At 37.7% G+C, this 144,179-nt stretch overlaps 2 protein-coding genes across 3 annotated transcripts; one reads left to right on the forward strand and one right to left on the reverse strand.

Moving 5' to 3' along the window:
* Positions 1–4,388: 4,388 nt before the first annotated feature.
* LOC149797184 (uncharacterized) lies at positions 4,389–61,731 on the reverse strand. 2 transcript variants are annotated; one of them, XM_089960362.1, is made up of 4 exons: positions 61,571–61,731; positions 8,727–8,793; positions 5,918–6,051; positions 4,389–4,803 (listed from the first exon to the last, which is right to left on the reverse strand). In XM_089960362.1, exons 2-4 carry the CDS (start codon positions 8,760–8,762, stop codon positions 4,611–4,613), a joined length of 363 nt encoding a protein of 120 aa, XP_089816488.1. In that variant the 5' UTR covers positions 8,763–8,793; positions 61,571–61,731; the 3' UTR covers positions 4,389–4,610. The 2 variants fall into 2 exon arrangements, 1 of the variants encoding a protein (XP_089816488.1); XR_016421500.1 differs by lacking the exon at positions 8,727–8,793.
* An 18,477-nt stretch (positions 61,732–80,208) lies between these two features.
* LOC149797185 (uncharacterized) lies at positions 80,209–94,980 on the forward strand. Its single transcript, XM_089960363.1, has 4 exons — positions 80,209–80,583; positions 84,710–84,887; positions 88,534–89,313; positions 93,174–94,980. Exons 1-4 carry the CDS (start codon positions 80,452–80,454, stop codon positions 93,698–93,700), a joined length of 1,617 nt encoding a protein of 538 aa, XP_089816489.1. The 5' UTR covers positions 80,209–80,451; the 3' UTR covers positions 93,701–94,980.
* Positions 94,981–144,179: the final 49,199 nt, after the last annotated feature.

Raw genomic sequence — 144,179 nt, forward strand, 5'->3', positions numbered from 1 at the left:
CATAGAGTCTGACGAAAGATAAATAAATTTAAATAAAACACACTTAGATTGACATATGGCACACGATCTTTATTCCATCTGACTGAATGTTAAATTAATACCAATGCCGATAGTATAGCTCCCTTTCGTAGCCTTAACACAATCAGCTTTGATACCATTGACAATAGCATTGATGATTTGACCATGCGTGCTAAGCACATTGACTCTGCTATTAGTTTGTATTATACAATTACTGATTGAAGAGAAGCCACCTTACATGTGCTACGGTAAGAAAAGTGGAAGAAATGATACATGACTGCGACGTTAACTTAGGTGAATATAAGTAATTAACACTGGAGGAATTGGAGAAGGCAAACTAAAACTCGCAAAGAAAATATTGAAACAGAAACTATTCACAGAATAGGAAACGAATGATCAGAACATATTAAAGAATAATTACATAGTTCGTCTTTTGTTAGCCATTATAAACATAGATTGTCATATTAAAGTGACATTGTCTGGAAAGGAATTTCACTATGGCAGGGCATAACAGATATTACATTTAAAAAAACAAAATTCTTTTTTATATCACTTTGGAGGCCCTGCAATGTATTTTCTTTATTCCAAAAATCATCATTCTAAAACTCTGCTTTAAAAGCTGTTATGGCCATTCATATAATCCGGATCCGATTAATCTTGAAGTGACCGATAGTATGATCATCGTAACAGGAACAGGCCGTGTACGTCAGTGTTTTCTTGCCAGTATGATCATCGTAAGAGAAACAGGCCGTGTACGTCAGTGTTTTCTTGCCAGTATTATCATCATAAGAGGAACAGGCCGTGTACATCAGTGTTTTCTTACCAGTATGATCATCGTAAGAGGAACAGGCCGTGTACATCAGTGTTTTCTTGCCAGTATGATCATCGTAAGAGGACCAGGAAGTGTACGTCAGTGTTTTCTTGCCAGTATGATTATCGTAAGAGGAACAGGCCGTGTACATCAGTGTTTTCTTGCCAGTATTATCATCATAAGAGTACCAGGCCGTGTACATCAGTGTTTTCTTGCCAGTATTATCATCATAAGAGTACCAGGCCGTGTACATCAGTGTTTTCTTGCAAGTATGATCATCATAAGAGGACCAGGCCGTGTACGTCAGTGTTTTCTTGCCAGTATGATCATCATAAGAGGCATATGCCGTGTACGTCAGTGTTTTCTTGCCAGAATTATCATCATAAGAGGACCAGGCCGTGTACATCAGTGTTTTCTTGCCAGTATGATCATCGTAAGAGGAACAGGCCGTGTACGTCAGTGTTTTCTTGCCAGTATGATCATCATAAGAGGACCAGGCCGTGCACATCAGTGTTTTCTTGCCAGTATGATCATCATAAGAGGAACAGGTCGTGTACGTCAGTGTTTTCTTGCCAGTATGATCATCATAAGAGGAACAGGTCGTGTACGTCAGTGTTTTCTTGCCAGTATGATCATCGTAAGAGGACCAGGCCGTGTACATCAATGTTTTCTTGCCAGTATGATCATCGTAAGAGGAACAGGCCGTGTACGTCAGTGTTTTCTTGCCAGTATGATCATCATAAGAGGAACAGGCCGTGTACATCAGTGTTTTCTTGCCAGTATGATCATCGTAAGAGGAACAGGCCGTGTACGTCAGTGTTTTCTTGCCAGTATGATCATCGTAAGAGGACCAGGCCGTGTACATCAGTGTTTTCTTGCCAGTATGATCATCGTAAGAGGAACAGGCCGTGTACGTCAGTGTATTCTTGCCAGTATTATCATCATAAGAGGACCAGGCCGTGCACATCAGTGTTTTCTTGCCAGTATGATCATCGTAAGAGGAACAGGCCGTGTACATCAGTGTTTTCTTGCCAGTATTATCATCATAAGAGGACCAGGCCGTGCACATCAGTGTTTTCTTGCCAGTATGATCATCGTAAGAGGAACGGGCCGTGTACGTCAGTGTTTTCTTGCCAGTATTATCATCATAAGAGGAACAGGCCGTGTACGTCAGTGTTTTCTTGCCAGTATGATCATCGTAAGAGGACCAGGCCGTGTACATCAGTGTTTTCTTGCCAGTATGATCATCGTAAGAGGAACAGGCCGTGTACGTCAGTGTATTCTTGCCAGTATTATCATCATAAGAGGACCAGGCCGTGCACATCAGTGTTTTCTTGCCAGTATGATCATCGTAAGAGGAACAGGCCGTGTACATCAGTGTTTTCTTGCCAGTATTATCATCATAAGAGGACCAGGCCGTGCACATCAGTGTTTTCTTGCCAGTATGATCATCGTAAGAGGAACGGGCCGTGTACGTCAGTGTTTTCTTGCCAGTATGATCATCATAAGAGGAACAGGTCGTGTACGTCAGTGTTTTCTTGCCAGTATGATCATCATAAGAGGACCAGGCCGTGTACATCAATGTTTTCTTGCCAGTATGATCATCGTAAGAGGAACAGGCCGTGTACGTCAGTGTTTTCTTGCCAGTATGATCATCATAAGAGGAACAGGCCGTGTACATCAGTGTTTTCTTGCCAGTATGATCATCGTAAGAGGAACAGGCCGTGTACATCAGTGTTTTCTTGCCAGTATGATCATCATAAGAGGAACAGGCCGTGTACATCAGTGTTTTCTTGCCAGCATGATCATCGTAAGAGGAACAGGCCGTGTACGTCAGTGTTTTCTTGCCAGTATGATCATCATAAGAGGAACAGGCCGTGTACGTCAGTGTTTTCTTGCCAGTATGATCATCGTAAGAGGAACAGGCCGTGTACATCAGTGTTTTCTTGCCAGTATGATCATCGTAAGAGGAACAGGCCGTGTACATCAGTGTTTTCTTGCCAGTATGATCATCATAAGAGGAACAGGCCGTGTACGTCAGTGTTTTCTTGCCAATATGATCATCATAAGAGGCATACGCCGTGTACGTCAGTGTTTTCTTTGATTACCAGCAACAGCTGAGGTGTCGTATGAGAGGCATACAGAAAAAGAACTTCTGTGTACATTCTACTCTAGACGAATCTAGATAGTAATGAACAAAATACAAATAATCAACTCATGAAAGTACAACACTAAATAATAATAACGTCACTGAAGCATGAGAAGTAGTTCACAATACCTATATACAGTAATGTTTTAGTATTTAACAAGATGCCTGTACTCGCCAAGTTTCATAACTTTTTATGTGATGGTATACGCAAAGCATGCCAAATACTCGTTTTGCAGCGATTTCATTGGATAATGGATGATACAGGACATGATGAGCTTCTTTTGTTGTAAGGGTGTGGTACTAGCAAAGATGCATATCATTAACAACTTTGACATTCTAGCATCAAAGGTGCCCGAGACGTGATGTTTAGACACAAAATTTAATTTAAATAAGTAATGCGTAAACTATGGACCATAAGAACCCACTTACCAAGCTTCATCATTATATATAGGATATTACCGTAAGCATCGAGCTACTCACAAGTTTCATGACGCAAGATATAACAATATGGATACAGAGTGCAAGTAATACGAGTTACACGGAAAAGCGTAACCAAGAATGCAAGCATAATGTACACACATATAGAAAGTGAACCCGTTTAGCCCTCTCCCCAACATGTAGCTGCTTTGAAACCCATTACAACCTGTTGTATATCATCTGCAAAGAAAAAGCGTTGAGATATGTTGCGGAACACACATATATATTCATAGCCGTGAAAGCAAACGCTGACCCCGACTCTGAAGCTAATACAATAGAAGTCTCTTTTTCTGGAATTCAGTGTAAACCACTGTGGCCTAACGAATCAGTTTGATGCAAGTTCATTATAGATAGATATGAATTGTTAAAGCTTGTCTTATTCATATTAGTTTTCTTTCCGTTATACAAACGTGACAAATGCATTAAGATCTGGAACAATATTTTATGCTTATAAATAATGGACCGCTTTCTAGAAAATTGGTGGCAATCATCCTAGAAAATAGATTCTTATAAACATTTTCTGAGAGATTCAAAGTTTTAATCAAGACAAAGGTATTTCCAAATAGTAAGATGATAATTATTTGAAAGGTTGAACTGATATTCCAGTTCTGGATGTGGTCAAAAAGTTATTTTTGGATTAATTTAAGAAAAGACTATTCAAAGATGCAAAGTTTTAAATCTCGTAAACATTTCTGAAAGGAGCATTTATAATATAATAAATTCAAAACTGTTTATAGCTTATTAATTCTTTTATAATTCAATATTTAATAACATATTTCCAAATATTTCCGGTGATTGCAGAATTTTAAAAAAATATCTTTACATTTCTACATAACGATTTAAAGTCAGGGAACGAATTGTAGCTTGAAACAAAAAGTTTTGAATGACATGGATATTTTTTAAATTAAGATAATATTATTTGTACAGGTAAAAAATACATGAAAGTCAAAAATGTTGATGGACTGATTTTAATTGCATCTGATTCATGTAAGGACCATCATTTCTGAAAGACGACAATTTTTGTTTCTATCATGACCTATGCGTCGTTTACATTTTTGAACATAAGACGATAAATAAAACATAGGCTACAGGCTAAAGTGTTCACTTTAAGTTTGACACAACATGTTGCTGAAAGTACTAACGATTTGAACTGTTTCAAATGTTTACAGTTAAAGACCAGCCAGGGACTGATGACAAATCCAAAGATGAACTCTCCCAAGCACACAGGTGGTTGGAAACGCTACACCAGCGGCTACAGATTGAAATGGGCCATGATAGACATGGAGACTCTTGTATGGATTGTAGTCCGATTTCCCGTGATACAATTGACACTGACGTATCTAATTTACTGAAGAGAAAACAAAAGTTGGAAGAAAAGATTCAGCAATATGAGCAACTGAAGCTAGTTGAGGTGACACAATCTGGTACGAAATTAAGATGCATAGGTAATAAAGAAAAATGTAAATTAGAGACGAGATGATCTATATTAAGTAACCACATAAACATGTAAAATTTCCCTTTCCACATAGACGTATATTCCCTATTTTAGCTGTTCCAAAAAGGGAAACACCCCAAAGAACAAGGGGCTAAATTTAGAATAACTGTAAACCCTAGAGCTAAAACACCAGCGCCAAGAGTAAAATATAAGATCCCCAAAAGACTTCCCCTCAAAAGGTGAGATTTTTGTAGGGCTTTATTAGGTACATTATTCCCTAAGCTGTAGCCGTAGCCAAGAATCATTCGTCTTTTAGAAAGCTTTAATTATGTATCTATTATCTAGAAAAATATACACAGGTGGTATAATCAAATTTTACAAGATAATTGTCTTTTCTAATACGCACTGTGATAATGCCGTCTTCACAGTTTAGATAAGATGAAATCTGACACGAACTTCATAATTTAATGTGTTTATGAAAAAAAATATTTAATTTATTTTTGCAGCCATGGCATATTATCTGTCCAGTTCTTTCTTTATAAACTTTTATTTTGTATCTATATTCCTTTCATCTATGACGTAATAGCAACGATAAAACATCTATATTAAATTTATTTACTGAGATCAAAGTGAAAAGCATGGTTTCTGCATTGAGACTATTCTCTAATATGGTGTGCTCTTTCAGATTGTAACAAACAATCCTTCTTATTCGATCGATGTTTACAGAAATTGATATCGAAAACACAGTTATTGACCCTTTGGTGATAACCATTATATAACCATACATACAATTAATGGATTTGAAAAGAGGAATTCAGATATACAAAACACATAGAACTTATTCTTTGTAATATAACCTTTAGCAAATGAACATGTTACGAACTTAATGGAATGAAACAATGGTGACACTGTTTCGTTTAAAATAACGTGCTCTATTTCAAAATGCAACAATGACACAGTAATGGCAGGTAGCATTAGTTACACTTCGCATGTTTGAATTCTTAAGCAGAGTCATACTTTAACGTACCTGGAAATGCTGCATCTATCCTGTCGATAGAAAAATCGCATAGTCCATTTTGGGGGTCTTTTCTCATCTTCTTTTGTACAAATTGCTGCTTTTTTACATTTTAAATAGCTGTAGAGAATGGAATTCCACTTGACCTAGAGTTTAAGAAAAGACAAAGTCTAAATTTAAACACTCAGCGTGACACATGGCACTTTACAATGGCTTTTCCATCTGCCTGAATATCAAATGAATAATAATGTTTATGGAACAGCTCCGTGTGTGCAAACAATTTTACTGGAAGAAGGGGAACAAAGCCACGTGTGATATTTTACGAAAAAGCCGAATAAATGAAGCACGAATGTGTTTTGACGTTAGAGCAACTCAGACAATAGCGATTTTAACAGTGAACTAAATACTGAGCTAATCAAACTAAATTAGGAAATCGCAATCTCATTTGACGACCTCGAGTATAAGCTTGAACTGAAAAACAACTCGCTGGAGACGAAATAGAATGCAGCTGAATAGTTAAAATTAAAGTTGTAGAAAAACATTGAACAACGAAAAACAAATACTATAGATCCTCTAATCTGATCACTGATAGTGTTCACTTGCAGGCATAATATTGATATTGTTCACGTATAGGCATACCATTGATATTGTTCACGTGCAAGCATAATATGGATATTGTTCACGTGCAGGCATAATATGAATATTGTTCACGTGCAGGCATAATATTGATATTGTTCACGTACAGGCATACTATTGATATTGTTCACGTGCAAGCATAATATGGATATTGTTCACGTGCAGGCATAATATTGATATTGTTCACGTACAAGCATACTATTGATATTGTTCACGTTCAAGCATAATATGGATATTGTTCACGTGCAGGCATAATATTGATATTGATCTCGTGCAGGCATAATATGGATATTGTTCACGTGCAGGCATAATATTGATATTGATCTCGTGCAGGCATAATATGGATATTGTTCACGTGCATGCATAATATTGATCGCATAACGTAGATCAGAATGTAATCAATGATTATATAAATTGCATATACGAAGCTTTTCAGAAGTCTCCAGTAGCCAATCTCAACATTAATTATCATACATAAAATAAATTAATATGTAAGCAACGTTGATGAAGAAATTTCGTCCACTGGAATAGGGCATAAAAGCACAAAATAATAAAGAAAAACATAACTTTCCTTTGTATCAAAGAAGGTGTCCTACATTTTATTTCCTTTCAAAGTCATCGTTCTTAAAATATACTTCAGAAACTAATATCATTTCAAATCCATTTTTTATTAATCTTTGTGTGAGAAACACTATGTTGTGTGACAACCACTCTGTTCACTTTTATAGGCATAGTTTATGCATCAATAATTACATTGATTGATAACTGCAGATTAAACCTCACTTACGTAATTACATGGATTATCAACTGCAGATTAAGCCTCACCAGTAATTATATTGATTATCAACTACAGATTAAGCCTCACATGAAATGGATGCAAGCTAATCATTTATTCTATATACTCAATCACATTACTACTACACCATTCTGCTGCGATAGCACAACTACTTTTCTAACCATCAAGCAAAACAAATTGATTCGATTCTCAGCTGTAAGGATAATAACTTCCTTGCTTTCGAAGCCAACATGCTACATCGTGAGTTTGACCGACCGTGTTACCGGAGTATGGTAAGTACAACCACGATATGAAACGACTAAACATGGACTCATAAGTTTTTTTTATCTAAACAACGCATTACTCCTAAAAAAAGTGTTTAATTTGCATATTTGGAGCGGTCACTGCTGTAACGTTCCAGTGACTGCTTTAGGCAGGGTGTAACCATTGTTTGGTTAGGAAACACATCAGTGCTATTTATAAAGTGTGTGAACTTGAGTGGCCGTTGTGAAGATTGGGCCGCTGTACACAGGTGAGCCTTTGGACAGATTTGACGGTATGGCCATTATATAAATATATAAGCTCAACAGATACTGATACTGATTCGAAAGACACCCCCCCCCCCATAAAGTGTTGGTCCCTCCCCTGTGGACGATATCCCATCATAATATATTATAAACAATTAGTAATATGGAACATTTATTAACCTCACTTGACAAGAAAGGCTAAGCTTGTAATATGTATATGTACTGAAGTAGAGAATATTTTCTGTGAAAATGAACCAAATGCAAATAATTATTTTATGTGAGTACAAATTAAACGTTAATACTGTATGAATATTGGTTCGCAAATAAGTCATTTCACAATAATGCTGTACTATTTATCAAATGCATACACTTACCAAATTTAATGGTTTTGAGTACGACACCATGCACGAAACTTTCCCAAAACACATTTTGTAATAAGCTGAAAATGGAAACTTAAAAAATGCTAATAAATATGAAATTTAGATCACAAGAAGTCACCTTTGTGTTAAGGGTTTAGTACTAGCGATGATGCGTGTCATCAACAGTTCCTGAGAAAAGATCAAAAACAAAGCGTAAAGTATGGAACGTGGGCATTTCCCATTGCTCTTTATGATAACCTTTTTACCAAGTTTCCTTATATTAGATCGCATAGTACCTACAAAACATTTCGAAAATGTATATGGGCATAAGCTAAACGGAGAACAATTAACCTAAGTCAGTACAATATGAAATATAGGTTATACTGACCCTTTTGTTGCAAGAAAGTGACAATAATAGAAACACAACCATCTAGTTATATAACCTAAGGAGTGCTAGAGAAACAAACATATAGCAAACTTAAAACCAAGTCAGTGAAGCGTAGATATAACCCACATTCACGTACTTTTGACTTGAGTGTGTAGTACCAAACAAGGTGCATCTTCTCCCAAAGATTCAATGAATCCCGGTATCTATAGACAACGCAAACAAGTCGATATTATTATGAGACCAAATACTTAACCTACGGCAATTAAATTTCAAATGTACAATTATACTGACCTTTTATGTAGGAGTTTGATAATTATAGACCTGCATATAGTCGTCTAGTTTGATGACTCTATATCTAGAAAATTTACATCGCACAACTTAAACAAAGGCGTTGAATTGTAATCTTGAGCCACATGATGAAGTATTAGTACTCATCAACATGGTCAACATGGGCGCCCACACAAGTTACACGATTCTATGCAAAATAATACTATTACAGAGTGACAAACGCCGATGTCCTATATGTTTTCCTTCTTCGTAACATTCAGCGTTCTTTAAATCTTCTTCAGATGCATTTTGTACATCCCTAAAAACCATATTTCATTAGTCTTGGAGTGCTAACGATTCTTATCACTATCTGGAGTTGAAATGATTACCAAACTGTGACAAAGGTCACTTCTATTTTGGCCATGACTTGATTAAACAATGCATCTTAATTTAAGAGAAAGCTTTTGCATCTATTTGATAGTTGAGAAATATAATATCTGAAACTTTATAAATATGTATAATATCGGCGGAAATTTTAATGATAAAATATCACGCATGTTCGATGCTTCGATGTCCATCATGGTTACTGCTGTACATAGTTTAGATTCTGCACAATAAAGAACAATGAAACATGGATCGCAAGCAAAACTTTGCACAGTACATCTGACACATCATATTACTGAAAGGAATTCAACCATTTGAGATTTGCCTAATAATTGCAGGTAAATCCCAGTATGTGTGTCATGACTCATACCAAGAAGAACTCGCCCAAACACACAGGTGGCTGCAAAATCTACACCAACGGCTAAAGTTTGAAATGGTACTGGAGGAGCAGGAAGAATCCGTCACGGAATGCGGTCAGGTTTCCCGTGATACAATTGACATTGACATATCGAATTTAGTGGAAATAAAACACCAGTTGGAAGAAAAGATTCAGCAATTTAATCAACTGATGGAACCTGAGGTGACACCATCTGGTAAGAAAGTGATATGTGGGTTATTATAACTGTTAATTGGAGTTCAAAGTATTTCAATTAAATACGGAGACAAAACACAGATGTCTGTTACCGAACCGTTCACAACATAGGTGTCAAAAGGAAAGGTCCAATCGACTGATTTGGAAGAACAAGAGGAACCCAAAACCAAAACACCAGCCCCAAGAGTTGACAAAGACCTTTTAACATAAACTATTCTCTTTTTGGTGGTTTATTAGGCATAAGTATGCCCTATGCACGTAACTGGCAGTTTATTTTTGTTTTAAAAAAAGTTAAGTTATGTCTCTATTATATGTTTTGCTTACTTTGAAACATGTTGATAATGATGCAGTCCTTATAGTTACAGCAAACCTGAAAAGAATGCTGATGGAGGGGGATGATTCTCCGTGCATTCTTCATAGGCTTTGTCCTTGCTTTCTAGCGTGTGCTGTAAACTTAATTTAAAGCCTTGTAGCCAATATTTTGAGCCATTCGTATATTTTTGTGCTAAAATATCAGAGGTATTTCTATGTTCAGATTTACATTATATGTTTTGGTTTCTCGATATTCCCTAAATAGTTCCATGTGTTGGGATCAGTCTTCAGCTTAAGAGAAAAACAACAATCTTTTTCTATCAAAGTCATTCCCAACTCATCATGAACCTAATGGGCACAAGAAATTATTATCTTATGATCATTTCCTTACGTTTGATAACTTGTACAAATAAGTTTTTTATCACATTGTAGAGAATGTGCACAAATACTACATTGCTCACATTTGATATCCCTACGCTTACTTGGCTAGCATAATAGAAAATATCCACTATTGATGAGTAATGTCAATATAATCCATTTTATCAGCGAAAATAACAATGGTTGTGTTTGGATGCACTATGTATTCCTCTAGAACTATTTTTATCATAAAGTCATGTAATCTGATTGCAATTACTACTTTCTTTAAGAAACGTTACAAACTCATATTAACATGAACAAACTGCGTTTCTATGACGTTCTTTAAGGATGTGTAAGATAGGATGAAACATCAATGTGGTATTATGCGGAATACAAATATTTAGCCAATGTCAGTAAAGCATAAAATATAGGTCCCCTTGACTTGCTGTGGTTTAAATGTTTGCAGCGCTAACAGAAATGCATCCAGGTAAGAAGTTTAATACATCGAGTATAACTTCATCTATTAAATGAACTTTAAACAGAAACTTTCAAAATAATTCATTGTAAGATGAATACGTGTGACTTAATCCTTTTTTAAAAATATGTGTAGATCTTATCACGATGCATTCTGTTAGCTAGAATAATATGTATATGGCATTCTACAAACTTATGGAGCCAAGAGGAAAACACAGAAACCTAACTAAAACTAGTACAAGATGGAATATAGGTTATGATGAGGTTCATTCTTGGAAGGGTGAAGTAACTAAGACCAGTACAAGATGGAATATAGGTTACGATGAGGTTCATTCTTGGAAGGGTGAGGTAACTAAAAACAGCACAAGATGGAATATAGGTTACGATGAGGTTCATTCTTGGAAGGGTGAGGTAACTAAAACCAGTACAAGATGGAATATAGGTTATGATGAGGTTCATTCTTAGAAGGGTGAGGTAACTAAAACCAGTACAAGATGGAATATAGGTTACAATGAGGTTCATTCTTGGAAGGGTGAGGTAACTAAAACCAATACAAGATGGAATATAGGTCATGATGAATTTCATTCTTGGAAGGGTGAGGTAACTAAAACCAGTACAAGATGGAATATAGGTTACAATGAGGTTCATTCTTGGAAGGGTGAGGTAACTAAAACCAGTACAAGATGGAATATAGGTTATGATGAATTTCATTCTTGGAAGGGTGAGGTAACTAAAACCAGTACAAGATGGAATATAGGTTACAATGAGGTTCATTCTCGGAAGGGTGAGGTAACTAAAAACAGTACAAGATGTAATATAGGTTATGATGAATTTCATTCTTAGAAGGGTGAGGTAGGTAATATAGATTACAATGAGGTTCATTCTTGGAAGGGTGAGGTAACTAAAACCAGTACAAGATGGAATATAGGTTATGATTAATTTCATTCTTGGAAGGGTGAGGTAACTAAAACCAGTACAAGATGGGATATAGGTTATGATGAGGTTCATTCTTGGAAGGGTGAGGTAATACCATAGATGCATATCATCAAGATTTGACAATTCTAGTATAACACGTACCTAAAAAATGAATATCAAACACAAAGGTCATTGAAGAATACAGTATGGGACATCATGATCTATTTCTGCTAAAGGAGGTAATACTTATAGAGATCCACAGACTCTATAAAACTAATGATTACAGATAGAATAATACCAACAAGTTGGATGCCCACGTGGTCACAAGCTAAGAGGTAAAACATAACCCGAGGATGTAAAATGTCAGACGTAGTTCATATTGTGTCTTCTGTTATTGTGCGAGTTTGATGTTAATGCATATTTTAACAATAATTTAGTTTAATTATTTAAAGATTAACTTTAATTGAGAAATGAACATGAAACAAAGTTAAACCAAAGTCAATGCAGAGTGAAATTTAAACCAGAATGATTTACGTTTGTAATGAATGTGTACCACTGATACTACTGATAAAGTTGCATCATTTCACCACTTTACATAATTCTATTTATAACTCTAGATATTCGCGATGAATGAAACCTATGGGGTCTTTAGTTTATCTCAAACTTAAGCCAAGAAAATATGTTAGGTAGCAGTGACATTGTTTGTTGCGAGGGTATGGTACTGAAAGAGTTGCATGCAATCGTTGTGTTTGACGTTTCTGGCATAAAAAGGGCTTAACAACAACTGAAATTAAAACATTGAACCAAAATCAGTACAATTTTAACTATGTGTCACATCGAGAAAGGTTTGTGATGACGATGTACTATAAACAGCATTGTATAGGTTGCAAATGAACCGAGCTAAACAAAAGGTCTTATCCAAAATGTTTCCTATAATCAAGGAAGAAAATTGGGATGAAATAAAATGAGATTTTGCATATGTATATGAATTTATATGTTTGGACACAGTATCCATTGTCAAAGGTAATACGATATATATCTCTTGTATTTGTCAATCACAGTAAATTTAGGGCTTAAGACAAAGGCCGTTCTCGTAAGATCTTAATTGTGGCATATATGCTTATATACATTATTTTTTTTAACTGCAGAATGGTGAATAATTTGAATATACTATATAAACAGTATTTTAGGTTAATAATGACAATGCCTTTCTAAAACGTTAATAAACATTATAAAACAAGAAATTGTAATATACATTTTCTACGGATTCAAAGTTGAAAACAAGGAAACGTTTTGTTCATTGAAAAGCAAGGTACAGAGGTATCGTGGAGGAATTTCATTGATAATCTAACTATGGCAGAGGTCACGTCTATTTTGGTTATGGCTTGAATAAACATTACTAAAATTTGACAAAGTTTGTTCCAATTACTTGATAGCTCAAAACATGTGTATTTTTGGAACTTTTTTTATAACTATGAAAATGTTTATAAGAGAGAACTTTACAACTGTCTGTTAATGACAATATCTTATTTATATTTCATGCTTAGATGTATTTCATAGCTACTGCTATTTGTTTTAGCATGATATTTCATCAAAATAAAAAAAAAAACACTTTAAATTACTTTTTCCCATTAAACTCACTGCATAACTAACATAATCAATATCTGATCTTCGTAAAAGCATTTTCATTTAAAAAATGATGACATTAACCGGTATAACAAGTATCTAGAATAATGGCTTTGTCATCCAATTGATTTGAATAAAGGAAGATTTTGACGCAGAATTTGACCATAAACTGCTTTATGCATAACGTTTCTATATTTTATAGACTAAATTAAATTAAGAACCTCTAATTAACAGTGTTTTAATTCTATATGTAATGTTTGAATAATGATCTTATTTTAATTTAAATGGTAAATCTTTAAGGATGTACATAAAAGATTTAAACAACTGTGAAATAATTGTAGCTTTAAATAACACCATTTAATTCCAATGATATTATTAAGGTACTGTTTGAATACTTAATATTTTGAACATTACTTCAAAATTATTTAAACAGTATATAAAAGTTACAGTGCTGGTGGTCTGGTTGAAACTGCATCTAGTTCATGCAAAGAGATGAATTTCTGACCGAAGAGTTTATGGTTTGATAACACAAGGTAATTTCAGGTTTTTCACAATGGAAAATAGAAATAATAAAAGGAGTACTCTCCTGTCGCTGCCAAGAGTATGAACATAGTAGGTGACATAGCATGTTGATAGTATTAAAATGATCCAGATTTTTATAATCTTTTCAAATCATTGAAGGATCCAGCATTTTATCAATTTCCAGGTAAATCACAGGCAGCAGCTGCTGACAGAGATCAAGATGAACTCTACCCAAATAACAGCTTTGAAAATATAATTCCAGTGACATGTTATAAGATGAAGCATAAGTGTGAAGGAGACTATAATATGGATGGCAGCAACGCTTTCCCTCATGGCAATGATATATATGTTGTGCTGCCTGGACAGCAACCGATGGAAGGAAAGATCGAGCAACTTGGACAACTGAAGCAGGTTGAAGAGACCCCAGCTAATAATACATTATTATGCACGACGGTGGAAAAGAAGAGTAAACAGGATTCTGGATTGGCTCCACTAGAAATGCAGGTAACAGCGACCAAAGTTGAACCCACAAAGAAAACTCCATTGGAACACAAGAAAATGAGACATTTAAAGTCACACGGGCCTGTTTTCTTTATGGACAAACGACAACAAGTGCCAAAATTAGAGACTCCAAAAGAGAAACAGACCAGACCACACCAACCTCCTTCGAAGGGAAGGACAACAAAACCTAAACCTAAAACCCAGAGCTAATTGTTGGTCAAGACACTACACAATAAACTGATCCTTTTGCAGTGCGCTATGAGGTCATTCATATCTTATATTCTCTTTACAGTTACTGCGCGATAAAATTCACGAAAACGTCATCCTTCGATTTATTCATCAATCCTACATTGAATGCATACCATCCGTGACATATTGTATATTTCCTTCTTACATTACAAACAGCTATTTTAGAATTATAGTTTTATTTATCTTTTCATTTTTCGCTGTTGTATATCAAACAAATTTGTGGTTTTGAAAATAATAGTTTTTATTTTTCTCTTTTCATTTTTTGCTGTTTTATATCAACAAATTTGTAATTTTGAAAACCTTTTTTTAATTTCCCTCATTATGTTCATCTGCATGTTCGTCAGTCAAACCAAGTTGTTGTCTTAGGATAGCACCAGTGTCCACTCTAGCTTAAACACAATGCTGCTTGGTAATATTCAGTGATGAAAATTACTCTGCAACTAGTAATTTCTATCAATAAATTATTTTACACTGAGCAAAAGAAGAGAGATGAGCTGAATATTTATACATTTTCTTCTCATTAGACAAAGACATTTTACCTGACCATCAAAACTGCACTTGCGAATGTCGATAATGTTACATATTGTATATTCTTTTCATTAACAAAACGAAACATTAAATATGGTATGTGACTTAGTTATGAAAATGTTTGATCGAACAGTGCCTCCTCTAGGCAATTCATGCAAATAGTTCTTATAGATTGTTTTTATTCCTGTAGTTAAGGTACTAAGATTTCTCTGTATAATGATGAACTGATACAGGAGGATGAGGGATGAGTAATTTTCAGTATACTCCTATTTATTTCAGTTACAACTGTGTTACAGAGCTGTTGCTGTAACAAAATGGTTCCACTTTAATGAGTACATCGGTTATAAGTATACTTTATTAATTTCTGCATAGCTACCAGTGTGTTTACTTAAAACAATTAATATTTATTCAATTGAGTTCTTCGTGGTTATTTTTTATTCCTGTAGGTGGGTCAGAGACTATTGAATTCTCATTTGGTTTAGTAACAAAGTGTTTCTAACTCGTTAATTACCAAAGATACAAATTTACTGTGTTGACAGTCGCAAAGCTACCAACATTAATGTATTTGTTCAGTCCATATAACTTGAAAATCTACATGTCCAGTGTTATCAAATAATTCGATATTTATTAAGCATTCGATATGAATTTAAATACCTCCGGTATACATGCTACTTTCATTACTGGTCAGTACCAATAATAAAAGTAACTTCCATATTGCACAATTATAGCAAATAACATTCGGCTGAAAATTGCCAAGATGACTTTGAAATCTGAATTTAAACCTTACAGTTTCAGAACCACTACAATATAAAACAGTAAAGAAAATTGGATGCAAATTGCAATATTATTAATTATTTTTCTACATATACATAAATACTGACAACAATATGTATTTAATATATAATCTCATTTCAGCGAGGAACATTATCTTAGTCTCATCAAACTTTTATTTCAATATTTACGGCATTACTATTCAAAATGTTCAAGATACATATTTGTTTTTCTACATTCTCAGTATAGTATATCTTTCGGCATAGGTCTGCAGCTCAAGAGAAGAAACAAAAATCATTTTCAGTCAACATCATTCAAGATTTCTCACTGGCCCGATCAACTCAGACCCTCAGTATTTTTATACGCAGGTCCTTCTGTTTGCTATCTGGTTTAAACAAAGGTGTGCGTATATCAATGTTGGCCAGTTGTACAGATATTGAATGGGAAACGGTTGACTAAGTCAGCACTCAATTTACACCCAAAGTCATATGAAATGTCCAGATTCCTTCAGTACTATCATTATAGTGGATTACGTCAAAGAAGATTTCAGTGGTGGCTGTTTATGTATACACTGTCATTATATCCAGAACTATTATTGTCATAGCTTTCTCAACACGAACTGATGGGAACAATCCCATGCCTCCTGAAAAGTTACCTGAGAAGATCAGCATAATACAAAAATGTGCCTGCCCTGGGATTTTCTTTGTATAACCATACTCACATACTGGGTACGAATTTATAAATTCATACATACAAGTAACTGTAACCAATTTATTAGTATTATAACCTTAAGTAAATGTAAATATTAAAAACTCGTGCACTTAACAGGGAGAGGCATTGTATTATTTAGAGATGCAATAGCGATAATATAGATAGTAACAATCAAACTGGCACTGGTGAAGTTTAAATGGTCTCATACTTAAATGTCACTGTGGATAATTCATCTTTCATATATATATATATATATATATATATATATATATATATATATATATATATATATATATATATATATATATATATATATATATATATATATATATATATATATATACAATAACTACACAGGCTGTCAGTGCTTGGAATGTTCTTGTCATATCCATAGTTTAAATAGCTTCAGAGGATGGAATTCAAAGCGACCTGGATTATGATGCAAGCCAACGGTTAAGTCAAGAAACTGATTTTAATCTCCTGATATGCAATCAATGGGGGAAATGCTACATGTGCTACGTCAAGAAAAAGAGTTAGACATGAGACGCGAATTGCAATTAGAGCCTTCAAACAATCAATCTTGAAGGAATGATAAAAGCGAATTAAAAACAATGAAGAAAGCATTAGACAACCGGGCTCAGAAGAAAAAACGGAAGATCAGAATCAAGCTGAAAACAGTGAAATGAACAGTCAATTAACTAAATTAAAGTATGAATGTACAATGTCAGCTAAAGAATTCCGGTATAGGTTTCAACTTTAAGACAATGGGTTGGAGATGTTCTTTCTTCTAATTCACTGTAATAAATTACATACAGTGATGAAGTTAACACATGGACTCAACCTCCATCAGTAAAGAATAAAAATATAGGCCACATTGACTTAGGTTGTGAGGGCATAATACTGACAAAGATATATCCGATTTTTACGTTGTATAATTTTAACATAATGTGCACTCAATAAATGAACTTTAAACACAATATTTCAACAAACTCACAGAAAACGTTAAATATAGGTCACAATTACCTCGTTTTGCACAATGTGTACAACATATAAAGCTGCCTCTCCTCGCCAAGTTTCGTGAATATAGGTAAAATAGTATAGATGCAGCACGAAACAGATTCTTGTGGCATGAGGTAAACGTAAAAACGTGTCAACAGCCTGTACAAGATAGGATCTAGGTCGCAATGAATTTCTTTCATTGTAGTGGCAGGGTGATAAATGAGATGCATATCATGAATAAGCTCTCGATTACAGCATAAACAGTGTCTGAGAAATACTAGATTAAATACAAAATTCAAGCCAGATCAGAAAAACTTTAAAAATGAGTCGTAATAATATAATTATGCAATGGGAGAATATCGGCATACATTCCCTCACCGACGTCCATGATTCTAGATAGGATAATACCTACACAACATGACAAACTTAGCTTAGTCACAAGGTAAACCAAAAATTCTAGACTGGGGCAGAACAATTGGATATGAATATGAACCACTATTATCGTATGTGTATGATACAATCGTCTAGTTCAGTGCTTTTAGCATAAATAATGCTTGAAAAATAAACTTAAAACATCTTTCCATATATTATTCAAAGACAAAAATAAACGAAATTCAGTGAAACGAAAAATATGGATCAGTGTCGTACTTTGATTAAAAAAAACTAATCGGGCCGCATCCCGTAATTAAACGTCATTATTGCACATATAACATCATATGTGCAAATATGGGTCAGAATGACGTAGCATTAAGAGGAAAGTGGGTCAGAATGACGTAGCATTAAGAGGAAAGTGGGTCAGAATGACGTAGCATTAAGAGGAAAGTGGGTCAGAATGACGTAGCATTAAGAGGAAAGTGGGTCAGAATGACGTAGCATTAAGAGGAAAGTGTTGTTCAGATACCTAACCTTAGCAAGAGATAATGTCAAAAGTACGTAACGGTAATCTTTACTTTGCAAAGGTGTAGTACTCGTAGAGAAGCATAAAAGTACTCAGAGATGCATGTATTTCCATACGTTTTTTTTTTTCAATTTTAGAATGGGCTTGAGAAATTATATTAAAACAAAATTACACAGAAGTCAGCGAAGCGTGATACATGGGAACCTGTTCACTACTTTTGTAGGGAGGGTGAAGTATTGATCAAGTTGCTTCAGCTCAATAGGTTTCATGATTCTAGATTTAATTACAGGATGTAATGTGATACAAAGGTCCAAGTGACCTTTAAATGTTGCAAGAGTGTGGTATGAATACAAATGAAAGCAATCATCTAGTTTGACGATTCTAGCATACAGACAACTTGAGAATGAGCTTAGCTTAGAACATTTCAGCAGCGTCACTTGAGCTTGACATAGATGTCACAGTTGTGAACTCTTGTAATGAGGTTCTGGTACTCACTATGATTAAAGATGGTTCATGCTAATGCAATATTAGCTAAAGCCACAATGCCGTACTCTGGCAATCCATGTACCAAACAAACTAAACAATAACAGTGAATGTATTTTATGTAGGCTCGCTTGATTTTCCTGCTTTACTACATCTAAGTTGCGAAGGCACCTAGAAGAGAACATTTAACACCCTTTTCACTATTTCCTTCGCACATTTTATTCTCTGACGGTTACAAATGCTTATCAAACAGACAATTTGACTGTACTACTATAGATTATTCATCTCCATCATATAATTAAAAAACATTTAAATGTGTTAATAGACCGCTGTTATGTATATTACGATCCAGGAAGAAAGTAAACGCTATATAACATCAAGTTTCCTTGCTTTACTCCACCGTCATCTTCGATTTGGAATTGGCAACGGCCAGAATTGGTTTATATGCATCTTAATCACACGTTTTCAGTCTTAGGACATATGCAATGTTTAGTGACAATCTAATCGTTCTTTTCTGATAAATGCTCCAAGTTAGAACCCATGTTATAACTATCTGCATTCTACTCTTAATATGTAAATAAATATACCTACATATAATAAGAATAATGATAATACTTTATTCAGTAATTTAGGACACCGGCCATATTACAAAATACACGTAAATATAATGTGCGCTATGGTTTAAAGAAGTTAAATGCGTGTGTGTGCATGTGTGATTTAGATTTTTAACGTAGCTTTAACAATTTTTTTCAGGCATATCGCAACGATGTCTGCAGTATGGCAGTTTATAGTGATGTCCAGCATCGGGGTATCATGCCGCATACATGTAGCATCATATCCCACCCAGTCACATTATCCTGACACCTGGTCGACCAGTCCTAACATTAACCTGTTAATGCTGAACGCTTAGCGAGGCAGCTGTTAGTACCATTTTTATAAGTAAAGAAGTTAACGAAGTAAAAAAGTTAAATAACAATACATATTATTTCTCTCAATCCTGCTATGATTCATAGTAAGATATTTATAAAATATTTAAAGGTAAACGGTGCTCATCATGAGTATAGATTCATAATTTCCAGTAATCGGTGCATTATTTTATTAATACGTTGCTACCTCTAAGTACATAATTCACCATTCGTTTGAATTATCAAAGATTTTCTAAGACGAAAGCCAGATTAAGGTAGTACGAAAGATTTCGTGTAATTACTATATTGATATGACTCATTAGGAATACACATTCTTCTACAGACGGAAAGAGATAATAAACTTCATTGAAGTATTTCTTTCTTATACGGTTGTAAGCTGGACAAACACAAACAAAATGGAATTCAGCTTCTAGCAAATAAACATTATTTTTCCGGCTAAGTTCACAATACCTATTATTTCTCTCAATCCTGCTATCCCTACCTGTCTCTATTTTCAGCACATGAGAGGTTTTATACATACTATAGTAGTGAAGGGGGATACCCTACGTACAATGGGAATTAGCATTACAGAACCCCTTGGGACACTCTACGTACAATGGAAATTTAACATGGCGAAAAATCGTGGGACACTCTACGTACAAGGGAATTTAACATGGGAATAAATCGTGGGACAATCTACGTACAAGGGAATTTAACATGGGAATAAATCGTGGGACACTCTACGTACAAGGGGAATTTAACATGGGAATAAATCGTGAGACAATCTACGGACAAAGGGAATTTAACATGGGATTTTTTTTTTTTAAATTTTAAATAAAAGGGGTAGGCAATGGAAAGGCTATCTCTTTTCGAGATATATGGCTGGCCCTGAAAAGGGCCTTTGGTTTATGTTAATATGCCCTTAACATAAAGGGCATTTGCGACATCTTCTTTTCCTCAAACTTCGTCTTACAGCAGGGCCATACATCAGAGTCCTCTTGAGGCAACCTTGTCTCTCTATATAGACTCTTCTTATCCACAGGCTGCTGTTGGTCCTGTGGACAACGGTCCACTTGGATCGGACATACATGAGCATGTCCGTCCTGAACATCATTGTTGACACAAGGGTTGAAGATTCAACGTCTGTCCACATGTTGAGACTCCGAGAATAGGTGAATCAATGCAGTGAACGGCGCTTATTTATAGGTACAGGAAGGATTGAAACGGATTGAGTTCATTCACCAATCCGAACACGCGTTACAGAATTCAGTCAGCTCGCATCCAATCCGAAGAGTGCAGTCTGTGACGTCACGTAGTCTATATAGATTCGCTAGCGCTTGTGTGCAGTCAATCTATGCGACAGTGATTCAACATGACGGAAACTCAGAAAACGATCCATTGGGGTGCACCAGCAGGGGAGACTGCCCAAGGGAACTCGGACTTACTTTCAGAAGAGGTGAATTGGGATTTTGTGGATTTTCTCTCCTCGCAAGAATTTGTTCCGGAACCTTCGTTACCTTCTTCATTACCGCAAGTGGAGAATTTTAGACAGAGACAGAAAGAAGAATTGGAGAAATTTATACAACGACAAAAGGAAGCGGAACAGGCTTTTCTCCTACAGCAACAGCAACAAGAAGAAGAGGTAAGAAAAAAAACAACAGCAAGAAGAAGTAGCAGCAAAGAAACAAGAGGGTGAAAATCAAACGGTCACGGTACTGTTGGACATTTTAGCGGAGTTAAGAAGTCTGAAACAAATGTATCAGACTTCTTTATCACGACCGAAGAGAATACGACCTTCCCGAGCTAAACACGTCAACCCTGTGACTAAGCCTACCGTACCACCCTTAGTGATTTCAACCCAATCATTATCATCATCATCAACATTACGCAGTCCAGAAGTAGGCCTTGGCCGTGGCAAAGGCATAAGGCAGTTAAAGTTGATTGCTTAAACTCACCCTTTCACCATGAAGAAAAAAGGCCCTTTTCAGGGCCACCCACATTTCTCGAAAAGAAATACAATTTCAATTTGCCAATAACTCAAAAAAAAACCCCACCCATTTTACCCTTATAGTACGTGTCTGTGTATGAGTGCGTGAGTGTAGCTTCTTATTTTAAAATCACAACTCAAAGACACTTACCTTTTATCATTCATTTATTCTTTTCTCCATTTTTTACAATCCAATTCACAATTCACAACACAACACTTTAATAAAAAGTTCATTGACTTCTTCTTTCTCCTTGTTTACTCTCTCTGTTTTTTAAATTTCTTCACCGTCTTTTCCTCATTTTCTTCCCTTCTTCTTTTCTTCTTCTCCTGTTTCTTTGCCTCTTGTAAATAGAATTGTCTTTTTTCTTCCTCTTCTTTCTCTGAAGAATCCCTCTCTTCTTCCGAAGAATCCCTCTCTTCTTCTGAAGAATCCTTCTTTTCTTCTGACTCCTCTTGTTTCTTTTTTGGGCAATCTGGAGACCAATGTCCTTTTTCTTGACAATAATAACAGGTATCTTGACTTTTGTCTTTTTTAGTCCCTGTTTTTGTTCGTTTTTGACGGTCTGGACACTCTGAAGACCAATGCCCTTTCTTCTGACAGATATAGCAAGTATCTTGACTTTTATCTCGAAAGGAAGGAGAGTAGTCCGTAGGCTGGTCTGAAGAGAATTTTCTAATGACCCCTCGCAAAGCTCTGACGAAACGTTCCATCTGGTTAGTCTCTTCCATCGTTGTGCTCGGCTTGAGAGTGAAATGAATAGTGAAAGGACAAGACACACACCCTTTTATATACGCTGGTCTGCTATGACTATAAAGTAGCTTATGGTGTTTGAACTTGAGTCATTTGACTTTTTGCTTTCAAGATGAAACGATCCCATTCATTCGAGAAGAAAGAAGAAAGTAAGAGGCAGAAACGTGATCTATCGCCTCGTACCAGGGCTGAAATCTTGGCACAAATTCATGCCAGTGATTTTGAAGAGGACATGAGTGAACCAGAATCCGAACCCTCTAAACCAAGTTCACCACCTTTAGTCAACCCTGAAAAGTACTATTCCATTCGAGAGACGGAAAAGCGCTCCTCTAGAAAATTTAGAACCACGGCTTACAAATACACAGTGAAGTTTAAAGATTTCAAGGCTGAAGTGCCGTTAGAGAAAGCAGAAGTGTTCATCACTGAGGTGTGGGATTCTTTGCTCACTGCACTCAAGCGACAATGTCAACCCAAAGAAGACGATCGCTTGAGACTTTCCATACAACACGACGGTTTGAAATCCCCTGTTTGGATCGAGTTTAGCACCCCTGCAGAATTGACTGCTTCCAAAGTCATGGACAAGATTCAACACGTACAACAATCTAATGATCAGTTTGACATCACCGATGGTAAAGCCACACTGGACATGACCCACGTCTCTCCTCCTCAAGGGACTGGACGCAAAAAGATGTTATTGGTGGACGACCTTCGCAACACCAAAACGAGTCTCGTCCGAATTAACAACCCTTATGACCAGATGTGTTTAGCCCGTGCCATCGTGGTGGGACGAACCTATGCCAACAAGAACGACACGGTAGAATGGAAAAGAACCTGGAACACTATTCAACGTTCCGACCGAGCCAAACAACGAAACGAAGCAGAACTCCTGTTGCAACAAGCCGGACTGTCCAAAGACACACCCTGTGGCATTCCTGAGATGCAAAAATTGCAAGATGCCCTAGCTCCACGATACACCTTGAAAGTGCACCCTCAAGAAGTGCGTGGGTCTCTGTTGTTTCGAGGCCAAGACTTTAAGGACGGAAAATACATTCACCTTTATCATCACGATGACCATTTCGATACCATTACCAGTATCACTGCATTCCTGCGATACGGTTATTACTGTGAGAAATGTGACCATGGTTATTACAATCGAGAGCAACACAAACATTGCGGATCGAAATGCACAGGATGTTTGGCCTCTTCACCCTGTCTGAGCGAAGAACCAGTGCCTTGTTCCACTTGTCTGCGCACGTTTGTCAGCCCTACCTGTTACCAACAACATTTGAAGACGCAAGGTTCACAGAAAAAATGCGCTTGTCAACTCCTGAGATTGTGCTCTACGTGTGAACAAGTCATACGTACCAATAATACCAAGGCACACGTATGTTCAGGAAAGAAAAAATGTCACATTTGTCACCACATCGTGGACTTGGAACACGAATGTTACGTGCAAAAATACCAACCCCCACCAGAGAAAGAGGACGGTCACAAGAAGAAAGGCAATTTCATATTTTTCGATTTCGAATGCATGCAAGAGACCGGCATTCACATTCCTAATTTCTGCGTGGCTCATCGAGCGTGCGAGAAGTGTATTCAAGAACCTATCTTCAGTCATTGCCCTCACTGCAGCAAAATTCCTGGAGGGCGTGAAAAAATCTTTCGGGGACCAAACACGCTAGCCGATTTTGCCCAATGGGTCTTAGACCCCGTCGACAAGACGTGGAGCCAAGAGGACATTGAACGTTACGGAGATTGTCATCGTCATGCCACGGTGATGGCTCACAATTTTTCCGGATACGATGGACAGTTTCTTCTCAGATACTATACGGAACAAGGCACCGAACGTCCTAAAGTGACTTTGAACGGAGCCAAAATCATTTTCATGCAAGTGGGACAAGTACAGTTTAAAGATTCGATGAGTTATTTGGCCATGCCTTTGAGTCGAATGCCTAAAACGTTTGGAATGACAGAAATGGCTAAAGGGTACTTTCCACACTTTTTCAATACGGAAGCCAATCAACACGCCGTTCTACCCCATTTGCCCGAGGCTCACTATTACGACCCCGACAACATGCGTACCGAACAACGAGAAGCTTTCTACGCTTGGTACCAGATTCACGCCTCGGACCCTTTCGACTTTCAGGAAGAAATGCTAAAGTATTGTCGTTCCGACGTGGACATTTTACGGCGTTGCTGTGGAAAATTTCGAGAACTGTTCATGGAACACGGAGGGGTCGATCCTTTGAAAGAAGCTTGCACCATTGCCAAAGCGTGTTCCTTAGTGTACCGCCAACGATTCATGCCTGAAAACACCGTGGCTGTCATCAGTCCTCAAACGACCCACTTTGTCAAACGTCAATACTCGGTCAAAGCCCTACGTTGGTTACATTACTTGTGCGACAAGGAAGACAAGTGGATTCAACATGCCCGCAACGGAGGGGGCGAAAAGACCATCGGAACGTATTCGGTCGATGGCTGGGACTTAGAAAACCCCAAGATCGTGTACGAGTTTAACGGTTGCTTATTTCACGGATGTCCCGTCTGTTACCCTGACCGTGGCACTAAAAATCAGTTTTTGCAACGAACCATGGAAGACTTGTACCAGGACACTTGTCAGCGGCGCCTAAAGTTAGAACAGGAAGGATACCAAGTGGTGGAAATGTGGGAACACGAGTACGATCACCGTATGAAAACCGATCCCGAGTTTAAATGCCTCGTGGAAAGTTACCAGTTCATGGACCCGCTGAACCCGAGGGATAGTTTGTACGGAGGAAGGACCAATGCCACCTGTTTGCTGTACCAAGCCGACGAAGAGAAAGGAGAAGAAATCAAATACTTGGACGTGTGTTCGCTGTATCCCTACGTGTGCAAATATTGTCGCTTTCCTGTAGGGCACCCGCAATTGTTCACGGAACACATCGACCTGAAAAACATTCGACAATACGAAGGCTTGATCAAGTGTAAAGTTTTGCCTCCCACGAACCTATACCATCCCGTCTTACCTCACCATTGTCAAGGCAAACTGATGTTTCCCTTGTGCCGTACTTGTGCCGAAACGTGCAACCAAGACCAACCTTGTCAGCACAGCCAGGAAGAACGGGCCTTGACGCGAACCTGGGTCAGCGTAGAATTGTTCAAAGCTCTGGACATGGGATACCAACTGTTAGAAGTGTACGAAATTTGCCACTTTCCCAAGACACAACAATACCACAAGGGTGACCCTACTCAGAAAGGCATTTTCGCAGACTACGTGGATGCCTTTTTGAAACTGAAGCAAGAAGCCAGCGGCTATCCGTCCTGGTGTCACACTCCCGAAGACCAAATACAATTCAAAGAGAAATACTACGAACAAGAAGGCATCACTTTAGACCACATCGAGAAAAACGAAGGCAGGCGATCGTTTGCCAAAGTGATGTTAAATTCCTTGTGGGGTAAAATGGCACAACGACCGTGTTTACCCAAGACGGAATATTTGACAGAACCTTCCCGCTACTTCCAGATGATTCACGACAAAACCAAATACATGAAACACGTGGACGTCGTTCGAGAGAATTTGATCTTGGTCAATTACGAAGAAGATCTGGACTTTGTACAAGACGACCCTTTTGGAAATGTCATCATTGCGGCTTACGTGACAGCCCATGCTCGCTTAAAATTGTACGAAGCTTTAGAACTGTTAGAAGAACGCGTCCTGTACTTTGACACGGACAGTTGCATTTACATCCATCACCCGATTCAACATCACCCTAACATCGAAGGAGACCGTTTAGGAGCCTGGACAGACGAGCATCCCGACGACAAGATTCTAAGTTTCGTCAGTGGTGGTCCCAAAAATTACGGCTACGAATACCGGGACAAACAAGGAGAAGTGCACACGACATGCAAAGTGAAAGGACTGACTCTGAATTATCGTACCAGTCGAGTGGTCAACTTTGGGGTATTGAAAGAAGCCTTGCAATCGGGAGAGGATGGAAACTTTAAAGTGACCACTCACCAACCTAACAAGATTGTACGTTTACCCACTCACCACATCGTCAGTCGACCCTTGGAAAAAGTCTATCAAATTGTATACCAGAAGCGAGTGCGACTTCCCAATCATTTCACCTTACCGTACGGTCACGTCGGTATTGGTCTGTATATAAAAAAGGAACCCTAGGCAAGATCGATAGTTCATTGCGACTACCAAGACCGAGCGAACAAGATGAATACTTTGAAAGAGACATCGTTCCAGTTTGGGGATTGTAAAAAAAGTTGTATCTTCCTCTAGTGTGACTAATATTGGATGGATAAGACCCAGGCATTGCGACGGAAAATGTCCGGAAGGAAACTGCGATTGTCCATGTGGTTACCACTGTAATTGCGTAACGGAGTTTGCAGACGAGTGCGATTGTGAGCCTTGCCATGTGTACGATGCTGTACGTTGTGACCTGAGCGATGCCGTAAAGCATCATGGGAACTTTAGTGTCCCTACCCCTATCATGGAAAGCGATGCTGTGCGTGTCAAACCTGTGGGATGCGAAAGTGATTCCGCTCGTCCTCTTGGACATTTTACTGGGTTTCGTTTTAAAGGGGAATGTTCACCTTCACGTCTACCCCCCTACGGATGTCATCCAGCCCTGAGCAAACTCCTGCCCATGTCACTCAATCCTCATCGAAACGAACCTGTGAAAGACGAATATTCGTTCCCTGTGCGTTTGTCGGAATACTGCGACTTTGAAAATCGTCTTCAATCGTTCAAAGGAAAATGGCCTAAGTATCTGGGAGGACCGACCCCCGAAGAATTAGCCAGAGCCGGATTTTTCTACTTGGGCGAAGGAGATAAAGTCAAGTGCTTCAGTTGCGGTGTGTCACTTCACCACTGGGAACCGCAAGATTCGGCCTACGTTGAACATGCTCGATGGTCACCGAATTGTCATTACTTACCTTTAGTGGGACCGAGACATTGAAGTAACTTCTTACCATAATAATCTGTTCATGAATACTTTACAAGAGAACATTCGTGCTTTGCCTGTGGAGTTGAGAGAACGCATTTACCGAGAGCTGGTCAAAATACAAGTGAAACGTAAAGAACAATTGCATCCGTTACGTCACCGGTGTTTGAACCACTGGTACCTTCAGGCTATACAAGGACTGATTGAGTTGAAAGTGTTCCATTGGACAGACATTGATCAACGACCTCCTGGTTATAAAAAGGAATGGTTTGGTATTGACGATTCTATCTACTACATTGTAAACGTACTGCATCGTATTCCAGAGGAAGAGTTAACGAATTACCAACATCTTTCACGCAATGTCAACTTAGTGAAAGAGGAAACTTCTGAACGAATTGTAATGTGTAGATTAGTGGTGAAACGATTTAGATTCGACAATGAATTAAAACCATGTTTGTGCAAACAGTACATTTCTTGTGTCAGACCAAAGAGGATTTAGTATGACCTATTCATGGATACTTTGCTAGAGAACATTCGTGCCTTGCCTGTGGAATTGAGAGAATGCATTTACCGAGAGCTGGTCAAAATACAAGTCAAACGTAGAGAACAATTGCATCCGATACGTCACCAGATCTTTAACCACTGGTACCTGAATGGTATAAGAGAACTGATTCGTCAGAAATTCTTTCAATGGTCAGACATTGTTCAAAACTTTGAGGTCGCTAATGATCGACATGTTCATGATTATGGTTACTTCGAGATTCACCTAGTGCAACGCATTGAGGAAGACAAGTTAAAGGATTACCAACATATTTTACGTGGAATCTGCTTAGCGGAAGAGGAAACACCTAATCGAACTCTGACGTTCGGTTACAGTATGCAAGATTTAGATTCCCTACTGGAGAACGAAGATCTCTGGCTAGAAAGTACGTGTATTACATCCGAAAAAAAGAGAATATAAAAACAGGCTGCCATGCCACGGTTTATGTCACATGTCATCCAACAGATTCCGTGGAAGGAACTCAATGACCATATTCAAACCGTGGATCATTACCATCGATTATTACAAGAACTGTATCCATTCAATTTGGGACGACAAGTGGTGTGTGTCTTAGTGACTTGTTTTCTGGGATTTCGTTTACCAGCCGATTCTTTGTGGACTCTTTACGATCAGTACTTACCACCTCCATGGCCTTAAATGGTCACGAAAAACTCCTTTTGCTCAAAGCCTTGCGGTTTCATCTGGATACTTCTCGACCTCAACAGGAAAAAAAGAATCGTCAACTTTTAGCTACCCAAGACGTGTATGACGATGTGTGTGTAGCTTGTGACTTACACCCTAATTGGACAGATGTTCGTGACTGGAAAAAGGGGGGTTTTGAGGCTTGGACCCAAGAAGTGGCCCAGTATGCACAAGAGTTGTTCAAGGAAAAAAGTTACTTTTCAACCTGTGTTAGTGACGGTGCCAGAAGAACCCGTCACCGAGAACAACCACTCGCTTCAGGACAGGACTGTCATGGACATTCCTGAAAGGTCATTCCGGGAGGACACTTGTGTGACAATACCTCATGTAGAGACTGTAAGAACATTACACACTGTCCCTAGGACATCTTGGTTACCCAAAACATGTTGTACAGACACTTGTTTATATTCCACTTTGATCGCTTTGCTGTGTTTTATATTCCTGTACATCACTATTTGGGTTGTATGTATTTTTGTCTTTCGTGTTCATATTTGAAACATTCAATAAACGTGTTCTGAAAAAAGTATATAAACTCTTGTCTTGTTTGTTTTTCGTGTCACAAGTGACATTTCTCACACCATGGCTACCTCTGCTGTCTCTGCTCCCTCTTCCTCTACTGTCAAAGTCATCGACGAACACTTAGATCGTGCCAGTTGGGAGGCTTTGTATCTTCGCCATCCCTTTAACATGCTCATTGCTGGACCTAGCGGTTCAGGCAAAACCGAATTCGTCAAACGTTTGATCGAACATAAACATCATTTGATCGATCGGCCACCTCAACGGATCGTGTGGTGTTACAAAGAGTGGCAATCGGCGTACAGCCTTTTGCGAGAAAGTCAAGGCGATTCCATCGTGTTTGTGGAAGGCATTCCTAAAGAAGACGACGGCATCGTCTCTGACTCCCGTCAAACCCATTTGGTCATTTTCGACGACATGTTAGGAGAAGACGAAGAAGAAATTAAATTGTGGTTCACGCGCAAAGGGCATCACCGTAATGCCAGTGTCGTTTACATCACCCAAAATTTGTTTCAACAAAGTAAAGCCCATCGCACCATCAGTCTCAATGCGCATTACGTGGTCTTGTTTAAAAGCCCTCGAGATAAATCGCAAGTGCAAGTCTTAGCCAAACAGTTAGGAACGCCTTGGCTGACTCAGGCGTACGACGATGCCACTCAAACTCCACACGCCTATTTACTCGTCGATTTGAAACCTACGACTCCCGAGGATTTGCGATTTCGTACCCACTTGTTTCACCACTGGTGCCAAGACGGAGGGCCTGTCCTGTACACGTCTCCGTCCTCGACTTCATTTCACTCCCCATCAAAAAATCTATAAAAACCTCAGACCCTTTTTCGTCTGTCTCACTCTCAGTGCGAACATGACGTCCCTGCAGTCGCATCTTCCCGTCAAATTGATTCGTGCCTTGTATGGCATCAGTCGAGAAAAAGATCCACAAACACGAGCTCGTGTCTTAGAAGCTAGTCTCAAAGAAGTCTTACGATGGTTTACGGTGACGGCACGTCAATTACTCCAAGGAATCATTCAGATTCCTCATCAAACCCAACGCTTTTTCGATCGAAACAAAGTCGCTTTGGTCCAACTGGCCGATCCCCGCATCGACACTCAAACCAAAAAACAAATCATTTTGAAACCTGGAGGGAGCGGTACTCTAGGAGGGGTCATCATTCGCTCACTCTTAAGATGGGATCCTAATGCTCCCAAAGTTATCCCTAAGACAAAAGTTCAACGAAGCCCCAAGAAGAAAAAGACCAGGTCCCCAAAGAGAAGAACTTCTCCAGTGGCGGGACCCTCCTCTTACCAGACACCACCCCGAAAAAAGAAAAGAAGCCCCCAGAAAAAGAAACAGAGAAAAAGTCCTCAGAAAAAGAAAAGTCCACAGAAGAAAACTAGTCGCAAGAGAGGCACTGCGGCCAGGACGCAGCCTTACACTCGCAAACCACGACCTGCCACAGCGGTGACTGTGTCTCCGACAGCCTCACGTTTATCCACTTCTCCGTTGATGTCACCAGGAACTGAAGAGTACTTGGAGACGTTAATCACACCAAGAACTTCTCCGTTGATGACCCCCAAAAGAACTTCCCCAGTGGCAGGACCTTCCAATTTAGCGGCAGTGGCTGCTGCTCACAAATTACCTTCTCCCAAAATCAAAGTCCATGAAAGATCGGGCATGTTACAAAGTTTACTGGATTTGTCCAAGCAAGAACTGACTCGATTTAGTCCGTTACGTACCCCTGCACGACGTGTCATGCCTGTCATGAAGTTGATACGCCGTAAAGACAATCAGTGGCGACGCGTTCCAGTATAAAAAAGGCCTGTGACCAAGTAGGGTATCAGTGTTCTTTTGGTGCTCCTAAAGACTCAAAGATGTCACCCTCCAGAAAACCCCAAGGAAAGAAAAGGAAAGGACTGCCACCACGTTTAGCCAAACATGGGGACCTGTTATCTGTCCTGTCCAAAGCTTCTCCACCCCTACGAAAAAAACTCATTCAAACGGCCTCCAAAGAGGTCATCGATACCGTGTGCGAATGTTGTTTGAACGTTTTGAAAGGCACGATCCCTTTGTCCAAACACCAGAAACAATGCTTAGGCAAACATCGTCACGTTCTTCGCCAAATGGTTCAAAAGAAAATTCCCATTCGTCAAAAAAAGAAGATGTTGGTTCAACGTGGAGGCATTTTGCCTCTCTTGTTAGGCCCCATACTGAAAGGAGTCTTGGGAACCATGTTGGGAGGACTGATGGGAGCAAGATAAAAAGGCCTTCGAAAGTCCCAAGATCTCAGAATCGACCCCTGACAACCCCATGGAAGGACGAAAACTAGCTTTAGTGCCTTACAAACGATGGATGGAATACCATCGGTGGCAAGAACAACGCACCCCGCATTTACCTCCCAATCCCCATTTGAGCGAGATGTCCCAGTTACAACACGAATTGCAGTCCTTGATGGATCGCCAAGATTTGTCCGAAACAGAAAAATCGCAAAAGTACGGTCAACTCTTGCAACGACTGCAACTCTTTCACCAGAAAGCTTTAGACGAAACAGCTTTACCCACTCTAAAAGATTTTAAGACCTTGATGAAAAGTCCAGCACCATCATCATCATTACCACCACTACCATCCCCAAGGGTCACCAGAGATGCTACCCCACAAAGACCTGAGGAAGAAGAGATACGCGAAGTGTTTCAAACACCGTCAGCAGCTCCCATTTCGAGTAAGATTGCAGCATCCTTGTTGACCCCGTCCCCTACACCCCAACGAGAAGAAATGAAAGCTTGGGTTAAAAAGATGATGTCCACGCCTCCTTCGACAGAAGTGAAAAAGAAAGAAGGGAAACCAGAAGCGAAAAAAGAAAAGAAGACCAAAGCCATTCCATTGCCACCACCACCACCACCACCACTACCTTCGACTTCTACTCCCGTAGCCCATCGGACACGTAAATCCGTTTCCAAACCACCCTTTCGACCCACCCAAAGTAGCATCACCGAAGAGTGGGTGACTTATTAACACGCCAACACAAAATAAAAATGGAAAAAGTCTTAGCCAGCATTTACTACGATCCCTCACATCCTGCAGGTTACGCAGGAGTTCAAAAATTGTATCGTGCTGCCAAAACTCGACTGAAAAGTCTCCGTTTACCTCAAGTGCAACGATGGTTACAAGAACAAGCTACCTACACTTTACACAAACCCATTCGACGCAAGTTTGCCAGAAGTCGCACCCGAGTGGAAGGCACCGATCATCAATGGCAAGCCGATTTAGCCGATGTCTCTCATTTGGCCAGCTACAATCGTGGCTACAAATATTTGTTTTGTGTCATCGACGTCTTTTCCAAATTTGCCTGGGTCGTGCCCTTGACTTCCAAATCGAGCAGCGAGTTAGTGCGAGCCCTGCAACGGGTGTTGAAACAAAGCGGTCGTCACCCTCTTCGATGGCAAACGGACAAAGGCACCGAATTTCTGAACCAAGCTTTCCAAAAAGAATTAAAGAAACGTGACATTCATTTTTTTACCACCGAGAATCCCGAAACCAAAGCCAGCATCGTGGAACGTTTTCAACGCACTTTGAAAGAACGCATGTGGAAATATTTTACGCATCACCACACTCTGAAGTACATCGACATCTTACCGCACCTGGTGCAAGCGTACAACCAATCTTACCATCGAAGCATCGGACATGCCCCGCAAGACGTGACGCCCGACAACGAAGTGCTGGTGTTCGAGCGTCTGTTCGGTACGTCCCCGACGAGGGCTGTCCCCGAGAAAAGTGGAGTGTTGACCGTAGGAGATTGGGTGCGCATTGGCAAAACCAAACGCACTTTCGACAAAGGTTACTTACCTAACTGGACGACCGAATTGTTTCGCGTCACTGGACGAGTGCATGGCCGTCATCCTGCCGTCTATAAATTGGAAGACATGAACGGAGAAGTACTCAAAGGAACGTTTTATTTACCCGAGTTACAACGTGTCACCAAAAAAGAAGACGACGTGTACGACATCGAAAGCATTCTCGAGCGCAGAACCCGTAAAGTGGGCAAACGACGTGTCAAAGAAGTGAAAGTACGTTGGAAAGGATATCCACCCAGTTTCGATTCTTGGATCGACGCTTCGCAAGTCATCGACTATAAAAAGAAGTGACCATCATGCCCTTTCACTCAGCAGACGCAGCTACGTCGACCACTCCTTCTTCCCCTAGTTCTTCTGTGCAAGATTTACAAAAACAACCCTTGTGGGTGTGGTGCGGAGAACGTGTGCCTAAAACGCAAATCGTCTTTTTCTGCCAAATCTTCGTGGTGTATTGTGTCATCGGGGCAGCCATCGCCAATTTGAGTTTGCAACAAGGAGACAAACAATTGTGGACCATTTTATTGAGCAGTTGCATCGGTTACCTGCTTCCTAATCCCTCCCTGAAATTCACCTCCAACGGAAACGTTGTGTCCAGTGCCAGTGCCAGTCACCACTCCAACAACCACAACCAGAACCCCATTTTGGGCGGAGACACGCCTCTGACATCCAGTAATATCCCCTCGGACAGCCACAGAACTCTGGAATTATGAGTCACGAAAACCAATTTTACTTAACCTTACCCAGTGACAGTTCCATGGAGGTGTTTCCCCACAACAAGTTGTGCTGTTACACAGCCAAATTACCTCAAGCCATCCCGTTAGATCACGAAGCCCATTGGGAAGTGGCTTTGGTAGAAATGATTCACCCTACACAAATCCAAAACATCACTGAAACGCAAAACACTTTTGAGGTGGAAATCATGAGCGAACAATTACAAAACTACATGAATGACATCGGGTTTTCAGGGATCATAAGACCAGCCAACAATCCAGCCTTCAAAATCTACACCTTGAAAATTCCAGCAGGGTTTTATTTTAGTGGCCAACATTTGGTGGACACTATTGTGGACAGGTTCGAGTTCGCCTTTGGCAAAGCCCTGAACAAGCTAACTAAACGTGTCACCCTGGAGTACCATAAAGTGGCTCGTCGCTTACTGATGAAATTTCCGGATACCCAAACGATGTCCATCAGTTTCAATCGTGACTTGTTTGATATTTTAGGTGGAGACACAAACATGGCTCCAAATTTTAATCCGAAGATCAACAGCAATATGGATTTTTACAAATATTTTCGATTCCCTGTAGAACTGAACCAAGGACTGAATTTGATGTTCGTGTATTCCGATGTGGTGGAATACAACGTGGTGGGACACACCTCCGTACCGTTACTGCGTGTCATTCCTTTCAAAGTGGATTCTGCCACGAACACTGACGAGGAAGGTGGAAACACTTACCACGTCCACCGCGAATTTGTCCATCCTCACTATTTGCCGGTCAGCAAGTCGTATTTGGACACGGTCAACATTACTATAAAAGGAGATTTGGGACAAAATATTCCATTCACCAAAGGAAAAGTCACGGTGAAACTCCATTTTCGAAAACGGTTCTCTCACGATTCGTAAGTAAGTCATGTATCCAGTGTACCAAGGGGTGGCTCGACAGCGAGGACACGGTTTAGGAGACATGTTAAAATCGGCCTTTCGTTCGGTGGCCCCGGTGTTGAAACCGATGGTGACACGCGGATTGCACGCCTTGAAAGATGCGGCACTGACGCAAGGCAAAGAATTTCTCCAAAATGTCATCATCGACAAACAAAACCCTAAAGAAGCCTTCATGAGGGCAGGCAAAAATGTCTTGCTGCAAACGGGCAAAGACATTTTAGGCCGACGAGAGACACCTATAAATGCCCTGCACGCTACCGAGTCAGGCATTCAGCAAGGACAAGGCAGAAAGAGACGACGAAGAAAACACCCTTTCACCAGACTTCAAGCTAGAAAGGCCAAGAAAAGAAGAACCGTTCGAGACTTAGACGTTTTCGATTATTGAGACACAGAAAAAAAAATGATGCACCGAGAGTCTTGCGCCTGTTCCAAGACGGAACTGGATCTGTTTGCCATGCCCCCCCCCCCCACCATGATGACCATGCAAGAATCCCAATGGGTGGAATTTCATCCCGTCTCCTCATTGACCGATTCCGCTCCCATCGAGTTTGAAATCAAAGGACAGCCCGAAGATTACATCGATCTGAATAGCAGTTACTTGTACTTGAAAGTCAAAGTTCAAGATAAGGATGGAAATGCTATAGACACTGAGCCAGTAGCTCCCGTCAACAATTTCATGCATTCCTTGTTTAGCGGAGTGGACTTGTACTTGAACAACAAACTGGTCAGTAGCAGCATGGATACTTACCCTTATCGAGCGTACCTGGAAAATCTCTTGACGTACGGAATAGACGCCAAGAACACTCATCTGAATGCCTGTGTGGTATGGGAAGCTGACGATGCAGGCCAGTTTGAAACATTCAAAGGTGCTGCAGACAAAGACAACAATGCGGGATTTGTAGAACGAAGAGACAGAATCAAAGATGGAAAGAGTTTAGAACTGATGGATCGTTTGCATTTGGACATGTGGTTGCAAGAGAAATATTTGCTAAACGGGGTGGATGTCCGCCTGAGACTGAATCGAAGCAGTACCGCTTTCCATTTAATAGCTGATAGTGACGATAATTACAAAACCAAAATCCAAGAAGCCAGACTCTACGTGCGACGTGTGGAAGTGCTACCTAAAGTAGGTAACGACATCAGTCAGACGTTGAGCAGAACGACCGCCAAGTATCCCATACGACGCGTGGAAGTGAAAACTTTCACCATTCCTAGGGGACAGCGATCCATGATCGAAGATCATTTGTTCCAAGGACAGCTACCCAAACGTTTAATCATTGGTATCGTCGAGAATGAAGCCTTCAACGGAACTATCACTAAAAATCCTTTCTACTTTAAACACTTTGACGTGTCCAAGATTGAAGTCAGTCGCGATGACAAGACCTTGTGTACCCGACCTTTCGAACCTGACTTTAAAAAGAAGAATTACTTGAGGTCGTACTTGTCCCTATACGAAACCACCGGACAGTTAGGAACCAACACCAGTCACGGCATTACGTACGAAGATTATGCAGGAGGCTACGCTTTGTGGGCTTTCGATTTCACTCCAGACCAAGGCAGCGACGAGGGACATTTCCACCCTATAAAATCCGGCCAGATTCGTGTGGAAATTCAGTTTGCAATCAAAGACCCCGGTGTTGATGATAATCCAACGTTGAACGTCATCCTGTATGCAGAATTCGATAATACCATAGAAATCAACAGTTTGAGAGAAGTCATTCTAGATTACTAGAAGCCATGGAAGACTGTTATCCCTCTTTATCTAGTGAAGAAACTTTGGACATGGAATGTGAGGAGACCGTGGAAGGAGAATCCCAAGACAAAGACGAAGAAATTGTCATGATGAAGTCGAGATGGCCAGAACAAGAAGCCCATTTAGTCTCCTGTTTTGCCAAACACTTGGTCGACAAAATGACGGAATTGATCAAGAAAAATTGCTATGGATGTCAAAACGATCATCCCGGTCAAATTCAACACGATAAATGCCTGATGTTGAGTCAAGAAGAAAAATTGGACGAGTATCTGGACGAAGCTTGGAGTCTCATCTCAAACAAAGACGTGTTGCACCAGTGGTATAAAGACTTGCGTGAACATTCTTGTCCACCATTAACCACTCAAGAGATCCATCGTATCGAAGCTCTCCTGAATCAGAGTGAGGAAACAGAACGAATAACCGTTTATTCGTCAGACATTTTCAAGCAAAAAGTCAGGATCGAATTGACGACTTATTATTACCTGTGAAGAAGAAGAAGACAAAAACCACACAAATGGATACCTGGGAACTTTATTACCGTTTGAACCACAGTTCGTATACGGCTTCTTGGAATCCTGTCGTCTGTGCTAAAGATGAACTCCCTCATCGCAAACCTAAAGACCATCAAGCTTACGTGATCAACACGGACGATAGTCATCTCCCAGGAACCCACTGGGTAGCCGTCTACTTTCCTCAAGAAGGATGTGTGGAATATTTCGATTCGTACGGATTGCCCCCTTTGGAAGATGATATCATCGACTTTATGAGAAGAAATGCTCAAACCACCCGATTCAATAACGTGAAATTACAAGGCACAGATTCTTTGGTGTGTGGACAGTACTGTGTGTATTTTCTGCATCATCGCAGCCTGGGCTATTCCTTAGAACATTTAGTGACTCATTTTGATCCTCGTTCTTCTGCTAGAAACGATGTGAAAGTAGATAGATGGTTTTGTGACCATTATGCTTATCTTTTGTCTCAAGCTAGGAAACGTAGTGTCCATCAATGGCCTAATGATTTCCAACAGTGGAAATCACAATTTCATTCACAACGTTGTCAGCCTTGTTCAAAGTAGATTGTCTATTGAGAAAAAATGTTTGTGATTTGAAAAAAAAATTGTTTGATGTTATAGTGTTGGATTATTGTTAAAAAATGTTAGAGTTGTTGTTTAGTGTTAAGTGATTTTTGAATAAAAAATGTTGTGTTTTGAAAGAAAAATGCCTTTGTGGTTTGTTTAGCTATAAGAATGTTGGATTGATGCTCTTTCATTTCTTACTATCCCTCTCATGACACTCACTAAACGTTGCGACTCAAAAACCGTGTGGGGATGTTTTCCTTCACGTCCGCGCTTTGACTTTAAGAACCGGGTTGTTTCCAGTCTAACCATCCATTGTCGACTCATCCTCCTAAGAAGATGTGCTCCAAACTAGCTAAGCTCAACGAAGCCTACGTGAATTTGCATAGGGTCAGACACAGTCTGATACCGAAGCCAGAAGAAATAGAGAATGTGAGAATGTTAAAAATCACTGAAGACCTGATAGAAGAGCTCTTCAGAGAAGAAATGAACAGGGAAAAAGAAGAATGGACAGAGAAGTACAGACTTCAGAGACAGCAGCAACAACAGCAACAGCAGCAGCAACCTGAAGCTGACAGAGGCTTTGTCGATTGTCGTATCGACACTAAAGAGTTCTTCTTCTCTTTTCGAAGAAGCAGACCTATCGCCAGAAAGTCTATCCTCAGAGGACATCGCATTCTTAGAAACTAAAAAAAGAATGCCATAGCAAACAAAAAAACAGCCCTTTTCAGGGCTACCCAATACTCTAGAAAAGAAATAACGATCGATTTGCCAATGTGTGTATGTAGAGTAGTGTGAAAATAAACACTAACTCTTTTTGAAAAAATGTGACGGTATGTTTTTGTAAGTGATAAAGTAGGTTGGTGTGGATAGTAGATTAAAATGATGTTTGTTTTTTTTTTTGGGCTGTTTGAGGTGTATATTTGGGGTTAGATTGGATTGCTTTGCCTATGTGGATAGTCTATTGAAGTGATTTATAAAAATATTTTACAATAGTGATGGGTAGCATAAAAAAGTGAGTGAGTGTTTCTTTTAGGTCCGCGCGTTGTTGTTTTTTTTTTGGTCATGATCTAGGTAAGATCAATTTTATGTTATTAGGGGGATGTTTTCCATCACGTCCGCGCTTTTACTATAAATTGAAACTCGCTGGGCAGTCTAGCTACCCTTGTTGATTGATCAACACAGCCAGAAGAATGAATAGCAGAATAGTGAAACTGTTAGAACTCCAGATGCACCTGGAATATGCCAGGCGCATAGTAAACGAACTATCAGCGGAGGCTATAGTAGAAGAAGCAAGAGTAAAGAAGGAAGAGGAGGAGAGAAGAGAGAGGGAAGAAGAGGAAAAGAAAAGAGAAGAGAGGATGTCGTTCAATATTCCCGAGACAGAGGATTGGGGTGTTGAAGCGAATCATCCTCCCTCTGCGCTCCCCAAAAGAAAGGTGAAAGAAGACTGGGGAAGAAGATGCGTGTGCGGCGCCAGGCCAGGAAGGTGCAACCATTAGATAGGTGCATCAGGAGTTCAAAAAAACAGCCCTTTTAAGGGCTACCCAATACTCTAGAAAAGAAATAACTAATAATTTGCCAATGTGTGTAGGTAGAGTAGTGTGAAAATAAACACTAACTCTTTATTAATAGTGGAAGTGTATGTGTTTGTGTGTTTGTGTTAGTAAGAGCTGAGGTATGTTTGTGTGAATAGTAGATTATGGGTTTCTTAGCGTATGTGAAGAGTATAGTTAGGGTTTTATTATATGAAAAAAGTAGGGGGATGTTTTCCTTCACGTCCGCGCGTTGTTGGGTCATGATCTAGGTAAGATCCATTTTATGTTTTTAGGGGGATGTTTTCCTTCACGTTCGCGCTTTCACTATAAGAACCCACAGTGTTCGTCGTTCAAACCATTCTGCAAAGAATAAAAAGAAGATGGCGTCAAACCAAATGGACAAAATACAAACCTTGCAAGACGTTTTAGACAACTTAGGAATAATGGAACAGATGCTAATAAGACTGGTTGAAGACCATTATTCCTATAGTCCCCATCGTGTAAAGATGGAAATTAACAACTTAAGAAAAGCAAAGGACAAGATTAGTGGTGTGATGAAGGAAATAAAGGAGGAGAAGGAGGATGAAGAGGAAAAGATAAGAATAAGAACATGGAACGAAAAAATTGAAAAAGAAGAAGAAAATGAGAAGAGGAAGAAAGAAGAAGAGGAGGAAGAGAAGAAAGAAGAGGAGGAGAAAAAAAAGAAGAGAAAGAGTGTTGGAGATAAAATAAGAAGTTGGTGGAGGAAAAGAAGAAATTAGAAGCAGAAGAAAACCCAAAGGCCCTTTTCAGGGCCCCCATATTTCTCGAAAAGAGATAGCCTTTCCATTGCCTACCCCTTTTTTTTAAAATTTAAAAAAAAATCCCATGTTAAATTCCCTTTGTATGTAAAGTGACCCACGATTTATTCCCATGTTAAATTCCCCTTGTACGTAGAGTGTCCCACGATTTATTCCCATGTTAAATTCCCTTGTACGTAGATTGTCCCACGATTTATTCCCATGTTAAATTCCCTTGTACGTAGAGTGTCCCACGATTTTTCGCCATGTTAAATTTCCATTGTACGTAGAGTGTCCCAAGGGGTTCTGTAATGCTAATTCCCATTGTACGTAGGGTATCCCCCTTCACTACTTACTATAATACCCACATTATAATACCCACATTTGTGTCAGTTGTTAATATCACTTTGGCAGTATTGTAGTGTTTAATCCTTAATTCTTTGCAAAATTAGTGTGAGAAATTGTTTTTCGTCTCCAACATCTTCATTTAGCCAAACATACCCAAAACCGAAACGAAATAACATGTCTTTAAATTTCGTAGCCCCGGTAACACGGTTAGTTTCGTCTAATCCTTTCAACATTTAATAACATTGGTGTGGGTATTGAGTTGAAGGCATTCTTACGACCTTCAACCAGTATTTCATGCAATGTAAAAAAAAAATGCTACAAAGTGGGTATCTCCCGAACTCCTATAACACAATCGCATTTTTGACAGTTTTAGGAACACCTAAGTACTGTTTGCAAACATTGTATTGCACGATTTCGATATCTCTACTAAATTCATATCCCAAAATTTCTGACATATAGCAAGCAACTGGTTTTATTAGCAAATCAAAAGTTTTAAATCGTAAAATATTGCAAAAATATCATCAATATCTTCTGAGATAAATACACTAAAGCAGCAGAATCGTTTTTGACAAAATCGAAATCTTTGAATTTGCTTTCTTTGCCTAAGCGGCTAGCATCTGCTTTGCGTTCGTCCAAACCAACTTTGGGGTGAAAAATAAATGCATGTACTTGTAATAAGGCACACATTCAATACGACTTTCTTTGAAAAACCATACTTCCTTTTGATTGAAATATCCTCCAATTCTGAAAACAATGATTTTACTTTAATTGAGATTGACCATCATACCAGTTTTATCACAGAAACGTTCGATAACGTTTATTTTGGTTCTGAAGTAGCTTTACTGTATCAACGCAATAAGCAATATCATCAGCGTAAAGTATTGCAAAACTATCATCAATATCTTCTGAGATAAATACACCTCTGTTACAATCGATCTTCAGCTGTGCAATCAAAATCATTAATAAAAAGGGAAAGCATGATAGGGCTTAAAACACAACCTTGCCTTGTACCTAATGTACATTCAAAATAAGTAGTTAAACCTTCGGATGTTCGGACACAGCTTTTTAGATTTCTAAACATATATATTCAAATGTTTACTATTTTACCATTCATACCCTTATGTATTATTGACGACCATAATATAGCATGCTCTACTTTATCGAAAGATTTTTATAAATATACAAAAAGACAATAAAATCTACATATAGGGCAATATGGGAATTTAACATAAGGAATGTACTGGGCCTGTATAGGGACAAGCGTTAGGGATTTTAACATTGTGGGCCATATTGCCCTTCAGGGCCGGGACACCTTTTCCTTATAAACTAAATTGTCCTATTTCGCTCCACATTACTACTTACATTTCTCAGCTAAAGCCTGAATAATAAAGATATTGCCGCAGGCAGAGTATTTTTTCCTAAAGCATGCCTGTGAGTAGCAAATGGGGGCACCCTAGCGACAATGGGAATTAGCATTACAAGACCCCTTGGGCAACTCTAGCGACAATGGAAAATTAACATGGAGAAAAATCGTGGGACAATCTGGCGACAAGGGAAATTAACATGGAGAAAAATCGTGGGTCACTCTAGCGACAAGGGGAATTTAACATGGAACTATAGTGTGGGTCTGTCTAGCGACAAGGGGAAATTAACATGGGAATAGAGTTTGGGTTTGTCTAGGGACAAGGGGAATTGAATATGGGATTTTTTTTTTAAATTTAAATTTAAATTTAAATTTAAAAAAGGGGTAGGCAATGGAAAGGCTATCTCTTTTCGAGAAATATGGCTGGCCCTGAAAAGGGCCTTTGGGTTTATGTTAATATTAATATTAACATAGATGGCATCTGTCACATCTTCTTCTTCTTCTTCTTAAACTCATCTAACTGCCGGTCCATACACAAGTACCCTCTTGAGACATCCTTGTCTTTCTATGTAAACTCTCCTCATCCATTGACTAGTATCTGTCCTATCAACAACAGTCCACTTGGACCTGACATACATGAGCATGTCCGTCCTAAACATCATGGAAGACACAAGGGTGGATGACTCAACTGTGGTCCACATCTTGAAGCGACGAGAATAGGTGAATCAATGCAGTGAACTGCGCTTATTTATAGGTACAGGAAGGATTGAAACGGATTGAATTCATTCACCAATCCGAACACGCGTTACAAAATTCAGTCAGCTCGCATCCAATCCGAAGAGAGCAGTCTGTGACGTCACGTGGTCTATATAGATTCGTTAGCGCTTGTGTGCAGTCAATCTATGCGACAGTGATTCAACATGACGGAAACTCAGAAAACGATCCATTGGGGTGCACCAGCAGGGGAGACTGCCCAAGGGAACTCGGACTTACTTTCAGAAGAGGTACATTGGGATTTTGTGGATTTTCTTACCTCGCAAGAATTTGTTCCGGAACCTTCGTTACCTTCTTCATTACCGCAAGTGGAGAATTTTAGACAGAGACAGAAAGAAGAATTGGAGAAATTTATGCAACGACAAAAGGAAGCGAAACAAGCTTTTCTCCTACAGCAACAGCAACAGCAACAAGAAGAGGTAAGAAAAAAAACAACAGCAACAACAGCAAGAAGAAGTAGCAGCAAAGAAACAAGAGGGTGAAAATCAAACGGCTACGGTACTGTTGGACATTTTAGCGGAGTTAAGAAGTCTGAAACAAATGTATCAGACTTCTTTATCACGACCGAAGAGAATACGACCTTCCCGAGCTAAACACGCCAACCCTGTGACTAAGCCTATCGTACCACCCTTAGTGATTTCAACCCAATCATCAGAAGTAGGCCTTGGCCGTGGCAAAGGCTTAAGGCAGTTAAAGTTGATTGGTTAAACTCACCCCTACACCAAAATAAAAAGGCCCTTTTCAGGGCCACCCACATTTCTCGAAAAGAAATACAATTTCAATTTGCCAATAACTCAAAAATAAACCCCACCCATTTTACCCTTATAGTACGTGTCTGTGTATGAGTGCGTGAGTGTAGCTTCTTATTTTAAAATCAAAACTCAAAGACACTTACCTTATATCATTCATGTATTCTTTTATCCATTTTTTACAATCCAATTCACAGCACAACACTTTAATTAAAAGTTCATTGACTTCTTCTTTCTCCTTGTTTAGTCTCTCTGTTTTTTGAATTTCTTCACCGTTTTTTCCTCTTTTTCTTCCCTTCTTCTTTTCATCTCCTGTTTCTTTGCTTCTTTTAAATAGAATTGTCTTCTTTCTTCCTCTGAAGAATCCCTCTCTTCTTTCGAAGAATCCCTCTCTTCTTCCGAAGAATCCCTCTCTTCTTCTGAAGAATCCTTCTTTTCTTCTGACTCCTCTTGTTTCTTTTTTGGGCAATCTGGAGACCAATGTCCTTTTTCTTTACAATAATAACAGGTATCTTGACTTTTGTCTTTTTTAGCCCCTGTTTTTTTTTTTTTTTTGACGGTCTGGACACTCTGAAGACCAATACCCTTTCTTCTGACAGATATAGCAAGTATCCTGACTCTTATCTCGAAAGGAAGGAGAGTAGTCTGTCGGCTGGTCTGAAGAGAATTTTCTAATGACCCCTCGCAAAGCTCTGACGAAACGTTCGATTTGGCTAGTCTCTTCCATCGTTCTCCTCGGTTTGAGAGTGAAATGAATAGTGAAAGGACAAGACACACCCTTTTTATATACGCTGGTTTGCCATGACTATAAATTAGTCTATGGTGTTTAAACTTGAGTCATTTGACGTTTTGCACTCAAGATGAAACGATCCTATTCATTCGAGAAGAAAGAAGAAGAAGAAAGTAAGAGGCAGAAACGTGATCTATCGCCTCGTACCAGGGCTGAAATCTTGGCACAAACTCATGCCAGTGATTTTGAAGAGGACATGAGTGAACCAGAATCCGAACCCTCTAAACCAAGTTCACCACCCTTAGTCAACCCTGAAAAGTACTATTCCATTCGAGAGACGGAAAAGCGCTCCTCTAGAAAATTTAGAACCACGGCTTACACCTACACGGTGAAGTTTAAAGATTTCAAGGCCGACGTACCCTTGGAGAAAGCAGAAGGGTTTATCACCGAGATGTGGGATTCTTTGCTCACCGCACTCAAGCGACAATGTCAACCCAAAGAAGACGATCGCTTGACACTATCCATAGATCACGACGGTTTGAAATCCCTTGTTTGGATCGAGTTTAGCAGACCCGCAGAACTAACCGCTTCCAAAATCATGGACAAGATTCAACACGTACAACAATCTAATGACCAGTTTGACATCACCGATGGTAAAGCCACACTGAAAATGGCTCACGTCTCTCTTCCTCAAGGGTCAGGACGCAAAAAGATGTTATTGGTGGACAACCTTCGCAACACCAAAACAAGTCTCGTCCGAATTCACAACCCTCAAGACCAGATGTGTTTAGCCCGTGCCATCGTGGTGGGACGAACCTATGCCAACAAGAACGACACGGTAGAATGGAAAAGAACCTGGAAAACTATTCAACGATCCGATCGAGCCAAACAACGAAATGAAGCAGAACTCCTGTTACAACAAGCCGGACTGTCCAAAGACACACCCTGTGGCATTCCTGAGATGCAAAAATTGCAAGATGCCCTAGCTCCACGCTACACCTTGAAAGTGCACCCTCAAGAAATGCGTGGAACTCTGTTGTTTCGAGGCCAAGATTTTAAGGACGGAAAATACATTCATGTCTATTATCACGATGAACATTTCGATACCATTACCAGTATCACTGGATTCCTGGGATACAGTTATTATTGTGAGAAATGTGATTATGGTTATAACAATCGAGAGCAACACAAGTCTTGTGGATGGAAATGCCCAGGATGTTTGGCCTCTCCACCCTGTCTGAGCGAAGAACCAGTGCCTTGTTCAACTTGTCTGCGCACGTTTGTCAGCCCTACCTGTTACCAGCAACATTTGAAAACACAAGGTTCACAGAAGAAATGTGCTTGTCAACTCCTGAGATTGTGCCCTACGTGTGGACAAGGCATACGTACCAATAGTACCAAGGCACACGTATGTCGAGGAAAGAAAAAATGTCACATTTGTCACCACATCGTGGACTTGGAACACGAATGTTACGTGCAAAAATACCAACCCCCACCAGAGAAAGAGGACGGTCACAAGAAGAAAGGCAATTTCATCTTTTTCGATTTCGAATGCATGCAAGAGACCGGCATTCACATTCCTAATTTCTGCGTGGCTCATCGAGCGTGCGAGAAGTGCATTCAAGAACCTATCTTCAGTCATTGCCCTCACTGCAGCAAGATTCCTGGAGGACGTGAAAAAATCTTTCGAGGACCAAACACGTTAGCCGATTTTGCCCAATGGGTCTTAGACCCCATCGACAAGACATGGAGCAAAGAGGACATCGAACGTTACGGAGATTGTCATCGTCATGCCACGGTGATGGCTCACAATTTCTCCGGATACGATGGACAGTTTCTTCTCAGATACTATACGAAACAAGGCACCGAACGTCCTAAAGTCACTTTGAACGGAGCCAAAATCATTTTCATGCAAGTGGGACAAGTACAGTTTAAAGATTCGATAAGTTACTTGGCCATGCCTTTGAGTCGAATGCCTAAAACGTTTGGAATGACAGAAATGGCTAAAGGGTACTTTCCACACTTTTTCAATACGGAAGCCAATCAACATGCCGTTCTACCCCATTTACCTGAGGCTCACTATTACGACCCCGACAACATGCGTACCGAACAACGAGAAGCTTTCTACGCTTGGTACCAGGCTCATGGCTCTGACCCCTTCGACTTTCAGGAAGAAATGTTAAAGTATTGTCGTTCCGACGTGGACATTTTACGACGTTGCTGTGGAAAATTTCGAGAACTGTTCATGGAACACGGAGGGGTCGATCCTTTGAAAGAAGCTTGCACCATTGCCAAAGCGTGTTCCTTAGTGTACCGCCAACGATTCATGCCTGAAAACACCGTGGCTGTCATCAGTCCTCAAACGACCCACTATGTCAAGCGTCAATACTCGGTCAAAGCCCTACGTTGGTTACATTACTTGTGCGACAAGGAAGACAAATGGATTCAGCATGCCCGCAACGGAGGAGGCGAAAAAACCATCGGAACGTATTCGGTAGATGGCTGGGACTTAGAAAACCCCAAGATCGTGTACGAGTTTAACGGTTGCTTATTTCACGGATGTCCCATCTGTTACCCTGACCGTGACACTAAAAATCAGTTTTTGCAACGAACCATGGAAGACTTGTACCAGGACACTTGTCAGCGACGCCTAAAGTTAGAACAGCAAGGATACCAAGTGGTGGAAATGTGGGAACACGAGTACGATCACCGTTTGAAAACCGATCCCGAGTTTAAACGCCTCGTGGAAAGTTACCAGTTCATGGACCCGCTGAACCTGAGGGATAGTTTGTACGGAGGAAGGACCAATGCCACCTGTTTGCTGTACCAAGCCGACGAAGAGAAAGGAGAAGAAATCAAATACTTGGACGTGTGTTCGCTGTATCCCTACGTGTGCAAATATTGTCGCTTTCCTGTAGGGCACCCGCAATTGTTCACGGAACACATCGACCTGAAAAACATTCGACAATACGAAGGCTTGATCAAGTGTAAAGTTTTGCCTCCCACGAAAATATACCTTCCCGTCTTACCTCACCATTGTCAAGGCAAACTGATGTTTCCCTTGTGCCGTACTTGTGCCGAAACGTGCAACCAGGACCAACCTTGCCATCACAGCCAGGAAGAACGTGCCTTGACGGGAACCTGGGTCAGCGTGGAATTGTTCAAAGCTCTGGACATGGGATACCAAATGTTAGAAGTGTACGAAATTTGCCACTTTCCCAAGACACAACAGTACCACAAGGGTGACCCTACTCAGAAAGGCATTTTCGCCGACTACGTGGATGCCTTTTTGAAACTGAAACAAGAAGCCAGCGGCTATCCTTCCTGGTGTCACACTCCCGAAGACCAAATACAATTCAAAGAGAAATACTACGCACAAGAAGGCATCTCTTTAGACCACATCGAAAAAAACGAAGGCAGGCGATCGTTTGCCAAAGTGATGTTAAATTGCTTGTGGGGTAAAATGGCACAACGACCGTGTTTACCCAAGACGGAATATTTGACAGAACCTTCCCGCTACTTCCAGATGATTCACGACAAAACCAAATACATGAAACACGTGGACGTCGTTCGAGAGGATTTGATCTTGGTCAATTACGAAGAAGATCTGGACTTTGTACAAGACGACCCTTTTGGAAATGTCATCATTGCGGCTTACGTGACAGCTCATGCTCGCTTAAAATTGTACGAAGCTTTAGAACTGTTAGAAGAACGCGTCCTGTACTTTGACACGGACAGTTGCATTTACATCCATCACCCGATTCAACAGTACCCTGACATCGAAGGAGACCGTTTAGGAGCCTTGACAGACGAGCTTCCCGACGACAAGATTCTAAGTTTCGTCAGTGGTGGTCCCAAAAATTACGGCTACGAATACCGGGACAAACAAGGAGAAGTGCACACGACGTGCAAAGTGAAAGGACTGACTCTGAATCATCGTACCAGTCGAGTGGTCAACTTTGGGGTATTGAAAGAAGCCTTGCAATCGGGAGAGGATGGAAACTTTAAAGTGACCACTTATCAACCGAACAAGATTGTACGTTTACCCACTCACCACATCGTCAGTCGGCCCCTGGAAAAAATCTATCAAATCGTGTACCAGAAGCGAGTGAGACTTCCCAATCACTTTACGTTGCCGTACGGTCACATCGATATTGGTCAGCATATAAAAAGGGACAACGTCCAAGACCAATAGTTCATTGTTCATTGAAGTAACTTACCATGTCGTTGACGAAGAAGAAACCAGATTGGTTAGGAGTCAAATGTTGGACATCACCGAGACCAGGGTTTTGAGGCTTGGACACAAGAGGTGGCCCAGTATGCACGAGAGTTATTCAAGGAAAAAAGTTACTTTTCAACCTGTGTTAGTGACGGTGCCAGAAGAACCCGTCACCCAGGACAGGACTGTCGTGGACAGGCCTGAAAGACCCTTTCGGGAGGACACTTGTGTGACCTTACCCCTACTATAGAACTGGTTAGAACTTTACCCAAAACATGTTGTACAGACACTTGTGTTTATTCCACGTTCATGGTTATCATGTGCCTTTTATTCTTGTACTTAAGCCTTTGGCTTTTATGCATTTTTGTCTTTCGTATTCATGTTTGAAACATTCAATAAACGTTCGGGAGGACACTTGTGTGACCTTACCCCTTACTATAGAACTGGTTAGAACTTTACCCAAAACATGTGGTTGTTGTACAGACACTTGTTTTTTATTCCACGTACATGTGCCTTTTATTCTTGTACTTAAGCCTTTGGCTTTTATGTATTTTTGTCTTTCGTATTCATGTTTGAAAAAAAACATTCAATAAACGTGTTCTGAAAAAGTATATAAACTCTTGTCTTGTTTGTTTTTTCGTGTCACAAGTGACATTACTCACACCATAGCTACCTCTACTGTCTCTGCTCCCTCTTCCTCTACTGTCAAAGTCATCGACGAACACTTAGATCGTGCCAGTTGGGAGGCTTTGTATCTTCGCCATCCCTTTAACATGCTCATTGCTGGACCTAGCGGTTCTGGCAAAACTGAATTCGTCAAACGTTTGATCGAACATAAACATCATTTGATCGATCGGCCCCCTCAACGGATCGTGTGGTGTTACAAAGAGTGGCAATCGGCGTACAGCCTCTTGCGAGAAAGTCAAGGCGATTCCATCGTGTTTGTGGAAGGCATTCTTAAAGAAGACGACGGCATCGTCTCTGACTCCCGTCAAACCCATTTGGTCATTTTCGACGACATGTTAGTAGAAGACGAAGAAGAAATTAAACTGTGGTTCACGCGCAAAGGGCATCACCGTAATGCCAGTGTCGTTTACATCACCCAAAATTTGTTTCAACAAAGTAAAGCCCATCGCACCATCAGTCTCAATGCGCATTACGTGGTCTTGTTTAAAAGCCCTCGAGATAAATCGCAAGTGCAAGTCTTAGCCAAACAGTTAGGAACGCCTTGGCTGACTCAGGCGTACGACGATGCCACTCAAACGCCACACGCCTATTTACTCGTCGATATGAAACCTACGACTCCCGAGGATTTGCGATTTCGTACCCACTTGTTTCACCACTGGTGCCAAGATGGAGGGCCTGTCCTGTACACGTCTCCGTCCTCGACTTCACTTCACTCCCCATAAAAAAATCTATAAAAACCTCAGACCCTTTTTCGTCTGTCTCACACAGTGCGAACATGACGTCCCTTCAGTCGCATCTTCCCGTCAAATTGATTCGTGCCTTGTATGGCATCAGTCGAGAAAAAAATCCACAAACACGAGCTCGTGTCTTAGAAGCTAGTCTCAAAGAAGTCTTACGATGGTTCACGGTGACGGCACGTCAATTACTGCAAGGAATCATTCAGATTCCTCATCAAACCAAACGCTTTTTTGATCGAAACAAAGTCGCTTTGGTCCAACTGGTCGATCCCCGCATCGACACTCAAACCAAAAAACAAATCATTTTGAAACCTGGAGGGAGCGGTACTCTAGGAGGGGTCATCATTCGCTCATTCTTAAGATGGGATCCTAATGCCCCCAAAGTTATACCCAAGACAAAAGTCCAACGAAGCCCCAAGAAGAAAAAGACCAGGTCCCCAAGGAGAACTTCTCCAGTGGCAGGACCCTCCTCTGACCAGACACCACCACCACCCCGGAAAAAGAAAAGAAGCCCCCAGAAAAAGAAAAGTCCACAGAAAACTAGTCGCAAGAGAGGCACTTCGGCCAGGACGCAACCTTACACTCGCAAACCACGACCTGCCACGGCGGTGACTGCGTCTCCGGCAGCTTCACGTTTGTCCACTTCTCCGTTAATGACACCCAGAACTGAAGAGTACTTGGAGACCTTGATCACACCAAGAACTTCTCCGTTGATGACACCAAAAAGAACTTCCCCAGTGGCAGGACCTTCCAATTTAGTGGCAGTGGCTGCTGCTCACAAAGTACCTTCTCCCAAAATCAAAGTTCAAGAAAGATCGGGCATGTTACAAAGTTTACTGGATTTGTCCAAGCAAGAACTGGCTCGATTTAGTCCGTTACGTACCCCTGCACGACGTGTCATGCCTGTCCTCAAACTAATACGACGTAAAGACAATCAGTGGCGACGCGTTCCAGTATAAAAAAGGCCTGTGACCAAGTCGGGTATCAGTGTTTTTTGGTGCTCCTGAAGACTCAAAGATGTCACCCTCCAGAAAACCCCAAGGAAAGAAAAGGAAAGGACTCCCACCACGTTTAGCCAAACATGGGGACATGTTATCTGTCCTGTCCAAAGCTTCTCCACCCCTACGAAAAAAACTCATTCAAACAGCCTCCAAAGAGGTCATCGATACCGTGTGCGAATGTTGTTTGAACGTTTTGAAAGGCACGATCCCTTTGTCCAAACACCAGAAACAATTCTTAGGCAAACATCGTCACGTTCTTCGCCAAATGGTTCAAAAGAAAATTCCCATTCGTCAAAAAAAGAAGATGTTAGTGCAACGTGGAGGTATTTTACCTCTCTTGTTAGGCCCCATACTGAAAGGAGTCTTGGGAACCATGTTGGGAGGACTGGTGGGAGCAAGATAAAAAGGCCTCGGAAGTCCCAAGATCTCAGAATCGACCCCTGACAACCCCATGGAAGGACGAAAACTAGATTTAGTGCCTTACAAACGATGGATGGAATACCATCGGTGGCAAGAACAATACACCCCGCATTTACCTCCCAATCCCCATTTGAGCGAGATGTCCCAGTTACAACACGAATTGCAGTCCTTGATGGATCGCCAAGATTTGTCCGAAACAGAAAAATCGCAAAAGTACGGTCAACTCTTGCAACGACTGCAACTCTTTCACCAGAAAGCTTTAGACGAAACAGCTCTACCCACTCTGAAAGATTTTAAGACCTTGATGAAAAGTCCAGCACCATCACCAGTACCAGTACCAGTACCACCAGTACCCGTGACCAAGACAGAAAAAGGAGAAGAAGAAGAAGAAGAAGGGTTTCAAACTCCACCAGAAAAAGTACGCAAGTTAACAACACCACCTACCTCCAGAATTGGATGGATTAAAAAGATGATGGCCACCCCTTCTTTCTCACAAGATAAAAAGAAAATGAAGACAGAAGTGAAGACAGAAGTGAAACAAGAACCGATATCCCCCGCTCAGACATCCTTCTCCTCTTCGACACCTATTGCTGGCCGCACACGCAAAGCATTGCAATCCAAGAAAATACCCCAAGAGAAAAAGAGTAGCATCCTCCAAGAGTGGGTGTCTTATTAACACACCAACCAACACAAAAAATGGAAAAAGTCTTAGCCAGCATTTACTACGATCCCTCGCATCCTGCAGGTTACGCAGGAGTTCAAAAATTGTATCGTGCTGCCAAAACGCGACTGAAAAGTCTCCGTTTACCTCAAGTGCAACGATGGTTACAAGAACAAGCTACCTACACTTTACACAAACCCATTCGACGCAAGTTTGCCTGAAGTCGCACCCGAGTGGAAGGCATCGATCATCAATGGCAAGCCGATTTAGCCGATGTCTCTCATTTGGCCAGCTACAATCGTGGCTACAAATATTTGTTTTGTGTCATCGACGTCTTTTCCAAATTTGCCTGGGTCGTGCCCTTGACTTCCAAATCGAGCAGCGAGTTAGTGTGAGCCCTGCAACGGGTGTTGAAACAAAGCGGTCGTCACCCTCTTCGATGGCAAACGGACAAAGGCACCGAATTTCTGAACCAAGCTTTCCAAAAAGAATTAAAGAAACGTGACATTCATTTTTTTACCACCGAGAATCCCGAAACCAAAGCCAGCATCGTGGAACGTTTTCAACGCACTTTGAAAGAACGCATGTGGAAATATTTTACGCATCACCACACTCTGAAGTACATCGACATCTTACCGCACCTGGTGCAAGCGTACAACCAATCTTACCATCGAAGCATCGGACGTGCTCCGCAAGACGTGACTCCCGACAACGAAGTGTTGGTGTTTGAGCGCCTGTTTGGTACGTCCCCGACGAGGGCTGTCCCCAAGAAAAGTGGAGACTTGGCCGTAGGAGATTGGGTGCGCATTGGCAAAACCAAACGCACTTTCGACAAAGGTTACTTACCTAACTGGACGACCGAATTGTTTCGAGTCACTGGACGAGTGCATGGCCGTCATCCTGCCGTCTATAAATTGGAAGACATGAACGGAGAAGTGCTCAAAGGAACGTTTTATTTGCCCGAGTTACAACGTGTCACCAAAAAAGAAGACGACGTGTACGACATCGAAAGCATTCTCGAACGCAGAACCCGTAAAGTGGGCAAACGACGTGTCAAAGAAGTCAAAGTACGTTGGAAAGGATATCCACCCAGTTTTGATTCTTGGATCGACGCTTCGCAAGTCATCGACTATAAAAAGAAGTGACCATCATGCCCTTTCACACAGCAGACGCAGCTACGTCGACCACTCCTCCTTCACCTAGTTCTTCTGTGCAAGATTTACAAAAACAACCCTTGTGGGTGTGGTGTGGAGAACGTGTGCCTAAAACGCAAATCGTCTTTTTCTGCCAACTCTTCGTGGTGTATTGTGTCATCGGGGCAGCCATCGCCAATTTGAGTTTGCAACAAGGAGACAAACAATTGTGGACCATTTTATTGAACAGTTGCATCGGTTACCTGCTTCCTAATCCCTCCCTGAAATTCACCTCGAACGGGAACCCCGGGAACCTTGTGTCCAGTGCCAGTGCCAGTCACCACTTCAATCAGAACCAGAACCCCATTTTAGACGGAGACACGCCTCTAACGTCCAGTAACCCCTCGGACAGCCACAGAACTCTGGAATTATGAGTCACCAAAACCAATTTTACTTAACTTTACCCAGTGACAGTTCCATGGAGGTGTTTCCCAAGAACACGTTGTGCTGTTACACGGCCAAATTACCTCAGGCCATCCAGTTAGATCACGAAGCCCATTGGGAAGTGGTTTAGTAGAAATGATTCACCCGACCCAGGTCCTCAATGTCCTTCTCAATCAAAATTTTTTTGATGTGGAAGTTCATGACGAGCAAATGCAACAGTGGATGGATAGCAATGTCAAATATGACAAGAAAACCCGTACACAAAAGTACACCACCTATCACTTGTTCATTCCCCCAGGTTATTATTTTAGTGGTCAACATTTGGTCAGCACCATAACCTCCAGGTTTAATGTCGTGTTTCTGAAAGCTTTGGAGCATGTCAACAAAAATGTCACCATGGAGTACCACAAAGCAGCTCGTCGCTTCTTGATGAAATTTGAACGGAGTAAAATCCTGTCCATTTTATTTTGTCCTGAATTGTAGGACATGTTGGGCGGAGACATGGACGTGAGAAAGACCATGATCAAGAAAAACGAATTACCCATCGTTTACGACAACGAGTCTTTTAGCAAGTTATTTCGTGCCCCGGTAGAACTGAACCAAGGACTGAATTTGATGTTCGTGTATTCCGATGTGGTGGAGTACAACGTGGTGGGACACACCTCCGTACCGTTACTGCGTGTCATTCCTTTCAAAGTGGATTCTGCCACGAACACTGACGAGGAAGGTGGAAACACTTACCACGTCCACCGCGAATTTGTCCATCCTCACTATTTGCCTGTCAGCAAGTCGTATTTGGACACGGTCAACATTGCTATAAAAGGAGATCTGGGACAAAATATTCCATTCACCAAAGGAAAAGTCACGGTGAAACTCCATTTTCGAAAACGGTTCTCTCACGACTCTTAAGTCATGTATCCAGTGTACCGAGGGGTTGCTCAACAGCGAGGACACGGCTTAGGAGATATGTTAAAATCGGCCTTTCGTTCGGTGGCCCCGGTGTTGAAACCGATGGTGACACGCGGATTGCACGCCTTGAAAGATGAAGCACTGACGCAAGGCAAAGAATTTCTCCAAAATGTCATCATCGACAAACAAAACCCTAAAGAAGCCTTCATGAGGGCAGGCAAAAATGTCTTGCTGCAAACGGGCAAAGACATTTTAGGCCAACGAGAAACACCTATAAATGCCCTGCACGCTACCGAGTCAGGCATTCAGCAAGGACAAGGCAGAAAGAGACGACGAAGAAAACACCCTTTCACCAGACTTCAAGCGAGAAAGACCAAGAAAAGAAGAACCGTTCGAGACTTAGACGTTTTCGATTATTGAGAAAAGAGACAAAAAAATGATGCACCGAGAATCTTGCGCTTGTTCCAAGACGGAACTGGATCTGTTTGCCATGCCCCCCACGATGATGACGATGCAAGAATCCCAGTGGGTGGAATTTCACCCCGTCTCCTCACTGACCGATTCCGCTCCCATCGAGTTTGAAATCAAAGGACAGCCCGAAGATTACATCGATCTGAATAGCAGTTACTTGTACCTGAAAGTCAAAATTCTAGATAAGACTGGAGGTGCTATAGACGATGAAGCAGTAGCTCCCGTCAACAATTTCATGCATTCCTTGTTCAGTGGAGTGGACTTGTATTTGAATAACAAACTGGTCAGTAGCAGCATGGATACTTACCCTTATCGTGCCTACCTGGAAAATCTCTTGACGTACGGAATAGATGCCAAGAACACTCATCTCAATGCCTGTGTGGTATGGGAAGCTGACGAACCTACCAAGTTTGAAATATTGGAAACTGATGAAAAGAAAGACAACAATGATGGATTTGTAGAACGAAGAAAGAGAATCACGGGAGCCGACACAAGTTTAGAACTGATGGATCGTTTGCATTTGGACATGTGGTTGCAAGAAAAGTATTTGCTGAACGGGGTGGATGTCCGCCTGAGACTGAATCGTAGCAGTGCCGCTTTCCATTTGATGGCTGATAGTGACGGTTACAAAACCAAAATCCTAGAAGCCAGACTCTACGTACGCCGTGTGGAAGTGTTACCTAAAGTGGGAAACGACATCAGTCAGACGTTGAGCAGAACGACCGCCAAGTATCCCATACGACGAGTGGAAGTGAAAACCTTCACCATTCCCAAGGGACAGCGATCCATGATCGAAGATCATCTGTTCCAAGGACAGTTACCCAAACGTTTGATCGTTGGTATCGTCGAGAATACAGCCTTCAACGGAGCTGCCGAAAAAAATCCTTTCTACTTTCAACACTTTGGCGTGTCCAAAATCGAAGTCAGTCGCGATGGCAAGACCTTGTGTACCCGACCTTTCGAACCTGACTTTACCAAGAAGAATTACTTGAGATCGTACTTGTCCCTGTACGAAGCCACCGGACAGTTAGGAACCAATACCAGTCACGGTATTACGTACGAGGATTATGCAGGAGGCTACGCTTTGTGGGCTTTCGATTTCACTCCAGACCAAGGCAGCGACGAGGGACATTTCCACCCTATAAAATCCGGCCAGATTCGTGTGGAAATTCAGTTTAAAGACCGAGACCCTGATGAAACCGTGAACGTCATCCTGTATGCAGAATTCGATAATACCATAGAAATCAACAGTTTGAGAGAAGTCATCCTAGATTACTAGAAACCATGGAAGACTGTTATCCCTCTTTACCTAGTGGAGAAACTTTTAGTGTTGCATTGTTGTTAAAAAATGTTAGAGTTGTTGTTGTTTAGTGTTAAGTGATTTTTGAATAAAAAATGTTGTGTTTTGAAAAAAATGCCTTTGTCTTTTGTTTAGCTATAAGAATGTTGGATTGATGCTCTTTCATTTCTTACTATCCCTCTCATGACACTCACTGAACGTTGCGACTCAAAAACCGTGTGTGGGATGTTTTCCTTCACGTCCGCGCTTTGACTTTAAGAACCGGGTTGTTTCCAGTCTAACCATCCATTGTCGACTCATCCTCCTAAGAAGATGTGCTCCAAACTAGCTAAACTCAACGAAGCCTACGTGAATTTGCATAGGGTCAGACACAGTCTGATACCGAAGCCAGAAGAAATAGAGAATGTGAGAATGTTAAAAATCACTGAAGACCTGATAGAAGAGCTCTTCAGAGAAGAAATGAACAGGGAAAAAGAAGAATGGACAGAGAAGTACAGACTTCAGAGACAGCAGCAACAACAACAACAAGAGCAGCAGCAGCAACCTGAAGCTGACAGAGGCTTTGTCGATTGTCGTATCGACACCAAAGAGTTCTTCTTCTCTTTCCGAAGAAGCAGACCTATCGCCAGAAAGTCTATCCTCAGAGGACATCGCATTCTTAGAAACTAAAAAGAATGCCATAGCAAACAAAAAAAAACAGCCCTTTTCAGGGCTACCCAATACTCTAGAAAAGAAATAACAATCGATTTGCCAATGTGTGTAGGTAGAGTAGTGTGAAAATAAACACTAACTCTTTTTTAAAAAAAATGTGAGGGTATGTGTTTGTGTGTTTGTGTTTGTAAGTGGTTAAGTAAGTTGGTATGGATAGTAGATTAAAATGATGTCTTTTTTTTTTGGTGTTTGGGTGTAAATTTGGGGTTAGATTGGATTGCTTTGCGTATGTGGATAGTCTATTGAAGTGATTTATAAAAATTTTAAAATAGTGATGGGTAGCATAAAAAGTGAGTGAGTGTTTCTTTTAGGTCCGCGCGTTGTTGTTTTTTGGTCATGATGTAGGTAAGATCAATTTTATGTTTTTAGGGGATGTTTTCCTTCACGTCCGCGCTTTCACTATAAATTGAAACTCGTTCGGCAGTCCAGCTACCCTTGTTGATTGATCAACACCAAAAATGAACACGAGACTGGAGAAACTGTTGGAACTTCATGTGCATCTGGAATATGCCAGGCGCATATTAAATGAACTGGCCGCGGAAGCCATTGTGGAGGAGGGAAGGATAAGAGAGGAGGAGGAAAGAAGAAACAAAGAAGAGGAGGAGAGAAGATATAAAGAAGAAGAGGAAAGAAGATACAAAGAGGAGGAGAGAAGATACAAAGAAGAGGAGGAGGAGGGAAAGGAGAGAAGAAGAAGAAATTTCAGAATCCCAGAGAGCGAAAATTGCGATTCTGAAGCGACATATCCTGCCTCTGCTCTCTCCCCCAAAAAGGTAAAAAGTAACTGGGGGACAAGATGTGTATGTGGCGCCAGGCCTGGAAGGTGCCACCATTAACCAGGTGTCCATGAAGTTCAAAAAAAAAACAGCCCTTTTCAGGGCTACCCAATACTCTAGAAAAGAAATAACGATCGATTTGCCAATGTGTGTAGGTAGAGTAGTGTGATTATAAACACTAACTCTTTTTTAAGATAGTGTGAGGGTATGTGTTTGTGTGTTGGTGCTTGTAAGAGCTAAGGTATGTTTGTGGGAATAGTAGATTATGGGTTTCTTTATTGTTTCTTAGCGTAGGTGAAGAGTATAGTTAGGGTTCTGTAAGCGCTCACGTACGATTGTGTGGATAGTAGATTATGGATTAGTTTATTGTTCTTAGCGTATGTGGAGAGTATAGTTTGGGTTTTGTAACCGCTCACGTACGATTGTGTGGATAGTAGATTATGGATTTGTTTATTGTTTCTTAGCGTATGTGTTTGTGTGTTTGTGTTTGTGTGTTTGTGTTTGTCTGTTTGTGTTTGTGTTTGTACCCGCTCACGTACGATTGTGTGAATAGTAGATTATGGATTTGTTTATTGTTCTTAGCGTATGTGAAGAGTATAGTTTGGGTTTTGTAACCGCTCACGTACGATTGTGTGGATAGTAGATTATGGATTTGTTTATTGTTTCTTAGCGTATGTGGAGAGTATAGTTTGGGTTTTTATTATATGAAATGAGAAAGTATAGTTTGGGTTTTATTATATGAAATGAAAAAGTAGGGGATGTTTTCCTTCACGTTCGCGCGTTGTTTGGTCATGATCTAGGTAATATCAATTTTACGTTTTAGGGGGATGTTTTCCTTCACGTACGCGCTTTAAGTATAAGAACCCATAGTATTCGTCGTTCAAACCATTCTGCAAAGAATAAAAAAAGAAGATGGTTTCTAACCAAATGGACAAAATACAAACATTACAAGACGTTTTAGACAACTTAGGAATGATGGAGCAGATGTTAATAAGACTGGTTGAAGACCATTATTCCTATAGTCCCCATCGTGTAAAGATGGAAATTAATAACTTAAAAAAGGTAAAGGACAAGATTAGTGGTGTCATGAAAGAGATAAAGGAGGAGAAGGAGGATGAAGAGGAAAGAATAAGAATAAGCAAATGGAACGAAAAGATTGAAAAAGAAGAAGAAAATGAGAAGAGGAAGAAAGAAGAGGAGGAAGAGAAGAAGAAGAAAGAAGAGCAGGAGAAAAAGAAAGAGAAGAAGAGAAAGAGTGTTGGAGATAAAATAAGAACTTGGTGGAGAAAAAGAAGAAATTAGAAGCAGAAGAAGAAGAAAACCCAAAGGCCCTTTTCAGGGCCAGCCATATTTCTCGAAAAGAGATAGCCTTTCCATTGCCTACCCCTTTTTTTAAATTTAAATTTAAATTTAAATTTTAAAAAAAAATCCCATATTCAATTCCCCTTGTCCCTAGACAAACCCAAACTCTATTCCCATGTTAATTTCCCCTTGTCGCTAGACAGACCCACACTATAGTTCCATGTTAAATTCCCCTTGTCGCTAGAGTGACCCACGATTTTTCTCCATGTTAATTTCCCTAGTCGCCAGATTGTCCCACGATTTTTCTCCATGTTAATTTTCCATTGTCGCTAGAGTTGCCCAAGGGGTCTTGTAATGCTAATTCCCATTGTCGCTAGGGTGCCCCCATTTACTACTCCTGTGCTTCGTCTAAACACCATTGTCTTCCGCCCACTTGTGTATATGAGTATTCAATATATCAGTAAAGACTTTGCATAGAGTATCAATAAGAGAAATACCACTGTAATTGTTTCGTTCGTTCTTGTCGCCGCACTTATATATAGGACAGATGATAGTTTTCGCCCATTGTTTAGGAAAATAACCGGATTCAAGGATTTTGTAGAATAGAGCGTTAATGAATGATAAGATTTATTTCCTTCGTGCAATGATAAAAACGAGTAGGTATCATATCAGGTCCAGTGGTTTTGTTTTTAATTGTAAGTAATCTTCTCATAATTTCATCATTTGTAATTGGAGTATTTAAGTCACCATCCTGCAAGTGAGGTAATTCTTCACTAACAATATTGTCAGAGTCATCTAACTGGCACACAGGTCTTCAATAAAGAGTTAAAGTATTCATACCAGATATATTCTATTTCTTGTTGAGGATAATGCGTTTCCCGTTTCAAACTATGCCAAAATTGTCGAGGTTTTCTCCTCGCTTGAGTTAATTTGTTCATCTGGAATTCTCTTGTGTATCTTTTCTTGAGTGCGATTATTGATTTAAAAGCTGTTTTATACTCTCTATACAACTTCAGGTCATCTTCAGTATTTGAAAATCCAAAGCATCTTAACCAGTAGTTTTGTTGCATCCTTTATCCCATCAAAGTGGTTGCTTCGTCATCATATTAGGGCTCCATACCGCTGGTCTGCATCATTGAACATATATTCTGATATAACTGAACTAATATTCCGAGAGAGAAGTCAACATCAGCTTCAAGATATCTGAATAGATCATTATTTATGTCTTCAAAGGCTTTGCTAAACATTCTTACAAATGACTATATTGTCTTCAGAAATACTAAAATAGTCCCATTTAGTAAGGGTACAAATATCAATATTAATTTTCTCTACATCACTATAAGTTGGATGGTCATTAACATCCACAGTTTGGAAAATGTTACCTTCATTTCTCACGTGCTGAGTTAGTCTAATTAAACCATATATTGGAAAATGCGTGATTCATCTCAAGTCCCTAAACAAAAGCTGGTGAAATACCTAAATAGCTCAGAGGAAGATATCATATAGTCAACTACCCTGCAACCATTATGTGTTATTCATGTGAACGATCCTACTCTTATGGATCATTTATATACCTACATATATAAAACAACAAAGACTGATGCATATATAGATAGATGGATGGATGGTATGTATAGAGATAGATTGATAGACAAATATTGGAATAGACGGAGAATGGGAGACAGCTATATGAATAGATAGATAAAGAATCTAAAGTCCCCTCTCTCTCTCTCTCTCTCTCTCTTCTATTGGAATAAAAGATCGATTAAATGGTACTTACCTGCAGGCTGCATTTTGGAAAGTACATACAATCGAACTAAAGATATAGAGGATTGAGCTCCAAGCATGAGTTTATTTCGAGTTCTCTAATCATTAACAATAATAACCACATTAATTATGTCGTTTATGTGGGATACTATTGCAGATATTTTGCTAATGAAATATAAGAAGGAAAGTGTGCAAACAATATTGTTATAATGTCAGACAATACCGTTATAATCGTATACTTCAAAACAAGAAAAGAAAAGGCAAGAAAAATTTGAAGATGTTGGCACTAATTGAGTGGGGCGGAGGGGTCTCAGATAAAATAATTTTGACATCAGCTCGGGTATATATTTATAATAACAAAATAAGTACCGAAGATATAATAGCTTACAGCAAAGATATAAGTAGTGATCGAGCAAATCTGGTAGCTGTAAATATTTACTTATGGCCTGCCTTTGAGATCTCATAGTTGACTTCAATCGATTATAAGGAGCTACCCATTAATAATTAACCTATATAAGTAACATGGGGCAAAATTCCTCACTTCGGTTTCGAAGGGTAACATATATTATACAGTCTAAGAGAAAATGTTTTGCAGTTTCTGGTTAACTGCATGAACATCTATTACTGATGACAAATAATTTAAAAAAGGCGGTGATTTAATACGCTATAACCACGTCGAATAGCAGTGTGCCTGAGGCAAGTCAAACGTGATTGCATTTAGTGTTACAAAATTCCCATTAAAACGAGATAACGGTATAGTGAGATACGTGTATTAAACAAATGATCCTATTATCACCCTATTGCATGGATTGAAACCAGAGACACGCTTATATTCTTATACGTACTGCATGTATTCCCGGAAGATATAATGCCGAATTACTTCGTTTATTGAACGTATTTACCTTTCTCTAAGTACCTCACAGGGAACAGTGTAGACCAAGACATATACGCCTGCAGATAAGAGTCTTCGCCGCTTGTTCTGCTCACGACGCAATCGTTCAGTACAGACCCCGATCTGCTGTCACATTTTAAGAATTCAGATCCCGATATATGTTGTACAAAGCTAGTTGCGTGTTATGTATGATAAACAGTGTACAAATTTGATTTATTTATGTCCATTAACCGCGACTGGTTTAGGATTAGAGCAATGATTAAGCTTAAATTTGGATAGGCTATAACTGAAAAAAGACAAATACGTTTACGTGGTAACGGAGAAAAAGGGTGGGCAGAACTACCATATCCGGGTAGGAGACAAGGAGAACGTGTACCAGGTAAATCTCCTGAAACGTTACCGTGAAAGAGAGACACCCACAGAGTTCGTGGCTGCTACGGTTGTAACTGAAGAACTCGACGACAACAGAGGAGAGGCGGGCGTACTCCCTAGTTGTTTTTTGATGAGGGAAGAAACCTACGTCGACGTTGTGCATGACGGAACGTTGACGTCAGAGCAACGTAAGGAAGTGGAGTCGTTACTCCAAGACTACTCTAACGTCTTGACAAAACGACCTGGCAAGACGGAGTTGGAGGAGTTCACCCTGAAATTGCTGAACGAGAAACCAATGAAGTTGAAATCATATCCGCTACCCTATGCGAAATTAGAAACTGTCCGAAATGAAATTCAAGCTATGATAGACTTGGGAGTTATAGAACCAGCTGAGTCGACGTATAGCTCTCCTGTTGTGTTGGTACAGAAGAAAGACGGTACACACCACAGATTTTGCGTCGATTACAGGAAGTTGAACAGTATCACGGAATTCCAAGTGGAATTTTTACCAAACCCTGAGTCCATATTTGCCGGGGTGACCAATACGAAGTATTTTTCGAAAATTAATCTGTCCAAGGGATACTGGCAAATACCAGTTCGAGGTGAAGACCGAACAAAACTTGCCTTCGCAACTTCAGATGGGACCTACCAGTGGATAGTCATGCCATTCGGGGTCCAGAATGCGCCGAGTGTCTTCACACGAATGATGCGGAAATTACTTGAACCATTAAGAGGGACCGGAGTTTCAAACTTCATGGACGATTTACTCTGAACGACGGCTACTTGGGACGATCATATCATTCTGCTGAAAAACGTTTGAGAGCGACTTCGACAAAAGGGACTGACCGCAAGACCATCTAATTGCAATATAGGGTTTAGGAAACTAACCTACCTAGGTCATACCCTCAGCGAAGACACGTTAACCCCAGATAGTTCAAAGGTCGACCAACTTAGAGACGCGGTACGACCGACCACTAAGACGGAAGTTCGATCTTTCTTGGAACTGGCAGGGTATTATCGACGTTATGTTGCTAACTTCAGCTCTATTGCGAGCCCATTGACTGACTTGACTCGGTAAAAAGCTCCGACGAAAGTTATATGGACGGACGCATGGAAACGAGCATTTCAGACGTTAAAGGACAGACTGACGTCAGACGCAGTAGTAAAATTGCCTGATGCGACACGAGATTTTGTCTTACGTACTAACGCTTGTGATAGAGGTTTATGAGCAGTACTATTACAAGAGCATGATGGAAACTTATTCGCAGTTGATTACAGTAACAGGAAATTGTCAACTGCAGAACGCAATTATTCAGCCTCTGAGAAATAATGCTTGACAATTATCTTTGGGATATCCAAATTCCAACGTTACCTGTATGGACAAAAATTTATTTTGGAAACTGACCACCAACCACTCGCCTATTTAGCTCAAGCTAAGTTGACAAATGGACGAGTAATGGGATGGTCATTATTGCTACAGCAGTACCAAGTCAAGGTACGGTATATCAAAGGCAGCCAGAATGTAGGGGCTGACTGCTTAAGTAGACTAGGGACGTCTGAGGTGAAGAGTTCATCTGAGGTCGTGTAAATGAATCAGCCTAGATCTCCAAACATTTTGAGAGCAAATCCCTGGTTTTACTCTTCAAGGAATGTCTATGTGAAGGGGCAAATTTCTGGCGATCTATGAAGAACACATTAGTTTGAGACCAGAGAACAATTAGATTTATGGAAACATGCGCGTATCAAATCGCCATACTGCCATGATCGGTAATGTCTTTTCGAGGGGAGAATTTCATTCTTAATTAAGCATTTGTTTATACAGCAGCCAGACGGACTATTAGGGACACGGTGAACTTTGATTTCATGGTAAAACTGTCACAAATTGAGAATTTCCATTAACCCGTAGTCGCAACGTAGAAGGTCAAATTGTCCCCAGATTTGGCACCTCTGGAAAAAGGCGGAAAATATACTTAATTCTGATTGGTTACGCTAAATAAGGCGCTTGTTTCCCGCACTAAAAAATTTCCTAGTTTTAATATCGCCACATCGAAAATTTTAATCAGGTAAAGCTTTTATGCAAGAGAAAGACAAATGTAAAGAAGACACCGGAGAATTTGTGAGAAATTCTCTCGTAAAACTGTTGTCCAAGAGGACTATTGTTGAGGGAAAACCGACGAACAAATTTGGGTATAGAAGCGAGGAACGTTGAAAGCAAAGGTAGTTGGGACAATTCCATGTAATTTGTTGATGCCATATATAATGCTTTGCTGAATTTATTCATTTATATTTGCATGAATTTAATTCCTACATTCGTATATCAGTTTGATTCATGAAGTATAACTGTACTGAGTTTATGCATAGGAAGTCGTACATTAATCTTTAGATAAGTTTGACGAATTGTTTGAATTATCGCCTAGCTTGCATAAGAATTAGGTTCTAAGAATTTCATGCATTACGTTAGTTAATATGTATTACGAGAATCCGTGTGAATTCACCAGATTTAGAAGATTTCACGTATGATTCAGGGAGAGTGTGTATTGACTGAAATGACGTAGTAATCCATTTAATGTATCTCATTTATTCACTTGTGTAAATTGAGACTGCCTCGTGTGATGTTAATGTGTGATGTCAATGCGTGATGAATTATCCATTCGACTAGATAGGATCCTTGTAAGACATGTGGAGCCGACTGATAGCCTTAGCATCTGTTTAGCACCGATAGTAAGATCTGTTAACGAGATGGGGATAATGCAAGCCCTGTTATCATAAACAACAGAAGATTTAGGTTGTCTCTATTTATATTTTTTAAAATGGAGGAAATAGCTCCGCGACGTATGGTGTGACGTATTAATTCTGCGACGTATGGTGCGACGTATTAATTCTGAGACGTATAGTGAGACGTACTTATCCTGAGATCCAGGTATCTGTGAATCTACGTGCTACGCATAGAGTTAAGGACCGAAAGAGGCAAAACAGAGGGAGGTCGAAGGAACAGCTACAGTGGAAGTGGAGTGAACGGAGAAGCAGATCATACAATTGTACAAGGCATTGACTTCGATTGTTCATTCGATCCTATGATGAACTAAATATATCAGTAACACAGATCGGCTACTTCATTTAAATATATTTGTATTCTTTGTAATTCGGCTAAAGGTTTATATCTAGAAGCAGAGTATATTCCTAATGTAATGAATTCTCACAGTTGTTTTATGTAATTGAGTAAATTGTTTATTTACATGTACGGGAGCTCGTGTTGGTTTGTTCTATATATCTGCACAGATCTCTGCCTATTCCACCTATAAGTTTCACCACTTATATTTATATTTACTCGAACCGTGCAATAATATCGAAGGCGGTCAACATCTAGATAACGAGAAGAATGAAGCGGACACTTTGAATGAAGGTACAATCCGCCAACCCACACCTCTTGCAAGAAGAGCGGACTTTGTGTAAGGTTTCTAAAAAGTGGGTAGCGGGCCCGCTTACGCATATATGTATGTATGTATGTATGTATGTATGTATGTATGTATGTATGTATGTATGTATGTATGTATGTATGTATGTATGTATGTATGTATGTATGTAGGTTGGTAGGTAGGTAGGTAGGTAGGTAGGTGTCTGCGTGCGTGCGCATGTATGTATGTGTGTATGTATTTATGTATGTATGTATGTATGTATGTATGTATGTATGTATGTATATAGGTAGGTAGGTAGGTATGTGTCTGCGTGCGTGCGTATGTATGTATGTATGTATGTATGTATGTATGTATTGTTACGACTCTATAGTCACAAATTAAGTAACAGAAATAAAGAAAAACCAGCAAGTTTTGTCAAACTTAACAAACAGTTTAATTAGTAAAGTCATCAACGAAAATGTGAGAGGAACTTACAGTATTATGAAGTGAATCCAAACTAATCCCTCTAACGTTATATGAAAGTTCGAAATGAATAGACATTTCCTTATAAATTTCAAAGCTAGAAATGTACTGGTCCTCCAAGAACTGCAACGTTGTCAAGATGGCGTTGTCCAAAATTCCTTTGAAGAATTTATAACAGTTATAGAATAATATTATAGTCCAAATAATGAGCGGTTTCTATTGCCACTGATCAGTCCAAACAAATATTATTTTTCAACTCTCGAATAGTATATACGATCAACATAAAACACATCTGCAGACTTACAACAGGAATACAAGACAGGTGAATGACTCCAGAATCGTAATGAAAATGATTGCTCAGTGCTCTCTTTATAAACCTCAACTATTGCGACTGTTTTTCGCAATAGACCCCACGTGACAAGTTAGACTACTCATCTTGTAGCGATTTGGCATATTCATGTGACCTAGCCCAACGAATGGGAAGTTACATAATTATTCCAGAAACGTCAAAACCTGCTCAGCCACTGAGAAATTAAGCAATAGGAGCGATTAAGTCTTATTATTAAGATTATTATTAACGAATTGTCATCATATACGTAAGCATGTATTTATAGGTCATATAATAGCGATACTCCCATAAGATACTCAGGTCAGGTATGCAAACTTTAACTAAAGATATTCTGTACGATTTCTTGCCATGAATAAAAGCAAAAATTATATAAAATCATGTACAAGGAGTTAAAAAAATATTATAGATATACCTAGCAGCATGTTGTGTTGTCATTGTTGGTGGTAGTGGTGTTGTTTAACGTCATTTTTCTGCACAAGATATGCTATATATGGTGTCCAGTATAAATGGTGGAGGAAGAAATCGGGGATACCCAAGAAAGAACCACCGACCCACGAGAAGCTACTGGCAAGCTTTCTCACATACCCACATGTACATGCGGAACCGGTGACTCGAATCCACACAGAGAGAGGTGAGATGGTAATGATCCACAACTGAAACTATAGGCACCCATCGCAGCATGTATGTATGTATGTATGTATGTATGTATGTATGTATGTATGTATGTATGTATGTATCTATGTATGTTTTGAAATAGTTGTCACTATATTACGTCAGATATAATAGTAATGTAAAACATGATTATGGTGGTGCATTGTCGTTGTTATTCATATTTATTGCAGCTGCTGCTGCTGATGATGATGATGATGGTGATGTTGTGGTTCTGTAATGAAAACAATTTGTTGTCTCTTTAAATACATAAATAACTCTGGTCCACCTGTTCTGTGCCTGTTAATAGTTTTCTTTTTGCTTTAATTTTTAGTGTAGTTAAGTAGAAACAGCACCCGAAAGAGAATGACCTGGCCGTAATTTTCAGTGAAAATTATATAAATATTCTAGCAAAATTATACCAGTTTTAAATTGATCTGCAAGTTTTTATTCTTGTTTGGTTTGGTGCTTTGTTTAACTTTGTTTTGTTTGTTTTTGAGTTTTTGAGCTTTTTCCCCTTATTTTTAACGTATGTACTAACTCTCAAATATAATTGGGGAAGGTGAATCTGCTTGAATATAAAATAAAGATGAATAGATCTAAATATACATAAAAAATAAAGTATATACTGCAAAATAAAATCTGAATTCATTGAAATAGATCCCTAAATGAGTCTCTTACAAAGGAAAGATATATGCACCCGCACTCAATTGCAAAACAGGAAAGATCTCATCATTCGGAAATCATAGACTTTGTCTTGGCTAAAATTCAACTAGACTTAACTTTCAGATGTATGACGAGACCTACCGAAGAGTAAGGGGATTGGTAGAGGAGTCGAGTACAGATAATTTTTCCCAGGCGAAAAGAACTATTAGCTAAATGAATAGCTGTGAAATGGATAACGTCATTGAAATAAGTTTGGAGAGGAAATAATGGAAAATACAAGATAGATGTTTGAAAATATTGAATTTCCAATGTTGCGTATCGAGAGGTAAAAACGGTCCAGAGGAAACTCGCACATGGGTTAAAAATAAAAATGTTTGTATCAATGAAAAACGTATAGATGACAGATGTTTGCATTTGTTGGGGTTGGGGAGGATATCTTAAATATTTCCACCGACAATACTCATATACCATCAAAATACAGCTTGGATAGATATCATGTGATAGCAAAGAAAATCCAAAAATTGAATTTGAATTTAAATACTTCTTTAAATGTGTATGATATATTTGAAGGGTGCAAGTGGCTGCTAAGTGGTTATATTTGTCCCGAAGGGACGACGAAAGCACATCTGAGAGAAAATATATTAAAGCCGCTCAGAAAAGTTGGTACAGAATTACTGGCACAGATATAATCAGACTTCTTCACATTTTGGCCATATTTGCTTCAAGCGACGATCCTACCAGTAGCAATGACTCAATGTACAATTATGTTGGAATAAAAAGTCTATCCAGATTTATGTCATCAACATAACAGATATGACGGGAAGAAATTTGCCTGTGAAAATGCTCTAATTGCTACGCAGACCTAGATCGGCTCACTACCAGCATTAATTCTGAAATGACAACATACACTTGAACAGTGGGTTAATCTGGCCAAAGATTGAGGAAACCCAATAGTTTAATAACGATGATACCGGGGAAGAACTGACACGCCTACACTAAGGTAACCGGGCATGTTAGTGTCCCTTTTGGTGACAAAGGTAACCAGTCCGCCTAGGCCCCTCAGGTCAGTAAATATAAGTATAGGTTCTGCAGCTGATTGCTACTGCCAATTTATATGCCAGCCTTTTCGGACACTCTTTCTTGAGACATAGGGAGGCAGACCCCTTACATAAGGAGGCAGACCCCTTCTGGTAACAAATGTACTGAGGGACCCTACGGTGGCAAGGAGTTGACCCGTTTCCCTAAACAACTTCTTCCCTCGGCAAGCAGACTAGGTAGGGCTGTATGGGTGCACGAGCCAGTTGAGTTCCATGAGATGGCGTAATACTAGATCATTGATAAAGTCTGTTAATTTTGTGTCCGTCGTTAGCTGTATTACTAGTACAGCTGCTTTTCCATACTCTGCCTTCACCATTAGAAAACGTTTATGGTGTGTACATATATGCAGTTATGTTACCGATTATGTGTGCTATATCCCTATGTTATACTGTGTTAATTTTATATGTATTATGTATTACTGTGTGGCCGAAAATACCGAATACATGTGACGCATTGTATTTATATGCTACTGCATTCGTAGGGGAAAATATGAACGAGATTTTCTGAGTAATACTGCACGACATTGGAAATACGGTTTTAGTCCGAAGAAAAAGATTTCATATTTTCCTTTGCAAATACAATAATAAGCTTTTTGTTAAATACTCATTTCGTTTTCCTACGTAAGGCTTAATAGTGAAGGAATAAATTATAAGAAACAAAATAATTGAATGTATGCTCTATTTCAAAATAAATACACAACCGTTGATTCATCAGTACACAGAAACAAGGTTAATTAGCACATAACACCATTTAGCGACCTTTGAACTTCATCGCATTTTCGTCATTAGTTTAACACATTCTTGTTTTGTATAGTTAAAATTGAAATTTAGAGTCATATTGTGAATGCATGCGAATTAAAACAATTTTTCCAGTTGGTCTGGAATGCGTGGATTTCGTTTTCCTGTTGATCTAACTAAAAATTTCTTTTTTGCTTTTGATGGACTGGATTTATTACAACTGAGTTAGTTCAGTACTATGGTCATGTGATTTGAGCAGTGGATTGGTCAACCACACCTCTGTTTCATTTCTGTCATTGATTGTTTGGTATCATAATATGCGATTCGTATTAATTCTTTTTATTGAAATTATCAAAAAGACGCTATGAAATATCATATTCATTTTTGTTTTAAGTGCAGTTAAGAGAAAGTGATTTCAGTTGGAAATGTAATTGAAATTACAGTACAATTTCGCGGAGTACATCAAGTTTTGGAACGAATGATTTGGGTCCTGTCATTCGAATTTGCAGAACTAAGAAAATATATTTTCAGGAAATTCAAGATGCATACATGTAAGTATATTTATTGCCATTCTTATTACCAGCTAAAGAAGACGTGTGTTTATGCTTGTCTCTTGCAAGCTCGATGTTGGGGGGGGGGGGGGGGGGGGGTTTACCCCAAGTTATAACCTGTATGGCCTCTATCGCTGGCCTAACATTGTATCAAAATAGTCAAACGGGAAAATTGCAAAAGCAGTTGTTGTGTGACAGTCCATTTAGCCAGCGGAAATAATACTTTTTTCATCGTATTTACCTATTGGCTCTGGTGCTCCTAGTTTCCTACCAAAGCTTTCAGTTTTATTTTTTCTCGAAGTTATTATTTTGACTGACTTGTCCTTGACCTCGATATGCTTTTCTATGCTATTTGTATAGAACTATAGATCATAGAGAGCGATGTCATAGACTGAACCATTCTATTTGCGAAGAGATATGAATATTTATCATAAATAACTGTTTCAATGATCAGAATGGTATTTTGAATTACTGCATCACTCACGTTTGTTGTTGACATTGTGAATGTCACGTTCATACGTTTGCTTGTTTTGAAAGTTTCGTTTGTGACTCGGTGAACTCGTCTGTATCGTTAACTTAATATTTTCCACTTTCCAATGGACGATAGCTGCTTGTTTAGTTAACACATAAATATAATCAACCAAAAACTAAATCGTCTACTGCATGAATGTACATAGTTTGTTTACAAAGTAGTCCCTAATACACGATACTATTTTTGACACACGTGTCGCGTAGTATGGAAAAAATGGCATATAATAATGTGTTGTATTGTAATGCCATACGGTCACGTCAGTACCTTTCATCAGAGAAGAACCTCTCTGGTGGCCTAGTGGTTAGAGCGTCCGCCTCTGATGCGGGATGTCGTGGGTTCGATCCACGGCCGAGTCATACCAAATACTTGCAAAGATGGTACTAACAGCTATCTCGCTTGCCGCAAAGCATTAAGAGGTTAGTGTTATAACTGGTCTGCCTGGTGTCAAGATAATGTGACACTACAGACAACGTAGCGATATGACTGAAACATTGTTAAAGCTACGTTAAAAAGTCAAAATCACACCCCCATCCACACACACACCCACACACACACACACACATTCATCAGAAAAGAAAATATTACCTTACTACAATTGTTCCCTTTATTTTGTTCCAAATATATATAATTAATCCTTTCATTTCGTCCTGAATAACCTAGTTGTCTTGGAAAATTGTTTTCATTGACATTTTGTCCTTGCTGTTGAGGACTATCAAAAAAGTGCACTTTCTCTAAAAGAAATTTCAAGGAATTGCACTTTATTACAATCATAAATACTGATATTCCAAAGAGTTGTACTCTATTTCAATCACCAATAGTGACATTTCAAAGAGTTGTACTTTATTACAACACCCATATTGATATTTCAAAGACTTTTACCTTTTTACCAACACCCATACTAATATTTCAAAGAATTGTACTTTATTACAATCACCCATACTGATATTTCAAAGATTTGTACTTTATTACAATCACCCATACTGATATTTCAAAGAGTTGTACTGTATTACCATCACCCATACTGATATTTCAAAGAGTTGTACTTTATTACAATCACCCATACTGATATTTCACAGATTTGTACTTTATTACAATCACCCATGCTGATATTTCAAAGAATTGTGCTGTATTACCATCACCCATACTGATAGTTCAAAGAGTTGTACTTTATTACAATCACCCATACTGATATTTCAAAGATTTGTACTTTATTGCAATCACCCATACTGATATTTCAAAGGGTTGTACTGTATCACCATCACCCATGCTGATATTTCAAAGGGTCGTACTGTATTACCAACACCCATACTGATATTTCAAAGAGTTGTACTTTATTATCAACACCCATATTGATATTTCAAAGAGTTGTACTGTATTACCTACACCCATACTGATATTTCAAAGAGTTGTACTGTATTACCTACACCCATACTGATATTTCAATGAGTTGTCTGATGCAGAACAGTAATGGCTACGCTTTCACTGAACAGATAATATATACATGATTGCCAACAGAAATAGATCAAACATACAAAATTGCTATCGAGAAAAGATAGAAGATCCCAAACAGGAGTTTGAACCGTTTACGATGGCTGACTTCATCACTGATGAAATCTTGAGCAGTAATGTCTGGTCGATTTTCAAAACGAGACTTCACCGCTGGACAAAAATACACCCTTGTATCAATTACATGGCACAGAGGTAGCAATGATTTAATCATCAATCGCTCTATCTTATCATCAACAAATTTTGTAAAAGGTTTCTGGGTTGAAGGATGAGGAACGCCTGATGTTAGTGGTCCATTAGAAGGTAAAGATGATTCTTTCGTACACTAAAACTTAAAGATCACTGACTCCGTAACTACAATATCTCACCGTTCTTAAGCACGTAATCACAAATAAGTTCATGCAAACGCTATGGAGCATACAAAAGAGTAATTTAAATTCAAAGTTACTTCCAACAACCAAAACACAACATTCATCACAAATTTAAAGATGTTGTTTTCAGATCAAACAATTTCCATATAAGCTTTTATTAACTTCCACATACAAACAAACACCCTGGGGTGTGTAAATGAATGTTTTGTAAAGTGTTTTTCAGTGTATGTGTCTGTGTGTGATTGTCTGTTTATTTTGACTAAAAAAAGGAACATAAGTAAAATTAAGAACGGAAAATAGTTTTAAGGTGATGTCCCATTCACTTGGTCAGGTGGCGATGTAGGGGCACGTGTAAAATCCTGTCAACTTATGTTCAATTGAAAAGGTCACAGATTCATATTGTACCAGGATCTTGTACACATAGGTCACGTGCAGATATCAAAAGTCTTGAAAGTGCTTAGTTAAAAATAGTTTGTAAAGTGTTGTTACGAGGCAAGAAAACAGACTTTAGTAGATATCTCTAACAGTTACTTCGCCTTCGGTCTCTTTTCAAGTGCAAAACGAATGCACGTCCAACTAGATTTGAAGATGTTGTTCTTGTTCTTTATGTATCTTTTGGTGTTTTTTTTTAATTATTCATTTGTACGTTTATTATACCGACGATTTCAATAAATGAAAGTGAATATATTTTGTGTCATTTCCTTCGATTTCGTGATAGAATTTGTATCAGCAATAAAAATGGTATTGCCTTAGAATGATATGATCTGTCAAAAGTTGCTAAATTATATAAAGCTCTTTTTTCAGAATTGTTTTCGTTGTTGTAGCGGCAGTCATATTGGGTTGGCGATTGACATCTATTGCACAAGTCTGAAAGGCATTTATGCAACGATGCTTTCAATGCTGGTTGGTCATGCTGGACGGCAGACTGGCATAATTTTATATGAATTTGAAATTTCTTAACGCCAAGACGGTCTCGGTCAATGTTGGTTGGTCATACTCGATAATAGGATGGCATCATTTTATATGCATTAGAAATTTCTTAACGCCAAGACGGTCTCGGTCAATGTTGGTTGGTCATACTGGATGGCAGTGCCATCATTGTAGGTAATTTTATGCCAGTACGTCTCAGTCAGTGTTCGTTGATGATGTAGGATAGTAGATTGCCATAACTGTATATACTTTTGAAAGTTCTTTATGCCAGGACGCTCACAGTCAGTGTTCGTTGATGATGTAGGATAGTAGATTGCCATAACTGTATATACTTTTGAAAGTTCTTTATGCCAGGACGCTCACAGTCAGTGTTCGTTGATGATGTAGGATAGTAGATTACCATAATTGTGTATACTTTTGAAAGTTCTTTATGCCAGGACGCTCACAGTCAGTGTTCGTTGATGATGTAGGATAGTAGATTACCATAATTGTATATACTTTTGAAAGTTCTTTATGCCAGGACGCTCACAGTCAATGATGACTGATGGCATTGGAGAGTAGATAGTGGCATAATTATGTATAGATTTGAAATTTCTTCATCCAGAATGCATTTAATATCAAATATGGTGACCATTTGTATAAACGTATAAGGTCTTTATGTCGTGGTGCTTTCTAAAATATTTGGACATTATCTTCGGATTAATTCTTTGGAACTCATACAGATTTTTTTCCAGTGGGTGTTTTAGAATTCATTCCAATCTCTCTTTTTCAAATCAATAATCATATTGCATAATACATCAGAATCAGTTGTAAATTTCTGAAAGAAACATCATACCAGGATTCAGCAAGCCAACTTTATTTGGAATTATCATCGTGATGTTTAAGATATAAAACACAGCAAAGGCTGACGGACGATGCAACACAGACAAAGGAATCTGACACAGGATATAAAAATATACGATTATTTGACCAGGTAAACTAATCGCGGAAATGCGGAGCAATATTAATACATAGGTAGGAACATATTGATAGAAAATGCACAAAACGTCCTTCACCAGCACAAGGGTGACCTCATCTAACCCTAGTTGTGAAAGTAAAATTAAATGTATCTATACAAGACAAAGTATAACTGATGCTGCAGTTTACTTGACGCAATCCTGACGGTAGACGCAAAACATGTGTAGCGTTGTTCCACAAGCTGGCTTGGATATATGGCCATGTGAGGTAACAAGCTGATTGGCATGATCATTAAGACATATATACTGACGTGCAATTTACCGTTACGTTGATTGTACAGAGAGAGAATGTCTGGACTGAGTGCGTGTCCATGTTGAGAAATCTTATGAAAGCAGGACATAGGGACATTAAGCTATAAATACATGCAAAAATGTTGTTATTTGAGGGTCACCTGACATAGGTTTGTTTCCATGTCATCCCGATTGATGAAGGTTTGCTTACTAGGTCAGTACGTAAGTAATGTACTTACCATGTATAGTACTTATTCATGAGTATAAGGGTCTCTTTTCCTTATGCTGAAGCCGTTTCCAATGAAGATAATTAATATTCTGTTCAAGTTACATGAAACTAAAGTTATACTGAAAGCCTTAAACTCGTACACATATATTAACCTCTGAATAGAAAGTCATTAATGTTCAAATGTAGGTCACTTTGATATTTGGTCTCCTTGATAGTTAAGAATCATGCGAGGAACAGGGACCGAGATTAGTGTAGAAAGTATGCCTAACGCTGGATTAACAGCACGAAAACAAAACATGTACATTGGATTGTCGTTACTGCATCTGTTATAGATAATGTTTACTAAGTTAGACGTTTATTACAAAACAATTCTGCCTTTTGAACAAAAGCAAACAAGCAAGCTTTGGCTCTTATACTAAATGAGATCAGAAACCAACAAAACAACGAATAATTTGCGTTAGTAGTTCTATTGAGAAGTATGTCAATGTGACAAATCTTGGGGAAGATACGAAGATAACGTAATGTGTGTGTGTGTGTGTGTGTGTGTGTGTGTGTGTGTGTATTTGGCATTCATGATACAGCCTTACTCTGGTTCAAGTCCTACATGGTCAACAGGACACAAATTGTATCTGCAAATGGAGATACACTCCAGCCCAGTTAATCTATGTTGTGGTGTTCCACAGGGGTCTGTTCTTGGACCCGTTCTCTTCATTCTATACACTCAGCCACTCTCAAGTGTCATAGATCATCATCCAGTGTCTCACCAATTGTACGCTGATGACACCCAAATATACAAATCTAGCCACAAAACTGAAGTTAATGCTACCATTCAAGGTGTAGATAGGTGCATTTCTGATGTGAAATCATGGATGACATGTAACAAGCTGCAGATGGATGATGATAAAACTGAGGCCATTCTGATTACAACATAAAGGCTTTCTCATTCACATCCTTTACCTCAAACAATAAATATCAGCAACACCAACATCAAATTCACACAATCAGGACGAAACCTAGGTGTTACTCTGGACAGTACTCTCACTTTGCACCAACATGTCATGACACATGCAAGGCTGCATATCTTGAGCTGAGACGCATCAGCTCCATTCGCAAATATCTTTCAGTTGATGCCACTAAAACACTTGTGTGTTCATTAGTACTTTCAAGACTGGACCATTGTAACTCAATTATGTCTGGTTCATCTCAATATCTACTCCAAAAACTTCAAAAAGCTCAAAACACAGCTGCTCGGATCATACTTAGAGTACCACGATCAGAGCACACCTCCCCGCTGCTCTGTACCCTGCACTGGCTATCCATTCGATCCAGAATCAAGCACATCATTTGTTATCTGCATTACGTTTCACTGACTGGCTCTAGTCCAACATACCTATCCGACCTCACTCATGTGTACACACCAGTAAGATACTTACGCTCCTCTTCTGACAATCGTATACTCATTATTCCCATTTTTCAAACAAAGTCATATGGTATCACGGTACCAATTGTTTTTCCATATACCTCAATGCTAATGTTTTGTGAAATAAATATACTTTCTGTCCTACTTGGGCATGCATGTCACACACTGTCATATAGAACAATGCTAGATTGTCAATTTGACAATGACATAACCAGGTACTCCATTGCATTTAAGAGAGATAACTCTACTGGAACTAGACAGGGGTAAGAGTTATCTAGTCACAACAAGCACATTTTCAGCCATGTGTACCATATTTTAAAAAAATCATAAAAAATACAAAATATGATCTAGACAGAAATTAACACAAACTCACATGTTGCCAAGAGGCTCAACATTTTTTTAAGCCAAACAGAAAGTACAACTCTTACATAATGCACCAATCACAGCTAGTGTTGTTCTTTAATTCTGAATACAATGTTCCATACACCTTAAGCTCCGCCCACCTGGACTTGCGCAATTGGTACCGTTATACCTATAGCAAACCTTAATTTTTCCAATAATCTGTGAAATAGTTCGGGACTGTATAAGTAACAAATATACTTAGTCTCACTTGTGAAAAACAATTTGATGAGGTACTAACCTATGTCTTATATGAATGTGTATAGAAATGTCATTGAGCTGTTTGAACTATTGTTTTCATACTTTTGCTGCACCATCAAAATCATCTTTTGAAATAAAATGAATTCTTTCAACTATGACTTGTATCTTATTCCTATCAGCACTTATTGAACTTCACATAGGTGATATGGGATAAATCACATTATGTCATATTATGTAATAACTAGATCAAAGGTCAATGTACCAAATAGTATGTACCTGTCCTATTTCAAAATGTACAATTCACCTAAAAGAAAGGAATTTATATTTGTTTGGTAGGTGCAGAACTTAACATCAGAGACAGGTGGACATGACCCAATCTTATTATAAAGTATAAGCTTTGACCACTTTACACTATCTGCAGATACAAGAGGTCACTAACCACCAGTCCTCACACAAAGGTCCACCCACCCATCCTCTTTGTAACACAAATAGTAAGCTTTCCTCCTTTGTAATGTGAATAAAATTGTTTCAATAAGCCAATCAGTCACCACATATAGTAAATCACAGCTTCTAAGTGGTTATGTTGGATTGGGGGGTGAACTTAGGGAAATAAAATACAGAAAAATGCCAAATATAAACACTAAGTATAGCACATCAAATGGAGTTAAAAACAGGAGGAAAGTGTTTATCTAAAAGGGAGAGGTAGCTTATGACAAAGGAATTAAAGGAGGCAAAAGCAGCAATGCTGAAAATGAGAAGTGAAAGTTTGATGACCTTACCTTGGACATATATATGGGGCAGGGCCCAACAGGTCCATGGACAGCCCAATGGCAACTGTGCTATAACATCCCTTACAGGAACCCAAATTTCAAGTGAAGTTGTGTTCATTTCCATCTAATATGAAAGGGTGAATAATTTAGATAATATAGATACATATAAAGTATATTTCTTCTACATAAGAATTTAATAATAATTGGCATAAGATAGAGAGAAACTTATCTCAGATCCAAACAGAACATACCTTATCAGTTTTCAAGCTTGTAAACTTTACTGTGAGAAATTATTAAATTGCTTCTACTTACATTTGCATCAAGATAGAGGGCTAATATAATACTTCACAAATCTTCCCTTTATTTTCATAACCAGTTACTGAAAATGTGAGATTTTATTTCCTTGAAATGTTATGACTGGTGTAAGGGAGATAACTGAATGATATACATAAGGTGTGGTAACCTCTAATACAGTATCCATGTAATATAGATGAGTTCATCAACAACCTGTATTAACTTCATTGCAATTAAATTATCTCAAAATACATTACTGATAAAGTGAGAACCTAACATTTAGACTCCTATATTTAGTGGAGACCTCAAGAGTCGTGTAATTTTAATTTCTAAGATGACGCAGCTCTTTCATATCACATAGTTCATATTTTCTACAATGCCAGCATGTAGAGTGCAGCCTTCCATAACCATGCAGATATCATCTCATGCCAATTTGGATTCTTGCGATGAGATGCAAAGTTTCAAGAACAGTGTGGATTTGAATGGAATGAATACGCACTGTGTGACTAAAATGGTTATCATTCTGTAATGTTGGACCAAACATGGAAATTCCACAAGAGCAGCTTTACACAAAGAAATAGGATTAACTGAAAGTCAATAGTAGATTATAACTGGGCTTATACAAGTGCCAATGGGAAATGCTGACTTAAGGAAACTGTTCTTGTTTGTTGGTATTCACTGCTACTTCAACAAAGGGAATGCAAGAGAACTGAACTAACTACATGAACAATTTCAAAGCAGGAAAGTGTAAAAAAAAGGACAATTAGAGCAGGACAATTCAAATCAAAGTGGGAAGAAATACCATATCCTTAATAAATTACCTAAAAATAACTCATGCCAGAACATCCCACATGGTACAAGTGATCTATCTACAAGTGTACTTAGAGTGTTCTCTATCCTGGTTTATGGCATGTCTTACAAGAACAAGATAGCTGTTTTTGTACACATGATTTTTCATCTTTTGCAGGTAAAATAGCCAATATTTGGCCAAAATCAATTATATTATGTTTACATAACTTATTTTGTTGCATGCATTCCAATCTAGGAGGTAACAGCACATACATAAAGGCATCAGGTAACACAAGCCTATATATATCATAGCTATTGTTATCAAAAGTCCCCATCCAAAGCCAACTTGTGCTATTTTCTGAAGATTTCATACATTTTGTTCTTAAAGAACTTTCAATATTTGACCAAAACTGTTCAGTACACATTTGTTTTCCTACATCAAACTAGTATAGTTCATAAATGCCGCCCACATGTATGCGTTTCTATGGATACACTGTGAGGCTATTCTTTCCTTTAGGTATCACGGTACCAATTGTTTTTCCATATACCTCAATGCTAATGTTTTGTGAAATAAATATACTTTCTGTCCTACTTGGGCATGCATGTCACACACTGTCATATAGAACAATGCTAGATTGTCAATTTGACAATGACATAACCAGGTACTCCATTGCATTTAAGAGAGATAACTCTACTGGAACTAGACAGGGGTAAGAGTTATCTAGTCACAACAAGCACATTTTCAGCCATGTGTACCATATTTTAAAAAAATCATAAAAAATACAAAATATGATCTAGACAGAAATTAACACAAACTCACATGTTGCCAAGAGGCTCAACATTTTTTTAAGCCAAACAGAAAGTACAACTCTTACATAATGCACCAATCACAGCTAGTGTTGTTCTTTAATTCTGAATACAATGTTCCATACACCTTAAGCTCCGCCCACCTGGACTTGCGCAATTGGTACCGTTATACCATATGGATAGCGTTCTTTTGCATACCAGGGCCCAGCAACGTGGAATGAATTGCCCACTGAACTTAGACACAAAGACACAGTGATCACATTTAAGAGTGCTCTCAAAACTCACTTATTTCGACTGCAAAACCAAACTTAAATACCTAATAATGTTTCCTACCTTAAATATTGTCAGCTTGTTTTTTCTATGTTTTCTAATTGCATGGTGTTTGTGTTTGTAATCATATCATTATATGTTTTTTATCTTATAGGTGTTGTGTAATGTTGTAAAGCGCTCAGAGCTTCTGAAGATTAGGCTCTATACAAAGTCATCATCATTATTATTATTATTATTATTATTATATACTACGACCCAACTATTCATACTATTACAGCTTTGCGAACAAATAATCTATTGAAGTTTCAAATGTTTCGTGCTATAAAAGCTTATCGTTATGTATGATGGCCTAAATTGATTGTGTGAATATATAACAGACTGAACTGTAACAAAGGATAATCCGATCCTTACCCAGTATTTTTCTAATAGTGTCAGCACTACATTATCCAAAATCACTCATTCGAACTGCTACAGTTTTGGCACTGATTTTTACATGTAAGGTTGGCAGGATGAGACGCAATTTTGTTCGCAGCATTGTTTTAAATATACCTTTAGATAATTAAGGTACAAACCCTGGATGAAATATACAGATTTTAAAACAGTCATGTTATAGCGCCAAGTGATACGTACTACACCATATTAAGAGAAGATCAGAGTACAAAATGATTAATCTATACTGGACATATAACTGCTGTGACAACAAGCACATTTTGCATCTCTATCAGAACGTACAGTGATAACATGGCAACATAATCAATAATTATGATTCACAAGAAGATAGACATCTGCATTCTGCTGTAGCTTAGTGTTGACTGAAACAGCAAAAAATGGAAGATAATCATCGTACAGTTTTGAGACAAAATAAAACACTTCTGAAAGACGTAATTATTACACACGATTTCCTTTGCAAATTGCATCAGCACAATGTGTTACCAGAAGACTGGATTGAAGAAGTTCAGGTAGGTTGCTTACTTTCATGTGAAATTAAACTTATCTAATATATATTATTTGAAGAAAACAAAGCTGGCTTTCTTAAACCCATATTTCTTACGTTTTTATATCCGGAGGTAAAGTACACGGCTAAACAATTTTAATGAAAAAGAATAGTTTTCAAGCAGCCTGATATCAAACTGACAGAAAATGGCCTACGTGTATTTATTTCGACACGAGTGTTTTGTGTTTGGTAACATTAAAGATGATCCATTTGGAGTGATATTGAAGAGACACCATGTGGATCATAACAACATACTTATTTAATATGATGCTGGCGAGCCGCGTTGGCTCATTTGTTTGCATGCCGGACTCACGACCGAAAGGGTCCCGGATCGAATCCAACCATTGGACCAGCCTGGGTCAGCTACGGTGGCGTGTCATTAGGCAAGGTACTTTACCCAAACTGCAGTGCCACTAAATATCCTACTTGTGTTGCTGTGCTCTAAAGCACCAAACCAACCAAACAAAAGTGATGATGCTTTACTTCACAGGACGCATGCAGCTAAAAACCAGTTTGATAACTGTACACGCAAAGAAGCCCAAGAAGCTCATTAAAACATCAAAGGTGTACATGTTAAATAAAGTGTAACAAGGTTTTCAGTCAGGTTTTATGAGAATTTAGCATTTGTGATTAATGTTTGCGGTAATGAATTCCAGTCTTTGGTTGTTTTAGGAAAAGAGCTGTGTTTGTAGCGTATGGTATCAGTTCGTGCGTATGGTATCTTATAAGTATATTCATTTATTAAATTGTGGTAGAGTATTTTCGCCTTGTTTTCTTAGACCTTTGAAGATAAATACCAATATATTTTCTAGTCTACGTTTCTTGAGTGGTTTCCATGACAAATTATTCAGTAATGAAGTCATACTATCTGGATATATAGTCGTAACTGGATGTAACAAACCTATATCTCGCTTTTGGTTATTTTTTTTAACAAATCTCATATTTTAAAGCCTGGAAATTGGGGAATCCCAATTTTAACTTCCTTTTCTAAAATAGGTCTAACACAACCACTGAAAGTTATTTATTTGTGGACAAAATGACAAGAAGCCGAAAGTACGATTTGTATTGGTGCATATTTCTTTAATTAGAAGATCCCTTTTCAGATGATCTGAATAAGTACCTTTCAATGGATATGATATACTAGTTTTATGGTATTGCTTTCATGTCATTTGCATTATGTGGCAATGCTTTAGGTTGTAATCGCATGCCGCATTTGCGTGACGATTGTTCTTGTTTATTAATGTCATTTTGTAATATCTTTGTATCCCGAGGGGCCTTGTTTGATTTGTAGCATACACAGTCATCTGGAAAGAGACTAATTTGCGAGTCAATTTTAATTACGATGTTATTGATATGTAACGAGGAGATCACAGGTTGACGCACTCAACTGTCAACTTACTTTACGTCATTTTCCATCGGTTATAGGTCGTTTGTTCCATTGTATTTGTTGTTTTTCTGATATTGTTTCCTTTATTTATTTTCTTGATTGATTGAATACCTGTGCGTTCGCTCTTTTCACAAAGTACATGCATTCTTTTGGATGTAGGTCTTCATCTTACTCGTGTTTATACCGAGTCATAGGTTTCAACCGTATCTGATCGAGTATGGACAAATATTCCCAGTTTGTTATTTCCACAGGCAATTGATGCAATGTGCATGTGGTTATTCAGACTCAAACACGACGTCGCCACATTTTAAATCTGAAAGTTAGGCTTCGATTATCTGTGCAAGCCAAAATATTTTATAGCTATTTTATGTGTCCAAAGTTGTTTTTTCAAAGACAATAATTTCATATTCTTTTTATAACACAGAGTATAACACAGGGTAGTGCTCCTTTAACATAATGACCTGTAACCTTAACCTTAAACATAAGACCCACAGTGTGATTTACCTTCAAATAAAGATATATGCGTATATCAATTCTGATCCCTTAATCTCACATGACTTGAAAATAATAGAGTTCAAGGGAAAGCTTCAAATATTGTATCGTGTTCTTGACGATGAAGATACAGTGTTATATCTTTGTACGGGACACGCCTGGCAACGATGGTGTATATATTGAAATAAACCAAGCTTGAACACTAATGAATTGAAAGGAAATTGTGAGGGAAAAAATAAATACCAAACCGATGCTTTGTCTTTATAATGTATATATTATACTGAGTCATGACCATGAAGATATAAAAAAAAAAAACAATTGGCACTTTTCTATGATGTACAAATGTACAAAATTTCATCTTTCATTTTCAAACGGCTTTACTATTTAGAGATTCGAAAGGAAAGTGTGAAGGACTTAATAAAATACGTATGCTGTTTCGCCTGCCTCTCACAAAAAGGAAGAGAAGAATTATATATATATATATATATATATATATATATATATATATATATATATATATATATATATATATATATATATATATATATATATATATATATATATATTTCATCTTGTGGACTATATATTTCATTTATTTTAAAAAGTTTCATATTATATGTTTGAATTTATCTTAAAAGTTTGAAATTCTGAAAGAATTTACTGTCGCAATGCTTGCTTTCATTTTGGCACTTAAAATTTAATTGGCACTGTCTGTATTCATATAATCTTCCGCTATAATAGTTACACTTATATCAACGTAATCTATGTCCACACTGGGTGTAAAGAGACAAAAGGGTTTTGGACAACAATACATTAATGTCACGAAAGGACCGCTACTATGTCAGCTGAAATAGTTCTGTCAAATAGGAGTTTTAAAGTCCTTTATGTGGTGTGATACCTGAATGGAAGTAATGAATAAGGAATATAAAGCATATCAAATGAAATTTGCTGAATGTGTACCAAAAAAAACACAGAGTAAAGTATCAGAATTCTGGTTTAGCAGTAATATTAACAGTTTTTACATTCCAATCATTTTGTAATAATAATAATAATAATAATAATAATAATAACAAGGATAATAATGACAATAATAATAATAACAATAATATTAATAGTAATGATACTAAATGATAATAATAATAATGATAATAATAATAATAATAATAGTCTCATGCAATGTGCATTCGTTGTTAGCTGCTATTTTTCTTTTCCTATTTACTAGTTTATCTGCTTATCCATTCCTTGTTCAGGTAAACATCAATTAATACTTTATGAAACTGTAAGTAATTTGGAAGACCATATTAAAAGGGTAGATGGAAAATAAATTTTCGGCTAGACTTTATATAGTTTAAAGTAGTTATGGAGTATTATTTGTATTGAAAATAAATTAAAATGAAAGTACTGGGCATTGTCAACATACAATAGTTCATTTGTACAATTATCAGTTAAAACTTTTAGTTCAAAATATATGTGAAAAGTATTTGGTTTCACATGCTGTGAACAAGTTATTTCATGGAACATGTCCTGGCTCACAACTCGGAAACTGTTAAGATTCCAACCCTATATTAATAAATTAGAAATAATCACGATTATCACAATATAACACATTGCATGACTTGATTTTGTCACCCAGCACTTTCAGTGACCTATCTGTAAATTTAGTCCCAGGTTATATTATTTTGTTATTACTGATGTTCATATTTATTTGGAAAGGTGTAATTGCCTAAATATGTTTGCAATTTTTGTTTCATTTTTGGAAATGTTGCCTTTAGTTGGCACATATAGCCGTAAATATGTTATGCAGTTACATAACACACTGCATGCATACATACATACATACGTACGTAAGTACCTACATACATACATGCATGCATGCATGCGTGTATGCATACAAACATACATACATAGATACATACATACATACATACATACATACATACATACATACATACATACATACATACATACATGTATTTTGTTCAGTATTATATATTTTGAAGTGTGTCCGTCCTACCTGTCAAAGCTGCATTTTTTTATCCAGCACTTTGTGTACACTCCGACATTAAAAGTTTTAACACAAGGTGGTAACACTACTGGTGAAAATTGATGAGTGTTGCCAGAAGAGTGATACCTACATCACAGATGAGACAACAAAGACTAGTAAAGGGTTTTTAATATTCGCTGAATGGGCTACATGTATTTCCATTTCTAGAACAAGGCAACAGCATCAGAACAGACATATACATTACTGAAATTACTACCAAAAGGGGGACCAGATGCATTTGACAGATTTATGCTTGTACTGGAGGAAGCAGGTTGTTACTGGATGGCTGAAACACTAAGGTCTGATCTCGATGGCATCAGTACTTCACAGCAAGGTTCAACAAAATGTGAGTAAAACGTATTCAATTTCATATGAACCGTCTTAATTTCCTCTACAACAAGGATCCCTTGTAATATCTTTTTGCCAGCTACCACAGATTTATATGGGGTTGTTGAGGTGAAATCTTGATTACCTGTCTGAAGATTGGAAGAATGAAATGACATATGCTATATGGAAAAATGAAAAAAGAATTGTTAATTAGATAGTGCTTGTAATATCTCTATGTCTCATTTAACATGAAAGCAAGAAAGCAAAAAAACAAATTTTTCTGTTTTCAAAAGCTAACATAGCTTTAAATAACATAATCTAGATAAGGGTTCAAGAAATTTTTATTCTCTCTCTCTCCAACTGCAGCAATTTGTTCATGTACCAAACATTACCCACAAATTATATACAACTTGCAAACTTTAACCAAATAACACAAAATGTGAGTAAATTATTAACAAGTGCCTATACACATGCCTACCAAATTTCATTTGCATCTGTAACACAGATTTTACGTTGTCTTGACTTGCAAAATATGCATGAAAAAAGCAATAAATAGAAAAAGCACAAATTAATTTAGTTAGCAACACATTAAAACATGTCTTAAAACACATCCAAACATGTCTACAGAATTTCATTTTTCAAATAATTTCATTTTAGTAATCATTTTGCATGCCTATCTACATATGTAGTATGCCAGGCATGAGAAATCTACGGTCCATAGGCCACATCTGGCCTGCATCCTGGTATTATACAGTTACATTTACATCAAATGGGTACATTTAAAAAACACTATCCAGTCCACGTCCTGGATGCTGCTGCACATATCTTGTGGTAATGTATCAAAACAGAGTCACTCACTGTGACAAATTCCAATCAGATACATAATTTCAACTTAAGATACATGTTCAGTGATACTTTGGCAACTAAAATTAGATTCATGCTGAAAATATAGCCCTGGCAACTAAAATTTGATTGATGCTCAAATATAGCCCCAATATAATTCTTAAATGATGTTCATTTGATGAATAAATGTCAATTACTGCACCATTAATTGAGAAGGAACCCAAATGTGCGTGACAAAATCATTATTTTACTTTCTTCCTACCCAGTTTATTGTTATTATGTTTTGTATAGTCAATAAGGATAAGAAGATTTATTTCTCAATTAAATTAAGTATACTAATTAATAATGCTGTCACATTTACAAAATAATTTTGATGTTGAAATGAACAATCACTATTCAGTCATTTTTAAAAGGAATGGGGAATATTATCTACCCATCTGCGTGCTTGTCAATTCATGTAGACATACTTAATGCCATGCAAATCTTACAGTGTTCAAGACTGAAGTTAAAAGATTGGATATGATTGGAGAATTTCTGTAGATGGGAATAACTGTTAAACCTTTTGGTTCATCCTTTGGGCGTATGACTACTGGTTGGGGCGGACATGCCTCTACACAAATGTACAATAACTTCCCAATCATTAGTATTGTATATGTGAGAATTAACATTTGCATTTACTGGCTTATGTTTCAACACATATGATATAGAGTTTTAATGAGAGAGTTTAGTATGTGCTAAAAGTTTATCTACAGGTTTGTAACCTCTACGATGGCTTGAAAACTGTTGATATTGCCTGTCTATAACCACATATGCAATTACTGGATATATCAGGATGAAATGAGACTGCAAGAATTGAACCAATTTCTTATTATGTGTCACGTTTGCTCAGCCCCAGTTCATAAGTCGTGTATAAACTAAGGTATTATTACAAGCCATGGTTTGATGTCTAAACACTGAGGTAGGCTAAAGTTAATCTCTTACGCAAGGTTACCGTGACCAGAAAGAAGACCCGACATCGTGAATCGACACATGTGTTGGATCACGCGACTTCCCACCTATGTGTTACGGCTTTGTCCTTAGATCAAAGAAACCGCGAGGGACCGGGGCGTGTTCTAAATCCGTCTCCACGTGGATAGACAGTGTTAAGGACATAGTCCGCTAAATTTGATTGGATCGGGTCAAAGCGACACCCAATCTGAATTGTGGTAACAATTTCGATCCGAATCATAACGTCTTACTAGCAAGCGAAAATTTAGTCTCGTCTAGGAAGATTGCTGAGCAATATACGGTTACCCCGAGGAAGCCACTCGTAATTTGGCGGTGAAACATAGAGAGGAGTTTCTAAGGAAAGACAAAGCTTCGTAAAGGTCAGTAAGTTATTTGCTCGATTTTTGCAGACTATTACAGCATTGTAATTGTAATTATGTGTTATATGTATACTTAACTACTAGGATCGTTTAGTATATAGAATTACCTTTGTAGTGTTTTATTTACATGCGTATTTGAGAAATGAACTTGAGTATTATGTACAGAATTATGTAGATCTTTAGCTTGTGGTCAGAATTAATTTTGTAATTCACCATTATGTTACTTCGTAGTAAACTTGTGCATTTATTCATGTGAAATCTTAGATTTTACACATGCTTGAATTGTGAATTTGAAAAATGTTTGAAGTGTGTAAGATTAGTTAATATGGATGTACGGATATATCAGAGCATGGACATTTGAATATTTGTATACTTTGTATGAGTTGTAGTATAAAGCAGTGCGTCTGATTGCTGTGATATTGTTTAGTATAATGGGATTAGGAATATGTACTGATGTGACGCAATTTATTGATGTATGCAATTGATACCGTGCTTTTATTACGAGGTTGTTTTACCATACAAGAACGTATGAGTATTTCGATGTAAATGAATGCTTGACCGATTAATTTAATAGCCGTTGTCTGATGATAGGCTGGGTGTAGTGTGAGATGAGAGGGCTAAGAAAAATATTGTACCGTCCTTGTGTTTTCACAGGAAGCTTTTGGGGGACAGAAATTCCGGTTCAGTTGAGTCCCAAGTCTCTAAGAGAGGAGACAGAAGTGATACTGCCAGAGCAGTCTGAGACGAGAAGTCTAGTCGGTGGAGATAATCGAAGAGGAGAAAAGGGAGTTGTGGAGGAGACAGTGGAGAAGGAGGAGGACTATAGAGAAGTCAAGGAGGAAAAGGAATTTGGAGAAGGAATTGGAGGAATAGAAGAGAAGAATATACAGATGAGTAGAATACAAGGACAGGTGGAAAGCAATAGCGGAAGGAGAGTACTTGGGAAATTTTAATCATTTGACTATTTAATTGTCATTAAATTGTTATTCGTTGAATTTCACTTTTTTGTATATTCAATCATTTTACTGTCGGCATTGCTGACTGGGGGCTCAGAGCTTTATATCTATCTTTCACTAATTTAACTTCCTAGGTGGGAGTTCTATAATAATTTTAAAAAAATACTGAGAGTACCCCACCCTTACCATAACACACCTAGAACCCGCACGCCACAATAAGCTTCACTGGAAGTAGATAATAAGAAAATGTACACTTAAAAGAGTGAAAAAGTCACACCTATTTCTGCTACTAAAACATACTATTTTCTTCAAAAATTAATATTATAAATATAAGTAATGACCATAAATTATCATATGTGAAACTTTTAAATAACTGATATTTTATTGTCTCTGAAAATACTGTATCTTCCTTCCCTGTACAAAAGTCACAGTTTATCCATGTTTGGAGTTTTCTTGTGATATTCGTTATGTAAATTTCTGCTTTGTCATCTTTCAATAGCTTTAGACAAAGGAAATCAATGTGACCTGGAATCTGATGTATGCCAAAGTCTGAATCAAGCAAACCTCAGGGTTATATATGACAAAATGCAATCACTTCTCCATCTGGCCGAATATGAAATGAATAACAATGCTGAAAGAACAACTCCTTGTTGTAGTCCTGGCACAATGAATTTTGAAACTCTTGACAGATGCATGGATGATATGAGTGTACGGGTTAATCAAATGGAAACTGATATTAAATCATGCTATGCTATAATTGGAAAAAGAGGAGCAAAGCTATGTGTGCTTTTACAGGAAAAATTGGAAGAAATGAGACAAGACTGTGAAGTAAACTTGGAGCGATTTAAACAATCAATATCAAAGGAAGCAGAGATGTCACTTAAAGATCTTGAAGAAAAGAAGAAACAATTGAGCATTGAAAAGGAAATGGAAGGTAAAATTCTTGATAAGATGAACAATGAAATGAAGAAAGAATTACTGAGATTAAGGTATGAAAATGCTATGTCAGTAAAAGAATTACACCATAAGCTTGAACTTAAAGACAAAGAATCGGAGCTAAAAGACAGGGAAATAGAGCAATTAAAAGAAAAGCTTCAACACCATATTGAACATGGAGAAAAACAAAAGACTCTAGATGAACTGAGAAAGCTGCTTCACCCCAGGAAAACTTCTGGTAGTCATGGCATTCTTGAAGGACCTACCTCTGCTTCTGATCCCATCAAAGCGAAGAATGATCAGTCACAACACGACATGCATAATATTACCATTAGAGAATTTGGTAAGTTTTTAATGTATTTTCTCAAATGTATCCCTTGAATGCGTGTCGTTACTAACCTGACCTACTCTGAGTAAAATATCAAACTTTTATGAATGATTACATAGCTCACCATTTTGGAGTCTCCAATAGGTGACGTGAAATGTGTCCATGCAGCAAATATATTAAGATTAATGTGACTTTGACGACAAAAATCTTGATCCTGTGACAGAGCATTAGAGACACATAAAACAATAAAAGAACATTACATTTTTTATCAGAGAGGTAATATAACGAATTGAGAAAAAGAAGAGATTTTTTGTTCTTTTTTAAATGATTGCTTTTAAATTCTGCTTCACACAATATGATCATTGCCCCGCCCTAGAAACCAGATTATACTGGGTCAATGCCTCAGGCTTGGAGTATTTTCTGAGTGTCAGCCATTATGGTTAATATTAAAGGCATAGTTCATGCATGTCACAACACATGATGGCCTCGTGAAATGTATCGAAATTCCTGTACTCATTCACATGTACAGTACACGTTTAATATGTTGAGGATAACATATCCCAATATACAATTTATAGACATTGATATGGAACGCGTACTATACTACCGCTCGACATGGCCCTGATCGCGCCCGCTTAATATGTAAGAGCAACGCGCTGAATGGAATACTACCTTCTCATTGGCCAACTGAAAATAAGTTACAATTAAATACAGGACGTCATTTTCTTTTAACCAGTGAGAGGATAGTATTCCATTCAGTGGGATCTCACTTGCATATTAAGCTGGCGCGATCACAACCATATCGATCAGTAGCGTGGGGAAAGGTATGATATTACGTCAAACTTTTGATAGGATACACAGTCGAATGCCTGAGCTAATTATCGGTACCAAATTTATTCAGCTACGAAAAGCGTAGCTTGAAATATCAGCGTTTATTTCTTAAATAGGTTCCGCGAGCAAGGAAACAAGTGTAATTCCTTGTAGCTATTACATAGTACATGTATGGCAGGTCAATTGTAAGCAACGATACTAGCCCCTGTGACCAAGATGCATCCCCTTGCTATGTTTCATGGTTCTGTGTAGGACATGATGGCATTATTGTATAATGAGTTACTTCCCAAAAACAAAACAAACATCAGTAAAAGGCGAAATGCAAATTGCTCTTGCAATACTGGCATGAACAGTTCTTGGCAAAGGAACATCAAACACAAAATAGAACCACAATCAGTAAAATATGGACCAGAACGGCCTGATTCTGTATATGGAAGTATTTCTCTTCTATTGACATCCCCTCACCAAATCTCATGATTCTTGATACGATAGTACGTACATGATGGGTTAGTACTTACACAGCGTACAAAGAAAGTCAGGTGGTGATAAAATATGACATATAGGATAATGTGAACTTCTTTGCTGCAAGGGGGTGGTATAAACAAAGATGCAGACAAGCATTTATTATGATACTTCTAGCAAGAAAAGTCCTTAAAAAATAAACATAACATTCAAAATTGAACACAGTCAGGACCAGATCGGGGTTGGGCATCTGTGGTTTCCAAACACGCCCAGGCTTAAAAACAAAACGTATGCATACACTCAAACGTAAAGACACCTGTCACTTTAAATATGACCATTGTTTTATTCTTGCTCACGTTTATTGGGTATTAGACACACTCTGAGTAAATTGAAACAGACTTTTGTTTTGGTGCCCTTTCGAGGAAAGTCGGTGCACTTTTGAAATTTTGGACCACTACACCCAAACACTCGACATTGTCCGGCCCTGAACGGTAAAGCGCAGATATGACCCATGCATGTGATTAAGCGATTATATCATTAGACTTCAAACCAGTATGGTTCAATTCCACAATTTTGAAAGAATACTTTAATTAAATCCAAAAGGACAGGTATAATTTTGTGAATTCAACTTTGCTATATGTTTATTCTTTGTCTTGTTTGTCTCAGTTTTGAAACTGCCTTTCACAAAGACTCACTGTGAGTCAGAAGTGCTTTGGCTAGTTCAACAAATCTAGTGTTACACTGTTGTCAGTTGTTTTACCGCTATCTCAATCACTCTCTGACACACACTATCCCTTTCTGGATAAACTTTAACAGGTCGTACGGTAGCTCTAGCTCTCTCTCTCTCTCTCTCTCTCTCTCATTTTGGAATCATAGTAACAAAACAATTTAAGCAAATCGTTCTTGTAAGATGCTAGTTGTATCAAAATGGCTAAAGCACATTGTTTTCAATTACACAGTGATTAACAACCTTAAAATGACATCAGAGTTGAATGTGTTTTTATTTTTGATCAATGCGAGATCTTTCTATAAAGTTGGTGCAAACGTCATAAAGAGAAACTGTGACAAACATTTTTTTTTAAAGAATGTTTTCCCAGAACGTAAGTCTTACAAATATTCAGAAGGAGTTGAATTAATAATACATTTGTGACAAAGGTCATTGTTTGATTAAACAGCCAGTGGTGTCACCTGGGTTGGTGTCACCCTGTGGGGTAACTCATGATGTCACCCCCTTGGACCTCCTTCCTGCACAAAAATTCAAACAATTGTATAGACAGCCATTTTAGTGTCACCCCCTCTGATGGTGCCACCCGGTGCGGTCTGCACCCCCTACTGACGCCACTGTAAATAGCTCTTCTTAATTGAAGAAAATGGGCGGGATTGTTTTGTTTTCAGTGACTTAATAATTCAGTAAACGTGTAATATTTGAAACTTCGTCATTAATTTGGAACAAGGTTTATATTATCAGAGGGCAATTCAAAAACTCTTTGTTTCTTTATAGCAGCAAATTATTTATGTTTTGTTGGGTCTGTGCACTTCGTAGTTATTGCTGTTCGATCAAATTTGTTATTGCCTTGATTGTGAAGATACAGACTGATATTGCTTTAGGCGTCAGATTGGTCACTGCTCAGAATGTCACCAGCATAATTAATGTATGAAAGCTTTCCATTTCCGTTTAAGTAAGCATGATAAAAAAAATAAAAAAATAGCGTGAAAATAATCTTAAATAATGATAAAGCACTCCAGTTGCTTTAAATTAATGTCATTGAGGTTCATATATAACTGTATGCATATTATTTCTATAGTTTACTAGGTTGTATGAAAATTAAGAACCCCAAATATGGAAACTACTGTCATTATAGATATAGACCAGTAATGATTGGTATAGGTTTTAACGCCATTTTTCAGCACAAGATCGGCTATACATGGCGGCCAGTATTAATGGTGGAGGAAGAACCCGGGAAAACCCCGGAAAGAACCACCGACCCACGAGAAGCTACCGGCAAGATTTCTCACATATCCACATTGGCCGAGCCCGAGACTCGAACCGAAGCAGACAGAGGTGAGATGGCAGTGATCCTTGAGAGAGGGCGCTTTAGACCACTCGGCCACTCGGGGCCCCATAGACCAGTAATGATAAATGTATCTCAGACATCTTATAATTCATATCATAGACTTAACAAAACATTAAAATATTTTACAAATTAGTTTAGTTTAGTCAGATGATACACATTAAATATTTTGAAAATATTCTACTTCTTACATCAACTCAGTTGGTGCTAATCAACTCAGTGTATGCACATCAACTCAGTTTATGCACATTAACTCAAGTTATGCTAATCAACACGGTGCCATTTAAATATAACATGAGAGTCAAAGTGTTGATTGGCTGATTGAAATTGCACGCGAAGACCAAAATTTTCTTCCGTAAATCATAAGACATGCATAATTTAGACTTTTGAAAATGACAAGTATATTAAACATGAAATACTTTAGTGTCGATGGCAAATGTTCGCAAATTACATTTGACAAATCACGTTTTTGAAAACATGACATATTCCAGCTATTTATTATATTTGCAGGTAACGTCCAGCAAGCGGCTGTTGACAAAGCCGAACATGAACTCTCTCTGATAAACAGCTGGCTTGTAAAGCTATACAAGAGGCTTCGGTTTGAAACGAGACAGGACGAAGATGGAGGTTTTAGCATGGCTAGCAGCCGGATTCCCCTTGAGACAATTGATACTGAAATATCTGTTTTACTACGAATAAAACGAGAGTTGGAGAAAAAGATCAAGCAATATGAACAACTGGCGCAAGTAGAAGATACCCAGTCTGGTAAGAAAAACCCGTGCATCGTTAATGCGAAAAGAAGCAAACAGGAGTCTGAAAGTACTCAGTTAAGAAACCAGGAAAAACTGATCAAATCTGAACCTGCAGAGAAAAATCCTTTTCAACATCAGAGCGACATATGTTTAAAATCAGAGATGCTTATTCCCGCAATGGAAACATTAGGGGTGTCAAAAGTTAAAAAAAACAGAGATCACCGTATGAGTAGGACGAATTTGAGACCTAAAGCTAAACGACAAGCACCAACAAAGAAAACCTAACATGACAGTAGTCCCTTTGCAATGCATTATTAAACCTTTGCAAGTCCTGTACAATTAGCCAGCAGACAGGTGTCTGTAACAAAGAAAAAAATGTTTATTCTGTCCATTTTATCTAACACTGCAACAAAACAAACTATACAGAGGGTGAACTATAAATATTTCGTTTCATATTTTAAAGACATTGTGACAGTTATGTTGTCTTTACGGTTTAAAAATAAAAATTTACAAAACATATATATTACATTTGGTCCAACTACGTAATATGTTTCAGTCCATTCTTAAATGTATACAAGCAAGTTTTTTTCAAAATATATTCTTGCTTTCTTTTTTCTTGTGTTTTATGTGAACAAAAATGTGATTTTTAAAGCAAGTTTACATTTTAGAGGTAATCACCAGTCATTGCTTACGTATGTATGCTTTTCGTTCAGAAGAAGTAATTGTCTTAGGATATCTTCAGTACCTAATCTTGCTTGAATAAAATGCTGATTTTATAGTATTTGGTGATGATAACTAATGTAATACTGATTATATTTTTTATTTATAAATTATTTTACAATAAGCAACAAATGGAGATGAGCTAAAAATGTATGCATTTATATTTCATGAGTCGGAGCAGTTTTACATGACTATTAAAACTTGACTTGTAAATGTACATATGTAAATTTACGTGAAATATCTGTGAAAACATTTAATTATGCAATGCTCACTCTACTCAATTAATTTATTAGCTCTTGTTATTGCCTTTATTAATACTTTCGTTCATGAAGTTTAGCTACACAGATTTCACAGTGTAATAATCTAAGGATATCAGGAGCCCATACTTGTCAGTGTATTCCTCTTGTTTCGTTTTTTAATGATATTGCTTTCCAGAAGAAATGTGCTACAATGCAACAAAGCTGTAGTTGCAGGTGTTAAGATTCTATTGTTTTAAACTAAATAAGAGAAAAGAGCTAAAACAAACACTTTTGTAACGCTCAACAAATAATTCATTTCCATAGAATATAAAGTAAATATTTAAAAATAAGTTTCAGTATTGTGATTTATATCCAAAATAGTCCTTACAATTTTATCACAAGCCCAGCAGTATATAGCATTTCAAATGAGTTCTAGTGTTATTCCGAATAAAGTCTAATCATTTGTGTTGATGTGCTAATAACCTTGAAAAGTGTTGATATGCTAACAATCCAAAATGTTTTTAAATGAATTCAGAGTAATTCCAAAATAATTATTTAGTCTTAGAGTTCATAATCACCCTGTAATTCTAATGAACAATTTAAATAAATAAATCATATCAAATACAAAATTGAACACAACTAAATGAATGTCTGCACTACAGATGTTTAAGATTGGAATAATTAATTTTGTTACTACCTTAAAACTAATACATAAGTTCCGAGCCAATATGAGGGTGCATACGGTCATTTCCAAAACATTCCGAACCGTCAACAACGTTAGGTCCTTTAGCAGCCAACTAATCAGAAATCAGGTGGGCCAGAAATTCCAAGGGGAAAAACAATAACCTGAACTAAAATCCCATCACCTTCGACAACATTACTTTTACACCTTCCAAGGTCAAAAGGCCACATAAACATGTTTACCAAAATTAAAATTGTAATCCACCATCCTTATGATACGTAATGTGTTCACAAAAATGACTCTTTACGATCTAAAATCACGAATCAAAACTGAAATGCATAATATAGATTTACATTGCATAACATAGTGGTTCCACTTTATTGATCACATCAGATACAAATATATTTTCTTAACTCACTTACAATTGCCAAGATTGAAGTATATCCACAGTTGCAAAAAATTTAATATTGGCATTTCTAATTTTGTTAAATATTTCACTGTTGATTAAGTCTGTGACACTTATTTTAAAACCTCTGTAATACATGCGATTTTATATTGCTGTTCTATACCTATGACAAAGGTAACTTCCATAGTGCACAATTTCAGGAAACGACATTTTGGATCTTGATATTCCAAATATAGTTATACGTGTAAATATAAAATTACCGATGTTTGTTGGAGCACTTCAGTTGTCAAATCTTCATTTTTGGAGATGCGTATTGTTGAACGTTGTAAAGCTTTTCAATTTCGGACGTAAGTCAATCTTGCTTGTAGTTCGCAATCCCATAATGCCTAAATAAAAAACTGATCGGTTTTATAAAACCATCGGAACTTGTGAAATTTGTTGAAGATAATGTCATTCAAGTGTTGGTACCGGTCTCATCAACATAAACCATAGGTATTTTTATCGTTGTTCAATCATCCATGCCGGTCTGATCAACGTAAACCATTGGTATTTTTATCGTTGTTCAATCATCCATGCCGGTCTGATCAACGTAAACCATTGGTATTTTTATCGTTGTTCAATCATCCATGCCGGTCTGATCAACGTAAACCATTGGTATTTGTATCGTTGCTTTCTTCTGTTTGATAGCTGGCATAACATAAGTGTTTCTATCACAATGTAGGGAAGCAGTACAGTTTTTTAAGTCAGCGCTAACTTTGTACCAGGAATGTGGTGTAGAAGTGATAACTATCCGCTGTTGATCAGTAATATAAGTATAGTGTGTTTTATAGGAGAAGATGGTAATGGTGGTTGTGTTTGTATGCACTAGTTTTCTTCTGTGTCAAAGCTTCATTGCCATGACCTAATGGCATGAACCCGATGCCTCTTGGAACGTTATCTAATAAGATCGGCATGAATAAATAATAGTGCCTGCCGTGGTGTTGTTGATAATATATTCTAGCATGTTCGCTAAAATTCTTAACACCCCCATCCTGTTTGACTATAAAGAAAATATCGTGTTTTAAACTCATAGATACAAGTACCTTCATCAAACTGGCTGTATTATAAACTTCAGTAAATGCAAATATTAACAACTTGCACACTTAACAAAGACAGAGATAGAGAAAGAAGTGAAAGAAATTAGATAGGTCTGTGAAGTGAAATTTGACCAGTTCAAATAATCAAAATATTGTTTAAAGAGGAGAGTCACACAAGACTACGAAGAAAATAATCTAATTATGAAGACAAATGAATTAAATAGTGAATTACTGAAAGGAAAGTATGAAAGCACGATGTTGATTAAAGAATCCCAGCTTAGGTTTAAATTTAGAAGCATTTTGTTGGAGATATTCCAACTTTCAACTGCACCGGTCTTAAAATACTTTGAATGTAGGCCTGAATCTATACACACTGTAGCAAAGAAACATCAATGCAGTCCTGAGCTATCAATATTTAACTTACTTGAGTTACGCATAAATTATAAGTCGCGGTGGCCTCCGTTGGTTTTTGGGGGTATAGTACTAACATAGATGCATCCAGTTATCAAGTCAGGTGATTTTAGCATACACAACACCCACTAAATACAATTTAAACACAAATTTGATCGAAGTTAATATTGCGTAAGATACACGTGACAAGGGTTCTTTTTGCAATCTGCTCACAACGTTTTACGATTCTACAATTTTACAATTCTAGCATGAACAATGCCTGAGAAGTAAAGATCAAATATAAAAATGAACCTAAATCAATGAAGATTAAATTATGAGTCATAACAACCAATTTATACAATGAGGAAAGTGTTCAGATATATAACATCCCCTCACCAAGTTCCATGGTTCTAAATAGGATAGTATAGCATTCAAAAAGTATGTGGTCATAACCAAACCGCAAAAGAACTTAACCTAAGGCAAGAAATGTTTGATATCATGGTCGCAGTGACCTGGTTGTATTGAACGGGTGTGGTACTAATAGAAGCGCATGCAATAATCTATTTTAATGGATAAAAATTTTAACAGTGCATGAAAAATGAGCTGAAAATACAACATTGGCCCAAAGTCAGTGAATGAAGCAATATGGGCCACTTTCCTACTCTCGTGATAGGAGTATAGTAGTCACCAGAATTCATCCCCTAATTAAATTTCGTGATTCTAGGAATAACAGTATATTGCAAGATTTAAAATAAAAAATAATGTCATGAGCTAAACGCAAAAATCTTAAACTCAGTCAGTAAACATTGAAATATAGGCCACAGTGACCTGATTTTGTTATTAAGATGAGGTAATAATAAAGAAGAAATCAATCATCTAGTCTGATGAGTGTATCCTGAACAGCGCTTGATAAATAAACTTAGTATACAAAATGAAACTAAAGTCGGTTAAACTAGAAATATGGACCAGAAGGAACTACTTTTGTGTGTGAGTGTGTGTCTTTTGGATTTTTAACGTAGCTTTTACAATTTTTCAGTCATATCGCTACGATATTTGTTGTGTGTAGTTTATAGTGATGTCTAGCACTGTGGCATCATGCCGTAGATATGTAGCATGATGTCCCACCCAGCCACATTATACTGAAACCAGGCCGACCAGTCATAACACTAACCTCTTAATGCTGAGCGATAAGCGAGGCCGCTGTTAGTACCATTTTTATACGTCTTTAATATGACTCGACAGGTGATCGAACCTACGACCTTCCTCATAACTACTTTTGTAATGAGTGTGTGGTTCTGATCAAATCAGATCGAATCAGCTCTCCAAGTTTCATGATTCCAGATAAAATAGTATGTATTCGGGGTGGAAAACCTTATAATGCTATGAACTAAGTAAAAACTACTTAATCTAAGCTAGGAAAAATGTGAAATGTAGGTCAGAGTGACCTTCTTTTGTTGTAAGGGTGTGATTGTAGCCTAAACAGTGCTTGATAAATAAACTTGAAACACAAAATAAAACCAAGGTAAATGAAGCGTGAAATTTAGGCCACGGTGACTTACTTTTATGACAAGGGTACCTCTCATCACTTCACCAAGATTCATTCGATTCCAGATATGCATACCTGATTCAGGAAATGATATGTTGTGGTGAGTTGAACGCAAAACCTTAAACTAAGGGTTTGGTACTTAACGAAACGCAACAGACACTCGTATAATTACACTATTCTAGCAAGTACAGAGGTTGAGAAATAAACTTAAATTAGAATATTTACAAATAGTCAGTGAAGCTTGAAACAGGTTATACACTGATAAACCTTGTCATGCTTTACTACTCGTCATGATGTGTATCCTCACCAAGTTCCATAACTCCACATGTAACAGTAAGCATATGTGTTACAAACAATCCGAGCTTAAAAAGTATTTTTGTAAAACCTAGACTATACACATAGCTAATTTAAATAAATAATATATGTATGTATGTACAAAGGTACCCCCTTTGGCCCCAATCCATGAGATAAATGTTATTAAACCCACTCGAAGCAGTTGTCTATGATGTTGATAGAAAGAATTGCTGAAATGCAGTTAGACTGTACTTGTCTATATGCTTTTATATGTATGGACACAGACACCGTAGGTAGTACAAAATCACATTTTTTTTTCCTCTGCGAATTATAGTAAACCATGGTGCCCTGATCAAAAGGCTTCAAGCAAAGGATCTTCTTGCAAGATGTGAATATTCACAGCGATTCGTAAAATAAAATTTAGAGACTAGATGGATTCAATCATACACCGAGTTCACCTGCAACAAAAACGGACATTAACTCCAGTACAAAATTTCTGGAACGTAGTTATTTGTCGGCATGCGCATATTGAGTAGATGATCATTTAAATGTGCTAGGTTTTATCACAATGCAATGAAAACTGGGAGCGAGCAGTTGCGTACACAAGTTTTATGTACGCTACATTTAGCTGCAGGTTAATAAAGACAATAAATGTTATAATAATTGCGTGAACAAAATAATTTATCGATATAAGTATATTCGGATCATGTCCGTAATATGTACTACGTTTTATGGTATTACATCATCACAACTGTGTGTGTGTACGTTTTATGGTATTACATCATAAAATCTGCGTGCCTAGTGGAACTAACTCAACTTTGTGTTTACCTTTTATGGTATTACATCACAAACTGCGTGCCTAGTGGAACTAACACAAATGTGTGTGTATACGTTTTATGGTATTACATCACAAACTCTGCGTGCCTGCGTGCCTAGTGGAACTAACTCAACTTTGTGTATACGTTTAATGGTATTACATCATAAACTGCGTGCTAGTGGAACTAACACAACTGTGTGTATGTATGTATGTATGTATGTATGTATGTATGTATCTATGTATATATTTTCATATTTTCCCATACAAATGAAGTTACCTTTTGGTTTTATACTCATTTCGCTGTTGTACCTAGGGCTGAGAAATAACAAGGACACACAACAAGAAAAGAAGTAACTGAATTACTGTTGGATTCCAAAGTAAATACACAACTATGGTTCAACAAAAATACAGTAACGGTATACATGCGCACATAGCAACGCCCATCGACCTTTGAACTTAGTATCATATCTCGCACTCAGTCATTTGTGTCAAAAAGAAAAATCTCGTTTCGTTCTTCTAAAAATTTTAATTTAGAGTCATCTTGTAGACGACGGCGTAGACGACTGCGCCTTGAAACAACTTTTCCAACTGATCTGGATTGGAGAGATTTTGTTTTCCTAAACTGTGCTTTTTTTTAGTTGTGATTGACTGGATTTATTAGAATGATCAATTCCGCATGTTGTACATCTTACTGGATGGACTGCCTTGGTGCAACTGTACATTTTTGTATGTTGTCATTCATAGTTTGGAATCATAAGGTGAAAAGATGTGAAATTCTTTAGAGTTAAATACTAAAGAAAATACAGTATTAAATATTCTTTGTCGAGAATATCACATCCATTTAGTCTAAAGTGCCGAAAAAACTCGTACTGTGAATCAATTTTGGGGAAAATGTAATTATGATAAGCAAAAGTAACTAAGAAAGTAATTTTGAGGACATTTAAGATACAGAGGTAGTTTATTGCCATTGTTATTACCAACTATAGATGCCATATGTTATGCCCTATTAATTGCATGCTTTTTCTTGGAGGGACCCGGGGATGACTTGTAGTATAAATACAAAAATTGTCTCAAAAACAGAAAAAAGGGGAAAATTGCAAGAACCTGGGTTGTGACAGATCATTTGATCAGCGGAAATAATGCTTCTCTGTCGTCTTGGCTTACTGGTTCTGAGGTTCTTGTTTTTCTGCCAAAACCCGCCTTAATAAATTCATTCCGACTCACCTGATTAACGCCAGGTGGTCCCTAACACTATCAGCTTGTTGGCGATTCAAACAGGATTTTCTTTAATAACAACGTTGCCATGTTTGAATGTGCGAGTCAACGCTTTCAAGCAACCGATGAGATGCAGTTCACCTTCTTTGAAAATCTCAAGATTTCCGTACACTTCTTCGTTAAATCCCTTTGAACAAACGGAGTTCCTCCTTTTTATTTTGTTCAGTTTCTCTTAAAACTATAAAAGGTATCTTATAAAACTGTTAAAACCAGACAATACAAATTTTGGAAAATACAGTTTTTTTTACTGAAATGGACTATTCTAGAAACCGGTAAAGAACAGTATCAGTCTGCATGTTTACAATGAGAGCTTCCGTTTTGGTTTGTAATGCCTGCACGTTGACGGTGTTATGTACATCCTGGCAACAATCAGGTTAGAAGTTATAAATTGATGAATAAAATGTCTATGTTCTGAGCATATTTTTATATCCTTGATGATTTTTTTTAAAAAAATCGGTGAGTGTAGGGTGTGGGTTACAAACAAAAGGTAGGGCGTGCAAATTTTATAAAAACCAGATTACTTTTTAATATTATAATGTCCGAAGATTGTCTCCTCGCCATTTTTTCTCTCACTGTGTTGGGTGATCAGGCAGCAGACTACTCGAACAAGAGCGAAATATAGGAATGGATAATAAATAAAATCACATTAAGTCTCACCGAAAACAACACTCTCTCTCTCTCTCTCTCTCTCTCTCTCTCTCTCTCTCTCTCTCTCTCTCTCTCTCTCTCTCCATTGTAGTAAGTATCAAGAAGTATTTTTTTTAAAAAGCAATTTGACGGCCATGTTGTAGGTCATGTCGGCACTATTTTCATATTCTACCAACTAGATACCATAAATATTACAGTGATAAATCCATGTGGGTACATTATTTCATTCAAGAAAAGTAGCAATAACAATATTATTAAGATGGGCAGTTAAGTGACCATGTTCAGAGTTATATCAGCCCCTTTTCATTTAGGATGAACTAGACATCAAAAGAAGTATTTTAGTAAAAGCTGTATGTCGATATCATCATCCTTGTTTGCATCATAATTAATTTTAAAGGGGTGAAATTTTAATTGAGTATAAAGTTTTCTAATACAAAAAAATTCATCCTATATCGCATCAAGACGTTATGTTCTGTTTTAAATTATACCGCTTGAGGCTTGGTCCATCTACCTTTTTCAACACTGTGACTAAGAGCTGATGCTGGCGATTTAGATAGTATTGTTTAAAAACAAATAATAGGAATAAAAGTAAGATATTTTTATGAAAAGCTGTTTGCAAGATGATTTTGTAGCTTGCTATACTACAGGATTGAAGCCTTGAATTCAAATTTTATCTGTCAACCGCTGCTTTTCTACTTGAAGGAACACATCAACATCACCTACACCTTTTTACAACCACTCCTGTCCGACACCGGAAGTTTGTAAAAAGTTCTTTAATTTTTACTACACTATAGATTAAGCATGCATTATTTTCTACACAATTTTGAATATTTCCTACTGCTAATAATCCTATAGAGTCTAAGCATTCTGTGAGAAGCTCTGTCTCATTCTGTATTGACTGTTTATCCTTTTAAAGTTTTTTCAGATGCTGCAAACGAACCACCTGTCGTAAAAACAATTTCTAAAATTTTCTAATTAAGTGAATGACAAGCAATTTCAATTTTAGTTGATCATAACAAATTCGTTTGTTATTTACGACTCTTCCACGTTTCCAAACATTAATTACCTTAATCTTACGTGTACTAATTATTGATCTCCATTTCAAGCAATAGTATTTTCAATGTATCTAATTCGTTTGCAAATCATTGCTAATTACTTGAAACATTACAGTCTCGTCAGCTTACAACATTAAAACAATATTAATAACAATAATAAGAACATATTTGCCACAGCCATACCAATGCCATTAAAATTCTTTTCAAAAAAGGTTTCTCTAAATCGTTATTACTGATATAAATAAAGGTGATAACCATCTCAAAAAAATTCATTGCACTGAGTATTATAAATCCAATACCAGTTTTAACAAGCTCAAAAGCATAACAATTCTCTTATAATCTAATCAAATGTCTTTCCAATACCAAAAAAAAATCCAATATAATTTACCTGAATTAATTAAATGTGTAATTAATCCTTAGGACTTCCCCACTATACTAAGTAAAGTAATTCCTCTATTGATTTATGTCACTAACTGGGCCTGTTTTATAAAAAGTTATACGACATAACCTTCTGGCTATGGCCGTGCAAAAACACCAGTATCAAAACTCAGAAATTAAACAAAACTATAAACAGAGCAAAGAATGAAGTTAAAGTTTTTAAATGTGAGTATTCGTTTCAAAACATCATTGCTCGTTGTTATTAGTTTGTTAATTTTTTAAAGTCATCATTTTTACAAACAGTTTGTAAATGCAGATTGGTTTGTATAGAGCCATCAACAATGAAGTTATTTATTTTAATTTGTTTGTTTTTTCTTCAATCCATTAACATTACATTTACTAACAGTGCTTTCTCTATCAACCAGCATACATTCCCGTGCACCAAAATAATGCCATTATTGAAATAAATAAGTAAATTTACGTACCTAATTAAGTAGTTGCAAATCGTAAAAGTTAATGTAACAGCGAAATGTTATTGCGAATAATGAGAGCAGGGTCAATACACATATATACCAAAACAAAAACTGTCTTTATGTGCAATTGCATTGACAGTGTTGTCAGCCAATCATAGCGTGATTAAATGACCGGGTTATAAGAATCAATTATTTGTCTTTGTTTTAAAAAAGTAAACTCTATTCCCGGTGTATATCTCTACATAACAATGGATCGTTGTTGTTGTTGTTGTTGTTGTAGGGTTTAACGCCATTTTTCAGCACACGATAGGCTATACATGGCGGCCAGTATTAATGGTGAAGGAAGAACGCGGGAAATCCCCTGAAAGAACCATCGACCCTCGATAAGCTACTGGCAAGCTTTCTCACCTACCCACATTGGCTGAATCCGAGACTCGAACCTACGCAGACAGAGGTGAGATGGTGATCCGTAACGGTGAGCGCTTTAGACCACTCAACATAACAATGGAATAAATTCGGATAAAATGTCTATGGGGTTGGAATTTATGCACTCATCTTGGCATATATGAATGTGCATACCGAGCTGTGAGCCTGCTCTGTTAATACCTGCATTATTCTTATATTAGCACTGGATTCAGGCACATCATGCTCGAATGATTACAATGTATACTTTTGGTATAAAGTTTCAGGGAATTATTATGGGTTCAGTGCAACTTGTGCAATGCGATCGGTTAATGAATACACATAGACTAGATCTAGTCATGTTATTGAATTGTCAATTGTAATATACATTACTATACGAATAGATGGAAATTGTTATGTATATTTGATTTAATTTATATTTGATTTAATTGAATTGTCTGTTTGTAAGTTTTAATTCTTTTATTATTTTATGACGTATCAAAGTAATGTAGTTTTATTTACTAGGAGTTTGATTCTTTCCATAAAATAGTTTGACCTTGACTCTTCAGTTGTAAACACCTAAAGCTGACCTAGTTCCCGACCTCTTTTTAGAAATCAGTGAGAGAAGTAAACAACTTTTTATATTTTTTTTCTCGGATTAAAATGATTGGTTTTTATCAAGGTCATAATGGGGCTACATGATTTTTTTATATGTAAACAGCCTCCATTTCGCAATTCTGTGCTTCCGAAATTGCGCATTAGTTAGTTTTAACAGTGATGCGTAGAGAGAGAGATCTCAGTTTGGGCTTTTACTTCACACTGGAACGTGTCTGTTGCGTCAGTTGAGTTATAATTTAATTTTTATTTGAATGAATTGGATTCTAAAGGATAATTCTTTTTCCTGTAAATATATGAGTGCTCATACAGAATTATTGGACAAAGATATTTCACTAATTCAAACACCGGATTATTGTTTGTGAATAACACAGACCTGCAGACCTTACAACACCACAAAGGATATAGTATACGTCATCGCCTTCCATCTTGGAGTTTTCGTCGGGACTCGAACTTAAATTCATTAGAAAATTTTATTATTAGGACTTCTAAAATTTTATTCGTGGATTGTTCTTGGATTATTTTTGGATTTTATTCTTAAAACCGTAAGTTCTTACTTTTTCATTTTTACAGAGTTTTTCCAAGGAAATAAATTTGTTCAATTTTTCAAAGCTTGTTGTTTTAACTCTTTCTTTTGTTACTGTTTAGTCGTTCCTAAACACGTAACAAAATGAAATATTAAATATTAAATCACTTTTGAATTTGCTAATGGTACCACTCAGGCACACATAAATCTCTCTTGGACGACCCAAATGGTACACAACCAATATTTTATTCAGATAACTGACTGGTCTCGATATTAAACGATGCACATTGAGCATCGTGTTAGAGCGTGGTTTCCCCGTAATCTATTCAGTCAAAGTCCTTGCTGAAAAGCAAATTGTCTACAAAAGTGTGTTATTCGCTAAAGGAACTTACTAAAGGACATACTACAACAATTACAAATGTACACTCTTCTGCTGCACAGACTGGTGAAAACCTATTAAACTTCAACCTCAACTACCACAAGAAAGAATTTATAGAAACTACTGTTATTCCTCACAATTTTCTTTCTTTAACATTTAAACTTGTGTTCAAATAATTTAGATTTTGATATGCAAGGCGAGAAATCAGCCATTAAATTTATGAATGTTTGAATAAATCAATAGCTGTCAGACAAGAAAAAAAAACTTGAATCTAATTCAAACTTGTTATATTTAAACAATGATCATTATTGTTGATCTGTTATTTTTCTGTTCCTGTTAGATATTCTGTACTTTACTGTTAGTTGTTTTTTTTGCTCTACTGTTTCTGTTAGGTTTTTCTTACACCAGTGCTACTGTTAGTTGTTATACCAATGCTACTGTTAGTTGTTACACCAATGCTACTGTTAGTTGTTACACCAATGCTACTGTTAGTTGTTACACCACTGCTACTGTTAGTCGTTACACCAATTATACTGTTAGTTGTTACAACAATGCTACTGTTAGCTGTTTCACCAATGCTACTGTTGGTTGTTACACCAATGCTAATTTTGGTTGTTACACCAATGCTGCTGTACGTTGTTACACCAATGCTACTGTACGTTGTTACACCAGTGCTACTGTTAGCTGTTTCACCAATGCTGCTGTACGTTGTTACACCAATGCTACTGTACGTTGTTACACCAATGCTACTGTTAGTTGTTACACCAGTGCTACTGTCAGTTGTTACACCAATGCTACTGTTAGTCGTTACACCAATTATACTGTTAGTTGTTACACCAATGCTACTGTTAGTTGTTACATCAATGCTACTGTTAGTTGTTACTGGAATGCTACTGTTAGTTGTTACACCAATGCTAATGTTGGTTGTTACACCAATGCTACTGTAAGTTGTTACACCAATACTACTGTTAGTTGTTACACCAGTGCTACTGTTAGTTGTTACACCAATGCTACTGTTAGTCGTTACACCAGTTATACTGTTAGTTGTTACACCAATGCTAATGTTGGTTGTTACACCAATGCTACTGTAAGTTGTTACACCAATACTACTGTTAGTTGTTACACCAGTGCTACTGTTAGTTGTTACACCAATGCTACTGTTAGTCGTTACACCAATTATACTGTTAGTTGTTACACCAATGCTACAGTTAGTTGTTTCACCAATGCTACTGTTGGTTGTTACACCAATGCTAATATTGGTTGTTACACCAATGCTCCTGTTAGTTGTTACACCAATCCTACTGTTAGTTGTTACACCAGTGTTAATGTTAGTTGTTACACCAATCCTACTGTTAGTTGTTACACCAGTGTTACTGTTAATTGTTACACCAATGCTAATGTTAGTTGTTACACCAGTGCTACTGTTAGTTGTTACACCAGTGCTACTGTTAGTTGTTATGTACTCGACTTTTACTGTTAATTGTTTTGTTACTCTACTATTACGGTTATTTATATTTATGTTACTCTACTGTTCTTTTTAGTTGCTTTTGTTACTCCACTTACTGTTATATTTTGTTTTTCCATTGTTACTGTTAGTTATGTTTTGTTACTCTACTGGTACTGCTAACTGTTTTGTTATTCCACTTCTACCATTAGGCATATTTTGTTATTCAGTTGTTGCTGTTAGTTATTTTTTGTTATTCTACTGTTACTGTTTGTGTTTTCTTACCATCTTGTTTCTGTTAGTTTGGAAAATTCAGCATACACAACACTGTTGATAAAATGTAGTTCCTGTTTAATTGTTTATACCCTCGTCTCAATAAATATTGGAGTATATGTGAATCCTAGTGTCAGTCCATCCGTCCCGGACAGTCTTGTTAGCACAACTAGTTCCATAGTTTCTGAAAGACTGCCATAAACCTTGGTAACTGTGATCTTCTCCTGAAGACACGCATATCAAAAATCACTTTGCCCAAGCAACAGTTATACTAGTTTTTCCTTTGTACTACTTAAAGATGAATGCAGTGCATGCAAATGTTGGGGAACTCATCTAACCTCACGGACTTTGTTTGATCGGTAAATATTACGGTCATCATCTGAAGATACGCATATCAACAAAGCACGTGGTCACTGTAATGTATGACAGAGTTATTGCACATTTGGTCTTACGGAAGAATCCTTGTAATTGTCCAGCACCAAATCTTCCTCCCGCATTATGACCAGACATGGTCTATCACGCTGCATGAATGAGCCAATTAGAGTTTTTCTTCCATGCACATTCTTTTATCGTTGATAAAATGGACACTTTCATTAACGTGTAGGAGACTTTTACCATCAGTTCTTGATGACGTACCATTCATATTTCTTTATGCTCATCAAATCTCAGCATATGATGGATTGGGTAACAGAAGAGCTAAGCGGATTATCTCCCGTGGCTTTGTACAATGAATCTGGCCTGTCCATGTTGTTATGTATAAATTTTATGTTTAACTTTGTCCATGATTGTCGATTGTAAGGTCATTTCAAAATATCATATTACATAGCTAACGTTTGTCCATGGTTGTAGATCATAATTTAACATGATGTTCATTTCAAATAGACATGTTTACTTGGATTTAAGCTCAGGACACTGGTGTTCCCCTTGGAAATTATATGGTCTATATAATTTGTATCAGGTTCTTTGCTAAAATATAAGTAAACAGACCTGATCTCATTTACGAATTTGATGAAAGATTTCATTGGAAATTCAGTGGCATAAAAGAAGACTAAATAAACAATTATTCATTCCTACTTTATGTTCAGTCTTTATAATCACTGTTTGTTGTGTTCAAATATAATTTGACAGAAATTATTTCTATAAAAATTATTCGTTGGAGTTACAAAGTGCTCATTAACATTTTGGACTAAATCGCTATTTTGGGATTATGGTGAATCCATTCAAACACTTTCTGGATTATATCATTATGATACATCAAGACTGTTGGCACATTAGCTCATTCAAGACGATTGGCAAATCAGTATATTTAATATTGGAATTAACACAAAAATCAGATCTGAAAGGAACGCTACTGCTTAATGTGAAAAAATATAAAATTCCACAAAAATCAAAAGGAGCGTTGTCCTTGTAAAAACAACTTTCTGACCTATAAAGTACATGTAAAACATTCGGACTCAAATAGATAATCAATGGCAAACTTTCAGATTTGAAGAGTGTCGAGATAGTTTTTAGCTCTATAAATAGCGCACAGGAATAATGAATATATATATATATATATATATATATATATATATATATATATATATATATATATAGAGAGAGAGAGAGAGAGAGAGAGAGAGAGAGAGAGAGAGAGAGAGAGAGAGAGAGAGTTACCGTAGATGCTCATGACCCAATAAATACAGGTGTGGCGAAGATCTGCTACCAAGAAGACATATGTTCTGTTGAAAAACTGTCTATACATATGGGATTAGTTCTATGATTATATCAAGAAGATAACGAAAAAAGAAACAGCAGACAGTACAAAAGGTAAAATAGATCTTGGTGCTTCCAATCTCTGAAAAATGGTTTAAAGGAAGTTGATCCCTATATATATATATATATATATATATATATATATATATATATATATATATATATATATATATATATATATATATATATATATATATATACACATACATACATACAACATACATATGCATACATTTTTTATAGTGATACCTATCATTTAATTTGAAACATCAGTTATTTTAGAAAAGTACGCTTTCAACCAGACACACATACCCATGTCGAAAAGTTCATGTATTACGTCACTTCTTTTGACGCACTTGACACGGGTCTACTTCTGCCTGTGACACCGTATTGCATATGCTCCTCATGTATAAAATCTGTTGGCAACCTACGGCACGCGTGCCACATCAAGAGGTTTTGTGTGGCACGTGAAGGCCAAATATCTCGATTTTAAAAATGTTACTCTCTTACTGGTGACACACGCTCGTTCATTTTGTAATTAATCTGGAAAAAAAGTGACACGCTATATAAGAAAAGGTTGCCGACCTCTGTTAGAGAACAATATCAATAGCATAAACTTAGCATACCTATGTCTCTTCTTATATTTATCATAACTCATTATATATATATATATATATATATATATATATATATATATATATATATATATATATATATATATATATATAAAACCTGACAGGATGATTTGAGATTTACAATTAACCAGATAAAAAAGTCTTATTACTTAGATTTCACTAAGTAAATAAACATTGGACCCTGGTTTCATTAGGAAAGAGATCTTACAAGTACTTGCTTCTTGTGAATTTGCGCAAATTATAATCATAAAGAACCATCAATAACGACAGATCGACATCAAATTGCATAACTGCGTACACTATTCTAAACAGTGTTACTGGTGCGTTCATCAAATATGAGTCACGCTTCTATCATTTGTTCAACAGCTGTCAATTATGGCGGGAGGTTTATTTACCATCTGAGAGTAGTAAGAATTTGTGTGTGTGTGTGAGAGAGAGAGAGAGAGAGAGATTATGATTTTTAATGTAGCTTTAACAATTTTTCAGTCATATAGCTACGATGTCTGCAGTGTGACAGCTTATTCGGGCATCATGCCGCAGACAGGTAGCATCACATTATCCAACACAAGGCCGACCAGTCTTAACACTAACCTCCTTATGCTGAGCGCTAAGCGAGGCAGCTGTTAGTACCATTTTTGTAAGTTTTTGGTATGATTTGGCGGGGTTCGAACACACGACCTCCCGCTTCCTAGGCGGACGTTGTAACCACTAGGCTACCGGAACGGTCCGGATTATTATGAGGAGTTAATGATTGAAAAAGAAAACATAAATTCATGAAATGAATTTTTTCGTGGTATTAATCCTTGTTTCATTTCACAATTGTTCGCCTGAATCAGGTTGATCAATGTAAACAAATGTTGTCATGACGTCATTGGAAGATGTGTTTTCTCGAGAACCGGAAGTTCATGACTTCGGATCCAAAAAAAATATGACCTGTACAACTGTCAAGATCCAGTCTGCAGTGTTAAGGTGACAGTCATCTCGACTTCACTCACTTGTGCTGTCTAGGCTGTTGTTGTTGTTGTTGTAGGGTTTAACGCCATTTTTCAGCACACGATAGGCTATACATGGCGGCCAGTATTAATGGTGGAGGAAGAACCCGGGAAAACACCGGAAAGAACCACCGACCCTCGAGAAGCTACTGGCAAGCTTTCTCACATAACCACATTGGCCGAATCCGAGACTCGAACCTACGCAGACAGAGGTGAGATGGCAGTGATGTGTAACGGAGAGCGCTTTAGACCACTCGGCCACTCGGGGCCCCCTGTCTAGGCTGTAACTTGAAGTGATTAAAAGTATATGTAGTCAGGGCCGTAGAGAGCGATCACGGGCCCTGGTGTAAAAAAAACACCCGGGCCTCTCCTAGTTCTTGTTTAAATAAATTTTATAAAATTAGTGTTGTTCGGCCCGAGCCTCTTTAACCGGGCCGGGTTCCCCCCCCCCCCCCCCCCCATCTTGTAGGCCCTGAATGTAGTATTATCCAGCACTGTACAGTGTTACATCTTGACTTTATGTGACTTTCAGAATATAAGTTACAGTCATATGCTAATACGGTATATTTCTTGCTAAGTCTTTAATTACTGAATATGTTTATATCTCCACAATGATCAGTCAGTAGTTCTATCTGAAATGTTAGGGCAGTAAATTTTTGCAATCACGTTGATATGAACTTGTTGAAGTTGTTTAAGATATTAGAAGGAATGTGTGCACCACCGGCCTTAGCAAAAAATCGGCTCGATATGGATCCTTTTGGCGGGGCCCCCCTGGATTTACGCCCGGGGGCCACTGTCAACACGGCATTTAGAAATAAAGTTTTTTATGATATACAACTTAAAATTTTCTTCCATTTCTTTAAAATTACTTTCTCACTTGAGATATATTTTTAAAAATTACTAGCGCGTGGGGCCCCTGTGAGCGTGGAATTCCGATTAGGCCAAATCTGTCCGATCGCCCAAATGCCGGCCCTGAATGTGTATATCTTAATAAAGAAAGCATGTTGCATACATGTTTTGTAATTTATCAAGGCCAAGGTTAAACCACGAATACTTGTTGTATCATGCTAGATTATGACATGACTACAGACTTACAACAGTCCTAAATCAGGCATATATGTCAACACATTGTACATGCTTCTGTTAACTTTTGCTAGTCCAACCCACAAATGTGTTACAGTTGGAAAGATTTCATGAAACTATACATGTATATACATCATGAGTAGACGGTGTCGCATACCAGGACCCGAAAAATAGGTTAAGTTCATCAAGAAACAAAAGAAAATGAAATTATGTCATTTTGTGCATTTTATGGAGAATATTTTATAAACTACTGGATATATTTCAACAAAACTTGAACCAGTTATATCTCATAATTAGAGATAACATAACCATGGCTTCCGTCGCAAGCTTAATGTCACGATCGGGGGGATATATAAATCAGTCACCCGGGTCAATGTATCGGTATAATATTTGGACCAATGATGATATTTTCATGCAACTTTAGCCTGCTGTACATCTGGACTTGATAATGTCAAACTTATTCATAGTGTGTGATTCGAATTGTTTAACATAGCTTTAACAATTTTTCAGTCATATCACTACGATGTCTGCAGTGTAGCAGTTTATAGTGATATCTAGCAGACATGTAGCATGATGTCCCACCCAATCACATTATCCTGGAACCAGGCCGACCAGTCCTAACACTAACCTCTTAATACTTAGCGCCATTTTTATAAGTCTTTGGTATGACTCGGCCTGGGTTCGAACCCACGACCTCCCGCTTCCGAGCCGGACGCTCTAACTACTAGGCCACCGGAGATGTCTTGTTCATAGTCATACTGTGTTCCCAATGTTAAGGTCACAGTCAAGGGAAATCAGTCTAAGGTATCACTTTACAACTACTACATATATTTTCATGAAATCCTAAATCCACAGTTTACCATGCAACTAGCATGTTTGTACCTGTCAGGTCGAAATCATCTTTAGGGATAATGGCACAAGATGGGCACATAACGTGCTGGCTAAGATTTATGCCAGTGAGAAACTTCCACTGTACATGGACATCACCTCACATCCAGCAGTCCGCTTGGCTTTGAGACACCTAGTCTGGTTAGCTCCGTTGCAGGTGGATATGACAGTTATTTCGTCATGGAATGATGAGTGGTCTTCAATAGATCTTGTAAACCACTTCCTCGTAGATGAGCCATATGTCTGCCCTCCTGGCCTTAACCTTCCAAGACATTTGTGGACCAGGCTGAACCGTTTCCGGACGAGTCAGGGTCGTTGTGCAGTCAACCTTTTCCGATGGGGCCAGGCAAAAGACTCTTGTTGTAGCTGTGGTGCTCTATAGACCATGTCATATAGTGTGAACAACTGTCCACTAAACAATTTCCCCGGTGGGCTGCAGGCTCTGCATCTTGCTGATGACGATGTTAAATGGCTTGGCATGCATTGCACACGATAAATAATAATAATAATTTTTGGTACTCTGGTACTTAAAGGATAAAGATTATGTCACATTTCATAGTTTTAATGCCATCTTTGAGGTCTAAGTTGAACAATTTATCTAGCTCCACACTTATCACGCAACTGGCAGGTTTGTAGCTCTAAGGTCAAGGTCATTGACAGGGGAAAAGGACACGAGAGGGACGTAGAATGTGCTACGTGGTACTCTTGTTGCATAAAGCCTCATGGTTGTGTCACGTCCCTTTGTTTTGATGCCATCTTCAAGATCAAAGTTGCACATTTTGAGATGTTATTCTTTTATCAACAACCCATATAACACAAGTGTTATGGAGTTTTCATAAATTTTATGTGCATGTGCCTCTAGCTGAAGATTTCTTTCTTTAAAAAGAAAATTAAAAATGAACCTCTCTACTAATTTCAGTATGACACATGTTGGCACCAAAGAACTCTTCAAATAACATATTTTGTGAAATAAGCTTTCAGTGTGAGGAATGTTCCAACTGCAATGAGCTTCATATAAAGTGAGGCTGGACACATAATATCATGCAATAATCATTTTCACTGAATGAACTTATGAAGTGACAGAATTTTGTTAATCAACCAGATAAAATATGTACTTTAACATGTAATAAAACAACTATTTTGATCAAAACATTCAAGGACTATTTAATGTTCTTATTTTGTCAGCTTCCAAAGCAACCATTAAAACTCCACAGCAACCAGGTTAATAATTTACTTTTTTTCACATCTGCCAAAACAATATACGATAAACTTTTTTCACATCTGCCCCAAAAATAATGGTAAACCCTTTAAGTAAAACAACTGACGGACATATTTATTACGTCATAATCTACAAACAAATCTGTGTATCCTAGCCTCAACGACAGCCAGGTAAGCTACATAATTGTTACACCTTCTTCAAAATCACTTTAATTAGTTTTATCAAACTTTCAAGAATGTTCAATGCGGTATATTTTGGTTAATGTTGTTTCATATAACCTCCATAGAAACCATGCATCTTTTACGTCAACCAGGGAGGAAATTTTTCTGAATATTTTTAAAACTATTATGGCAAATTAGATGGACAGTCTTTATATTTAATGCAACAAGAAAACAAAATCTCTGAACCCTGTTTAACGTGCAGTTACTACTATACTTTAGCTGTTATTCCAATATAAACGTTTTGAGTCATATATGGTTATTATAAAGTAGGCTGCATTTACCCGTGTAAAGTTCACTTCATTTTTTTTTAAGAATCAAGAGCTGCGACCTGTTCAAAATATTTCCTTTTATACGTTCATGCCATTAATTTGTTGGTATAATGTATTTGCTTCGCCCATCTATGTCTGCGAGTCCGTCATTGAATTTGCACTATGGGTGAATTTGGGTGGAGTATGTGTTTACCATTTTTTTAAAATTTAAAAACAACAGAGATCTCATCGTTTTTATTTTTTTATTTTACGAGAGAGTGATGACAGCTAGCGAGAGATGCTGTAATGTCAACTTTCAATCAGTAACACTTGGAGATGACCTCCATGATCCCATTAGACAACAAGTTACTTGATTTATTTACTGCTATAAAACTGCATATAAAAACTGCTTTAATTCAATGAGAGTAGATAAATCTACTCATCCCATCGGCGACAGCAGTACATATTCTGTTGTCGCTTAAATTAGTGTGATTGTACGCTAGCATAACTTCAACATATTTCGAGATTTTGTAAAAGCGGAAGTAATAATTTTTTGAAAATTTATAAAGTAGTGCTCAAAATATACAGATCTGGTGTTTCATTGTACATACGTACAAGCAAATACCGTATAGTTCATGCATACTCTTAGAAGCAACTATTTCAGTAATGAGTATAATTTTGTAGAATATTATTACGTATACCTTTAAATGGCAAGTATGCATTTCATTTGGAGCATCATGCATCCATATTCGTTTGGAATGTCATTAGTTACACACTCTGAGAAACACACTCATTGTTGAATCACGTGGACTTTTTGGACGAGGTCACCGTCAAGGTGTGATTCAGAACAAAGCAGACTGAATTCTCGTGTTAAAATGTCACAATGAAAACTGCATGTACAGAGGTCTCACTGGACAGTTCTTTTGTTGAATTTTCATCCGACAATGGCCTATTGCAGAAAAATGAAAAGAGGTTTGCAATAAAAATTAAAATGAAAACTAACTAACGATTTTTGTAGAAAGCGTGCTTGTGAGGTTCTGACAGGCATTCAGGTTAATTTCTTGTACAACTAGTGGTTTGTATACTGAACCGACAATGACACCAAACCCTCTTCTTTACATTCATTTTTGACAGCAAAGATCTATTTTGACTATTTTCCTTTGACAAGGCGGCTAAAACAATCAGTTGGTGCCTTATGCATGATTAAAGTTCACTAGTACTATAACAAATTAGCATTCTTTTCGTTACCCTTCAGCCATCTCAATTTTTAGATATTTAACTCCGTAGCAGACATACGTAAATACGTAAGCCGAGTCAGCTCTTCATTTGCAGCCCAGGTTACGCATTTGATCTTCAACGCTTGTCTAACTATGACAGACAGTCATAAAAAGCCACCTCATTTTCAAAGTAAATGTAAACCACATTACAGATCTTTAGCTTCTGTGTGAATTTAAAGGTCCACTAGAGTGTAATACACATATATGTCAGAATGTTCATTTTTTGCTAAATAACTCAAAAATATGCATCAAAAATGCATATTTTGACCCACAAAGTCAATCAGTAGCAATGGGATAGACAAAGAAAAAGTAGACAAACTAACAAAAGAAACGAATTTTGACGTGATTTTGCTACAGGAAACTCATAATAGCAATTGAAATTCTAAGCCACAAAATCCGAAATGACAAACAAATACAAGGTATTCAAATTCCTAATCTCAAAGAAGAATTAAAAATGCTCCAACATGTTGATGATTGCACCAACTTTATAATAGATGCTAAATATTACGTTTATTTACAGGAAGAATTTGAAAATTTCGGAAAAACCATCTGGTTCAAAACTGAATCATGACAAAACCGAAATGCTGAAAATAGGTAACTGGCGCGGAAACCGCCCATGCCTCCCTCCGCACCTCCTGAGAGATAAAGTGAGTTTTCTTTGGTAAAAATAATGAACTAGAGAACTATAAACACTTAGTAAAAAAGATTAAAGACAATGCAGATATCTGGGCTCCAACGCCACTATGCATCATGGAGCGTGCACAAGTAGCAAAAACATATCTGTACTCAAGTATAAATTACACCATTAAATCAATTAATATGGACAATACAAATCTGAATAAAATCAATAAAGACATAATAGACTACATATGGAGTTATAAAATGCACTACATTATTAAAGAAACATTATATAGAGCAAATAATAAACGGGGACTGGGGATCCCCAGCCCTCTATTAGTAAAGGTTTCAAACATAATTAATAGATTAAAAAAGTACAACTTGAACCCAAAACAGCTTGGGAGGCATTATATATCTACTGGTTTGGTTTCACAATGAGAAACAGACTGGATATATATAGGAATAACAACCGTACAAAACAAAAACTAGAAGTTCCAAGACGATTTAGATATATAAAAGAAATATTATTAAAGTATAAGGATAAAATAGAATTATGGCAACTAGACACAAAGAACACCTACCAATGGATAAGAAAATAGAATTATGGCAACTAGACACAAAGAACACCTACCAATGGATAAGAGAAGACATGACTAAAAAATTAAAATGTAGAGTAGAACAGGATAACTGGGGGATAAACTGGACTCAAGCTTGGGCAAATTGGGAAAAATAAGGTCTTTAAAAACACAAAGTCTAATTTTTAAATATTTACACAACGCCTGGCTCACGGGCGAAGAAGCTGCTAGACGTCGCATGATTTGAACAATACCTAAATGTCCGATATGCAAAATAGCAAAATTTACCAAACTACATGCGTTAGCCCAATGTGACAAAACCAAAAATAATAGGCTAATGATAATCATGGAAATATGCAAAAAATACAAATATCATAGAAACAATATCTTATATTTAGATGTAAAATATGAATATAAGGTAATTTTAAAAATAATAGATTACATTATTAAAACTATGCTATCCTGTGGTCAGGTAAAAAGAATAATACTATACGGGGGTAGGGGGATGGGAAGGGGGCTTCGGTTTACCGCCCATGTAGGGGTGCGTTCCGTCAAGCACGGGCTGGATCCCCAGTTTCATCTCTCTCCTCACGGTTAAAAAAAAAGTTGTACAAAAACTTTCTAATATAAAAAGCCACAGCCACACTTTCTAGTATTGAATTTTAAAAAAATAACTTAAAATCTTAAGTTTTAATACCAATATAAATAAATGACCTCGGAATTGCGTTTTCAAAGTTTACGAACTTTATTTTAAAACATTCTTGAATTCTTTTAGCAAATGACATTAAGTTTTCAAGACTGACCGGATGCTTCAACTTTAAGCAATGTTTGGGTGTTGTAACAATATGATTGTAAACTATTAAATCACAGTTACCTCCGGATTTTACAAACCAATGCACAAGCTAAAAATCTGTCAATTCTTTATAATTTATAATTAAATTAAATTACAGCATTAAATGTAAAATGTTACAGGGGAGTGTTGAACGGGAACGAAGGGGGTGGGGGCGGGAGGAGAGGCTTTGATTTGCTACCCACTAGTGGTGTGCCACCGCCAGAACGCGGGCTGGAGGCCTCACCTCATCTCTCAAGTCAGAGATACGGCTCCAGCTCCCCTTGAACATAACTAAACTTCTTTAAAAATTTAAGAATCTTAGTATTCTTCTCTCTCTCTCTCTCTCACACACACACACACACACACACACACTCTTAAAATATCAAGGGTAACTCAATAGCTAGGACTAACAAAAAACAAAATATAAATTTTTTTAGTATTAGGAGGGAAACAGGGGACCTTCATGTGGATAAAGAACGATGCATAGACGTCGCAGGGTTATGTCACAAGGCGCTACGCAAAGTGGACAGGCCTGCGAAAGAGTTTCAGAAAACCCCACATGAAGTAAATAATACAATACAACAAAAACACAGGGATTAATAATTTACCCTCTATTAAGCAACTAACAAGTCTATAAACCAGTTTGGAACTTCTTTTAGATTATAAATTAAATAAGAGAGAGGAGGCCTAACTCGAATCGGGAGAAACACAATAAATAAAGAAAGTGCAGACCCCGACTCGAATACCGCCTGTCTCATTTTGGAACTAGACTTTAATGAGAGAAACGCCACACCATAGCCACTCACATAAAACACTATGTTTTATTTTAATTTCAAATTATAGTACACCGTTGATCTCGCCGAAATTCTTAATTGCAAATAATTGCAAATAATTTCAAAAATAACTAAACTTATACCAGGATAAACAAATGAATATGAACAGTCCATATAAAAATATATATATTAAGACAACTGGGAAACATTTGACAAATAGATTTGCTGTCCCATCATACGGACTATACAGCATACACACACTATAGCATTGGTACACATAGCATACACGGGACATATGAGATACTTGGCAAAGATCACCAAAAAATCAAGGATAGGAAATCTGAAAATGGAGATGAGACCCATGTTTCAGACTACTACCCTTTAGAAAACAATACGGACTCAAAAAATGCCCCGTCAAAATTTAGTTATAAACTAAAATTTTGATCAAAATTCTTTAAAAATTTAAACAAGCACACACATCTTGGGGGATACAAGAATACATGAAAACGCTTTATTTTTATTTGGTTAAGTCGGGGGGGGGGGGCATCTGTCTCGTGCCCCCCCCCCCAAAAAAAGGATCGTTTTGTAGGTAGAATTACCTTTGTAGTGTTTAATTTGCATGCGTATTTGAGAAATGAGCTTGAGTATTATGTAGAGAATTATGTAGGTTGTTAGCTTGTGGTCAGAATTAATTTTATAATTTGCTCTTGGATTACTTCGTAGTAAACTAGTGCATTTATTCATGTGATATGTTAGATTGTACACATGCTTGAATTGTGAATTTGGAAAATGGTTGAAGTGTGTAATGATTAGTTAATATGGATATATCAGAGCAAGGATATTTGAATATTTGTGTACTTTGAGTTGTATTGTAAAGAAATGCGTCTGATCGTTACGATATAGTTAAGTATAATGAAATTAGGAATATGTACTTTATTGACGTAAGTATGAGAAGTAATTGATACCGTGCTTTTATTACGACGTTGTTTTACCATACATGGACGTATGAGTATATCGATGTGAATGAACGCGTGACCGAAGGAATTTAATAACTTTTATCTGATGATAGACTGTATGTAGTGTGAGATGAGAGAGCTAAGGAAAAAAATTGTACCATCCTTGTGTTTTCACGGGAAGCTTTTTGGGTGACAAAACTTCCGGTTTAGTTAAGTCCCGAGTCTGTAAGACGGGAAACGGAAGTGTGTGTGTGTGTGTGTGTGTGTGTGTGATTTGGATTTTTAAGGTAGCTTTAACAATGTTTCAGTCATATTGCTACGATGTCTGCAGTGTGACAGTTTATAGTGATGTCTAGCACTGGGGCATCATGCCGCAGACGTGTAGCATGATGTCCCACCCAGTCACATTATCCTGACACCAGGCCGACCAGTCCTAACACTAGCCTCTTGAAACGGAAGTAAGACTAACAGAGCAGTCAAAGTCGACAAGTCTAGTCGGTATAGATTCGAGGAGGACAAGGAAAAGGAGTCGAGAAGGAGAAAGTGGAAAAGGAGGAAAAGTACAGAGAAGTCGAGGAAGAGAAGGAATTTGGAGAACATCGGGAGAAAGAGGAGAAGGAATTGGAGGAAATGGGGAGAAGAATACACAGTTGAGTAGAATACAAGGACATGTGGAAATCTCACACTACAAATCAAACGATGCAATAGGCTTTCACAGGGTCGAGCGAAAGGCGATACTTGGGAAAATGTTAATCATTTGATTATTGAATTGTTATTAAATTGTTATTAGTTAAATTTCACTTTTTTTGTATATTCAATCATTTAACCGTCGGCATTGCTGACTGGGGGCTCGGAGCTTTAAATCATTCTTTCACTAATTAAAATTCCAACCAAAATCGAGCTTGGGTGGGACTTCTATAACAATTTAAACAAATACTGAAAGCATCCCACCCAACACCTACACAGTGTCAGCATAACAACCCCCGACGCGACACAGTGGTGATGGCTGAATATAATGAAGTCATAAGTTCCTTGTAGAAACAAGAAATATCACTCCGGTTTTGGAAATCCAAATACATTTTTATAAGAGCTGTCTTTGCTCAGGAATTTCATATGAGGACACGTATTTTCCAGGAAACTAACAGAATTAATCCATTTGAATCCAAGTAATTTGAAATAAACCCAATCAAAGTAATTTGAAATAACTCCAAACAGCTCAACATACAACTTCCAGTGTAAGAGCCCAGCTAACTGAGAAGATCTCTCCAAAACAAAGGTTATACCGTTTTCTAAAAAGTAAAAAGGAGTCACCTGACCATGTTCTAGAAGCTCGTAGAAATTAGGTACTTGTTAAAGATTACGTACACCCAGTGTGGCCCTGACGAAAACCAATCATTTTACTCTAAAATAAATAAAATATATTTTTACATCGTAAACACGTAGTCTCATCATGACCTCGACAACAAGCAATCATTTTAAAACAAAAATAGAACTTATTTACATGGTTGCTACTAATTTTGAACCAAGGTCAGAATCTAGATCAACACCTGGTGTTTATAAAAAGAACAGTCAAGATCAAACTATTTTCTCGAAAACATAGCATTTAATGAAGCAAAAAATTAAAACTGACAACCAGTTAAATTGAATAATTATATATTAAATCAAGTATATATAACAATCACTGCAGACTATCTCGCCTGTCACTGATCGTATAACGTACGGTACCATCTACTGAATGCAACTAACATCGAAATTAGAAATGCACAATTCCCCACCAGCATGTCACTTCCGCTTTGTCATAAGGAAACTGCCGAGCGCGTAATCGGCAAGGATCGTTTTTGCTTGTGCAATAAAAATCGATGTTTTGTGGTCATTATTTTCATTAATGATGAGGTATTTGACATAATACCCTTAAAGAGCACATCTAGAAGATTAAATTTATCATATAAACGAAAATTGTGTGAGCACACTAGTAGACCTTTAAACTTATGATAATTAGGCTCATGCCTTCTACATTCAAACGTATGGAGCTGTCAGATACAAAACTGAGAACAAATTCGTACTACAGCATCTTGTTATTTGTTATGGGGTCAGGGGCCAGTTTTTATGTACAAATTTAATGCCGCAATCAGCGACCTAGTATAAAATTTTTATAAAAAATTAAATACACAAGTGAGGTCAAAAAGGTCCATATTTGTGGACACTATATTAAAACAAAACATAAGAATATTATCGACTTGACCAAAGAAGTCAATTGCAGTTCATAGCAGAAGAAGCTTATGCACCCCAACCCCAAATTTCTACCTGCAATGTTCATGTCCGAAGGTCGTTTTTGACACCATGTGTTGCTCACAGTGCAAACACAAGCCCTTTTCCTAAATGACAGTTCTGCAAAGCAGTGTGTACTAAACAGGCTGATGCAATTAAAATAGCTGTCATCCAAGCCATTTTTTAGATATTCTACTTGCCCCAAACCTATATGTTCACTGCTATGGGAGGCTAGCTCTTCTTCCTAGCCGACTATTGTATTTCACTATCAACATACAGCAGAGTAACTATGGAAGGTGTACATGCCTGACATCAATTTCAAGAAGAACACAAGCCCGAAACATCTAGTTCACAAATATATCCATATCTTTAAATAGTAAACAATAATAGATGAAAAGATCACACCATAGCCGTCAGTTAAGAAATTTGCGTGGGGCCAATTTACTGAAACTGGACCCTGCCACCTACGATAGACCTGACCCAGCTTATTACATGAATCCCACTGTAAAAAGTCCACAGTGATCAATAATTTTGGTCTGGACGTTTTATGATGACAATTAGGGTGCGAATATTTAATAATCAGGATTGAATATACTTTGGTTCAACTACTTTAGTATTAAAATTAGAACAATTTTTATACTGAATTTGACTTGAATATATGCACCTACTGTTTGCCACATTTTCATGAACTTTTCGTACAGACTTGCTGTATCACTTCCTTCCCTGTTTCTTCCTACAGCGGATGTATTTTCAGTAAAACAAATCGTTTCTAGAGTCTAAGTCATACAGAGGTATAGGATTCTTTGTTTTAATCTTATAATAGTATGATTGAAAGTTGTGTGGCCAATCAAACCGCGTATCATAAAGTTGACATAATAAATGGAGTAACGATGACAAAGGTGTTATAAGTATTTATACTAGTTGTTTCCCTTTGTATATTGGACGTTCTTTTAAATGTCACACTTTCATAAACATGGACACTTTGCAATAGAAAAATTACTAAGAGAAGACGCAAAAGAAATTACATGACAGAAAGTTGTTACACTCTTTATCCATCCGCGAATTCAATCCAGAATAAAGACTGTCTGTTTTCAATTCAATAAAATAAAAATGTGAATGGTATATGCTATGAAAGAACTAATCGGACTTTTTTAAGTTGTGCCAATGCTGCTTGCTTCGCCAGTACAGGGCCCAGAAACTTAGCAGACTTTGTAATTCTAACTAAGATTTCATCTTGTAAACATTTGATCTGGAACGATCTAGAATGAAATTTTCCCTTAGGTAATATTTTGTTGTTTTTTTTATATATTGTTTTTATTTTTTATTTTTTTTTTAGTTTTACAAATGCCAATTGTGACCTAGGTCAGGAAGGGAAGTATAAAATCTAGTTTATTGGGAAAATCATTTATTCCTGATTAACACCTGAACGAGAAATCAGTGTTAGTGTTGTGTCCAGTATTTTACGTGGGCGGAAATTTGTTTATTCAAATTATTTATTCACTGTAAATACATAGCGCTCATCTAATATAAAATTATTGGAAAAAGAGACTTGGATTTATAGTGACATTCAAATAAGGATATATTCTTGAATACTGTTATCGTGATTCAACAAAAGACTGTTGGCACATCATTACTATTCAGGCCATCACAGGCACATCAACACTTCCAGAATGGGATATTTTTTGGAATGCTACTGAAGTTTATTCAGAACGTTAATCATTAGGACTTGTGTAAGAAATTATATAATTGTTTGGGATTTAATTCTCAATGTCGTAAGTTTTTCTTTTTACATTTTCATTTTGTATTTAATGAAAATTGTTTGTTGACTATTGCAAAACTTGTTGGTTTTCGCTCTTTTCTGTCACTTATTTTAAGACCATAGAATCGTAATAACACTATCGAAAATATGAAACTCGCCAAAACTACTCAGTAACGGCATAGGTTAGTCGCTTTAAAAGGAGACAAGCAAACAAATTAAGTGAAGTTGTATTTAATTTTGCCTGCCTTATGTCAATAGGTTGAATATTTATCTCTCATTCATTGCAAATAAAATGTGTTTTGTCTCTTGTCTCTTTACAAAGACAACAATCGCACAAGCCCGATCTGATTACAATCGATCAATAAAACGGAGTGAGAATGGAGGAAACTCGGATTAGAAAAGTACATATATATCACTTCTTCATACATTTGCCTTAACTTGTTAAGATTGGAAATGTTAGCATACCGATGAATGTTTCTTTTTTTGGGGGGGGGTGTAGGATAAACACCATCTTCCAACACATGATAGGCTAAACATAGCGGCCGTTATATTTGGATGAGGTAGACTCAGGGAAGAACCACCGACCACGGGAAGCTACTTGCAAGCTTTTTCAAATGCCCACGTTAGTCGAACCGAAACCAAGAGTTTCTGCAGCACTTAGCTAAGGTAATTAAGAATGCATTAAGATATATCACTATAAAAAAGAAAACAAAAACATGTCCACAAATCAGTTTTCTAGTTGATGCTCCTCGACACGTCCTGCCATCTCCCCAGCCACTTGTCCAGTCAATACTAATCTCTGTCGGATGTATGCACGTACACAACGTGTTCAATGGATAGGCCCTTGCCTCAGATTGTATCGGCATGCTATAGCAAATAATGCCTTAAAAGTGTCGCTAAAAATAACAAATCAAAACGTTAATGCTCATTCAGAGAATGCGGAATGATGATATAATTGATGAAATATATATTTGTCAGATTCACTTTCTTCTTCACATCACACATGCCAAGCAAACGATGACGAATAAACCGCTCCCATTAGTCTGGTTCTCTGTTTCGTATGCTCCGTGATGAACATCGCTACTTAATCGGTAGACAGGTTTTACCAGTTACCGGCCTATGATTCTGGCTTGCAAATTTAGGCCGACTACCATCGAACTGTTCTCAACAACTGTCTAACGCAAACAGTCTGTCGCATATTACAATTACCTTAGTGACTAGTTTATATAAAATGTTGCTCAATTCAAAATTATAGTTCGCCTAGGGCGCCTAAAACCTTTGTACCAGCTCTGATGGATTCGATGCTACGAATATCCACCAAGTTAACAGCTTGATCTTATTGTAATCATAAGTTGACAGATATGTTTCGAAAGCGATTTTTTTTTACATCTCATATTTGTTATAACTAAAGTTTTGGTCTTCGGCTTTTATTGAGATGTCTGATAACTGTTGGCCTGCCAAGGCAAAATCGTGCTTAAGAAACAAGGAATTATGAATTAACATAGGGACATAGCTACTCACTTGCGTAAATAAGAGTGTCCCCACTTGCAGTCCCCAATTTCACATATAATATCACGAAGAAACTTCGACGTATTTATAATATATTTATTTACATTAGACTCGCTCAGCATAAGCAGGTTTGAGGTTTCTACCATGGATAAGACAAGTAACTCTGGAACAAACATAGACTACTCCACCTCATTTTTGTGTAACTTATACTACCTTGCGTTCTTATCAAGTCCGCAGTCCCTGTCTAATAATGAAATATAAATCCAAATAAGTTCTAAGTTGCGGGACCGTTTTGAAAGGCAAAGAACTTTAATTGCACCTCTTTAATTGTTGTAAATATGACTAGATTGATGTTGCTCTTTGTTATCTTGAGATTTAACGCCATTTCTCAGCGATAGGCTAAATATATTCGGCCAGTAAAACTGGCGGATGAAGAATACGGAAAAAAACCGGTAAACACTACCGACCCACCGGAAGCAACTGGTAGACAACTCACACACACACTGGCCGAGCCCGAGACTTGAACCCACGCGGACAGAGGTGAGATGGCAGTGATCGCTAAAGGCGAGGGCTTTAGACCTCTCTGGAAAAAAGATGTGACGCAGAATCTTTAAATGAAGATCACGTTTACATATCTAATGAGAAGTTTGAAACACTCCATTGAATCATTCATTGCCTTCTGTTCATCTCAGGGTTTTAAACATTTCACACTTTATTCCTTCAGTAGTACGATAATGAGAATTTGAAACCGTTTCACCATTTTTTGGTTCCCAGGTCCGAAATCTCCATTTATATTCTCCATGGTTTTTTCTGCACTGATGATTTTTGAACACGTGAATGTCTGTGATTCTGGCCCACGTGAGATCACGTGGAAGCTTGTCATGAATTGGTAGTTGCAATGCTATGAACTCACAGATAAAAGGATATATATACAACCAGCTGTTAAATCAGTTACCTGTTTTGGGTCGCTAGAGCATCGGTTCAGTATCTATGCGCGGAGTTATAGTTAGTTTCCCATCCAAGCCATGACTGTAATGAAATTTTTTTTATATTGCCTCCAGCGTCACCGGTTTATATTGATAATGCTTCCAATCGGTTTTCATATAACAGTTGCCGTAGCTGTAATTCCGGCCACAACAAAGCCAACCGCTGTTGTCGCATCGAGTCAACTAATAGTAGCCACGGCATCACACTCGCGTTTGTATGTCGCGGTTAAAGTCTTTGGTATGACTCGGCCGGGGTTTGAACCCACAACCTCAAGCATCCGAGGCGGACGCTCTAACCACTAGGCCACCGGAGCGGTCCTTGACTATGATACTTAGCTGGATACGATTGATATTGAAAATATATTTTGCTTCCATCTATCATCACAGACATGTCCATGACCATTGGTCATTACTTATACGTTTTAAGTTTTGTCTCATGTAAGATGGCTTTGGTGACTTCGCCAACCATGTCAGGCACAGTCAAATAGTATATTCATTTTACAATTGCTTGATGTGCAGTACTATGATCAGCCAGAAGTCGTTGAGCATCTTCATTGATGATCTCACTGATCGGCACTGGCATTGTGTGTCGCTGTGGATGGCAACGTAACATTTTGTGGAAGCGAAACCGGCACTGGTTCCACCTTTGATGGTTCACGACTCGCTAATCATCCAAACATGTGCGATACTTCCAAGGCCCATAAATCAAATCAGTTGGGGCGAAATCAGACGGGTACCGTGTACCCGTCAAGAACATATTTCAAAAACTCATCCCATAAATGGTCGTTAGCACACCAGGTACAATTAATGTTTGCAAAGCCGTGCGCGTCAACCTGACTCAGTATCATCAACATGTCACAACTGTCCCGGATCGAGTTATGCAAATGTGGACCACACAATTCAAGTCTGCGTTCTGTACCCGACACCGGAAAATATTTTCGCGGGTCTGCCTTGTAAGTCTATCATTATATTGTCATACATGACAAGATCATTCGCACCCGGGTCAAGTTCGTCGATTGCGGTGGATTCATCCGTCGTGGAAAACAGTTCAATGTTGGAAGACGTAGATGTCTTTGACAACGCAAGCGCTTCTGTAAAATCATTGAGTTCATCATACACGGTTGATCGTCCGCGGATGGCGCAATCTCGTACAACCGATCCCACATTAACCATCGGATGATCAAATACAAGAACGATTAGGTTTCCAGAATCCAGCGTGGGAACCGAATTTGGAAACATGTCACCATGTTTGGGTGTTCTAGGATTCACCGACCCAAAGAAGTTAAAGGCAGTAAAATCTTTTGTCTTTTATCAGGCCATGATGAATGTTGATTGTTGTATAACTCAGTCATGCCTTGATGTTGTTCACGGTACCACACACGAACATGAATTGCAAATCCATTTCAGGATCGAATGAGTAAAACCCGAACCGCAATCGCTGAAATTTCCGTTTTATGTGAGGTAAAGAACTTAAGTTCGTGAGAAACACCGTTTTCAGTGGCGGAGCTATAAAAGAAAAACACGGCGATTTCGCTGCTGAGTTAACAAACCTACCCGAGGAAGTATTAAGTTAATATCCTGATGAAAACCATATCCTTGGATACCAATATTGCGGGCCTAGAACATGGCTAGATGTACTAGTGGACTCCAATAATCGACCAGCTCCCGGAGACGAACCTGTAAACCGTGTCGACGCTGAAGACGGATTATCAGAGGATGTAAGAAGGCCATGATAGTAGTCGTGGTAGATAGAGCGCCACTTGGAGGTGGACAAGTCCACCCATTTGAGGTCAAATGGTAATATAACAAAGAAACAAACATGGAGAAGAAACTGTGAGCGATAAACTACAGTCGAGCAGGTATTGGAAGGGTGAAGCAGACATTGAAAAGTTTCAGAAGGTGAAAGAAGTTACATACGGAGTCAATCTAGAGTGACTTGCCAAACAAACGTTCTAGCAGATTTGCCTATGCGCACCAAGGTGAATTTCCCACGGATGGTTTCATGTGAGGACCCTCAACGAAATTCACCAGGTGGGTATCTTGTATCTCCCACATGATCTTGCTCATTCGCATTCATACAAATATGCACCAACAGTCGTAGATGTTTTCAGCAGATACAATGAAACCAAGCCGTTGACATCAAAAGATTCAGCAAGTATTGCGCATTCAAATGCATCTATCTACCTTTAATGCTTACATTGCCATGGCATCTGCAGTTGGACTCGGGAAAAGAATTTCTAGGAGTCGTTGCTGCGTTGTTAGCGAAACATGTACTGAAGCTTCGTGGACAGGCGAGCATCAATCGTGGAACGATTCAACTGATTACTTGTAGAACGCCTATTATGACACCTGTACGCTCAAGAATTTTGGATGAATAGTGAAGCGCGTCACGAATCCAAAATGCTAACTTTCTACAGTGGTCTCGCGAATAAGTGGCACGGTTTCGGTTGTTCATGGCAGCGTTGAATAATGAAACCACACCTATGACTGAGTTGATGCCTGTTGACACGAATCAGCAGAAGACTGTAGTGACCCAAAACAACCAACCACTTTAGACCCACTTGGAAACAATTTCGTTCGGTATCTATATTCACCGAGGGAGTTAGAAGGCGGTAGTGGGTTAGCTAGGAGATTTGGGACCCTATACGAGCCCGTATGCAAAGCTTTCCGATGGGCCTTGCCTACTCTTTAGTGTGAAAAAATTAATACGTGGGCCCTCTATGCTTTCATTGCTCTTGCTGTATGGTAGCTACTCCCTGGAAAGCAGACAACGTCGTGCTACTGACACGGCATGGCCCGTCGGTCAATTAATAAGGCTTGCAAAGAATCGAATTTACATAGTCACCATGTAGGGCATTCGTGCAAGAGAAATTACAAGTCATTACTACCGATGCACAATTACCGCCAAGATTTATTTGGGATCTGTGCGTGCTTGTACGGGAAAATGGTGACAGCAACCGAAAACCTATGACAGACAAAGCTTCTCGTGAGTTGTCATGGAGAATCACGAAGGTGTTTCGGGTTTGGGAACCAAAAACTGGTGAAACAATCTCAGAATCCCCATTAATATACTATTCTTTCTTTTGAACGTGTGAGAACCTACTGGGTTTAAAGATTGCTTGTATTTCGATATCGAGAGGTATACGATATTCTCCGATAGATATAGTTACGGTGTATTAAGAAAATTCTTAAGAATAGAATGTGGACCGCAAGAAAAAAAGAACAAAGACCAATTTTACGCTTCAGTTAATTGATCAATTATTCAACCAGCCAATCAATCAATGAATCAAGTCATTATGATACAAACTCATGTAATGATTCTCCTCGCGGAGAGGTAGAAAACGAAATGCCATATTTTTTAAAACTAATAATAGTAACAATTTAGTGTGTAATACAAGTAATTCACGATCATTCAAAGGGAACTGAAATGGCAGGCACTAAGAAAGGACCTGATGAGACTTTCACCGCCCATAAAATATTATAAACAATAAAATATTGGTCACATTTCGGAATCCATCCATTCATCCATACATACATACACGCACGCACACACGAACGCACGCCATACATACATACATACATACATACATACATACATACATACATACATACATACATACATACGTACATACATACATACATACGTACGTACATACATGACCATCTTATCTTAAGAGACTAACAACACGAAAGCTTACTGAATGGCCAAATGTGTGACACAATGTATCGTAAAAGTTATTCCGCTTGGGACTGTACAAACATTTGACCTGTATTTGTACAAGAAAGCAGTTCCTCGTCACTACAAATGATGATCCGGTTGCTATGGTTTGGCTAGGCGTTTTCTAGCATCGTAACACGAGTGGGGTATATATGAGCAGTAAGAATCAAGTGTCTTGCCCAATCACAGACCTAGCTGACACAAGCTGTTTCAATGCTAGCATTCGAACCCCACACTGGTTCAGTTACACGTCCGGCACGCTAACAACTCAGCGACTGCGGCTCCTGTCTTTATTAGTTGCTTCACACAGCATGCAAGAGGGTGCATGATCATGGCATATTTTACAGCCCGCACATAACTCTCTGGGAAAGCGGGGAGAGGGCTAACCGCTGCTAAGTTATACATATAATTAGTCTAGAAAGTTTTCAAAATTGGCTTTATGCGTACACACACACACCGCGCCCGCACGCACACACACGCTCGCGCGCGCCCGCACACACACACACACACATATTTTTAGTAATAGCAGGTGTTAAGTATGTTTATTTATAGACCTTTTAAATTCCATTTGTAATAATTTCGAAAAACATGATCTGTCATATGCCTACGATCTGTACAGGTGGCACGTAATGTTAATGAGGTGATTTCCATCACGCACGCTAACCGGAAAAGGAATATTTCGTCATATTCCTTTTCTTGTCACTGACGTCATCTCAATTCTTTTCAAAACTTCCCTTTCGCGTAGCCTCGAATGAAGTAGAGAATTCGCGCTATATCATGTTCGGTGAATTATGTAGACTGAGAAAAATAACTTTGCTTGCATTTGCGCGCTCCGAGGCCAGATTATGTAAATGTATTTTTATTTAGGAATATATTATAATTATTATTATTATGACTAATTATGCTGTCTTACTGGCCCCCTTACTGACTACACATCCCTTCTGGCACTTCATATTATTCCGTCTACTTTCTGCTAAGTAGAGCCATGTTCAGACGAATGTATCAGAAAACTGCATTTAGGTTATAATGGAGAGGAAGGGAATTTGGAACAGTCAAAGGGAAGTCATGATAAATAAAAGTATTATAAATAAAATGGAGTTTATATTGTGTATTTGACGTGAAATTGGAGAATTTCCAAGTCTGGACACTCATATGACGTTGTTTCTTTGACTGGTTTATGTTATTAAACGACGAAGTAGCGGGTGAAGCTTTTGCTGGATTAAGACATAAACGAATATTATTGCTTCCACATAATCTGAGTTCGATCTGTCACTCGATCATATGATGAAATTTGTTTTATCGATGTGACAGGCTATTTTGATCATATGATGAAATTTGTTCTATCGATATGATAGAAGGGCTAATTCGATCATATGATGAAATTTGTTTTATTGATATGACAGAAAGGCTAACTGAATTTCGCATACTATAGTTACTCTACATCTGAGAGACGTTAATCAGTCACATGTAGTGTACGATTTCATTTTGTTTAAATTGATTAAATTGTTAAATTTTACATATGGGTGTTCTTGTCATTCTATTCTTTATCTCTGCTCAGATCTATGTTATTCCATCCTTAATTTCATATTTGTTTCTATTGTTTAATCGATCGGGGCAATGTTGAAACATTTTTGGAAAACATTTGAAAATGTATTATTTCTCTTAAAAACAATTATTCAAAATTAACGCATTTCTCTCTTCGTTAGCACATTTGTTTAAACTGGGTTCTTTTGACAATGAAATAAGTGACACCTCATATTGTATTCTCAAGGTCGCAAGGTATAACAGATGATAATAGATCTCTGCGTTGCATACACGGCACGCACATTTTAATTTATGAGATAGTCGTTCATATCTTCAAGGTCCCTAATGCATTTAGAAGTACTTCACCTTAACGTGTCTCAGAGTTAGGACGCTCTATATTTGTTTGACCTTACCCTTTGTCAGCTTTAAATGCCATTCTTTGGGCCAATAATGGATCCCTTGAAGTATCCTAAGGTACCGTGCTGTCCGAATATAACCTTGTGTTTGTTAATTTACTCGTTTTTCGCCTTTCACCAGGCAGGATTTAGGTTTGAGAAAATAGGCACAGTGAGTCGACAACACAATGGCGTCAAGTATTTATTCTATTACCTTTAAAGAAGAAGTACGATGAAAAATATCAGCTGTGAGTAGTATGCGCCTTGATAACGATCATCTTCGTCAGCCAAAGTCTTTCCATGTTGTTCCACGTTGACGTGGATCGACTACCTTTGGCTAGCGAAGGTGGATGATGGTACTGTATGACAAAAGTCAACATAACAAGCGTTCATGTTTATGAAATATTCTTAAATTTCAAATTTATGGAAGATTACATATCTGGAAGTTTTATTTTTAAATTTTTTTTATAAGTTTAGGAATTGATCATATCTCTGAATTTATAATACGCTGATATTGTACTTGTTCAATTCGTCGTTATGCTTTGGAATAATGCAGGAATCAACAGTGACTGTCATTGTATTCAATGGTTTTACACACATTCATAACTTTGAAGTTCTGCCGGACAATCGGGATAAAACGGTTTCTTATTGAAAGGGATATGATTTATCCTGAAATAAAGGTGATTCTTTGAGTGATTCTCCGACACTCATACAAACAAGAGATCGAAATTTGTAAATACTGCTGATGAATTCGAATGAATATTCTCCATGAGGATGACTTGGTTTTCCCCTAAATGCCTTGGACCAAATGCAAAGGGATCGCTGTGCATGCGAAATCCAAACCATCACATTGCTTTTGCATACTAGGTTTTGTCGGGCGGAGACTAGTCTATCGGGTTTCCGTGTAAATTGATCAGGTCTCGATTGGGATATATTTGTTGTGGAACACATCATCTGAGCGAGGTAAAACTAATTTCTTATAACCGTACTCCCATCAAGTTCAATAATGAATTGTTTTTGTTGTTTTGTGGAGGGGTATGAGGGGTAGGAGGCAAGAAGTAAGGTAACGTGTCTGATTAAATTCATAAAAAGAAACAAGGTCATGAACTTGTTAATACCCTTACAATATGAACCGTGTTTTCACTTCCAAAGAATAAAGCATACCTTGTGATTGCCACTTTGATGGGAAAAGGATTTTTATTTAATCATGTTATTTTGAACAAATTTTATAAACTCCAATCACTGCCGTAACACCGAACAAAAATTCAAAAACGGATCCATCTTCCCAGTATAACAAAACTTTTGATTGCTCCCCCCCCCCCCATTCTTGAATGACCCCCTCACCCCCGCATTTCAGGAGGAAGAGAGCGGTACTTGCGCCCTTGATTTAATTTATAATTTTGGCCTTTATGTTGACTTTATAATCCTATGAGCGTCACTTGACGTTCGTTGTGTTTACAAAACATGATCTTTTTCTTTAACATGACATCATATGACTTTGGCACTTGCGATTAGCTTGCTTAATGTAACTAACATAGGCAGGTAAAGTACCCAAAAGTCAAGAATATGTGTACGGTTCTGTAATACATATCTATAGTTAGCCATTTGAACCGAAAGAATTTATTATGCGATGTATTTTGGGAAACATCAGAAAAGTTGTCTTAGCCACAGAGGCTCGTATCGTTGCTTACAATTGACCTGCCATACATGTACCATATAATAACTACATGGGAGGACACTTGTCTCCTAGCTCGCTCGACCTGTTTAAGAATACACGCTGATATTTCAAGCAAAGCTTTGCGTAGCTTAACAAATTTGGTACCGATATTTAGCTCAGGCATTCGACTGTATATCCCTATCCAAAGTTTGACTTAATATCATACCTTTAAGGAATGCCAAATAATTTTCCCACGCTATCGCTCGACTTGGCCCTGATCGCGCCCGCTTAATATTCAAGATCCCATTGAGTGGAATACTGTCCTCTGGTTAAAAGAAAATGACGTCCTGTATTTATTTATAATTTATTTTCAGTTGGCCAATGAAAAGGTAGTATTCCATTCAGCGCGTTGTTATTGCATATTAAGCGGGCGCAATCAGGTCCATATCGAGCGGCCCATAGCACAGTCGGCCCATTACTAACTAGGCCTACCCAAATCGGCCCATTACATATTCGGCCTATCGGTCCACGATTTATATAATAGTAATGTGGATGTAATGTTCTATTTTTTCAGCGGTCATTTCATGTTCTTAAATCTTTGTACGTTTATTTCAACGGTCATCAGAGGCCTCAGAAGAAAAATTTTCAGGGCGGGGGGAGGGGAGCAAACTTGTAGTGGTCAGCTATTAAGCTTTACGAATGAAGGTCCATAACGTACTCGGCCCATTAAATACTCGGCCTGTCGGTCAACGATTTATACAATTATAATTTGGATATAATGTTCTCTTTATACTAGAGGCCCCGAGTGGCCGAGTGGTCTAAAGCGCTCTCCGTTACGGATCACTGCCATCTCACCTCTGTCTGCGTGGGTTCGAGTCTCGGATTCAGCCAATCTGGGTATGTGAGAAAGCTTGCCAGTAGCTTCTCGTGGGTCGGTGGTTCTTTCCGGGGTTTTCCCGGGTTCTTCCTCCACCATTAATACTGGCCGCCATGTATAGCCTATCGTATGCTGACCTGTACAACAACCAACCAACCAGCTCTTTATACTAGGGTCAATTAATTTATTTAAAACCTTTGTACGTTTATTTCAACGGTCATAAAGGGCCCTAGCATAATGGGGGACGGCCAACATGTAGTGGTCATCTGTGAAGATTTACTGATGCAGGCCAAAACATGTTTAGAGGCAAAATCGGAGGAGGGGGCAAGATGATCACGTGATCCCTTGTTTACGTTTTACAAGACCATATAACCTCTGTTTTGGAGACTTAACTTCTGTAGAAGCTGGGCTGTTAAACTGTTAGTTGTATGTTGTGCTGTTTGGAGTTATTTCAAATTACTTGGAGTTATTTCAAATTACTTGGATTCAAAAGGTTTAATTCTGCTATTTTTATGGAAAATACGTGTGCTCATGTAATAGTGTGGAACAAGAACAGTTTTATATATATATATATATATATATATATATATATATATATATATATATATATATATATATATATATATATATATATATATATATATATATATATGTGTGTGTGTGTGTGTGTATTCAGCTATCAGAAACCGGAGTGAACATTCTTGTTTTTACATGGAACTGTAGACTTCAACACTACAGATTGCAGCATTCGTCATCGTTTTCCATCTTGGATTCTTCGTCGGGATTCGAATGTGAAATCAATAGAACATTTTTTTAATTAGGACTACTAAAATTTTATTCTTGCATTATTTTTGGATTTGATTTTATAAGACCGTAAGTTCATATTTTTTCATTTTTACATAATTTTTCCAGGGAAATAAATTATTGTATTTTTCAAAGCTTGTTGTTTTCACTCTTTCTTGTGTTGCTGTTTATTCGAGCCTGAATAAGTGACATAAGACTTTTTCATTACGTGATGTTATATGAATCTTACCTTCATACATGAGAATATATGAATCACATTTGTTTTCCCATTTGTGAATGTTTGTGTGAAGCAGTTGAATTAGTCGTGTGTTTAAAGCTTGGAAGAATCAGACTTTATTTATAGAGTAAATACATATTTTTATTAATTCATTTCATAAACTTCCGTCTTTCATTACATTGTGTTGTTATCATTCGATCCAAGCATCCATTCAGGTCAAATCCCGTTAAACAATTTTACTATCCAGCCCTCCCCTCGCAAACAAATGGATGTGGAGAAAGGTTTTTTTTTTTAATGATGTATTGTGATTACTAACATAATTTTAATTCAACACAAACCTTAACTATCCATTACCACCCTTACAAACAAAACAGATGCGATAGGTTTATGACACGTTACAGTTAATAGCATGCTAATTTGCCATTCACCACACATGTTTGAATGCACGTGGTGTAGGGTGGCAATCTAAGCTCAGTAATGAAAATAGTTAACAATCAAACAGGTGTCCTTACAAACAAAGCAGACAAGGGAAAGGATAGTTGGGGTTAAGTCAATCCTACTTATCGGCAAAAAGGCACATTTACAATCCAACACCACACAAACAAACCCAAAACATGGAACTAAATCGATGAGGGTCGGTCACACCTACCTTTGGAGAGAAAAAAAAACGCACGTTTTTATTAACAAAAAGCAAACACACTTTCTTTGTTAAGAAACAAACAAACACTTCCGTACAAAGAAGTACATTCTTCTTAACAAACATGCAAAGTGTGAACACGTCTTTACATACAAACAAGCATGGAATAGGAAAATAGTTTTGTATAAATCATATATACATGCGTGCAGATATGCAATGATATATATAAAACCAACTCGCGTATGGATGAGTACGACGACTACGATTTTTTTTCTAGCTTCTCCAATTATATACTTATGTTTCACATGACTTTGATCTATAACCATAAGTTGCTATTTTTATATAAACTATAGGAAAAGAAAAATATTTGTTGGGAAAAAAAAGCATTGACATACAATAAAACAGACTGCGGACGTCATAGAAGACATTTCTAACAAGTTACACACGTTAGAGCACAAAAGCAATTAATCGTTAGTTCCTTGTATAGTGTTTTGATTTTGGGGGGAAAAGAATGCTCCAGAAAATACAGAAACTATGAAAAAATACAAGGAAACTCCGAATAGTACCTGTTTTTTCTTAAATAAAGAACACGTAAATTTATGCGTTACAGAATTACGTTACAAAATTAATAAATCACAAATTAATGCTTCATGTCCCAAAATGAAATTTAAAGACAAAGATTTCCAAGAGATTCTCTTAATAATTAATAAAGATACGTATTATTTCATGCTAGGTTCAATAAATAAGTCAAAAATTGCGCCGACGTTTTTGTAAAGATTTGCATATTAATTCTATCCAAAAACAACATATTAAAGAATTTTTAGTTATGATTCCTGTTTCATTTATTTCATTTGACCCTTTTTAAATAATAAAAACGAGCGTGTGATGCATGCTATCAAGTTTTTAAAGATCAACTCAGCTTGTATCGACATAAAATAAATTAAAATCATTTTACTCGTGACCCTAGTGAAACTACTGCAGATGTTTCCGCCATCACTCATCCGATGGTATCCTGTGTTGCACATACAAGTATTGGATCCTGGAATTGACTTTCCGCGATTCTCTTGTCATATCAGGAAATTCTGACGGCACCTCCTGCAACACTATCATTGCCATAATTCCATAATTACAAAACGATACAGAGAAAAAAAGAGGCTAGTGAAATTTATACAAAGATCTTTTTGTGTAACTACAATAATAGTAAAAAGGGAAACGAGACATGACAATCTACGCGGAACAGGGCGAACCTTGTGAAGAAAGGTCTACTTCAGCAACCAAGAGTCTGTTACATATAATATTGGCTGAAATGATACATTTAGGATCTTTATTGATCAAGCCAATGAGAAAGAGACCTGTCTTGCATAAATATTATCAACGTATATAATAAATAATACATCTTATGTAAAATTTTAAAATGGGACTCGGATTCAAGCTTTGTCAATGAAAGTGCATGATTATTCAAACGTTGTAAGCGATTTCAGGTTTTACTAATTCATAAAGAGGTAATTAATGTCTAAAAAGAAAATTACTTATTACAGAAAATTTACAAGTCATATTTTTCTGGAATGTACATCTTGGCCAACAAAACTCGAAAACAAAATATTATGACTTTTGTTCGCTAAGGACCAGCTTTCATGATCTCAACATAGCTCTTGGTTACATATGCCTGAAAGCATGTATCTATGTATAGGTTTTGGTAGGTAGTATGTATGTATGTAGGTAGGTAGGTAGGCAGGTAGGTAGGTAGGTATGAATGTATGCATAATTGTATAGGGTTTCAAGTCACATAAGTACGATCAGTGGCATGCAAGTTTAAACATCGCAATAAGGCATACAATACAAAAATAAAAACAAAACAGGATATAATCCTTCAAAGACAATGTCATTTCTTTTTTCTATAAGCCGATTGTTGGTATTTAACTGGCTACATACTGTACAGTGACTATATGAGGTGTACATGCCTCACATCAGTTTCAAGAAAAACACAAGCCGGAAAGACAAAATTCACAAATATATCCATATCTTTAATTATTACACAATAATAGTTCAAAAGTAAAATTAAAGCCTTAAGTTACGAAATTTGCCAGGGACCAATTTACGAAACTGTCCCCTGCCACTTAGATATGTTGTTAGACTGTTTGTGTCGACGAGGTTTTTTTTTCTCCTGTTGTATTTTTATTTTCAGTGCTAGTTTATTATTCTTGTGATTAGTCATGTCTCTCTTCTTGGAAGAGAGGATATATAGCCCTGAAGAAAAGCTGGTCAGACCCTTTTAGCTGACCTCTCCCCTATCTGAACCCACTCCCCTCGGCTACACCTCTCCCTTTCCCGTTTTACGCAGACAGGGCTACGCTGTTAATATTTTGCTATGATTCTGTAATTTCTTAGTTGTGTGAGAAACAGTGTTTCACTATAGCTGACTTTCCACACCTCTTCATGACATTTATGATATAGTTGATATATATCCTTATTATCAATATTTTCCCTGATATTTGCCATATTGGGTTTTGATTTTAGTCATTCAACTACAACGTTCTTTTGTGTAGATACATCGCTTACATAGCAGGCATACGTGTATTTGCTGCAAGATGTGTCGGCTGAACGCTACCTCACCATTAGACATACATAAGTCGTGTGGGTTGGTATTTGTTGCTAGTGTAGGCTGAACACTGTCTCTCCATTAACCGGCAGTTGATTCAATATTTGCCCATTTGTTTCCCAGAATAATGCCCATTTGAATGTCTGGGTTTTGGAGCTCTTCCTTAATACATTTTTTGGCGTCTATACTTGTTTATTTATATATATATATATATATATATATATATATATATATATATATATATATATATATATATATATATATATATATATATATATATATATATATATATATATATATATATATATATATATATATATATATATAACTGAATTTGTCTTCTCTGTCCATATTTAATCTCTATCATTTCTGTACTTCATAATTACGTTTTTTAATCTATTTCGTCTGCCTTGAGGGTTCGATTACTTTCGTCAGCTTTCTATTGCCATGTATTTCCGGTATATTTTCTTCAAAAATGTCTTATTGTATTTATGATGTTCGTTAACTTTTTTATGCTTTTATGCTTGAGATGTGGTATGCTCAGTCTCCCATCCATCTTTGTTTTGTATACATGTTCCCTGGGGCTGTAATATACTCTCCCACACCATATGAGGTGTATTATTCTTTTATCAATGATATCTAGCATGCTATCATTAAAATATACGGCATCTATCATGCGTCATATTTGAATATAAATTTAATATATCAGCGACCTATCTTTTTAAAATTTGTTTTGAGTGTTGAGACCGGCTATATTTCTATACTGGTTTGTAATTTTCCATGAATTTGTTTAAAATTTGTGTTAGCTTAGTCCTTACCATATGTCACTCATATGGCTTTGATTTGTTGCTCTGTAAATTCTATTAGGAGTCCGGGGTGTTTCCCATGCCAATTTTCAAATCAAATATAATACTATTATGGCATCATTTGTTTAGAAAATCTGATGCTTTTCGAAAGTCGTGAAATTCTTTTCCAAAGTGTTTAAAAGCAAAAATATATCAGGCATAAAATTGGTACAGTCATCAGCATGCTGTACCTTTTTAATTTCATTTCCTAAATTGGGTATTTTAATTCACTTTTTATTTTTATTATTTTTTATTTTCGTAATTAAGGGTTTAATTGATATGACATATAATAGCATTACCAGAGAACATCCCTTTCTCAATGATCGCTCACTATTAAAATTCAATGTTTGTGCACCATTTACTTGAGTACAGTACTTTTACCCAGTTACAAAATTTATTTCCAAGGCCATAGTTTTAAAGTATTGTATCAATATAATAATGTTCTATTCTATGGCGTGTTTATACATAATCATATGGTACTAATGTCCCTTTTTCGCCTTTAATTTGTATGTAGCGTTTCGCTGTTTCTATTATCAGGATATTTATACCCCCTTCCCCCCAGCTTGTGTTGATATTACTTATTTTACCCATACATGTTTTAACTATGTTTACTAAAATCTTACAAGTATTTTACTGTCTGTATTTAAAAGAGAAACTGGACCGCTCCGGTGGCCTGGTTTATGAGCGTCCGCCTCGGATGCGGGAGGTCGCGGGATTCGAACTCCGGCCGAGTCAGACCAAAAGACTTGTAAAAGTGGTACCAACAGCTGCCTCGCTAGGCGCTCAGCATTAGGAGGTTAGTGTTATGACTGGCCGGTCTCGTGTCAGGATATTGTGACTGGGTGGAACATCATGCTAGATGTCTGCGGCATGATGCTTCAGTGCTAGACATCACTGTAAACTGTCACACTGATGACACCGTAGCGATATGACTGAAAATGTTTTAAAGCTATGTTAAAAATCCAAATTACACACACACACACACACACACACACACACACACACACACACTAAAAGAGAAACTGGCTTCAGTTCTTTAGGTCGACTGTATCACCTTTCCCAGTAGTATACATGTTAACTTATCCAAATCAGTTCTTGGAATTAGGTCATTTGTAAATATCTGATAAACTTATGATGATGTAACATCTGAACCAGATGACTTCTCTTTATTAACTTGTTTTATTTCTCCAGCTGTTATCACATCTTAGTTTTGTATATTCTCACTATTTATCTATTTTCTCTTGTGTTATGTTTTGTTTCGCTACAGTTATTTATAAAATTCGTAGATTTCTTACTCTGCGCGATATTTTTTAAAGAAAACATTACTTTTGGTTAACGATTCCGTATTCTTTTATTTTCCCCTCTCTAGTTCTTCTCTTCGATATGTTCCTCGTGCTTTCTTATATACATAGATTTCCCCGCTCTGAATTTCGTTCCTTTTAATTAATATTCTCCTATTTTATCAGATCTTTTTCTGGCTGCATATTTTATATCACAAGTTATTTCATTGCTACTTAGTATCTTATTGCATTTTTTTCTATTCCGTTTCTTTGATTCTGTTTTATAAAACAGAATTTTTCGTTCATTGTTTTAATTTTTCCTTTTAATCTTTTCCACTCTTCTATTATGTTGGCGCTTTCTTATTCAAGAACTTCTCTCGAGTGTTTCCCTGAATATTCGTTTGGTTTTTAATAAACTTTTTTTCTTGCGGTATTTGGACTGCACATGTAATTCAGTATGTGCCATCCATTGATTTCAGTACCTCTTAGTCTCCCCTTGAATATTCCATTTACTTGATAGTATCCCGTTAGTCTTTTAGGGTAGCATTTCTTAATATCGCTGCTACACCTGATTTACTTCACTGTTTGTGTTTTTGGCTATTACTATTGCATTAAAGTTTTCTTTGATTTATTGGATTAACGTTTTATCTAAAGTTTCTTGTAGTCATGATATCGTAGTTCTTTGTTATTTCATTTAACTTCTCTATTTTAGCGATTTTATTCCATATGTTGTCCAAGGATATGACACAGAGGTTTTGTCCCTCCGATGTATCCTTGAAAATAGTAGTTTTAGGTCCAAATTGTTTATTTGTGTTAGTTTTATGATTTATTTGCCTTGGTTTAAACCGTGTTCTACAGGATTACTCTGTGAATCATTTGTGTATTCGGTACTATCATTTTGGTCTGGTTTGTTATTTCTTTTCAATTCTGATTTATATTTTCATGTTTTGTGGATAGGTCTAGTTGTCTTTGCTTTTGGGATCTTTTATTGCTCTCTTGTTAAATTCTCTTTACTTACGCTGAGTCTGGATTCTGGACAATGATATTCCCCTCGCTCGGGGGTAGGGGGGCTTTTGGCTATTTGATCTAATTTTTCTTTGGGTGACCATTTTGAGCAGGCGGTATTCAGTTTTTTCCTTTTACGAGGGTTTGGGAATCAAGGCCGCAGAGGTATTCACCAACCCCCTACAACCTGTGAAAAGTTTTTCTCTCCCATTATTAGGTGAGTTGGTGTTTATTCTGTCCCTTCAGTTTCTTTTTCTCCTTCTTGTTTTCTATCTCGGAGTAGGGTGTGTGAATTTATTCACCATTTACTACCTCCTCTAATTTCGGCTCCACCAGGATGTAATAGGGCGCGTTATCTTGTTCAATCAAACTTTATTTTGTTTTTTCTTTTGTTTGTTTTTACTTTTCCATTTTTTTCTCCATGTATTTGGAAGGAGCTTTCATTTTTGCTGTCGACGTCATCCCATTCAGATCTATCCCTGTTTCTATTGTGTTGATCATTAGGCTTTTATTTGATTAGGTTTATTTTCTCCCTTTGTATTTCTTCAAAGGATGTCCCTATTTCTTGTTCATGTTGTTCCTGTTGTGGCGTTGGTATAGTTGGTGCTTTGCTGCTTATGCATTAGGCAATTCTGATTTGAGGATATGATCTTTGCTATCTCGTAGCACGTGCCCGGTATGTTGGCACGTGCTAGACGACTTGTAATTAATGCATCTACAGTAACAGGTTTTCAACAGGAAACCCATGAGGTAAGAGAAGGAAGGGGAACTGAGTAGCATCGTCAGAAGTCATTGTGACAATCCTCGAAGCTATATGGATGGCGAGATAGCCACACAATGGAGCCATTTTCTCCTTTTCAGCAAATAGTTTAAAGATATTTTTCTTCCAATTGTATACTCAGCTGGTTCATTTAGATTTGTAATGGGAGTCCGGCAGACGGACGGCGATCATTTTGCTTTCCACTGTTCTTCTTTCTTTTTTTTGGGGGGGGGGGGGGGTAGCAGCACCCACTATTACTGTCTTCCTCCAGGTTTCCATTGGAAAGTACACGTATTGGTACACCTCCATTGGCATATAGTACCGCTATCTCCATTTTGTAGGGCGGCTGTATCATCAATGACCACTATATTTGCATGTTGTGCTACGATCACATCGGCCGGTCTAGGGCGCTTTGCATAAGCCAACTTTGGCAACCCGAGAGGTTTCCTGTGGGCGAAGATAAATCTAACGTTGCCCAAACTCCTGATCTCATTTTGGAAGTAAGCTTCCAACGTTTTTTTTTTTTTTTCTTGGGGGGGGGGGGGGCTTTTTTTCCTTCCACATTGGATATGTGGAGTAAACATATTTAAATTTTGGTAAAGTAGAAAATGATGACCAAGTTTGGGAAACTGGAGATCAACAGATCATAGTTAACGTAAAGATGTAAATAAATACCATTTCCCACGGTATGGGATACCCGTAGGAAAATATAATTTTTATTTTTAAAAACGCTATGCAAGCATGTACTGTAAAAGGAATTTCCAAGATTTTACATGACGTCATGAATTGTTGAAAGACGATAGCACAAAGTTATGTGGTCTAAGTTATTATTCAAGCTGTTAGGTTTTGGGGGGTAGGGGTAGACTGTGTGATATCCTTCTTGGTACCCTTGGTCCTTCTTGGCACCCTAAGTCGCACTAGTTTGCTTAGGAGGCATTTTACAAATTGAGAGACTTTGTTGAATGTGTAAGCTCCTTATATCCATTGATCAATGAAGTACTAATTATTTTGGATTATTTATATTTATATGTAGTGGGAATTATTACGATATTACTTAGACAATTTTTCATTTTTTATTTTATTTTCTACATAGTCGTCCATCAAATGCGTATAATTTGTCATGTGGTATTTCCTACATGTATGTCTAAAGATTTTTGATGTTTTATTGATAATCTTGTCACTCTTGTCACTCAGTTTTTACCACAAAACATAAACACACTGAACTGAGTACCAGTCTGTGTTTTACTGATATTTGTCTCTCCTAAAAACGTATTCGAAACAGTATCCATTTATGTTTGTCACTTTCAATGCAGTATGCGTGTGATGGTTTAAATGACGTATATAACAGGGTTAGTAATGATGACATGCACGAATGGGTTTTAATTCGGAATTGGTGTGTAAATACTCCAAAAATACGTCCGTCAACTTCAGCTACAAAAAAGTAAGTGGTGCATTTTTTCCATTTATTATTACTTTTATAGTTCTGTTTGGATATTTCTAGCTTGATATGTCCGTTATAAATGTCATATGACGAATTGATGTACAGTAGTAATAAGTAGTAAGCAACAGCGCATGATAGTAAGACGGGCATGTCAGCAGAAGTACTCAGAAGCACGCAAATCGCAGTTACACCAAATGCATAGTCCATGCAAAAACTTTCAAATTAAGGAGGGTGGTGTATGCAAAATGTGTAAACTACTTTATTTTACATTATGCCGAAAGTCCAAAAGAGGAAAGAATAGACAAATGAAAGAGTACGTTAGACTCGGAATGAAAGCTTTTGGACAACACATAGATGCTTATGTCTACGGTTTTGATCGATGCAAATATCAGCTGCAATCATTCAACACGAGAAGTAAATGACTATCTAGGCTAGACACGAGTTTAAACGTCTGGTATATAATATTAGTTTGAACCGAAATGTCTTGTATTTAGAATTGCTTTATCGATCGATCGAGCCGGTTGGGAGGTATGCTGCTTGCTTCTGTAACGTATTATAATCGTAACGTAGCCTTTTTCATTGGCTTGATGACCAGACAAATTTTCTTCAACAAATGACAAATCTGGCAGAGAGTATTTTTGAGGAAAGAAAAAAACAGATGCAAAACCGGCCTGAAGATTACACAGAAAACTCGACAAAAATAGAAAACAGCAACCTATTGCTGTTTTACAAGCACTTTGTACGCATATTTCTTTCTTTCTTTTCAAGCTTCC

The sequence above is a fragment of the Sinohyriopsis cumingii genome, chromosome 6 (assembly GCF_028554795.1).
Source record: "Sinohyriopsis cumingii isolate HCF-2022 chromosome 6, ASM2855479v2, whole genome shotgun sequence".
NCBI lineage: Eukaryota > Metazoa > Mollusca > Bivalvia > Unionida > Unionidae > Sinohyriopsis > Sinohyriopsis cumingii.

What these genes read in the sequence shown, in the direction of transcription:
- LOC149797184 (XM_089960362.1), bottom strand. Translation starts at nt 8,762, where the DNA reads ATGCACCTTGTTTGGTACTACACACTCAAGTCAAAA. An exon ending in ACTACACACTCAAGTCAAAA is followed by an intron (nt 6,052 to 8,726) that starts GTACGTGAATGT and finishes CTTAAACTCTAG; the next exon opens with GTCAAGTGGAATTCCATTCT. An exon ending in GATAGATGCAGCATTTCCAG is followed by an intron (nt 4,804 to 5,917) that starts GTACGTTAAAGT and finishes TTTTCTCTTCAG; the next exon opens with TAAATTAGATACGTCAGTGT.
- LOC149797185 (XM_089960363.1), top strand. Translation starts at nt 80,452, where the DNA reads ATGGAAGATAATCATCGTACAGTTTTGAGACAAAATAAAACACTTCTG. An exon ending in ACTGGATTGAAGAAGTTCAG is followed by an intron (nt 80,584 to 84,709) that starts GTAGGTTGCTTA and finishes TTCCATTTCTAG; the next exon opens with AACAAGGCAACAGCATCAGA. An exon ending in ACAGCAAGGTTCAACAAAAT is followed by an intron (nt 84,888 to 88,533) that starts GTGAGTAAAACG and finishes ATCTTTCAATAG; the next exon opens with CTTTAGACAAAGGAAATCAA.